Source organism: Pseudopodoces humilis, chromosome 3 (assembly GCF_049639895.1).
Source record: "Pseudopodoces humilis isolate 2021_Gansu_Grassland_sample_001 chromosome 3, ASM4963989v1, whole genome shotgun sequence".
In the NCBI taxonomy this organism is placed as follows: domain Eukaryota; kingdom Metazoa; phylum Chordata; class Aves; order Passeriformes; family Paridae; genus Pseudopodoces; species Pseudopodoces humilis.
This window is the reverse complement of record NC_142202.1, coordinates 85044005-85188183: the sequence shown is the minus strand read 5'-3', so window position 1 is coordinate 85188183 and position 144179 is coordinate 85044005. Positions and strand designations below refer to the sequence as shown.

The following is a 144179-nucleotide window of genomic DNA, read 5'->3' as shown; positions in this document are numbered from 1 at the left end:
GCATTTTGTGGCCAACATTTCTTAGTCTTGCAGGCAGTGTTTTGAAAATAAATAATTGATACTGAGTTTGCTGAACATCTCAGTGAGGCCTGGACAGACCTAACGAGCTGGTATGGTTGTTGTGTTCTGGGGACCTCAGTGGGGCTGCATGACAAAATTGAGATACAGATACATCACTTCTGAACTAAATAGGAACGTAAGTTTTTTTGTCACATGGGAGAAAGACAGAATCTCTTTCTTTTTAATTAGCCATCTTCACTTAACTAAAAGCCAGTCATGCTTTGTATAAATCACCATAGTGTGATGTTCTGCTACAGTTCATCAGTAGCAATAACCCATGTTTATCTATTTTGAGGTCTCGAGGATAAGCTCTTTAGTGTCTTGATAGATTGCTATAAATATCCTGACAACAAGATGACTGAAAAATCATAGAATCATAGAATGGTTTGGGTTGGACAGACCCTTCAGGATCATCAAGTTCCAACATTCCTGCCATGGACAGGGTTACCTTCCACTAGCACAGGCTGCTCAAAGACCAGTGCAGCCTAGCCTTGAACTTTTCCAGGGATGGGGCATCCACAGCCTCTCTGAACATCTTGTTCCAGTGTCTCACCATCCTCACAGTAAAGAATTTCTTCCTAACAGCTAATCTAAACCTACCCACTTTTATTTTAAAGCCATTCCCCCTTGTCCTGTCACTACATACCCTTGTTTAAAGTCCCTCTCCAGCTTTTTACAGGCCCTCTTCAGGTACTGGAAGGCTTCTAAAAAGTCTTGCAAACTTTTGTGCAGACTGAAGAACCCCAATTCTCTCAGTCTGTCTTAATAGGAGAGGTGCACCAGTCCTGTGATTGTCTTAGTGGCCTTCTCTAGACTTGTTCCAGCAGGTCCACCTCTTTTTTGTGCTGAGGATTCTACACAGTACTCTGGGTGGGGCTTAGGCTTGTTTTGTTTTGTTTTGTTTTGTTTTAAAACAAATATTTATTATACAAGAACTTTCAAAGAGGCAATGCAAAGAGTAACTTTCAACTGCTTGCAGCAAATTAAACACAAGTTTCTTCTGGCCAACATCTTCATAAATTAAGTATTAACAAGTTGATGCAATATTTTCTTCTCACTCTTCTATATACAGAATATATTCTGCCTTACTATGGAAACAGGAAGCCAGGTCTGAAAGCACTAACATCCTGGGGAAAAGAAATACAGACTGATCTATTGTCTACAGAAGAAAGGCAGCAGAGTGCCCATTGGAAGCAGAATTTCCTTAGTCTGTAGACAGTACTTCATTAAATCATTCAAACACATTATCCTGCCGTTCTGTACAGTGCTGATGACTATCCAATTCTTTGGATGTAGTCTTGGATAAACTTGGAAAAGTTATTTTCCAGAACTGGATGTGATACTGTCTCACAAGAGCATTGCCACTCACCTCCAGAAAATTAAAAAGTAGCATAGCTGTCACATCTGTCAGAGCCTCCATATTCAACATCCAGGCAAGCCAGTGCCATGCATAGTTCAGTCCATCAGGATGTGCTCATTATTTTATTCCATAAGGCCACCAGAGTTGAATGATAGTAGCATAAAGACAAATTATTCCTTACATTCATTTAAGAAACCATTCTTCTTCTTCCACCTTAGAATCCTTAATTTCATATCCAGAATCCTCAGATACTCTTCCACAGAAGTCCCCTCTTTTCATACAGGGCAAAATGGCATTTTTTTGTGCAGCAGTGCTAAAATAATGTTTCCATCTCCGGAGTGTATTGCCCTGAGGCCACCACAGCCATTGGGAAAGCTGCATCATGGCGAAAAACTACTTCTGCTTCTCCTTCTTTCATTAATTTATCCACAAGTTTGTCATTGTATTGTTGTTGTATTCTTGCATTATAGAATTATCTCCATGCAATTTCAGATTGTGGCTCACTTGAGAGGTAATTCACAGTTGGAGTTACTGTGTAAGCAGCTGCTTAATTCTTATCTTTTTATTCCTGGGAAAATCAGTGCCATCACTGCTTCATTTAAAACATGCATAAGCAATATCTTCTGTTATTTGCTTAGGTATTCCAAGTTTGGAGCAAGACTTAAGGTCTCTTTAGTTGCACCTGTGTTTTTTACATGTAATACCATCAAGAGTTTGCAAACTGCCTGTTGTATTATTAGGAAAAAACTATGAGTTGCAGCTGGATTTAGAATTCCCACTGCTCTGTAACTATTGGGGAGAAATCTTTTGAGCATCTGCATGCACTGTCAGCACGTCAGCAGTGCTTTGATATTGAGATGATGACATGTACAAAATAACATCAGGTGCATTTGCACCCTTTGTACTGCCAGAGGTGCTCAGATGTTGACGTTTCTTTTCCTGGTCTCTATCAGTTATGAAACAGGCATCCTGGTATGTCATCCTGTATAGCCTGTAGTTGCATGAGTTTCTTCCATGACTTTTCTTTTTGTTTGCTGTCCAGAATTTCTGTTGTTGTCTTTTCTCATTTTCAACCCTGCGCCTGTGTTGCTCACCAGGGCTGAGTTAGGGATATGACTGAGGGAGTCCCAAGTTAGGTATATATATATATGGGAAGCTCTGGAAAATCAGCATGGCAAGGGGCATGTGGGATACTCTGAGTTTTTGGGAGCCCCGCAGGATGAGACTTGGCCTAGGGTGGTGCTGTACCACAAGTACTTCATGGCTTGATGGCCTGAGTTAACTATTCTTTGGAGATGGCCCTGGGTAAAAGTTAACTGAGTAGTGTAAGAATGTTGGCTGAGGTACAGAAAGCTCTGTGGTGTTTGAGAAAGTAGCGTGAGCTGGCAGTGTGCTTCTCTTTTGTAGCAGAGTAGGGGGTTGGATGAAAAGCTGGACATGATCCAGCAGTCTGTGATTGCAGTCTAGAAAACCAAATCCTGGACTCCATCAAAAGCAGCGTGGCCAGCAGGTCAAGAGAGGTGATTCTCCCCCTCTGCTCTCATGTGACCCTACCTGGAGTGCTACATCCAGCTGTGGAGTCCTCAGTGCAAGAATGGCATGGACCTGTTTGAATGGGTGCAGAAAAGGGACACAAAGATGATCATAGGGCTAGAACATCTCTTCTACCAGGACAGGCTAAGAGAGCTGGGTTGTTCAGCCTGAAGAAGAGAAGGCTTTGGGAAGATCTAATTGTGGCCTTCTAATGTCTAAAGGGCATTTATAAAATGCAGAGAAGGAGTTTTCATACAAGCAGATAGTGATAGGACAGGGAGCAGTGGTTCTAAGCTAAAAGAAGGCAGGTTTGGATTATATGTTAGGAAGAAACTCTTTACTCCAAGGGTGGTGAAGCACTACAACAGGCTGCCCAATGAACCTGTGGATGCACCATTCCTGGAAATGTTCATGGTTAGGTTGGATGAGTCAACTATCCAACCTGGATGTTTTAAATACAAGACTAACAGAATCTTGATTAAAATTCTAGCTGAAATTGGAACATAGTGCTTAAAATTAGAGAGACTTAAACAGCAAGTTACCTGGGGTTATAAATTTAGTGAACATAAGTACAGAGTACCTGAATGATGCAAGTTCTGACTTGAGAACCTGTGGTCTTTTTATGCCCTGGACATTCAGTTGCTTCTTTATTTGCATAACTGAATATGATCATAAACAGAAAATAATTTTATAGGACTCTGAGAAATGTTTAACTCAAGGTTGCCATTCAAAACAAAAAATAATTTATTTGTCTTTGAAAATGAAACTAAAAGGAGAACATAATAAATTATAGCATCTTTATATTTGTCAACATTATAGAAATTTTAATGAACTTTCCCTCTTATTTTAGAATTCCCTGATGGAATCAATCCTACTACAAAAGAGAGGGGTGGACCTAGAGGCCCTGAACCTACACGTTTTGGAGACTGGGAGAGAAAAGGACGTTGTATAGATTTTTAATATTTAAATATCTGTATTGCTAATAAAATATTTCTAGTTGATGAAAAATATAATGTACAAAAAAAATCTCACCTGGATTTGTCGTGCTTATTGTTTCTGTTGTGCCACGACATTCTGTCATGTGATGAAGTTTCTGAATAATGCAATGTAATCAAACACAATGCTGCAGCTCAGATTATGGAGCTGTTAGTAGTTCAATGTCTGCCTGATCTTTACTACTACTTACAGTGTGCAAGTATAAATGCAAGTGTAGTGGTGTGAAATTGGTAGTCAGGGGCTTATTGAGATGTATAAGGGTCTGTATTTCTATATGAATGTAAAGATTTATGTGATGTTGTAAACGTGTTGAAAGAACTTTGCATTTCATGAACCTGGACATCAGTCATCAAAAGTAGAACCAACTCTGAGGAGATCAGTAGGTCACTGACTTCACACAGTGGTTCCATGGTAAAAGTCCCTTTACTCAAAAACCTTCCTTCGGTCCCCAATGCATTGGGTTGGGTGTTTTTTCCTGTTTGTAGGGACAGTCTTGTCTCTGATTGATGACTGTAAGTAGCACAATGAAAATGGAGACTAGATTTTGGAGAGGGTCAGCTCTTGATTGCAAGTAGCGTAGAGGTGCTCTATTTGCAATTCTAGAACATTGTTCTTTATCACTTGTCTTCTTCATGCTACTTGCATCATCTTTTCTAAGTGGAGGTGCCCTTTTGCATGTGGGCTAAATACTGCTTGGGAAAAATACAACATTACTGTCTGAAATCATATGATCAAAGGGGACAAATTCCGTCAGGTGATCTAATATTGTAAGTCTTTAAGTTACCTGACATCAAACTAAATATCTTTCAGTCAGACTGAGCTCAGAATTCATTCAAGAATTTTCCTAGTTGCAAGTACCATAGTAGAGTAGTAGTAGTGTGCAAATCTATCACTCGTGTAAGTACTTACTAATGAGAATAAGTTGTCATTATTGAAATGTGTGAACATGTGCTCTATTTCTGTGCAAGTTCTTTTTGATAGCCTGAACAAATGGATCTTCTCTAGTCACAGAGAAAGGTATGGGTTTTGCATTACTCTATGTTGGCTTTGCCCAGCTTTGTCTTTGTATGGTTTAACAAGAGCATTAAACAAGAGCAGCTTCCCCTAAAACTCACTTGACTGGCAGCCAGTGGGGGAGCTGCTTGTTGAAATCTGATAGTTTGTGTATCCAGTGTGTATGTTAAAGACATACACACTGTCTTGCTCTAGTTGTGAGTTTGGAAGTTTGTCTCAATGTGATGATTCCCTGCAAAAATACCAAACCTGTTCAGTTATAGGTTTATCAACCAAATACCTCACTGACAAGCAAAATGATATTAATGAAAGTGTATTTCTCATAAAAGGTGTTAATTAGTGGTAATTACATTTTGAACCTTTAAATTCTACATCATGGCTTGAATATTGGAAAATTTGTTCATATTTCTATCTAATTCGTTCTAGTTTCCCTTATGTAGAGTGAAAGATCTTTCCAACTTCTGTTGGCATTTTCAGTTACCTAAAGATAGGCTGGGTCAGCTGTCTTTAATATATCCTGTTTGTTAATTATTTCTAGTAATGTTCTGCCTTGCCTTTTCATTTGCTGGTGTGTTGGAAAATACTTTCTCACACAATACACCACCTTTTCAAATAGGAAGTGGAAATTTTAATTGGAAGCTTCTGCCTTTTCTGCATCATTATTAATAGGCTTAACATCTTAATTCATGAAGAGGTGGTAAAATACTGCAGTATTCTAGTATTTTTCAATTCTAAATCTTTTCCATGGATTGTTGCATTACTTCATTATTTTCTCATACCAGGTTCTACCCTTCCTAGCACACACTTCATGAATGAAGTTGTACTTCTTGGCATTTACTTCTTGGCATTCCTGATTTTCAAATCCAATTGCTTTCCTCAGCATCAACTGCAGGTGCCTTCCTCCCCGGATCCAGAATTATGCTGTTTTGATTTAGCATATGAAGAACTGCTCTCACTTTCCGATCATTTTCTTTACATTTAAGTCCCTTATCTTCGGTCTCCTTTAGCTTTGTGATTAAAGGCTGACCCAAGTACTGTCCAGGTCCCTGCTTGTCTTCTTTCATGTGGGTGGTGGCTGCTGCTGTCAGAGCCACAGGCAGGCAGTCCTTCCTGTCAGAGCTCAGGCAGGTCCTAGACACTCCATGCCAGTATCCATGAAGTACCTGGATTTGGAAGATAATTCTGAGAGCACTAGCATCTGTACCAGTAAGACAGAGTGTCTCATAAAGGCAGGGATTTTGCTTTCCTTCAAAAACAGAATCACAGAATAATTTAAATTGAAATAGACCTCTAAAATCATGAAGTCCAACCATTAACCAAACACTACCAAGTCTGTCACTAAATCTGCCACTGAGTGCCACATCTATATATCTTAAATACCTCCAGGGATGGTGACTCAACCACTTCCCTGGGCAGTCTGTTTTAAGCTTGACAGCTCTTTCGTTGAAGAAATTTTTCCTAAAATAAAAAACCTGTTGTTAACCCATGTTATAAATAGCTGAAAAGGAATTGGTGCATGGGAAATAGAGGATACCACTTCTGTCTTGAGCAGCTTCAAGCCTTTTTTGCCACCTCCCAGGTTGGTGCCAGTAACCAAGTATTTGCTGAACTTGTTTATTGGAATGTGTCAATAAGACATTGGAAACTGAACATATAAGCAAAATAATATGTAAGAGCCAGAGTGAATGCCAGGGGGCCGCCTTATATTGTCTGGCAATCTGGCAGTTACCAAAAAGAGGAGTAAGCTCCAGTAACAGATTAGCACAAAATCCTATGGTGCTGCAAAATCTCTTGTGGTACCTGTCAAAAGTGATCAGGGATAGAATGTAACAAATGATACAATGGTATTGTAGGGTACAAACGATCATTTCTCTTTGTTTCCTTGCAGAACCTGTAGTCAGCACTTTTTTGGAGCTGTTTTCCTGCTCTTCCCAGATAATTGCTATTAACAATTCACTGGAATTTAGCATTAGGGTAAGAAAACAGCTTGGGGCATTAGCTATTAGATCAGCCATAGATACGGTTTTATAATAAATACTGATTGAATATTTTTTTGAACTCCTTGTTAGCAATAAACAGTGTAGAGCAGCAGGGGTTGTATACTAACATTTTCTGTTAACTTTCATGGAGACAAAGAAAAATCGTTCTGTGTGTGTAAGCAAATTCTTGCAGTACTGAAGTTTCAATTTACAGTTAAAGAAAATATGTGCTTTATATTGCCTTGTTTGGAAAGTATGTATTTCAGAGTTAATTCTATTAAGTTGAAACACAGGATACATAATAGAAATTACGTACAGTGAAATTACCTGTGATGGTAGCATATGTTTGTAAAACACCATAGAATGTTGTTACAAATCTTTACTATTTTTTCACTTGGCTGCAATAAATGATGACAAATTCCAGTGGTCTGTAGTGACAGATTAATTACGTGCCTTTTTATTACCCTTATTTTGGTATTCATATTGAAAAAGCACCACACCATCTTGTTCTGAAATGTCAGGAAAAGGAGGAAAACTGTATTCATTTATAAAACAAGCAGTTTTGGAAGTTCTGTGTTTTTTGTAATTGTTCATGAGCCAATATGCAGTATCAAGTATATCCGAGCATAAGGAAATGGTTTGAAATGTGTTTCCATGTGCTGAGATCAAAATCATGCACATTTGTGGTCACTTTCTTGCTTTTATAAAATGCAGTATAAAATAACTTTACTTTTCTGGTGGTCAGTGTTTCGTATCAGACCAGCTGAGATGTGCAGGCTACATTCTAATGTGGGTATGGCCGTGTTCTCTCTTCCAGCTCCAAAACTGCTGCTTGTTTAGGGGTAGTCATACCTAATCTTCTCAAACACTTTTGGTGCAGAAAGGGTGTCCCAGCAGAAATTGAATCTTAGCTACAAAATGGCAAATCCTGAGGAAAGAGCTCTATTTAAAATGAGTGCTCTGAGGGGTGGAACTAACAAAGTCCTGTTTCCTGTGAATGTCTTACACCCCCTGCAGATTAAGCATATTTCTCCATGTTCCTGTGTTGATTGACATTATCTCCACTAGGCCAGAGATGAGGCATCTTTATGCCCATCTCTTCCCCCTGAGAGAAATTCTTTGGACCTCTTTCCCAGCCACTGATTTCCACAGAGCTTTCAAGAGCTTAATTCTCTTGATGTCTCTCCTTGACACCTTTTCAGAATATGTTGGATTTACTGACCTTTGAAGTGCAGAGGCAGTGTAGATATTGGCCTCCCAGCCTTTGGAAACCAAGCTGTTGTATGACTTTGACCATACATATTTTCTTCAGGAATATTCAGCATCTCACTGAATTTTCCTGCAGTGAGAATGGATTTTTTTTCCCCTCAAGTAACATTAGAAGTGCAAATTAAAGCTTGCAGCAAGAAAGTCTTTGACATGCATTCTCCAGGCATTAAATCTCTCAGTCATCTACAGCCTTGTGCCTTTAAAAAAAATCACATATTTTAATGTTGCCTTTTTTAGGGTGAGAGTGTTCAAAGAAGCTCTTTAAGGTCCTTACTTAATACATAAATTTATATTAAAGCTGACATACATGGCCCATCAAAACATAGCTATAATTCTCAAGTGTTAGCCCCTGACAAAAGACAGGTGAGTTCTGCAAAGGTGGTCAGGTTAGTTCTAGGGGCCAGATACTGAAATACAACTTACCCTCTCCTAACTGATGTTTTAAATTTCTGTGACTTACCTTGCCTTCTGTGCTTCCCTCCTAGTTGTAGTGCAGGGAGGTGCCTCTAAAAGGTAGTCTGGTCTCAGTATGGGGAGAGTTTTTCATTACAGATGGTAAATGGGGAGTGATGGCTTTAAGGGCATCCTCTCCACTGACTTTAAAGGCTGTCTAAACAGCTGTCCTAAGCGAGATGCATTAGGTGTCAGCACCATGGTCGTAACAAGGGAAGCCAGGGTGTACAGAACATGTGAACTACTCACTTCTTCAGAGGGGCAGGGCTGCAGTGAGGCAACAGGACCTGCAGTGCTTTTGTTGCCTGCACCCTTCCCAAACACTGGTGGCAGAGAAGGGGATGTCCAGGGCCAGCTCTTAGACACCTTGTAAAAGGGAGTTACATTGTCTTCAAATGAGAGGAAAAAGGCTAAAGCTAGCTCTTTAAATTCCTTCTGCCTATCCACCTCCCAAGGAAATGCCTACAGCATGATACAGCCAAGAGGATAACACTGGATAAACTTATACTCGGGTGACAGCAAGTATCTCAAACCTACAAATTAGTTGGGATTTTTTCCTTAATAAGGGTGAACTGCATCAGCCTAACAACTAAGCAGTCTTATCTGACATGCTGCTGAGAGGGAGCTAACATCAAAATAAAACTGGTAGACTAGGTAAAAGTCATATATTTGCTCAGCAAACCTTTAGTCTGTGTGACTTCCTTGTGAGAGGCTAAAGAACAAAGAATGATGTGTTTTCAGCTACCATTTGAAAGCTGGGGAAAATTCCAACATGTCTTAAAAGACAAGCAAGTGTTGCTTAGCTCAGGGAGTATCCTGCTTTTAGTTTACATTTTACCCTAGGGCTTTCACTTACAAGTTCTGCAGTATGTATGTGTGATCTTTAGACAGATTTTTTCCCAGATGATTTCCTTGAGACAGGACTGCAGTAGCTGTTTGGTCTGGCAGGCGTATTGTTTCATTCTCCCTGCTTTCAGCCTGATAATGACAGCTACAGCTCGCTTAATATTAAATTGCATATTACTTAATTTCACTTTTACTTTTTGCTGTCCTTGAAGTGTTTTTTTGATAGGTTGTACCCTTATTTTCTCTGTAGTAGTAACAGGGCACATCGTAACATTAATCAAAAATTGCAGGTATTTCTCCTTCTACTTCCTTTCTTTGAAGTAAGTATTTTGATAATACAGGGGATTTTTATATGTGAAGATCTTATCTACAGTCAAGAAAGATAACTGGAGCTTCTCCAGTTGCATTTGACTCTCAAATTTAAGGTCATTATTCTGTCAAAATCTAGCTTTTTTGGGAAGTCAGAGATGCAAAGAGGGAGAAAGGGATGCGTCTAAGAAGCTGCTTCAGTCTCCCTGTAAGTTTTAAACATAAACCCAAACTCATTTCAAGATCTTCTCAGTGAAAGTCACTTAGCTGTCTGGTTACATTATTTAGGTTTTTTCAGAGCATATAGCTGTGGTCCAGTCTGTCCAGTCAGGACATTTTGGTATGTCAGGACAATTCCAAAATGAGCTTTTATAGTTTCAAGTCTTAATTTGCACAGAGAAATACCATGCTAAAGTGGTACACATCTGAGCTAAAGTGGTACACATCTGACTGGTAGGTACATTGTAGGCTCACCTGTGAATGACTGTAGGCATCAAAACCTCTCTGAAGTGGCAGAGAGATTTGAGTAAAAGGGCTCAGAGAGCCAGGTGGTTACCTTCTGGTCCTATTGTCATCACCATTCTGAAGATAAACTGGGATTTATTCCTCCTTAACAGAAACCTCAAAAAGGTGTCTGTAGCTGCTACTGTTTCAGGAGATGTGCTGCATCCTCTCATCCCCTCGCTCAGGAAGACCTCTGATGGGAGAGCAACTGCCAGGGAGAAGCTGAACGACACTGAAGAGGTGCAGGAGGCAGCTAATGTGCGTTTGGGCAGCTGATCACCAGATGGTTGGTCCTTCCTATAAAATTCTTTGTAGAGAACTGTGAATAATACTGGGTGTATCACAGAGGCCTGCTGGGCTTCACAAACCCTGTGTGAGGGGAAAAACAGAATGCTCAGTGCAGGATCTGTGCCGCTACTGTGGTGCTTCAAAGGGAGCCAGAAAGCAAAACAGCACAGGTATGTAAGGAAAGAATAAACATTTTCATTTTGCCATATTATATAAATAAGTGTGGCTGGATAATGAGGTGGCCAGTAGTGTGCTGTGTTATGGAGGGGAGGAGAGACAGGAGTAGGCTTCTTCACATGCACCAAGCACAAGCTTAACCTGGACCCTGGTCTCTGTTTCTGGAGTCTTTCCTTCCATTCTTGTGTGTCAAGGTCACTGCAACATCTGATGTTTTATTATAGCCTTTTCCTTGTTGCAGCAAGTCCTGCAGTGCTGGTCTGGCTGGGATTCCTACATTTCATAAAACCCCAGCTGACCAAGGAAGCCCCTCAGCATGTCCATCAGCAGCTCCCTCATGTAACTCCTTAAACCCAAAATGTTTTGAACCCTTGAATTGGCATCTTGTGGAGGTAGGCAAGTATTTGTCCCTCACTAAGAAGAATGTCCCTGACCTGCAGTGTTGGTGCATACATTTCATGTCTGGTCATCAGCAGAAAATGGAAAACTTATTAGTTTATTTCATACCATAGTAGAAGTTTCAGTTCTTACCTCTTTCCATCTCTGCTTTGACATTATTCCAAGACTTTTTTCCTGTCACAGAAGTGAGAGTGTTTTTTCTTTCAGTTTACAATAGCAAAAAAATGGTTATGTCCTTTCAGGTTGTGTTGAAACAGGACTGATGGCAGGGCAGGATTTATGATGGTGCTGGCATTAGTTTAGACCATGGTGGCACTGGGAAACATGGTGTTCGTTTGTTATCTCTGAGCAAAGGAAAGAACAATTCCTTCTGGCCTTTAGGAGAAAACTAATGTATTAAGGAGCTTGTTTCAGCATCTTGTGATTGCTGGGAGAGAAATTTTAAGGTGGGGATCAGAAATTTGGCAAGAAATCCCTCCAACATTTTGAGCTGCCTCATCTGTAGGAAATTTTCATTCAGCCTAATTTGGGAATAGCAGCCCAAATTTCACTTTGTAGTCTGTAGAACGCTTTCTGTCTGCAGTACTTCAGCAGCCAGAAACATATTTCTGAAACTTCAGGAGTGGTCTGGATGTTGTACTGTTCTGGACACACAAGAAACATTTCCTTAAGCCTGTGTCTTGCACATTTTTAGTTTTGTTCTTTAAAAGTTAGGCTGTCTCTAAGGAAGTTTCCTCATCAGAAGCAGTTTTAGCATGAATATGCTGCTTTTCTAAACTCAAGGACAAGAGACCTGGATTTACTGTAGATTCTGGAAGGGTTCGGCATACTGGAGACTACTGATGCCTTGGTAATTTGTTGACACTGATTGGCATGCAGGGCCTTTCCCTTAGTCCATGAGCAGTAGAACACACTGCAGTGCTTCCCTGGTGGCACACAGGAAGAATAAATTGTGTGGGAAGACAGTCAGCTGAATTTCCTGTAAGGAAAATTATGTCCTGTAAGGACAGTAAGGCATGGACAGTGTGACCCAGCATGTAGCTGCCACAGACCTCTCTCACACACCCTCTAGGCTACATCCAGTCACAAATTCATCCTTTCCTATCGCCTCACTCCCAGTACTTTCAGCTCTTTTCCCTAATTTCCTTGGCTACAAGCTGGGCAAACCAAAGCAGCTGCAGAGTGTGCAGATGACCCTGCTTTCCTGCTGCCCCATGTAGATGCAGGGCAGCTCACAGGCTTGCTTAACAGCAAGAGGAAGCTTTGTCCTCTCAAGGCAGATGGGTTCTGCAGGCTGCTAAGCCCCCATTGTCCTGTCAGACACTGTACAGGCAGCAGTCTGGACTCCCAGCATTTCCTGCTGAGTACTAATCATGGGGTTCTTCTCTCTGGTCAATGTGTGATGTTCGTCTCCATGGAAGGAAGCTGCCTCCCACACAGAGCTGAAAATGAAAATTGTAACTGTTTCTAGAACATGAATATCTACATACATTTGCATACTCTTATTCACACAGATATATATATGTACACACACAGCCCTAATACAGAATCATTTGCCAGTTTCATCCCTGTGTGGGAGGTTGAAACTTTATGAAACCATTTCACAATGCATCAAAGCTTCATAGATCACAATTATAATAAAGAGTTTTATGTAGTAAAAGTACAGCTAATAGTGTTTCTTCTGGAGTTTATATTACATAGGATTTTGAAAACTGAAAAAGTTACAAGCAGATCAAGACTGGTTTAATACTAATTTCTCTTCTCCACTTCTGAAAAGTTGTTCAGAAAATGCCTGTTTTTGTGGCTAATAAAGAGGAATACACCAAACTGTAAAAGAACTGATTGTGTCTGGAGGAACTATGGCCAGAGTCAATCTAGGCCTGCATCTTTCATCTGACAAAGGTATCACCAAGTGCTTTGGTAGAAGTCCTCTTGTAAAAGACATTTTGAAACATCAGTGGGACAATTTTTTGTTTCAGTCTTCCGTTATCTCTTACCATGGTCTGACAGTTTAGTTTTTAAGTCTGTGTGGTTTTTCAATACAATTCTCTTATAGACCCTGTGTTCTCAAGCAGTTCTTTGTCTTGTACACAAAATAAATTGTCTAGAGACAAGACTAGACAATAGGTATAAACTAACTTTGGAAATCATTTAAGGATCAGCTGCTTCTTTGAAACTCTTTCTAATGGTTGATCTAATGCTATAATTAGTCAAGAGGACCTGAAGTGTTTCCTAAGTGGGAAAAGAGAGTCCATAAAATGATAAAAATCATTAAAGAAAGTAATTTAGACCATAAATTTAAGATAGTAGAGACCTCAATAGCTGTACATTTCTAGTGATTTTAATGTATTTGAGACTGAATCCAGTGTGAATAAAGATATATTTTTTCCTCATTGCAAATATTCAGTTGAAGCCACAAGAAGGCGTGTTGGGTATTTCTCATTTGTAATAACAACATCATTATGCTCTTAGAGTAGTGGGAGAAGAAAATTTGAAATGCTGCCAGATGCAATTACATTTCTCAGTGGAGAAATCTGAATATATCAGTCTTTTGCTTAGTTCTGTTTACAAAGTTTACACTCAGAAGTGAATCCTTGCCTTTGCCTATTCAATTTTATGACTTTTATTTTCACCTGAAATTCTAATACGATCAGTATCTAATTTCTGTGATCTGTATCCTGTCTTCTGATGGCATGTGCCGAACAAGTGGATGGAGGACTGTGCCATTCTTGGTTTCTCCTCAGGTATGCACAATTTGCTGTATTCTTGACATTAAAAAACGATTTCTGGCCAACTGTAGCCCGTATTTCTTACTCTTCTTATCCAGTTGAGGCTTGTTCAGCTTCTATATATCACAGCATTTGCTCTTCTACTTGTATTGCTTTCCTGCACTGGTCACAGATCTGGCACAGAATGCTTCCTTTGCATCATCAGTAAACAATGGGAAGAATTTTGAAAACACATGGAGCCTAATACTTCATAATCAGCGTTCTCTCAGTTAGTGGTCAACAGTGCTGAGAGGCTGTGTCATATGAACTGAACCACATCAGTAGTGGCTGAAGTGTCTTTAAGAACTAGAAAAACAAGATGTCAATGAACTTTTTGTATGTGAATGAAGTTAGTACAGTTGGCTGATGGTGGGGAATGCTACTGCACGGAGTAAGGAATTAGGGTCTGCAGAGGACAATAGTAATTAAAAAATTCTTTGGAAATATTCTTGTGCACATACCCCTTACTTCTTGAGTATGAATCAACTCAAATATGATATACTGAGTATGTTATAAATAGATATAAATATGTATATATTTGCAAACCTTATCGAAGTGTACAGGTATTAATACTCTTGGATGGTAATCTGAGGTATTTTTAAAGGCAGAGAACTGTGGACACTGTATGTAGCCTGAGAAAGCATCAGAACCAAGACAAAGAGCTGAAGTCCCATTCTGCTCTCCAGGCTGCTGATATTGTGTGTATTCTTTGTTACATCAACATGTCCCTCAAAGATGAAATAGGTATTGCAGAAATTCACCTAAACCCTCACAGTAAGAAGAAAGGATTATTTTCATGCAATAAGACAAAGCAAGCTGAAATACCTGAAGAGAATCAACAATGTGCGCAATCATCCTGGCACACCTAACATCAACAACAATTTGCTCAAGTAGAGGCATCTAAATGAAATTCGATAAAACAGTCTTCAGCCAGGTGAAGGTCAGTCTGTTTGTGAAAGGAGTCTGTTTCTCAGACTCCCTACCAGTCAACATCTGCAGGCTACTTCATACAGCATTAGGGACTTACATCAGAAAAAGGGACATAACTGGGCTCCACTAAAGGCTACAGAGGATGAGAGAAACATGGGAGGAGACAAGGAAGCTGCATTTCTTGTTTAGACTGAGGTGAAAACAAATACATGCTGTCCTTGGGCAAGTGACCTCTTGAAAAGATCAGCTAACCCCTGGATTTTAACACACTAAACCATGTGTGTCATGTTTGGACTGCCTACAGCATGTGCACACTGTGTCAATTCTTACATGACTTGCCCGATGTACACCAAGTGTACTTGTAAGAATAAAGCTCAGAAGAAGCAAAGTTGTCAGTGCCATCACCTTAGGCTCTTTTGGCCATTTTAAAGTGGTTCTTTTCTGTAATACTCAATAGTTTTTCTCAGCTTTTGCCCTCCCAGGAGATTTTTTTTTTGTCAAGGTTTCATTAACATTAAAATCAGGTTATTTGAAGGAGGAGAAATCCCATTTCTTCTTCATTTAAATTTACTATTGAATTATTTGCTTTTGTAATAACAGTATTTTTTTCATAGTGTCTATGCTACAAGTACAGTTTTAACAAATGTCATCTGTGGATGTTGTTTATCTTTGACAATTGAAAGGAAAAGAGTAGAACTCCTCACAGCAATCATTCAATAATAGCAAAGCTTCAAATTTTGCCAACCACATAGGTTTCATCTGACATATTTTTAAATGTTTTCCTTCACCCACATTTGTATTATCAAAATACTTTAAAAATATTTATGCTCTATTTTTAGTTTACTGGAAAGGCACTTTTCCATAGCAGAAAATATTACTCTTTTGTTTTGACCACAGATAAAAAATGGCAGCTTTAGGACTAAAACAGAAGGCTGTACCTCCACCTGTAAAAGCCCCACAGCTAAAGCAAAAAGCCAGTGCATGAATTCTCAAGCCCAACTGGTACCCATCCACTGGGTGCCTCTCAGCTGAAGACCAGCTCTGCAGGCTCTTCAGTCTTCACACTGTTTTTCTCAGGTGCAAGAACTTCTTAGAAGAGTCTTCAGCTTAAGAGATGTGGAATCTAAGACACATGGGGTATTCAACCTCAGCCAGAAATAGAGTCAGAAGTGGGAAAACCTGCTTACTTTCCAATTCTGCTCCCCTGATGTATATTCTTGGAAGCTTCAAATCCAGGATGAGTCATGCTAGAAACTCCACTGTAGCTAAGACATCTTAAGGCTGTAAAGGGTCAACAAAGTGAGGCAGCTGCTCTTAAGTGCAGGTAGCATTTCCTTGAACTTCAAAATCTATGCCATCTTCTAAAAATAAATGATTTATTTCAGGACAAACAAATGAACACCAAGCAAATACCTTCACCTTAATCCAAGCTCCAGGGATGCAGGACTTGATAAAACATTATTTAGCAACACTTCACCTCTATAAATCTGACATCACATTAAAAAGAGACCAGTATATTAAGTTCATCATATTCCTGGGGAAGCCAAGCTATTGGAGGTGGAATGACTTGGTCAAAACTAGATCTCGGTCTTCCTTTATTGGATGAAATCCATTTATCCAGAAAAAATGCTGTCTCTGACTACAGTCACCAGACACATCACAGGACAGTATAAGAAAACGCACTTACATGTGCTGACAAATCTACATGGTTACATTATTGTGAGGTGTAGAAGGGAGGCTGATGCAATTGGTGAGTTAAATCTTCAGAAAAAAAAAAAAGGGCGCAAGAAATTATTATTCTTTCATATGATACAAGTAGCTTATGGAAATATGTGCTAGAAAAAAATACGAAAAAGCTCAGAACTGTAGTTTTAATTTACGCTGTCAATGTCATGCAACTCACCCTGAAATTAGAGAGCCACCTAAAGAACTTAGTTAATCTGTCATGTCTCTGAAGGCTGCAGCTCAAAGGACATGAAGTCTTGTCTTTAACTGTTGAAATGCAAAGTGAGAAAGTCACCAAGAATATAATGAACTTGTATAATACTGACATGGATAAATTTCAGTACTGGAATTTTCAGTACCCAGGGAAATTTGCTGCTTGGTTATCTGAGGCTCAGGTAGTGAAATTCAGCTAAAACCAGAGGAAACTGAGTTGCTTTCAGGGTTTTGACTGTCGGGACTTGAGAATTGTAGTGGACACAGAAAAAACACACTGCTGATCTTGAGAGATTTCATGAAAAACAGCCCCAAACTAGAAATGAAATTAAATGTTTATTAACATCCAAGTATAATCAAACAAAAAAAAAAAAAACACCTCCCATGGAAATAGCAGAGGAAGACACCTGTCCAACAATACCTTGGTATCAGATGCAATTTAAACAAATATTTGGTTTGTATTTTTCCACTGAGTAAAAGTTATACTATCATCATAGTCTCCCCTGAGTGAGTTGAACGGGCTCGGCTGTCTATTTCAGCATTCTGACTAGGATTTCTATGGAACAGTGTGTCAAAAGGATGACATTTTATATTGCTGCATGATTACCAGAATTCAAGAACTTTTTTAGTTTGGAAAGATATAAGGTTTGTTAGAACTATAAGCTTAAATTAATTTACATTACTTAAAATATGCTACCATTTTATTTTAACCTTAACTGATGTTAGTTCACTTATTAAGAGCCTTCTGCTAAGGCTAACTACTTTTACTGCCTAGTAAAGAGAATACCAAAAGTCTTACTTGGCATTAAAGAGCTGTCATGGACATGAATGCTCTATATTTGGATATTAAAGACAATTCCTGTCAGACTATGATAGTAAGAATACATAGAGATAATGGCTGACCTTGGGTGTGGCATTCCAACTGAAGATTCAGAGATTATCTCAGTCATCAGAGTTGTAAGGACAACATTGCTTATTACAAATTGTGCTTTAGAGAGCAAGTAATTACGTTCTGCCTAGCATTAGACTGTTATTAAGTGTGCAGTGTTACAACATTTAAACAGAGCTCTGAGTCTAAATTACCTTGACACACAAAGTATTCATGTGTTATGTAGAATACCTTATTTCAATACTCTGCACGTTCCATGTCATTTCTGCAACTGATCTGATTAATAAAGACCCCTTGTGCATAACACCCAAGAAACGAGCACGGTGTAGCAATGTACTAAAGTTACTGGTATGAAGCAGCAGTTGCTTTTTCTTGCCTTTCCTGCAATAGGAAAGGTACACCCCACTCTGTACTACAGGCTCTGTTCTGCATTTGCTGAGGAAAAGAAATGGTCAGCTCTGCTTCTCCATGCACTTAAACATGCCTTCACAGAGGCAGGTACTGATATTTATATTAAAAATAAATAAATAAATCAATAAATGCTTTCTTGTTAAATTATATCCTCAACATCACATATAAGTAGTCTCAACATCACATATAAGATACATTTTTTACTTTTTTTAGTCTTGAATATCTCTGCTGTCTATTTTATTCATTATTTTATAGTACTCCATTACAAGCTCCATATTTTTAGGAGACAAATCCCACCCCTAAAGACTTGCAGTGCATGCTGGAACTATGCATGGGAGTAAAGCCTGAAAATAGACCATCTTTCTGCACTTCAAAGGCCCTAGAATAATCTGGCAGACAAGTGACATTAAAGAACACAAAATGAAGATTCAGAAGCAAGGAGTGAATTGTGGAAAGTAGATCTTGGTCTTGCTTTAATACAAGTATACATTTTGTAGATCATTTTCAGAAATAAAGCATAGGACTTGTCTTGGAGTCTCTAACAGTAATTTTTTTTATTTCTACAAACTGTCTTTAAATCTGCCCTGTGATTCTTACAAGATCAATCTTTTCTCTGTTACTTCTGTCCCCATTACCTTACTAGACTTGGTTCAATAACCTCCTTTGACTTCCTAAATAAAAAGATCATTTCATATTCACTAAATTAAACACATGGCTTTCAATGTATGTCTCAGAACAGTACACTTCAAGAAAAAGAAATATATTTTCCAGATAAAGCATCAGAATAAAATAAACACAGAAACAACGTGCCTTTGGGGAGTAAGAAAACACTCCAGGGCTGATTATATTTGCCAGAACACTGAGCATGGACTCATCAGATTGATTAAGTCTGTCATAACAACAAATCACAAAGCTATAAAAGACAAAATTCAATATTCTTTCTAAACATAGAAGCCTATTTTTGAACTATCAAAAAATACTGCATTTAGAAAATCCCTGTTGCTTTTCTGTACAAGTATTTTGAGAATCACTTTGGTATCAAAGATGCTGTGGTAATACAAGCACAGACACTGCAATGGTAATTTTTCTTTTTTACATGATGTGTATGTGTGGGCCTGTGTCAGTAAAGAGAAACATGGAGGAAAGGAAAAAGGGAAAAGGAAAAGGAAAGGAAAGGGTCAAAGGACCAGCATAGATTTTGTATAGAGAGAAAAATTCCTCCTGAAAAGCAATGCAGTTATGAGGGACTTTCCACAAAATATTTCCTATTCTGCGAAAACTTGATCTGATATGAAGAGAATTCCAGAGTCAGTCCAAAGCCAGGAGAAAAAAAGTTGAAGCAAACAAGTCAGCTGGGGGGAGCTCCAGTCAGATGCCTGTCCAGAGATTTCCTGTGCACATGCTGTGCAGGGCCAGCACTCTTTGAGAGCTGCAAATTCTTGCAGTCAGAGCTCATATTCTTCTGACATCACACTTCCTGTGCAGTATAACTGCAAGTTTTGTACAAAAACCAAGGAAAACATCACATCAACCATCACAGGCTTCATGCTTCTAGAGGCAGAAACACGAGATTTTTTTATCTGTCAGATGTAGTTGTAGTCATTCCCCTGGGAACATATCCAAATATGTTTCTCCTCAAGTGATAGATCACAGAGGGACTGAAGGAAGAGCTTATTTTTTTTTCTTTTGTATAGCAAATCACTTTCCTCATTTCTTGAGTATCCAGTAGCTGAGGAAAAACGTTTTCCTGCAGATATAAGCTTGTGAGTGCTATGGACATTCTTTTCTCGATAAAAGACTCAATGATCACTAAAAATATCCAGCTTTTGAAGTAGAAATGATTCTCTTTCAGCACCTCTGGACTGCAGAAACACTCAGAAACCAGTATGATTTGTTATAACCTTAGCCCCTCAGTCTCCCCCAGTGTGAAATTTTCTCAAAGGAGAAAAAATAAGAGTATTTAAAATATTTGACCTCAACTTTTCCACTTTCCTGAGGATGATTCTAAGACAAAAATAGGTAGAATTTGCAGGGTCACCACAGACTTCTAAACAGGTAAGATATAGCACACGATTAATTACTCCTCATCATAAAGGGCACTGAAAAGATAAACACAAATTTATTCACACCAGTATTTAAAGAGTACTGCAGAAAAGAGAAGGAAAAGCATAATGTTATAGAGTAAAAAAATCATCTCAAATGCTATGTATATCTAGATTCTGTTTTGTCTGCAGCAGTCTGAAGCTTGCAATTCATCAGCTAGTGCTTAACCCACACTCTCTACAAGTTCCTGACTTCATCTGAGGGAAAAAATGGACTACATGAATCATAGTTCCTATTGTTGAAGAGCTAAAATTAAGATTTGTGAAAATCAAAAACTCTCCTAGCTCTGGCGTCTATTTAGTCATTTACCCATCAACAAAACATTTTTAAGCTTCAAAGACTACCTTTTGCACAGTAGGACATGAAACAGTAATAACAATGGAGCTCAGTTCCCCCTTTTTGTACTTGCTTTTCATATTTTCCCCTAGTATTTCAAATTTATGATTTTGCAATTGATTTTACATCTGATTATTGCTGTTCATCTTGGCTAGATATCAATGGCTGCTGATACCTAAGGCTGGTATTCTTATCCTCAAAGCCAAACTGAGCCAAATGCATGACTCACAAAGTTCCATCTAACAGTCTCTCTCTTCAGAAAACCCAGTCTTAAAATGAGATGAATCAAAATGAGAAGACTCAGACCGAAACATACAAGTAGCCTTAAATAACTGAAAATACACCATGAGCTTGGAAAAGTGCAAAGCATTTAATTTTTAAGATCACTTTCATGGTTCCACTGGAACCATATGGAGCTTACATTTCCTTATATTCTACACCTACACTATCCTACATGGTAATTCACATGGGAATATAGTGGCTTAATACATGCACATTATGTTCAAAACATAATAGAACATATTAGCTCTACAGAATGGTATTTTTTTCCTGAGCTTACACAATTATGACTGACAGCAAAGGTCATTGAAATGTATTTAATCATCCTTCTATTTAATTTGCAGTTTCCCCCTCAGGCAGTAATTTGGTTTTTACAATTAAAATTCAGATTTACTAATAACTCTCAAGAAAACAAGACTGTTGGTGAAGCATAGAATTTTTGTCTCAATTTTCAGAATTGCAGTCACATCACAATCTTTCTATTTCAGTGTATTTCAAATGCTCAGCAGCTATAGAAATTAGACTGCCTTATCTGGGATGTTATAATGTCAATAATTCATCTAATACCAGATGCTTGGTCTCTGAATAGATGTAAAGGAAGGACCAAGAAACTGGAGAAAAGATTTACTGCCTCTAATATCTCATCTCTCCAGTCAAGTTGCTGTACAGAAACTAGAATTCATTGAAAATGCAGCCTCACCTATAAATCTTGATCCTTTAATACTTTTTAATCATCTTAGGAGTGACACTATCACTGTTTGGTTCATTGGCCAGGGTGCTCAAACTGTAAGAACACGACTCATGCCACTCCTAGGGCAAGCCCACAATGCTTATCAACCATAGTTCCCATTGCAGTGACCCTACAAGGCTGTCAAACGCATAATACTCATTTTTGGGGATGATGAGATATGATCTTGTTACTCCTGTGTACACAGTATATTCAACTATAGTTTCGAAAGTCATGTCCCCAACAACTTTTGCATTGTATAAGGATTCTTTTCATTGCATTGATATATTCTGTCCTATATAGCTTAGATTTTGCAAGGCATAAATTAATGTATTATGTTCAAATATACTTGTGGTTTGTATATTAACATTAAAAAGGTTTATCAAGGCAGATTTAAAACTGGGCTTTGAAAATGAAACTTTTTGGTTCTCCAGGGCTGGGGTTTGTTATGTTTTGTTGGATTTTTTTTGTAAAAGAAATACTGAATCTTTTAAAACTACTGAAATTGTTTTCACGGCTGTATTTTTCTTTTTAAACAAAGAATAAAAATATGTGGAAACTCTTGGTCTGGGTGCAGACTCTGATACAGATGTTATTTCATGTAATGTCATGTTACTATGGCTTCCTTTGTTTTTTTTCCTGATTAAAAATATCAGAGCTGGAGCTGGGCAGGAATTGTCCTACACAAAGTACATCACTGAAAAAATACCTTTAATTAAAAACAATGCTAAGAATTCATTTCTTAAATGTCTTTTACTAGTCAGGTAGGAGACAGTCACCGTCTCTACCCTTTATTCTCAATTAGGAGACACAAATGATCAAGGAAGTCATTCCTCTCCTAACACAGGCCCTTCCAGACGGTAATTCAGCTCACCCCAGTCAGACACACCTCTCTGAGAACCACCATGGCAAACCACCTCCATGAATGTCTGTTTCTCTCCACTGGTCATCAAGGGTAGACAGGATGCCAGGCTCATAGCTCAAGATTTTCTAAAGTTTGTCATAGAAATGGCGTCTGAAGTGTTTGCTGAAACACAATAGTTACGGTCAACTTTTCAGATGCTGCCATTCTCTGCCAGCCAAGGATGACAGATAGCACATTATCTGACCCATGGGCTGCCCAGACTCTGCAGCATGGAGAGCCAGCTTGGAAGAGCCAAGTTTCAGAAGCATTACTGAAATTTCCATTTCCCAGGAAGTGATATATAGATATATATACATATATATATGTGTGTGTGTGTGTGTGTGTGTGTGTATGTGTATGTATGTATATGTATATATAGAATTTTTTCTTAAGAGCTTGAGAATATCTGAAGCACCAAGCTTTCTTCTGAATCAGAAATTCTCAACAACTCTAGCTGGAACCCCATTTATTTCTGGACTTTGATATTTGAAGATGAGGCATTAGAGAAACACAGCTATTTTAACACCTGCTTTCAATACAGTTAATAACTTTGCACCTGATACATTCTTTCCCATTAAGTCAAATTTATGCTAATACTGTCCTGATTAGCAAATACTATTTAAAACTGGTTTATGGGATGATTTCTGAATAAGGTAGGTGTCTAGATTCGGTGAATTTCAGCTATCAGATTATGAAGTTCACAAACTATCTGTAGGTATCTCTGCAAAACAGTGGAATAGCCTGCAGGATGACAAGTGTTGACAATTAGGAAGAGATTTTTGTCATGCTGGGTAAATCTTTGCTTTTACTGAACACAGCACCATCACTAGTATTGAAAACCACAGAACTCCAATGTTAAAGTTGCTTTATGGAAAATTCAGTTAGCCTCATGAAACTCACTCAGTTCTGAAGATAAAGGTCTTGAAACACAAGTCATGTACTTTAAACAATTCCAAAACTGGATTGACTAGACTGTGCACTACAGGGCTTAATGAAAGGTAAAGCAAAGGGCACTGAGCTGACAGGCTCAGCATGACTACCATATCTCTTCTTTTGAAGGAGCAACATCTCTGGTCTCTCTGCACTACATGTCATGGCATGGTAGCATGGCACCTGAACTCATTATATAGATCATACTGCATCCTGAAAAACATATTTGCTTCATTTTTTTCCCACTCTGAAAAATGCTTTTAGCAATAACTTCACATTTACAACATTCTGCTACTCTTTAGGATCTAGGAAAAGCAGCAAAAGCACAGAAGAGATTAATTTTTGTCCTCGTTCTATTCATTTGTGCTCTGAGGGAAACACCTAATAATGTAGTTACACCATGCTGTTTTCAAAGCACTATCTATTAAAATATTAATAAACTATTCATCTCATCCCATGGTGAAGCAGGTGATTTCATATTTCTACTGTACTACAGAAGAAAAAGTACTTAGAAGGATAATTTTCAGAGCTGAACACAAGAAGCACATCTTGCATCAGATAGAAAAGCAACTACTATTTTCTTCTAAAATGGCAATGCTGCTGCTTACCTAACACATGAAAAGCAAGTTCATGTCCTTTTCTCTCTCTACCCACAGCTCTTGCCTTTCTGACAAGCATCCTGTTTCTCACAGTCCTGGGATAACAGCAAGGAGCAGTAGCTCCCTTTCTAGCTGAAGCTGGTTTTCTCTTTAAAAAAACCCAAAACAACAAGCAACAACAACAACAACAAAACCCCGTGGTAATTAAAACCACTTTGGGCTAGAAAACAGTTACATGCTTGTAGATTAAGTATTCAGCTAGAAGCGTGTTTAGAAGCATGTCATGTTTAAGAAGCCGGGAATATTGTGCTTCAATAGTCCAGTTTCCAGGCTGATGGCAAATATCAGGATACAGTAACATTTGTGTTACACACCTTCTGCTGCAGCGAGTCTTTCTATTTTGGCACTGTAAGGCACCTGGAGCTCAGCTTTGCTGTGCCATTCTGTACTTCTGGTTTTAACCCTCAATGCCTGTTCCGAGTAGGATGCTAAACCCTCTATTAGAATTATATATTTATACCATATCCTCATTCTGCAACCTCAAACCCAGTAACTCACTGGCCAGGAGATTCCCAGTGTACAGGCAGGTCTTAACTCTCTATTTTAAGGGAGATCTAAACATATTTTCCCATGCTAGATGCTAGTTTAACTACTAGTTAACTTGATTTGTAGTATTTTCATTTTTTTCTGTTGCAACTCTTCCACACTTAGGGGATATTTAATTCACCGTTGTCTCTGAGAAAAAGAAAGATACAGAGAATGATTCAGTAATTTAGTGTCTGAGAGGGAAAAGACCTGAATTTCCATCTGCCTCACATAAGCATTTTATAGGCTATATATAGGCTTCAGCTCTTTCCAGAAGGGTTGGATTAGAGGCAAAAAAATGCAGCAAGCTAGAATTGATCTGACAAAAAGGATGTTACTGGTGAGCAGACTCTATAACGGAGTCCTCAGCAGCACCAAAGGGAGCCGATACAAAATGGAGGAAGGGGACACATAAAGACGTGGTATTTTGAGGTACAAAATGTAGAGGTGCAGTCTTGGTCCCAGAAAATCAGCCCGCGCTGTGCTTTTCTGCAGGTACTTTGGATCCAACTCTGACTTCTCCAGAGCATCTCACCACCTACACAAGAGCGGAAAAGCACCAGTTTCCTCATTGTAAGGTCTCTGCTGTCTGTAAAGCTTTATTTCAGATAGGAACACGTACCCTTGGAGAAATTTCAGAGGGCAAGTTCCAGCTGTGGCAGTATCCAATCAAAAGGCTGCAAGAGCTTTTTTTCTTTCCCCAGCACTGGCCTGGAGAAGGAGACAACTGTCCTGAGGATACAAGGTGCCCCAACTTCATGGACACTGGCAGATACCTTGGCTGTGTGTTTTGGAGTATTTACTATTGGTGGGTTGGTAAATACAATGACAGGGGTGTTCAATCCCACGGACGCCGGCAGATCCCTGGCTGTGTTTTGGGGTATTTACCGTCAGCTGGAGAGCCGGGCTCCAGCGCACCGCGTACCCCCATCTCCTGCCGGGCCGGGCCGGGGAGGGGCGGGGCGGGGCGGGCGGGGAGGGGCGGCACGCGCACAGGTGCGGCGGCTCGCGCCGGGCCCCGCCCTTCCTCCGGGCACCCCCTGGAGGGCGGGGTCACGCGCCGGCGGATGGATACCTCACCTGCTGTCGCCAGGTGACCCCTTCTCCCCGGGCACCGCTCCGTGCCCTTCTAAAGCCAGGACGGCGATTGCTGCTCTTTGGGAAGCGCCGCGTAGGGGCGACATCGCGGCGCGGCCTGGCCTTAGGGACCCGGCGGACTATTTGTCACTCCGGAATAGGGGACTGTCGTGGCCAGGGTGGGCGTGTGCGCGCGCGCCATCCAGGCAGCGGGCGGGGAGGGAGGCAGGCGGAGGCGTCCGCAAGTAGTTCCGGTTGAGGAAGTCGGCGCTCGCGGCCGCCGGTTCCCGTGGCCGCGCCAGGGCAGGAGCGTTCCCGGCCCCGCTCCGGCCCCGCTCCAGCCGCGCCATGGCCACCCGCTCCTGCCGGGAGAAGGCGCAGAAGCAGAACGAACAGCACCAGGCCATCCTGGCCAAGCTGCTGCGGGAGGAGGACAACAAGTACTGCGCGGACTGCGAGGCCAAGGGTACGCGGGGCGGGGGCCCGGGGGCTCGGTCCGGGCGCGGCGCTGTCCCGGCGGGTCCCGGCCCGGGGCGGCTGCGGGTCTCGGCTCGGGGCCGCGCCACGTCCGCAGGGGCGGCGGGACCGGCGGGCGGCCCCTCCCGACAGCGGGCCCGGGGGCGGCAGCGGGTCGGGCTCGGGGGCAGCGGCGGGGCGGGCAGGCAGGCAGGCAGCCTGAGCTCTCCGTGTGAGCCGCGTTCCGCTCTGCCCTGGGTTGGGCTGCAGCCCCGCGACCTCCAGCGAGGAGCCCCCGGCCGAGCTTTATGCAATGACTGGCCCAGCCCTTTCCTGAAGTTTCACGGCCGCGTCCGCTTCCTGCGCTGCCAGGTATCGATCCGGAGCGGGCTGTGGCCTTCGGGAAGGGACTGGCCGATGCCAGGGGTAGGTGCCAGATGAGTTGAACGTCGAGTGTCCAAAACAATATGCCCTGCCATGCTGACTCAGTCAGAATGCTAGGCTCTGTGAATCTGGATGTCTGAGTCCGGTTAAATATGTCACAGATGTGGCTTTGGCGATGAATGGAATTTTAAAGATGATATCACTTACAAATCTTACAGTGCTTTAGTCTAATTTTTTTTTTTCCTGCACGAAAGTAGACATATATTTGCATTTCTGTTTACCTTGGATTCTGTGGCTTTCAAATGGAAAACTGTAGCACATCCCTCTTTCATCTAGACTCAATTTATTAAGATCTTACTCTAGTTAAGGTGACTGCACAGTAAGTTATTAAGTGTAATGCTTCCTGAATAATAATTGGGAGTTCACACTGTATGATTAATGCCAGAGCTGCCTTGTTCAGTCCTTCTCATAAAGTGGAGGTGAAGTGTGAGTGAGCTTCATTTGAGTAACCAGAAATGGCGCTGTTTGTAAATTCCCCCATCTGTATGTGCTATTTTTTTTCACTATGCACTCAAGTCATGCTGTGCACGATCAGAAGGGAGGCTATATTGTCCTAATATAAACTCTTAGAAGTAGATGATAGGAATTACACCAAAGATAATGGGTCTTTATGTTTGTAAATAACTCTGCCTAACCATTTCCTAACACAGCTCCTCTTGCCCCCTGACAGCTGGTTACCATGTAAATGACTCTTCGTAACCAGTGACTTTCTGGAAAAAGCACGTTTGTATGTTTTATGTATTATTGGCACTTTGTATGTCCATGCTGAATGCTGCTTGGTGTTGCTTGCTGGTGGAATTCCATATGTAAGTTGTTCTATAGCATAGGCCTGAGGGCTGTGCTGCTTAAGATTAGAGTCCAGAATTCTCCTATTACTTGTCCGAGTTTTCTCTTTCTATCTCTCACTTAGTCAAAATGTTTGTAAGTCCCTGTAGTCCTCAGTGCTCAGTATCTTTTGCCCTTTCAGTTCAGCAGTGCTGATACTTTCGGTTTCCTTTTCCTTATATTTGTGTTAATGAATGTTTTTATTCACTGTTCTTTTCTTTGGTGCTTTCTTTTGTAAGATCAAGCTTTGGTGTATCTTGAATTTGGGGGTTTTTTTCTGTTCAGTTTCTAGAGGACCTCCCAATATCTTGACCAGGCTGTCTTCTGCTAGTACATACTAATTCATTTTTCCAGTTTCTAATACTTAGGTACCTACTAAAATCTGATGGCATTTTTGAATGTTTCTTGCTTTTCTCTTTTGCTCAACTTCTGCTTTGCTGTCTCTCTGTATGCCAGAAGCACAGCTTGCTTTCACCCTGTCCCCAGGAAAGCTGGCATGAAAATACTGGGTGATGCAATGTGAGGGACTTGTGGTTTGGTGGTTTCTATTTATTCTGTTCTTCCCTTCAAGTTTAATTTGCATTTGCTTCATCCTGTTGTATCAATTTTTATTTTGAATTTTGTATCATATTAGCTTTGTAGTGCTATCTGACTTTGCCTGTACTGTGTATGTTTGGGTATTTTTTATAGTTGGAAGAAAGAGTGTGGAATGGTCAATTGGCTTTAGTTGCAGCTCTTCTAAAGGCACTTGACTGAGATGTGGCCATATATACACTGTTTGTGAGATTTCTTTCTTGAAGTTTAGGAACTTTCCTTCTGGGAAGGAGGGTTGTGTGAACAGTGTTGAGATGCCTCCGATATACCCTGAAGTCTGGATTTCTGTCTACTTCCAGAAGACAGCTCAGAAAAAAGGAAACATCAGTTGTTAAGTTGAAAATCAAGCTTGTTAGGGTCATGCAATGCCACTCTTGAACTCTTGCTTATTATATTAGTCTTTGTTGAAACTTATTTACCAAAAGAGATGAAAAAGCTGCAGCCAGCTGTTTTTTCCTAATGTGTTTCATGTTTAATCCATGGTGTTTGAGTGCTCATGACTTGCTGCTGTCTGGCAAAGCTGCAGTTTTGCTAGTCCTGGAATGCAGAGCTGTCTGAGGCAGCAGCTGTTAACCTCTGTTAGCTAACCAGAGCCTGCCAGCTGTCTGGCATTCCCCAGCCTGTGAGGTCTCTTTCACCTCCTGCAACACTAACAGCATCCCTTTCATCTCTGGTCTTGTTCCTTACTAGTCTGAAGCTCTCTATGGTCAGTTCACTGGAGAGCCTCTTCATCCTGAATTCTGCAGAAATTAACACTTGTCAAAAATGTCAAAAAAAGCCATTTGTCATTAACATGACAAAATGTTTAGGATTTCTCTTGTCAGTCCTAGTTCAGCATGTTTTTAGTTTTCTTAATGTAATGTATTCTTTTTTTCTTTGAAATGTTGTCCATTCTAGTTTCTGTTACTTTCCTCTCTTGTGTGAGCTTTGCTTCTTTGTCTGTCCTTCTCCATTCTATTGCTCAGTAGGACCCTCCAAGTTCTGTGTTTTATTTCTTTTTCTGTTCACTTAATTGTGGGGTAACATCTTCATGATTGACTGTAGTTGTTTTAACTCAGTTGTAGTTGTCTTTGATCTTATTCTGGCAGTACTTAAAAACATTGTTTTCAGTATGGTCGTTCAGATAGCTGTCAGTTCAGCATAGGCACTTAACTGAAAGTAGTTCCTTTTTCTCATCCTAGATATTATACTATCTCTTAAACCTGAAGTATTATTTTTACCCTAGGCTTCTTTTCAGATAGTCACATCCAAAGATTGTGGAAATCTTGCAGATTATACTTGCATATCTGTTTTAACTGCTATTCTTTGAGGCTCTGGGAATTCTCAAGAATCTAGATATAATTTAAAATCATACAAATATCCTTTTGACCCTAAAAAATGTAATGTGGTCCTATTAGCATATTTACCACTCATTACTTTCATTGCAGCTACTGTTGAGCTCTTCCTTCATATCAATAAGGCTTTTTTGCTGGCTTTTATTTCTTACTTCAAAAAGGTGATACAGGATCTTACTACCATCCCATCATTTCTAAGTTACTTAGTTAGTTTTCCTTGCCCAGGTATAGGGCTGCCATATGCATTGCCTGCAAAGAAGTTTGAAGCATGCACCTTTCCAGTATTTATTGCATGCTTGCTTTGTGTAAGAATTACAAAAGCTATTTCTTGGTCACTCTCAAAATAATCTTTCTGTCATTAGCAGTGGTCTTGTATCAAGAACAAATCCATCCTTTGATTTGTGGTCTGCTTCTTCAAGTGTGAATGGTATACAGATACATTGGATGGCTTTGTAAGGTGAAGAATACGGCTGAGGACAAATCTGCCAGAGCAGCATTAAGTAATAATTAGGATTGCTGACCCTGACAACAGTTTCTGGAAGTGATTTTTATTCTGTATTTGCCTTTTGCCTGTTTAAGTAGCTGCTATGAATCTGACTGTTGCTGCTAAAATGTGTTGGAAACTACCTGTTGTAGGGCCATACGGTAGTTGCCATGTGTCATCTTCAAATTGTAGATCTTGCAGCTGTCAGAAAGACTAGATGATACTTCTGTGGGGAAGAAGCCTAAAAATTACAGGTTCTGGAACTGTCTTTGCAATCACTGAGACTTTTGAAAGAGTGAGGAGGTTGGAGTGACATTTGACAAGGCAGTTCCTGTCTGTGTACTGTCTGTTCTTTACATCCCTATCTGAACAGCTCCCTGCATAAGGCAATAGATGTCTTCCCAGTGTTGCATTACTGGGAAGAAGTTACGCTACTGTTTCTGATACTTGTAGGAAATAGAAATGAGGTGTGCTGACAATAGCTTAAGCCACCCCAAGGTCTTGAAAGAGAGGCAACTGAAGTGCCTTTGTGATCCTTTTGTTTAGATAACTAAGTAAAGCTGGCAGGAATAGGAAGGATATAGGAGAAGCTGTATCAGGTATGTAGACTATGCTGAAAGCTATCGTGAAGCATTTGAATTTTTCTTTTCATTGTAGAGGGAGGTTAATACATTTTTTTAAATTGTTGTTTCAGTGCTGATATTTGAATCCCTTAGGCAATAACACAGATCTTGGAAATCTGTCAAATGAAGCCGAAATAAAAAAAAATACAAACTGTTAACATCAGTCAAGGACCCTTTGACTACAGGGGCTATAATTTGCTGTTTCTGTGTAGTTAGTACCTACTTATAACATGCTAGAAGTCTTCTAGACTTGTGTTCTTATTGCTTGGCAGCAAGGCTTGTCTTTTTAGGATGCTGGTATTAAATACTGAATCACTGAATACTGAAGTACTTAGAAGTTCAAGTGTGTGATGAAGCACAAAAGGAGATTAGTTTCAAATATCATTAGGAACAGTAATCATAGTCCTATGCTCCCCATTTACAGAGACAGTCACACTAGACCAAGTCTGATGGCCTTCAGTTTACAGGCTTGCTTTCTTAGATGGACCTTGCTTAGAAGTCCTTCGATTCTGCTGAGTGTCTTGTCCCCTTCTAAGAAAAAACAATGTGAATGTTCTGACATACCTTTTCTGTCTGTTGTGCTTGTATTTGGATACTGCCTTTCATACCAATACATTGACTACTGAAATCTGTAAATTCATCTCCCTATCAAGAAGGCAATTACCTGAGCTGTAAATCAACTGCTTTAGACTTTTTTCAACTGTAATCAAATTAAAATAGCATAATTGGAAATTGCAGACCTTAGTGTAAACAATTGCAGATGTTTTGGGCCTTCAGAAAAGCTGAATAAATTTTTGTATCAGAGAAAGTGTTCTGGGTTTGGTTTTGTTTTTGTTTTTTAATGTTTACTTACTTTGTGCCAGATAGTGCATAAAGCCTGTTTAAATGATCTCTTACCGAAATCCTAGTACAAAGATCCACATTGACACTGTTGCTTGTTCAACCAGATTAAAATTGGTTTAATTTGGTTATAATATTAATGAAAATACTTTTCAGTATTTATAGATGTACTATACAGTCATTGAATATTTTTGTGTGACTGAAGACTTAACCTTCTCTCTTGAGAGTGGCACTTGGTATAGGCACTTGGTATAGGCACTTGGGAGCGGAGAAAGACTGGACAGGGAAGATTGTGGTACCAACATTTGTGTAGCTAAAATTTAACTTTAACTTCCCTAACAACTAACCAGTCACAAACATGGTGTCTCTTAGCAGTGAGGGATGGAAAAAAAATGGTTTAAGTGGATAAACTAGCTATGGAAAGAAATCTGGAATATTCTAGATATGTTTACAGCTGTTCAGACTCTTTTGTGTGGACATTCAAGTCTTGCATATGATCTCTTCTATGGCTGGGAGACCAACTTAAATATTTGTGTGTGATCATCACTTCTTGTGAAGCTGCTTTGCTGTTTACTTGTTTGATGTCTGGTCTTTTAACTGTCTTAATCTTTCCTGTATGCTTTAATAGATAGTGTACTTCTTTCTCAAGCATATGGGTTACTCTTACAGCTCGCTGCCCTCAGCCTGTGCAAGGCATCAGCTTTTGCCTCAGTGTCAGTGTAAGAAAGAAAGCTTTGTGACAGCTCATTGACAGAGCTCACACTAGGGCAAGGCACTGGCTGCTGTACCTCCTCAGGTGATCTTTCCGGTCTTCCTCCTAAGGTGGAGAAACCCCTAAGAGGACACAAGTGGGAATAGAATGCAGTTGGATTATGCTGGAGGTCAGTTTCACATGTCATCTCTGTTGCAACTTCTAGCCCTTTATTGAAGTTCAAACAAAGTAAGAGTTTACTAGTAGCTGTTTGTGCTGTATGCATATTCTGTACCAGTTGTTGCAAATATCAGATGTTACTGCAGGTCGCTCAGGTCAAGAAATTCCTTGTATTTCTTTGTGTGTTTCTGTTGCAGGGTTCACGCTGCTTCTGCGAGATAAGCTTGGTAAAGATCATGTGAGTGTAACAGACTGGAATATGAATTGACAGATACAACTGGAGGTGTCTGGCTGTCCAGTGAGGCTTTGCAATATCCTTCCATAAGGAATAATGAAGGCAAAGCATTTTGATTCAGGGTTGTTCTTACTTAAGCTTAGCAAATGGAATGATATATCTTGAACTCTAATAATAGTAAGGAACTTTATCACTAGAAGTCCTAGTTATAATCTGATACCTAGCTAGTAGTTTTCTGGCCTTTTTGTCAAAGATAGTGCCTTCAGAAACCCTTAGGTACCAGAAACTCACTTCAGTCTCCCTTGGGGCTGTATAACCAGGATATTTTTTCCTGATTTCCTGCTACTAAATAAAACTACTTCAATGCTCTCATTCGGTGTGCTCTTACCTGTTAATGACACTGGTTGGATGAGACTGAAACTAAGTAATTGACTGACATGTGGCCATATATACATATATAATAGGAATTAGTTGCTGTTGCAGCCCTGAGAAGGATAATTGTCTCCCCCAAGAAAAGAGCCCTTAAGACACCTCAGTTGGTAAGAAAAAAGTATAGCAGCCTTATCTTAGGACTTCTGAATGGGTGTTGTGCTGTTGAGTGACACTAGTGCACTAGTGGGCCCTGTAAGGAAGGAGATTGTTTCTATCTCCTGACTCTTACAGTGCAGAAAAATATTTTCAAATAAGTCACAGGAAATATGTTTAGCTTGTAATAGAACAGGGTTATTTGCAAAATTGAAGGCTTTTTACCCAAGTGGATACAATCTCTACTCTTCAAGACTTAAATGAGCTCAACTGGATGAGATCCAAAGCAGCATGATATAACTGAACTTTGCTTTGACAAGAGGCTGGACTAGGTGACCTCCAAAGGTCCCTTTCAACCTCATTATTTCTGTGACTGCTAATAGAAATATTTGTGGGACTTGTTCTTTATATTTTTATTATGTTGCAAATCTGTTATTATGTTACATTCTCTGAGGTATATTATACAGATCCAGAAATCCTTACATGCTTAGCTGCCCAACGTTCAGAAGTTACTGGCAGTCTAAGCTGTTTCTGTTGTGTGGACCATAACAATGGGACAGTTCCTGAAGAGTGATTATTGCTGTTGATGAGACTGTGCTCTTGGCTTTTTAAAGTGCAAAACACCCCAGTTCTTTTGGTCAGGGAGCATACAGAGGTGTGTGGAAGCTGCAGTTCTGGCACTCTTCAGTGACATGAAAAAGCTGCTGCTGCTACAGGATGCTGTTTATACCACTTGGTCTTTGTTTTATTCCTGAATTTCCTTTTGCAGAATGGAAAGATTCTGTCTTCTGTCTGGTTTGAATGCAATAAAGAGGAAAGAGCAACTGTGCTGCAGCCTTAAGAGGTCCTTGTACATGATACAGAGAAAGCAATTAGATATGTCTATGTGATAAGACTTTTAGGGAGGTACCCTTTCCTGGAAAGGTGACTCCCTCTTTAATGCGTGCATCCTATAGGATTTAAGAGAGTCAATTATCAGACATTACTCAGGGAGTAGTCAGCAGTTGATTTAGCTCAGGTGTCACATTGTCTTAGACTGGCTCCATAAGGTTCATTTGAGCATGATTCAGCTTTACTTTAGGAACTCTGGTGCTTCGCTGTGTCTCTTGTGGCCACAGCTAAATTCTCCAAGACATAATGACTTTGCCTTGTGAGCAAGTAAAGTTGTTTGATGATATCTTATTTTCATGTTGAGGTGGTTCTAAAGAGTTAGGCTGTTGAACCCATAACATAGTTAAATCCATCTGTGCTGTACTGTTAGCAAGTTGTTTTCAGATATTATGGCAGAGTAAAATAAGTTAGGACTGAGCTATGTTTTTTATTGGCATTGGGATAGCTCAGCTGGAGGACTGCAGTGGGTAAGTGCAGGTGCTTAGGAAGGGCAGGCTGGTATGATGGTAAAGGGGAGTTGCCATTTGCTGTGAGAGCAGTGGGGCTGCTTTACCTGGAGATGGGTGAGCCAGCTGAGAGCTTATGGGTCAGGCATGGTAATGAGGATTTCCTCAGGCAACTCAAGCCTAATGTTCACAGGCTTTCTTGCTTTTAGGGTACTTGGACAACCCTTATTATTTCCTAGGGGGAAAGCACAGCGGGGAATAAGTAATCAAGGAAGCTTCTGGCATGCATGGATGCCCACATCTCAATACAAGTGGTTGAGGGCCTGTTTCTTGCAAACAAGAATTGATGGGTTGAGGACGTAAAGCTTAGGGGTAGTCTTGGCTATAGTGGTCATGAGGTAGAAGAGTTCAGGATCTGGAGACAGTGAAGCAAAAAGTAGGATTACAACCATAATCTTCACAAAGGAAAATTTTCTTCTGTTCAAGGATCTTGGAAGAGTTGTTTGGTAAATGGTTCTGAGCACAGAGAGCCAGGAAAGCTGGTTGACTACTTCTTTAAGCTCTAGTGTGACATATTGCAATTAATAGGAAATGGTATAGAGGCACCTGGCATCCTGCTTGAATGAATGAGGAGCTTCTGAAAAAGCTCAGACACAAAAAAGAAGCATATAGCAGGTGGAAACAGAAACTTGGGGCCCAGGGAGAGCCTGGAGACATCATCCAAGCATGCATGTGTCCAGGTCAGAAAGCCAATGTCCATATGGAATTTAATCTTAAAAGGTATGTATGAATGGCAACAAGGGAGGCATTTACAGCTAATTGGCAGAAAAAAGAATTGAGAAAATGTAGGCCTGCTGCTGAATGGGGAGGGGAGCTTCTCATAAGAGATGTGGAAACAACTGAGATATTCAATGTCTTCTTCATTTTGTTCTTTACTACTAAGATTTGCTTTCAGTATTTCTAGGCAAGGAAAGTATACTCTCAGTTAGTAGAGAAGAATCATATTTGAGAATGCTTGTAGACACTGGCTGTACACATGTCTGTGTAATAGAATCCAGCCAGGAGTGGGATGGGGTGGCCAAGGTAATTTTGTGGTGACTCTCATTAACTAAGGTCATGGTGACTAGGGGGGTGGGTTTTGGGGGCTGGACTCAAGCAGATGTCCTTACTGTCCCTGAAGAGGGCAAGAAGGAACATCCAGGGAACCACAAGCCAGTCAACTTGACCTCTGTTCCTGGAAAAGTGACAAACTGAATAGTTCTGAAAACACATGAAGAAAAATGATGGGCAATAGTTATCAATTAATCAAGGGGCTGTAATGTGTGACCAACCTGATTACAGCCTTCCACACCGAACCAAGCTAAATGACCAGCTTGGTGGATGAGAACAAAGGCTTTTGGAAAGTGTCTTGTAGCTTCTTCTTTGTTAACTTGATGAAATGCTTTGTGGATGAAGACACAGTGAGGTGGATTGAAAATAGCTTAGAGGCTAAAATGCTAGGCTCAAGGTGGTGATCAACATCCTAAAGTTGAGTGGGAGGCCAGTCCCTTTCGGTGTAGCTCAGGGGTTGTTATTGAGGCCAGCACTGTTTAACATCTTCATTAATAACCTGTGTGACAAGATAGACCCCCTCCCTTGGCAAAGTTGATGGGATGCAAAACTGGGAGGAGTGGTTGATAAACCAGATGGATGTGCTGCTTCTCAGGAGCAGGCAAGTGATTAAGTGGAAGAAATGAGCCAACAGGTTCAACAAAGGGAAATGCAAAGCTCTGTCCCTAGGGAGGGGGTGTTGGCAGTGCAGAATAGATGCTGTGGATCAAAAATTGGTCATGAATCAGTAATGTACCCTTGCCACAAAGAAGGCAAACAACATCTTGGACTGAATTTCCAGAAGTGAGTGGTCAGTGTCTGGGAGCAGGGGATCCTTTTCTCAGCATTGGTGAGACTGCATCTGTAGTGCTGTCTCGTTCTGGGCTCCACAAAGAAACAGAGACAGACAGGAGCAAGTCTAGCAAAGTGGCATGAAGGGGAAGGTCAGTGTGCCTTACAGTCAAGTAGAGACTGAGAGCACTGAAGTTGTTTAACCTGGAGGAGAGAAGGCTGCTGGGGGTTCTTGTGCATGTATATAATAAATACCTGGTGACAGAAAGTAAAGATGATGGAGGCAGACTTGTCTGTGATATCTAGTGACAGGACCAAAAGGCAGTGAATGCAATTGGAAACACAGGAAATTCCACTGACAGATAAGGTTTTATTATTATTTTTACTCCAGGAAAGGCTGAGTAGGATCACGTTACATGGAGAGGCTGTGGAGCATGCAGTGTGGAAGCACCAAAAATCTGACTGGGAACAGCCCTACTCAACCTGCTGTGTGTGCTCCGAGCACCAGGGCTTGGACTAGCTGATCTTTAAGGCCCCTTCTAGTCTCTGCTACTTTAGATCCATTTCAGTTGTTTTATCACTTACAAGCTGATATGGAGTCCCATTGCAGATACCATGTAATTTGTTTCCTCTTTACCCCAGTGTGCAAGTATCAGTCTGTGTCAATTCAAAGTAGATTCTTTGTTTAAAGTTGAAGTCTTTTATGAGAAAGTGATTAAACAGTAATCACAGAGCTTTGCATTTTCAATAAATACAGAAATCTAACTGTCATTTGTGCATCCAGAGACAGAAAGGACCAAATCTAGTGTTTGAAGCAGGTGGAAATTGAGATGCTATGGTAAAAGGGTTACTCATCTGCTTAAAAAAGGTTACTCCATATATATAGATATTTAGGGAACAAAAGGGGTTCTGTCAAGTGTTTGGTCTTAAGTGAGAGTTTAAAAAATGCAGCTGATCCGAGATCTCATGCTTAAGAGTCTCACAGAGTTTTGAGAGCACATTTGTAGAATTGATAACTTCTCAAGAAACCTTAATCCCACTTTGAACTCATACTCACAAGTTAATATTCCAGACTGAATGCAGATGACTGCTTTGGTTTTGTATTCCATTACTCTTCTGGTATCTGAAGAAAATGATATTTTGAGGAAAAATACTGTACAGCCACAGTTTATTTTCTACACAAAGTACAGAAGATCACTTTGGAAAAATAACTTGCACAAAAAACACTCCTAACTTTCTCTCCATTTTTTTGAAATGCAAATCTAGTTAAATCAGCTGTGAAGAACACTACTTAAAAGTAAATTTGTTTTTTCCTTTCTCAGTCACATTTAGCTGATATAATGATGTTTGAATATTGATGATTGTCTGTCATGCTGGAATGTTTAACTATGTTAGTTTGAATTACATTTAATTTAGTATCATCACACAGGAGGCCAACATAATTTTACGAAGCAAGTAGGTGACTTTAGAAAAATGCAAAGCACATTTAAGCCTTGAATGTGTGGCATGATGCATTTGAATTGGATATAAATAAGTTACTTTGTGATTTTAAAAAGACACAAAATTTTCAAATACTGGACTGAGTTTTTCGTCAAAGAGATGATGAAATATACCTCAGAGCTGTTCAGAACAACTGAACAAAGCCCTAAGCAGCATGATATAATTAGATCTGATTGAAACATCAAGTTAATCTAAGGGACCTCAGGAAGTCCATTTATGCCTAGATTATAGGTATAAACATATTTTTTGTTCACTGACTAAGGAAATAGGAAGTTGTTTAACACCTGCTCTTTAAAAGATACATCTCACAGAGTATAGATACCTTCTGTTGAGTGTATTGGCCCAAACCCAGCTTCAGGCAGGGGTGTTGAAGCACTCCAAGGTGTGATCCATTTTTTGAGACTTCGGCTGAGTGCTGTGCTGGGGTGTAGCTACCTTGGTGTGCAGCTTCTGGGCATTTGTGGGAAGGACTTGTGTCTATGACACTGGAGCTTCAAGTGGAGAAAAGGCATTATTCTGCCTGTTCTCTTCAGCCTGTTCTTTTCCTCTGCTCTTCTGTTAATTCAGTACCCTGAGCTCCACTGAAAGTTCTGCTCTGAAGATCGGTAATATCATTACAGTAAACTCAGGGGTCAAGACTAGAGTTGCGTTTGTGAGGTAGGCCATTCCTATGCCTGAGAATTGTGGTATATTAGTGTTTGAGGGTGGGCCAATAGGCTCTCTGTAGGTAAGAGAGATGAATGGTACAGCCTAAAACTCTACTTGATCTGATCTGCATAACCTGAAGAGGAAATGAGACAGTATGTACAGGAGGAATGTAGAAGAATGTCTGCAGTGAATGTGGATTTTGTGGATGTGGATGGCAGAGAGAGTGAGTGAGAAAACACATGGGTTGAGATAAAGACAGGTGAAACAAAAGCTGTGCCCACAAGCAAAGCAAAATACATAATTAATTCACTACTTAGCATCAGCAGGTGGGTGTTCAGTGTTCTCCAGGAAAGCAGGGTTCCATCACATGTAACAGTTGTGTAGTTACTCCAAATATCTCTCCTTTCTCCTTTTTACTCCAGCTTTTATTGCTGAGCATAGTGATGATGTGATGTCCCTATGGTCAGATGGGGTCAGATGTCTCAGCTATATCCCCTTCTGGCCTCTTGCCCACCCCCAGCCTCTTCACTGGCAGGACAGTCTGAAGAGCAGAAAAGGCTTCAGTGTTATGCAAGCACTGCTCAGCAGTAGCTAAAACATTGGTGTGTTATTGACACTGTTTTGGTCACAGATTCAGAACACACCACCACAGAGCTTTCTATGAACAAATTAACTCCATCCCCACACAAACAAATGTAGCAGAGAGGATTGGTAAAAGAAACAATCTGGCTGGTCATTATAGATGATTTCAGTGTATTTCTACTCTCTAGAACCTGAAATTTGGCACTTAACTTTGCCTGCTCACAGCTTGAACAGGAGCACTTTTCACTCAGTATAAGCTGACTGGGTGGCCAGGCCCAGAGAGTGGTGAATGGAGTCACTTGCATCTGGTCACTAGTGGGGTTCCTCAGGGCTCGGTATTTGGTCCAGTCATGTTTAATATATCTATCAATGATCTGGAAGGGTGGATTGAGTGCACCTGCAGTCAGTTTACAGATGATACTAAGTTGGGTGTGATTGTTGATTTGCTGGAAGGAGGCAGGGAAGGCTCCACAGAGGGATCTCAGCAGGCTGTATCGATGGGCTGAGATCAGTTTTACCAGGTTCAGCAAGGCTAAGAGCTGGGTCCTGCCCTTGGGTCACAGTGCCCTGCAGCGCTACAGGCTGGTGCAGAGCAGTTGGAAAGTTGCCTGATGGAAGGGGACCTGGGTCTGCTGGTTGACAACAGCTGGACATGAGCCAGTGTGTGCCCGGGTGGCCAAGAAGGCCAATGGCATCCTGTCCTGTCCTGTGTCAGCAGCAGTGTGGCCAGCAGGACCAGGGTGGTGATTGTCCTTGGCACGGCACTGGTGGGGCTGCACCTCAAACCCTGTGTCCAGTTCTGGAGCCCTCACTACAAGAAGGACACTGAGGTGCTGGAGTGAGTCTAGAGAAGGGCAGCAGAGCTGGTGAAGGGTCTGGAATGCAAGTCCTGTGAGGAACAGCTGAGAGAGCCGGGGGTTGTTTAGCCTGGTGAGGAGGAGGCTCAGGGGAGCCCTAATCACTCTCTACAGCTCCCTGAAAGGTGGCAGCCACAGGTGGAGGTTGGCCCTTTCTCCCAGACAGCCAATGACAGGACAGAAGGAAATAGCCTCAAATTGTGCCAGGGAAGGTATAGATTAGGTATTGGGGAAAATTTCTTCACTGAAAAGTTGGTCAGGCATTGGAACAGTGCTGAGTCATCATCCCTGGAGGTATTAAGGAACAGATAGACGTGGTACTTGGCCATGTTTGGTTAATGGTGGAACTTTAAGATCTAAGATATCTTTTCCAGCCTTAAAGACTGATTCTATGGCTCTTGAATAAAGAAGCTTGAATCTCTGGTTTCTCTGCATCTTTTTTAAAATTTTGGTTCTTGTTGGAGGGGTTATGGGGGTGCATTTACCTTCCTTGTTAAGTATGAGAGCACATCTCTGAAGTCACTGAGGACTGCATAGAGTTTGTACAGCTTGTGGCGTGTTTACTTAAGGATCTCTTCAGTTATATTTGAGGAAAAATGGTAAAGGGAAGCTGATTCATGCAATTGTTAGGTAATGTCTCTGGTAGATAAAGGTTCATTTTTGTTTATGGCAAACAGCCTACATTATAAGACTGTCTTGCAAACAAATCTTATCTCTGAGGTTTTTGTCATAGTTAAAGAACTTAATGAGTGAAGGGTCTTTTTGAAGCAGGTGTTTATATAATCTTTATCCTTTGCCTGGATATGCAAAGGGGTTGTTACATCCTAACAGAGTAGTGTAGATTTATTCATTTATTTTACTTTTCAGTCATGCTTTTACTTAATGCTTAGCTATCAGCTTATGATAACATTTTGTAAGAGTTCAGTTCCCCATTTTCCTTTTATTTCTGTATATAAAAGGAATATAAATTGTAAACTTAAAACAGTCAGTGTTTTAGCATTTCCTTGCTGACAAGGGAAAAATTGCATTTAAGACCTGCTCCAGAAGCTTCCTTCTAATACTGTAATATGCTAGATAACCTTGTCTTTTTTAGAAAGTACCAAATGCTGCTAACAGGAGATGACAGCTTGCACACCTTATAATTGCAGCCTGAACTCTGGCACAAGCAGTCTTCATGAGTGAACAGGCAGTATAAAATTGGAGCACTACCCCTTGGCCAAATTGAAATTTTATTTCTGAAGCTGTTAGGTTATTCAATATACCAGGGTTTGCACCCCTGTCATCTCTGATACTTGGGGCACGGACTTCACTTTCCAAAGGGTGCTGTAGCACCCACAGGGCTGGTAAGGAGGGCTGTGGCTGTGTCCTGTGTACTCTGCTTGTGTTCTCCCTGTACAGTCACAGACACGTGCTCAGGCTATCCAGGAGTGGCTGCCAGCCAAGGGTCGGGAGCTGAGCTCTTGACAGTTCAGAAGTTATTTATGATTCTGCTTACCTGGGTGGTGTGAGGATGGCTGAAATCTGAGGTGTGAAGTACTTCAAGTCAGGAATGCAAACTCTGGGAGATGGTTTTAAAGGAAGTTTCCTTGCAAAACACTGAGTTAAACTGATATTTTCATTAAAAATAAGTGTTTTATTTATTATATAAGAGGTAGGTGTTCTTTTTAAATGCTGTCATCTCATTTCTAAGATAAATAGGAGGTCTTGGTGATGTTTTGGTGAACAAATTCCAAAAAAAGTCATGGTCTCCTTTTTCTTGTAATTTACATGAGGAGGGATGAATGATGTATGTGTGTATATAACTTCATGGTGAACTCCAAATATTGTATTTTATTTCACAACTTAGCTTTTATGTCCTATAACCACCTGATATTTGATAAAATTACTTTATTTTGGAAAAGGAAGCTTATCGTCTCACAGTCAAAAAGATTTTTAATAGCTGACTGTTTGTTAATAAGGCAAAACTTTCTTTCACTTTGTCACCTTACAAGATGGCTTGCGCCAAATGGCTGTTAGACAAGAAAAAGACCTGTTCATTTCAAGAATAAACAGACATTACCTGTGTATCTCTGATAGCTAATGTAACCAAACAATCCTCTGACTTACAAACTGCACTTTCATATTCCACACTTAATTTTCTGTATGAAGCTTTTGCTGTTTGAAATTACCTGGATGCACTCCAGAATTAAAATTGTTATGAAGCCAGCCACTTGATTTTGTGGCTTAAACATAGAATTGAAGGTACATTCATTTCACTGTACTACTTTTCAAGTTGAGGCTTGACAACCCTTGAAATTTCTTTGAAATGCTTTTAGCAACTTTTGATGCTAAAGAAGCAAGTGGACAAGTGAGCTGAAGGAATAATTTTAACTGATACATATTTCTCTGTCTGACTTATAGAGGTGGGACAGGGTTGTGCAGGGGAAGAGTTTCATTCATGATACTTCTACAGAGCCTCTTTGGAGTTATTAATAGGTCTCCACTTAATGGATTTTTTGATGGCTTTCATGAAAAATGGATATCCAAACCAAAAGACAAACTTGGAGGAATTCTGCCCATGAAACACTTTACCACCTACCAGACACTGGCTAAAAATAGCTAAGCAATGCCTCTAAGACTTGTCTTCCCACTATTCCTGTAGTATTCCTTGAACTATATGAATTTAGCTGATATTAAACTGGGCTCTGGAATAGTGTACTTGAGTTGTCTGCCTTCAGTGCAACTTCCGGCTGTTGAGTTTGATTTTATTTAAAAATATGAAAACAGCCTGTTACAAACAGTTCTGTCACACTTTTCTAAATGTGGTAAATTTTAAGTTCTCAAATTCTGGTACTGACTCTGAACACAGGCTTACTAAGCCAGCTGTAAGAGACTGCTAACAACTACCATTTATGCTCTCTGTTGCCTTAGTTTATATAAAACAATATTTTGCTGCATACTTTGACGCCTTAAAAGCATGCAAAGACTGAGTTTGTGTGGATTTCCCAGTTGTGGATATGGAGATAAAGCAAGGAAGCCTCTTCTACTCTAAAGGAAATTATGCTTAATGTGGAGAGTAGATGTGATGTGAGAACATGCTTCAGGCTATTTGTTTTGTTTAATCAGAAACTAATTCAGTGGATCAAGTGATGAGTAAATAGTCCTTTATCAGTAGTCTCAAAAGATTTAAGGTTCAAGGGCCTTGAAGAAGATTTCATAGAATAAAGATTCCTGTACTGTGGTTCTTGCATGATTTCCTTTCCTTCAAGATATTTATGCAACATCTTTTATTTTTTCAAAGATTTTCTTAATTCACAAAGTCTGTTTCAGTGGACATTAACTTTGCAATTAAGCTTTTCGTGTTGGGGGTGGGTGGGTGCTGTTTTCTTCAAAGATTTGTTTCAATTCCCCTACCCCATCCAGCCTAGGAGTCTGTGAATCAGAAATGGAGATGGTGGATCTACCTTTTGTATGAAAAATTAAGCAACTGCCAATGAAATTAGTAAGAGATGGTCTTTGAATCAGCAGGATTAGACTGAAAATTCATGATAATAAATTGTTTGAAGCACTGCAGTATTTAGATTGCTAGTGTATTATTTTGAGGAGAGAAACTTGGAGGGATCTCTGTAAGTTCGCCTCGTTCTTCTGCTCTTCCCTGAGTAGCCACTGGAGAAGAGACTGTTTTGTGTTGACTCTGATCTTCTTGTATTGAATTGAATTACATAAAATACAGCTGCTGCTTACTTGTTTTCCTTCTTTGCTCTCTACCTGCTATGTAAGGATGCTTGTCTCCTGTTCACAATCTTTATTTGTATCTCAGCTTGGAGTAGTTACAGTTGTTTTTTAAAGATACTCTTTCCTAACTTGGTTGAAATCTTGAGTAGCAGAGCACCTGGCAGTATGAATTGGGAGTGGGAGTAATGCAAAGAGAGAGAGCACTGCATGGGTATGCTTGGATTGATGCAACGACTGAGGCTTTCTTTGGCCAAAGTGATAAAAGTGATAGCTTTTGGGAACTGGCTATCAACCACTCAGGGTAAGTCAGGTATGTAGCTTTTCTTGTAGTTAATTCTGTGTTCCACAAGATGGAGCCAGTTCTTTGGCAAATCGAGTCTATCAAACAGCAGCAGGATTTGGGGAAACAATAAGAATTAAAGTAACTTCACTGCGCTTTATGGGTAAAGGACAGGCAGGGTGCTGTTGAGAGAAAAAAAGGAATTGTAGCCTGTCAAAAGTCTTTCAAGATGTTAGCCCAAGATAAGTTTTCTACAGACATTTTCAGAGATGCAAAGTTAGTACTCTGTTATGTGTAGTACTTGGCTTCCTTCCTTGTAGAATTTCTAACTGGTAACTGAAAGAATGTAAAGTGAAAACTAACTTTGTGTTTATGTTCCTCTATCATACAAATATTATTTAAAGCTAGTTTTGACAAGCTTTTTTCATTTAAAACTTTGTCTCAAAACTTACTAGTTTCTGGCAAGCTGGTTTACATATTATAAAGGATTCAGATTTGTTTCCTGGGATGTAAAACAGTTGTCCTTCCCTTTGACATGTAAAATTGAAAGGCTTCATGCTTGCTTTTTTCACCTCAATTCAGACCTCTGTGTATAATTTAAGATGTTTCCTGAGAGGGGTCTCCACCTGTATTCAACAAAAGGAGTGTTTCAGTATTAATTGCAGTTACAGTAAGCTGAACAGGTGGTGGACTGATGGAGGGAAGGAAACTCTGAATTGGTGTAATTAGGGAAGCAACCATCATCATTCATCTTCATAGTCAAATCTGCAGTGATCTTATTCTTGCTTCTTTGTGGATGTCTCTCAGTTATTCCACATTCAAATACTTTCATTTTCTCTTGCCTCTTTTTAGTTTGTTCTGGTCTCCACTGCTTGCTTTGGGATTTTTGGGGGTTTGGTTTTTTTGGGGTTTTTTTTTTTTCTTTCTTTCTTTCTTTTCACTTGTTTTTTTCCTAGCATGTTTGTATGACAGGTTCTCCTACTCTGGCCCAGTCTTGCTTGATCACGTATAACATTTCTCGCTAATTTCTTACTGATGGTTGATGTTGCAACAGGTGGAAGCTGAGTGTTGACTGAGATGTTGAAAACAGCTAAAAGATTTTTAAACTAAGTAAATGGAGCACTGAAGTAATGTTTGACACTATTGACTCCTTGGATTCATATGCAGTTAGTTTGAGGATTTCACATTTTTTGTAGTTCTGATAAAAATACTTTTTCCTCAGCATTTTAAATGAACCGTGTTGTGTAAGCCTTGTTTTGTATTTGGTGCAGTACTATGCTTGTGCTCATGCAAAATAAAACTTGAGCAGTTGGAGTAAAACTTAAATCTTGGACATACAAACAGTAATGTACTTTGTATTTTGTTTCCTTTGAAAATGCACTATACCAGCTTCAGCATTACAATTCCCATCATTATTCTTGCCCAAATATGTATGTCAGCTGAACTCACAAATAGATGGCTGTATCGTGTAGAAGTGCATTAGGAGAGTTTGTCAGCAATGTGTGAGTTTTTATTGTGGCTTCTTCAATCGGCTTCTTTCTAAAATAGTGGAGCAGAACACTCTCCTTACTGAGTGACTTAATGGGGACAAAGAAAGTGGTGTTTGGGAGTACGTGCACATACATTAAGCACTTGTGAGGTATGAGTCCAGTTTAAATAATATGGAGAGATTTGTCATCAAAAATTGCATCCTGAAAAAAGAAATGTGTGAGGGAAAAGTGGGAAAGATTTTGAAATGTGTTGAGAGAAAAGCTTTTGCCTCACCAGAGAATTTGTAAAAATGATGCCTTTTTCACAAAATTCACACTTTGATGTGCACTTTAGAATGAAAGAATGGCATGTGAGATTGGATAACTTTGAGCAATTTAAAAATTGGCTTGAAATCAACTTATCTGAAGACTTTTATCTAAAATTATGTAAATTGCTTTAAAGCTCTTTATTGCTTAAGTTTTAAACAGCTGAAGTTGGTTTTTGAAATGTTCACAACTTTTTAGTAGCTGTAGATAATTCTGTGAGTAGGGAGACTGTTGGTTCTATACAATAACTGTACTGGCATGGAAGTCTACTGTAAATGGAAATAAACTCTCCAGATTTTTTCTTATATTCAAGAATTATCTAAAACCTCTAAAAACTTAGTTTTAACAGGCTACATTGTTTCTTGGTGGCTACGTATTTATTTTGTTCTTAGAGCCCAGATGGTCTCTAATAAAGGACTCCTTAAATACCATGAATATGTCCCACTGAGTTCTGTTTCTATGCACCTGATTGAATTCTAACATATATTTGGGATGTCTTTTTGGTCAGTTGGGGTCTGATGTCACTGCCTCTCCCCTCCTGGCCTCTTGCCCACTCCCTGCCTGCAGGGTGGGAATGGAAAGGCAGTCCTTGACTCTGTGCAAGCACTGTTGAGCTGTAGCCAAAGCATTACTGTTAGCAGCACTCTTTTCGTCACAAATCCAGCACATCTCCATAGGAGCTGCAATGCAGGTGATTAACTCCATCCCAGCCAAGTCCAGTATGGGGAAATGTTGCTTAATGTTTGCCATTTAACATGTAATAGCGAAGACTCCAAATTAATTTTTGTGAAGCTATGATGGCTCAAATACTTTCTGTTTAGCTCTTTCAAGAAACTTTCACTTGTGCTGTGTTTAAATTTCCAGTCAAAATTAATCACTCATTTTCATGAAGGCAACTAAATTACAGTTCTCAGTAAGACTAAACACACACGATAAACTTTGTGGGCTTAAAAAAAAACCCTCATTATTTTAAGGATTTCTTAACTTATATATGACCTAATGCATTCAAAATCTTGCCATGATTTCTCTGGAAGACAGCACACACCTTCACAGCCTCCTGCTAAGAACTGAAATGGGAATTTCGGTCTAACCAGTAGACAGTGTATAGAAATATGGAAAAGAAAGTTTAGAGTGAAGAAGAAAAGATTCGATTCTTATCTTGGAAGCAGCAATCTGTCTTAGGGTTGCTGAAGTTTTTTGCTTTATTCAGCTGGGCAGTGTTCCAGGGACTTCACAGTATTCTAGTATATAGTCTAGTATAAATGTTGGTCATTTTCAGTCCTGTGGCTTTTTTCCTAAAATTAACTTTAGTAAAGGATGAATGATACTGAAAATATTTTCAAGCAGATATCTATATCTTAGATGACTGAAGCAACTTCAACTGTATTTTTATATTGGAGTGGTGCAGCAAGCTGCTGAAGTGCACATTGGCCCTCGTAGTAAAAAATCAAATGGCTTTCAGAAGAACGAAATTACAATTCTATTAAAACTTATGTCAAATGTGACAAGTGTTTCATGTTATTATTGGCTGACTGAAGTTGCAGTGTATAGTGCAGTTCTTGTTAGGTAAGATAGCATTACTAACGATATATAAAAGTATTTTAAATAGTATAAAAGAGCAGTCATCAAGATTCTTGATGGACAATCTTCATTTCTGAAACCAAATATCTATCTTCTTAATTGGCTAGCAAATGTACCATACAGCAGTTAAACCAGGTTAATCCTGAAAATTTTTGTAAAGGAAATCAAACCTTTAAGGACCCAACAAAAACCTGTAAATATTTCTGTTAGTGCAAAATATTTCTTGTGTACAGAAATAAGGATCCTGACTTCATACAGAATTGACAAAACTGTAAATTTTTTATTTAATCACTCTGAATTACTGTTAAACATTTTTCACACAAAAAGGTTTGCAGCCTAGACTCTAGTTGACTATTTGGTTAAGTCAAGCATAGTTGGTTGGATGCACACACAGAAAATATTTTCTGACTTTTCTTGCCTAGTGCTTGAGTGTGGCTATGATTGATTTGGATTAGTGAAAACGTTTTTCATTTGAAGTGTTTAATATTGCATATTATCATTACTCGGAATTAAATTCAGAGGTTACACATGAATATTTTTGTCTATCCTCAGGTTTGCCTGTTATGCCACTGTTTAATTTATTCCTTCATTGCTTAAATATATTTGATTTTCCAAATTTATTTAATAAAGAAGCACAAATTAATGAAATTGGAGCTTTTGGGAAATTGCTCTTTTCCAGGGGAAAACCATCTACTTCAAAAGTTGTCTTACTTTTTGTTAACAAAGTTTCAATTGTAATATTTTAACTACAAGGTTAATAATCTCTCTGTTTCAGACTTCAGTCATGTCAAATCCTACTTCCAGTCTTGTCTCATTAATGTAGAATTTGCCTATCTGGGATCTCATAGCTGAGACAGTACCTGAAGAATAGGAAACTCATGTGATGTATAGTTGTACAAACTCATCTGCAGTAAAAAGTTCATAATGGTTGTATAAACACCCCATAGGGATAAAAACCTGGACAGCATACAGGTACTGTTGTTAAGTATAGACCTATATATAGACCTTCTGTCTCTGTAGTAACCTGATCAAAACTGGCTCCAGTTTTTAAAAGACACATGGGACACTTCAGGGGAAAAACTGAAGAAGCTGTTGGGTACACAAGACTTTATCTTATCTGCTTCTAAACTGTCATGACTGAATTAATCTTTTGCATAAACTGAGGTACTTGATCTGCCTTAGTGGAGTGGCTAAGAAGGCTTTTTTATTAAGTTTCTTCTGGTGCACTATTTCAGCTGAAACTTGATTAATAGGTTGAGGCAAATGACCTGCAAAACTCTATCCTGGAGCACTAAAACTAGAAGTGGTATAAATTTTTAGTGAGGTCTTCCTGTAATATAAATCTACCAAGTATAAGAGTGAGTTTTTTATAGAGGGAAATAAAAAGGTGAGTCAATAGGTTGCTAGTTGTTGAAGTATTTAAGACACAGTACAAACAGTCTGACCATTCTTATTTGACTAGTAGTAGCTGTAACATAAAATTGCCATGTGGGAAAAGATGTGTTCGTTTTGGTGAGTAATTCCTAGATCTTTTGACCCTTGAAATCTAATTTTATGATAGTAGTACTTGAAAACTGCCAGTCATTTTAATGATTATGGTCTTAAAGGCCAAACAGTGGGCATCAAGTGCTCTGACTTTTTGAAATATTGAAAAAGATAAATTAAAAGCAAGATAATTAACCAAAATATTGCCAGTATTTCCACTAGTAAGAGTAATGCTTCTTGCAGCAAATATGGGGGTCTGTGAATGTGTCTTGGGATTCTCAAATACCAGTTCTAAAGAATGGAGTCTAACTGAAAGGATTTCTCCCGCTTCCTTGTTTTGGCTAGTGCTTGAGCAGTGCTTGAACACTATCAGAGCTTTTCTTTTTTCCTTCTGTTCCCCAGGGTTTAAAGGCTGAGTGGTGGGTGGGCAGGAAGCACAGCTGCTGTGTCTGCTGACTCTAATTGACCATTCTATGCCATGTGATAAAGCAACAAATGCTCAAGGAAAGGAAGAAAGGACAATCTTGGTAATAGGGTGGTGTCCAAAAGAAGTGTTGTAAGTGCTGAAGTGCAGCTTTCTAGGAAGTGGTTGGACAGCTGCCTGGCCATGGGAAGTAATGAAGAGATCCTTTATTTTCTTTTTTTTTCCCGCTTTTGCTTCACTTAATAAAACTGTTCTCAGTCTGCAAGTCTTCTCATCTTCCTGCTCTTTTCTCCCTGTCCTGTAGGAGAGGAGAGTGGGTGAGGAGATCTGTGGGTGTTTGCTGGGTCAAACCAGCAGACTGCCAAACAATTCAAAGCGAAAGATCAGGAGAGGAAAGCATAAAGCCCTTTTATAGGTCCCAGGAAAGTGTTCATACAATATATTGATACTGAAATGCAAACAACTGCAGTTGCAGGAGTTGTCTAGGTGCACATGTATCGTACAGAAGCAGAAAATAATTGCCTGAAATGTTTTCCAACTCTTCAGTATGCTTTCTTGCTTTTTGATGGTAATTATTTAATCTTTGAACTCCTTAGAGCTCAGAACTAGATGGACTTCAAAGTAGTACTTTTAACAGTGGTGATGTACAGTGCTGGAGTAAAATTATATAAATGTGTTTCATTAGAAAATGAATAGTAGCTTCAAGTGAAAAATCCTAAGTGTCACTGTGATAATTCAGACCAGCATACTCTGTCTCAAACATACCAGCACAGCTGAGAAACAATCCTGATTCTGTTAGAAAATCAATTTGGATGTGAATGATAGTTTAGAAATTAAGGATACTGAACATACTCAGTTTTCCACCATTCTTAGATGGATATTTTTATCCATTGGTTTTGCAAATCTCTGTATAATCACTTCCTAAGAGCTTGCATGCTACTGTTATAGAGTCTGTGTTATATGAGGTATTTGTTACATTAATATAAGATTGCCCTGCATTTGATTTCAAATTAAGTACAGATGCATCTCTTAAAAAGATTTTAAATGGAGAAAAAGGAGCAACTTCTATTGATTTCTGTTGATGCTTCATCTGAGGCATAGCTATGAAGATTATTCAAGATGCAAGCAAAAATCTTGTTGCTAGTAAGCCGACTTTAGAAAGTTTGTTGTGTTGTTTTGGAGGTGGGGAAGTGGACACAACATACAACTTTCTAGACACATCTGACCAGTTCATGTTTTGTGACATTATTTAGAAGTAGAAATCTGAATAAAAATGTTAACAATGGAAATTGTTTAAAGTGATAGATATTTAGGAGAAGCAGAGGTGAGCCTTTATGCAAGCCTGTTCATTCACGCTGTTGGTATAGAATTATGCCAGAGAAAATCCTCACAGGATATGGAATTTTGAAAATATTTTATGTATTTAAAATGTTTTATTTCCCCATTCCTTTTAGGACCAAGATGGGCTTCTTGGAACACTGGTGTTTTTATCTGCATCAGATGTGCTGGAATACATCGAAATCTTGGGGTTCATATATCAAGGGTCAAGTCTGTCAACTTGGATCAATGGACACCAGAGCAAATACAGGTAAAATATCTTCAAACATGTTTCCAATTTGGAAAGGATGTCAGGAGTACTTCTGAAAGGATTTTCATGTATCATATGTCTACTGTAGTGAGCCTAAGTTCATAAAATTCACTTCAGAAGTTGGTTTACCTCTCATTTCTGTATCATTTTAGAGGTATTCTACCCTGCCTCAGGGACTCCGAAAACTACTTTTGGTAATTTTATAGAAAAAGTGTTGTAAGCCTTTTTAGTAAGGGGCAGGACAGTAGCACTCACATATGTGTGATGCCTGTTGTATTATTTTGTTGTCTCAAGCATTGACTCTTCCAGGTATGCTCCAGAAGCCTTTTCCTGCCATAAGGCAAATTTTATTGCTCTTTGTCTTCCTGGTCTGTAGAGCCATCCTGAGAGATCAAAGCTTGTCTTTCCATGGATGGGTTAATTTACACTGCAAACAGCATCAATGTTGCTAGCTTTGTCCATCACGTCTGGGCAGGCAGCTGTCCTGTGCCATGGTCATGTCACCCAAGACATATGGCAACGGGGAGGTCTCCAAGTTAAAAACTTGTAATGTCATTTAAGCACTCCAGTAGCGTTCTGACCGTTTCAGAGTTTAAAGTATCTATGGATATGAGTTAACCGTTTTCTACCATTTCCCTAGTGCATGCAGGAAATGGGAAATACTAAAGCAAGACTACTCTATGAAGCTAATCTGCCAGAGAACTTCCGAAGACCTCAAACAGATCAGTATCCTTTTTGTTTTGGCTTTCACATTGAAATTACTTTTAATGCTATTGAGATGTTATGACTGTTTCAAGGAACTGCTACATTTGTCAGCTTATGTTATTTATTTCATTGATATTGTTGTATAAGAAATGACAGTGGAAGTTGAGAACAGTTCAGCAAAGATTTAAATTGCTTCAGTCATAGCAAATCTACTTCATAATGAGACTCAGCAAGCACCATTTATTTTTGCTTTCAGAAGAGGTGACTTTATAAATTGCCTGTATGTAGGAAGTTATTGATACTGGAGAGCTCCTGAATATTTTCTTTATCTTGAGTAACTGCCATCTGAAGTTTAGAGGCATTTGATCAGGAAATAATGAGCTGAATGGTAAAGTAAAATAAGCCATTGCATCTTACTCCAGTGAAGCATGGAGTAAGCATCTTTCTCTAGGTGACTAACATGGGAATACATAAATAAACCCAAGCACTCTGAGGGCCACCAGTTGTGTTTGTGTGTGATTTTCACTGTGTACCTGGACGGGAAGGGCTGGAAGAAAAACCGTCTGCTGGCAATAAATAACTTTTCTCACTAAATACCTTGACTGAATCACTAGGATAATATATAACAGCATTAACTTAGATCTGAGTTTTTTTCTTGATTTAGTGAAGTTACTCCATAGGTAGGATTTGCTTCACCTGATCTTACTGTAATTCTTTAATTATAATGAGATCCTAAACACCTACTCTAAGTAAACTGAGTCTTTCCCCAGCTACAGGTGCTGATAAACAGACTTACTTGTAACTTGATCTAAATTTGCTATATACAAAGGTGATTCTGATTCTTCTGTTTATTAGATATGTTATGTTAACTTGATATGTTATGACAGAAGATTTTTTTTTTTGAAGGGTTAGACTCCTCATTATAAAATGTACTTGAGCAAAACAGATATTTTTTTTCAGATTCTAGTAGGTTTTGAATTAAACATATATCCTCATAAGAAAGAAATGGAACCAGATAGCACCATAGCATTGCAGGTGTAATATTCTAGAACTTTATTTTAGCCATATGATGAAAATATTTTGATTAAAACTTACTCAAAAATGGATCTTGAAGATGTATGTTTTGTTTTTGCAGCTAACTGAAATGCACTGGAGCTACTGCAGGAGAAGTAATAATGCTTTAAGCTTTTCTTGTCAGATCAGACCAAAAGTCTAATTTTTAGACTTTCAAAATAATTACTTTTTCACACTGCATGCTTTGAATTAATTACATGCCCTTTTGAATAGCTGTTAGTTTCTAACTGGTGGACTTAGTCAACTGAATATATTTCATTGCCTGTGTTTTTTTAACACTGTACTGCCAGAAGAGGTAATACCAACATTTTCTGATTTTCCTATAACTTTGGCAGCTACTTACGTACTTGGCATTCATGACAAGCTGTTGTGTTATGGATGTTTTTTTGCCTTTTTTCTTTGCCCGTTGTATTACTATAAAATCAGTTTAGTATGTTGTCAGTGTTTTGCTTGTGAGTATTATATTCTGAACATGCTTTTGGATAAATGTTGAAAATATTTTGCATGTGATGATCAATTTGTACATGTTTATCTGTAATAGTATTTAACTTCCTGTACCACTGTAATATACTTCTAGTTTTAAAGTAGTAAAGTGGAGACACAAGAGAAATGTGTGTTTAAGATCTACCCAAAGTCTCCTGCTAAAGATCCCTCCTCATTTCTGCTTCTTAATCACAAGAGTGACCTTTCTAAGCATTTTTTTCTTTCCCTTGTACTTGGCAGGGATGCTGTAACATAGAAGCTAACTTTTTGAATCATTGTGATTTTTTTTTTTTGTATGGCAGCTTTAGTTTCCTGTTGAAAAATGTTTTTTCCAGTGAATAATTTTTTTGCACTATTAGAACTAAGATAGTTGTACCTTCAAAGTGCTCAAGATGCGCTTTACAATTTATATATATTTGGAAGGAGGTAGAAAGCAGTGTTTTGATTTTTGTAACTTTTATGAAACTGTCTTCAGGTGGCACTTGCATACAGTTTGAAACTACGATTTTTGACAATATAATTTGATGCACAGAATGAAGAGACTGAGTGCTCTGAATTCAGTGTTAATCTTAGGACATTGGGTGTGAAGCTAAGAGTATCTTTCAATCGATTGAGGAAAAATTGCTTTGGAAATTTAAGGCAGTGAGTCTGAGCTTCCACCGTTGCAATATCAGTTTTTGAATGGATAATCACATTGCTGGGTGAAGTAGTTAAAATTTATTCTTCAGATCCTAGAGAATCAGCTTTACTAAAATTACAGTATTCACACCGCTTTGGATGAGCTGCTTTATGAAGCTGAGAGAATAATTGAGGAAAACAACTGGCTTTCCTTTTTGCATTTGAGCTACTGAGTGTCAGTTCTGGTTTTCTACAGCAATATGCTTGCTGCTATTTCCATCTTTGATTCAGTATCTTTTTACCACTAGTTGTTTTGGCCTTTTTTCCCCCCTTCCACAGGGATGCTTGTTTTAACAGCACTCTCAAGCAGGACTTAGTGGTCTCAGAGAAGTGTTAATGATCAGCATTTGATAAATTATACAATGTGCAAATCAGAGAACAGGTACATACATTTCACCTTTTTTATGAAGAGAAAGTATTTTTTCACATGTTAAGATGGTAAACTACAACTGTTTACTATTTAAAAGTACCATTATTTAAGTATTTTCAATACTACAGCCATGTAAATGTTAAATACCAGGTGAAAATGTTCTAACTGTGGAACACTGAGTTACTTATACTGTCTGTCTCATTGTTTTCTTCAGAGATTAAACTGATCAATTTTGTGTAGTACAAAGAAGCTCACTTTGGGCACTGTAGCAGTGGTTGTTCTGTGTGGAGTGATTTGTCCTGCTGTTTTAAAAATACAAAATTAGATTAATCAGGTGTAGTTTTTTAATTTGGATAACCAATGAGCTTTTAGGTTGATGTTACTATTTATATGAATGCATATTTTCCTTAAACTAGCTACTTCCAGAGCTGTGGAATTTTTCATCAGGGATAAGTATGAAAAGAAGAAATATTATGATAAAAATGCAGCTAATGCCTTCAATGTAAGTAAACATTTTAACCAATAATTGTCATTTTTCTTTTTGGAAAGCTATATAAGATAAATGTAGCAAACATTATGCATGTTAAAATGTTTTTTACCGTTGAAAACCATTTGACTCAGAGCTAAGTGCTTTCTTCTCTGTCTTTTGAAGACTCTTCCTAGGTTCCATAAATTTTACCTGCATTGTCTGTTATATTTACATCAGCAAAGCATTGTGATCCAACAGGTAGCTTATTTATGACCCTTTATATTTTGGTTTTCATTCATGGGCAGTTCTTTAACAGTTTCATTTGAGTCTTTTTTATTTACCTTTTTCCATGTTACAGGGGTAAGAAAGCATTACTAATTCTGGTGACATGGTCTTCCCTCATTCTCTGTAAACCTTGATGAGAAATCCTAGCATGTTTTCAGCCCTTTTCTGCTAAATTGCAGACTGTTGCTTGCGGTGAGGTGCACTAGTAGCAAACACAGGCAGTACAATGAGCCTGCTGTTACATTCTGTAGCTGTGTGTTCAGTACACTAAGTTGGTGAGTGCTTCTCTGGCAAAGGAGTTCTGAGAATTTGAATCTTTACTGAAGTTCAGAGTCTTGTTAGGTTTTGTTTGGTTGGTTTTTGGTGCATCTGTTTCTGGGCTATATCATCTAGTTCATACATTTTTCTTTATATAGTTGTATTTATGCTTAAATATGCACAGCTCTGTACCCGCTTTATTTAAGTATGGCCTAACACGTAGCATTACTACTTTACCTTAATAGGCAGTGAACTTTGACAAGTGTAAGTGTAGGTGTAAAGCATGAGAGTTTATGCTACATTTCCCATTTGAGAAAATGGATCTTTGAATGATGGTTTCATTTCAGTAGAGGTAAAAAAAAAAAGCAAACCTGGGAAATACAGAAGGGTATTTCATTAAGTACTGTTGAAATGGGGGAAGGTTTCTTCTCTTAATATATAAAATATAACTGTTTGAACTACAAACTGGTTACCCTTATTTACTGTTATTCCAAAATTGAAAGTAGGAAGAAGAGTTTAAAATTATACTTGTTAAAAGAGTTCTAAAGACACTCAAAATCTTTCTGAACAAAGAACCTTGGTGTCTAATGTAGCAGTTCACTCCTACCTTAATATGCTTGAAGGAATAATCAGATTTTGCTTTATCATATTGCAGAGTAAGATGAGTCACTTAGCTGTCACAGCAGTAAGAATAGGATCCAGACAAGCTGAAGAGATACATTGTACTGCTGAGCACTTTCTTCCTACTCAGCCCTTTCTTTTATTGACTAGTGTAAATGGACTAATCTTTCTGCGAACGAAATCTGATCATACAGTATTTTAGCAATAGATGAGTTGTGCACATTCAGGGTCACCAGTGTTTGTTCAAGAGCACAAGGCATCAGGTTTGAGGTGGACAATCTGTAGTCACAGTTATTGCAGATCCTGAAAGTACACAATAGTAAATGAGCTGGACTAGTGCAGCACCTACAGTCGTTGTCTGATGCTTGTGCTGGGTTTTCCTCCCTGGCTCTGACCCTTGCCCTGCTCACGTGGTCACCTCCATCCTGCTTGTCTGGGACTCTGCATTTCTGCTTCTGGCTACTGTTGACAGGGAAGAGGGGAGGTTACCCTATGTTTCTAGCATGTGGGGGTCTGTGGGAAGTTTGAGGAGTATGGAATAAGACAGGAGTGCATGTTTCCATGCCTCTGTGCAGGGGGTTGGTGACAGTTTTTAAAGCTTTTGTTTTGCAGTCCTGATGACATCTGAGCCACCTTCCCTCTCTACCCTGCTTAGAAGGTGGCTGAAATTCCCTGGGAACTGTGGAGAAAGGAGGAGTTTCCTGCTTATAGCCTTCAGCTCCCACCAAATGTTTTGGTAGCATCAAAGCACTTGCTAGTACAACACTTTGATGAATTACAGTGAATGAAAACAGTTCTTGTGAACTGTTCCCATGCGGTGTCAGTATGCTATATCATAACAAGCTCTTCTGGAAAATTTCTTTATGATACTTACTTTTGGAAAGAGCACTTTGTACCTTATTTTTAATCAAAACTAGTATTCCTGGTGGGACACATGAGCATTTTAGCACACTTTTAGCTATCACCTCTGAAATGGAAATGCCTTCAGCTTGGATTAGGACTAATTTAAGTTAGAGGTGCATGCACCTTTTGGTAAAATTAATCCCTTCTAGGTATAAGCAGGTGATACAGAAGAGCAGAAAAAGGGTTGCAGTGCCTAAGGGTCGCTTTATGTGGTAATTTCACTGAGGTGGCATGTGAAAATTTAAGGGACTTTCCCAGATTTCATCCACCTTTGCAAGTTGCTTGTGGTGAAAGCTTCCCATAGCATAAAAGGTGTTTTGATTAGCTTATTTTAAAACATGCTGTGCAATATTTCTCTTAATGTGATTTTGGTGGATTCATAAGCTTTTCAAGTTTGTCTACCTGTACATCTCTCTAAATGTATTCTGTGTGTTGAAGCCCAGGAGTAAATGTCAAGGTTCAGTTTTTGACTGTCAGGATTCATTTGTTACAATGAGTTACAAATGTCTTTTGTTGCAAATCTTTTACCTGATTGTTCTTAAGCATAGAAGATCTTTTGTTTTCTAAAAAGACTGTTGTATTACTAAGTTTGATTTTTAGAGTTGCACAGTATAATTACAAAATTAGCTTGTGCAGAGGCCAATAGTGCCATCAAACATGCAGACTAAAATATGCAAATATGAAAAATTTTTTTTGTCATGGTTCACTGAAAAGTGATGAAGGATAAAGCTGTGGGCAAAAAAAAGCATCTGTTATTTTATTGGCTAATTTTAAATAGAATAATGCATTTAAGTAGAAGTCAAATGTACATTAGAATCTAATGCTGGCTTAAAGCAACTTGACTTTAAAAATCTTTTAAATCTACTAGAATGCATTCTACCTCTAAGTTTTCCGATCCATCATTTTTGGAAAAATGTGAGATGCTTGTTCTGTATCACTGTTCAGGACTACATGTGTGGTACAATTTACTCATCAGTTTTAAGTTCGTTATCAGTAAATATTACTCTCATTTTCTTAGACTCAGTGCAGTCTTGTGGCTAATTTATGGAAAAACTTGAGGGGCTGAAACCCTGGAATAATGTATGTATGTTTGTCCTGTGAATAACACATGTGATGTGGTATTGTTTATTGGAAAGAACTGGTTTTGTTCTTTGAGTAATCAGATTAGGAGCAGCAATAGCTGTTAGCAAGTAAACATATTTTAAATATCTTCAGCATAATACTGTTGTCCTAGAATTAATTTTCTGCCAGACCTCATTCTGGATTTTTAGGCATACATAAGATGTGAATGATGTAAAGTATAGCTTAGAATCCAATAAATCAGTCTTCACATAGCAGTGAAGCAATTGGGGCATCTTGATAAATGGTGCATCTAAGATACAGTAACAGGAACAGTTTCCTGTGCAATATGCTGTCTGTTTGACTTCATTTATTCTTGAAACCTTCTAAAAAAGAGTGGGAGCTTGCATTGCTTCTGTAGTTAACAACAGACAGTTACCATAGGTCAAGTAGCAAAAGGTGATTTTGGATGGTAAAACTGTCCTTCAGGTAGTACAGGCATGAAACTGGGAATATTAATCCACTTGAAAATTGTATTTGATCATCACTTTCAAGCATATGCAAATCCTTTTATATTTGTCATAGGGTTTTTTTGTACACTGCAATCCTAGAGCTAAAAGTTAAAGTGTGCAGAACAGTTTAATCTACAGCCATCTTAGTCCTGAACACTGTTCAACCTTTTGTTTGCTCTGGACTCTCATTAAATTGCTGATGCTCCTTTAGTTTATTACATCTTGGAACATTCTTAAAAGAGTACAGTATACAATTATACAAACACCTTTCCCCAGGAATCTGAACTTGTATGCTTAAATAATGACTTGATGGACTTTTTCAGAACGGTTGCAGTAAATATAAATGAGGAAAATATGAGCAATGGAGAAATGCTCTGGAGTGGGGGGTTTTATGAAAATAATATCTGAACAGAGTAGTCATCTTGACTATCTCTCTATTGAGTCCTAAATAATTACCAGAGCTATGCAACTGGTTTTGTGGAGGAACAGTTGATAATGAGGCTCATGATCTAGTGGCCAAGAGAAGTAGCAAATCCTTCTTGTTAGGTTTTGTGGAGTTAGTAAGAATCTTCCAAAATTACTGGCCTAGAGGACTTCAGCTTTGAAGTAGATGATTACAGTTTATCAATAAATAAAGGAGAAATGTGTGATTTTTAGAACCAAGCTTCCAGAAAGAGTAAAATCTATCTCAAATATAGTGTTCTAGAATATGCAGTAAGAACTGATGGGGTTACTCCTTGAGACACAGGACTGAAGTAGTTTTTTCTGGTTCACAACCCTAATTGAATTTGACCCTATCTACATGCTGCAAAGTTAAAAGTTTACTAAAGTTGCACAGATATTCAGGAAATCAAGCTTGAAGCAGTCATACTTACCCAATTAAAAAACAAAAATTAGCACCTCCTCTTTCATGTAAAATAAAACCTATAAAAAGACAATCTTTCTTCAACTATTGTTTATGTTTTATCTAATACAATTACCCTTATGCCATTGAAGTAATGAGGAGAAGCAGTAAGGTCACTGTGTTGAGTGAGGATAAAGATTAGCTATGTCTCATCATAAAAAAATCTCTTCAGCTTTTAATAAAAATAAATATGTAGGAGAATGCATATAGGAATTGCCTTATTCAGGGTGGATGATGATTCTGCTTAAGTAGATTTCAAATACTTTCAAAAATTATGAACTGATACAATCTACTCCACTGCATGAAGTGAGAATATATTATCACATCTTGGCAATGTTTAGAGACTAGGAAGTGAAGTTTCTGTGTTTAAGAAAGGGTGTGAATTATGTATGGAGCAGAAGTTTCATGTAACTCTTAAGTTCACTGAAGAAAAAGAATTATGGGTCTACATTTTTCATGTTTTCCTAAGACATTGTGTATAATTTACGAAGAATGAACTTAGGCAACTGGCTAAAATGTCATGTACATTTAGAGATTGTGATGGCACACTTTCCAGAAAGTTATATTAAAGGAGATTAAATCTGTAATACACTTACTGCACTAAAATGTGTTGGGTAGGCATCTTAAGATGCACAAATTGGGGTATGAAAGGGCCTGTGAACATTTCAGTTTATAGTAGCCAGGATTCAGAGGCATACAATAGTTATTGTGGAGGGAGTGGTTACCAGTTACCTGTCCCAAAAGTGCAGTAAATCAACTGGGGTTTTTTTGTGGTCTATGAAAAACTTTGGAATTAAGTGATAGGAAGTTTTTTTAAAATATGCTAGTCAATATAGGCCTCAATGGGGAGCACTGAAATACCCTACAAGAATTGTGACTTGAAAGCAGGGATAGGGAAAGGGGGGTAAATGATTTTCAAGTCCTTTTGTTAGAATGGATTAAATCATAGATTTGCAGAATAGCTAGGGTTGGAAGTAACCCTTGGACATCATCCTGCTCCAAATAAGGGTCATCTAGAACAGGTTGTTAAATCTCATGTACAATTGAGTTTTGAATCTCTCCAGGGCTGGAGACCCCATGACCTTTCTGAGCAACCTGTTGCAGTATTCAACCATCTCCATGATAAAAGAAGGAAATAAATTTATTCTTATGTTTCAATGGAGTTTCCTGTGTTTCAATTTATGCTCAGTACCTCTTGGTCCTGTTTCAGGATGTCACAGGCAACAGTCTGTCTCCCTTAGTCTTTGTTCCCTGCTCATTCCCCACCCCTCAGTTTTCTTTCCTCCAGACGAAACAATTTGAACTGACTGAGCCTTTCCTTGTCTGAAAGGTGCTCCAGTCCTCTAATCATCTTAGTGTGTTTTTGCTGGACTTGCCTCAGTGTGCCCTTGGCTTTCTTGTACTTGTGAGCCCAGAATTGGCCATGGTGCAAGCTTGTGTCCAGCTTGTCTGCCATGACCTCCATGTCCTTCTCTGCAAATCTGCTTTCCATCCAATAGATACTGAACCCATACTGATGCATGGAGTTATTCCTCTCTGGATGCAAGCCTTGTTGCTTTCCTTTGAACGTCAAGTGATTCCTGATGGTCCATCCTGTGAGTGGTGCTCTGAATGGCAGTACACCTATATAGTACAGCGGCCACTCTTCCTGTCCGTACCCTTTCAAACCTGTACTCTGCCCCACTGCATGGCTCATTACTGAAGAGGTTAAATATTGTTTGCCCCAGTATCAGTGTCACAAGTGACAGCCCTTCAGCAGCAGCACTTTGCCAAGCAGTGGAATAAATGAAGGCATTGGAGAAGCCAGACTGGATTTTCAGTAAGCCAGCTGCATTCCCAGTAGCTCCCACATGCAGATTCTTGTTTTCCCCAATTCCATAAATACTTCAAGAAATACTTCACACAGCTGGACTACATAGCTACAAGTTGCAATGTCCAAGTAAACAAAACCTTGCCAAAGATTAAATCTCTAGTGACTACCTTGCCAATTTAACATGGATCATGGAAATGTAAATCATCTTGCATGCAGCAGAGCAAGCCACTTAAGGGAAAAGAAGGTATTGTTCTGAAGTACAGGGAAATTCTCACTGAAGAGAATTTTCCCTGGAACAAATGCAGAAAGCACTGTTTAGGCAGGACAGGAGAAATGGAGGGCAATTCAGGAAGAGATTGAACGCATCCAGTGCCAACATTTAACTAAGCCATGGTGACTGTCTGTAATAACTCACAGAGGTGATTATCAAAAGAAGATGAATAATCTAAAAAAAGGTGGGCAACAATAGGTGTGGATGTTCTGGGCTAGAGCTGGCGGAAAAGAAATTGTTCTCAAGTCTATAAAATATATCTGTATTTCCCAGAACAGTGTATAATTGTCTCTCTGGTGCAAATGTTACAAATGTCTGTAGCTCTGCACATATTCAGAACTACAACTGGCTTATGCATAAGCTTCATCTATTCCTGTAATTGGGATGGTAACTGAAGAGATGGAGGACTGCTGAGTGTGGTCACAATATTGACAGAAGAGCAGTACTGGCTTCTTTCATAGCCAGCCACTGCTCTGTTCTGTGAAACAGGACTGAATCTGTCTAATGGGTGTCCAATGTTACAGCATGGAATTGGGGAGTGTTGTGGTTTCACCCCAGTCAGCAGCCAAGTGCTTTGCAACTGCTCATTCTGTCACCAGCAGGATTGGGAAGAGAATTTAGAAGGGTAAAAGCCAGAAAACTTGTGTGTTGAAATAAAGACAGCTTAATAGGGAAAACAAAAGCTATGCACAGGAGCAAAGCAAAACAGGGAATTAATTCACTGCTTCCCATGGGCAGACAGGTGTTCAGCCATCTCGTGTAATGGTGACTCAGGAAGACAAATGCCATTACTCTGAATCTCCTCCTTCTTCCCCACATTTTATATACTGAGCATGATGTCATTTGATATGGAAAATCCCTTGGGTCAATTTGGGTCACCTGTCCAGGCTGTGTCTTTTCCCAACCTCCTATGCAGCCCCAACTTCCTCGCAAGGCTGGCAGTGCGAAAAGCAGAAAAGGCCATGGCTCTGTGTAAGTCCTGCCCAGCAATTACAAAAACATCTCTATAATTAATCAACCCTGCATTCAGCACAAATCCAAAACACAGCCCTGTACTAGCCACTGTAAAAAAAATCAGCTCTACACTAACCAAAACCAGCACAGGGAAACACTTTAGTAATTTTAAAAATGCCTTGCCAGTTAGCCTTAAGAACTTCCAAAAATTCATACGTGTTGTTAATAGTACATTAGTGTTCTTATCCTCCTTTCTGTATTTCAGGAACAGACCTCTAAAAAATGCCAAGTAATTGATTTGTGTGTTTAAATTCATCTACTAGCATTCTATAATTGCTACTGCTTTAGGATGAATTACTGATTTTAGAATTGTCAACATTTGTTGAAGATACATAGAAATAAAGTCAAAAGTCAGCTGAAATAAGAAAACTACGTATAGCAGCTAAACTTAAAACCTAATAAATGAAAGCAGAATAGCCTAAATGAAGACTATTTCCCCTGCATATTGTGTGTGGGCAAACTGGCCACTCGAGGGCACTTTTGTATTTGGTTCAGCTGCAGGCTTCCTGCGTGGTTTGATAATGCACTCATTCTTCAATGTTGTGAATCTTCTACATGATGGCACCCTGTATTTCATATTTCATATTTAAATGGAAGCTCATTGTAGGCTTATGAAGCTTCAACTTGAATCCTTTTTAATGAAAGGCTAAATAATGACATGCATTACATCAACACAGGATGTTGGAAAAAACTACAAATAAAAACAGGTGAAAACTTTATTAATAGTTCTTACACCTTAATGACCAATAGTGTTTGTATGACTGTTATGTAACATCAGAAACATGTCAGTACAAACTAAAGAAAGATTCTTAGTTTTTGTACGTTATGTTTTCTGATAACTTCATTAGGTTCTTGTTTAAAGCTTAGGTTTTTTCACTTGGAATAGTAGTCTGGTCAGCAGACTGCATCAAGACATTGGGCCAGCTACCGTTTGTTATGTTGCTTTTACACAAAGTGTTAACTTAGCATGTATTTGGGTAGTACCACCACTAAGTAATAACAGACAATACAGAAGTGTTTTAGGGAAGAAAATAGGGACAGGTAACATTTACATGTATAAGGGGACTGGAACTGGACTAGTACTGTAAATGTGCAGATTCTTTCTTTTCTGGCCTTACTTTTTTTTTGTGCAACAAAGGGTTTCTCACAGAGCACAGGCGAAACTGAAATTTTACAGTACTGTTGCCTGTGTATGGAATTTCTTGCTCAGCACTAAAGGTACCAGGTGCTTTAAACAGAGTATTGAATTTCATGACTCAAAATGGTTATTTTTGCTGTATTGTCTTTCTAAAAAGGAGTCACAAAACACTAACAATGGAAGGAGATTCAAGAATTGCTAAAAATTAAATGAGTGCAAGTCTTCTGGTCTGAAATGCAATCAAAATTTTGTGGAAAAATTAGAAATGTGAAAACTTAAGAAACAGCTCCTTGCCATCATTCTTTGTTTTAGGCAATTCTGAATTAATTTCTTTATCAAAAGATGTAACTGCTCCTAAGTTAAAAGTTAAAATGATGTATTAATATGGTAGTTGTCATTCTGCAGTATGTTGGTAATGCACACAATCACCCAACTTTATTCTTTTTCTCGCAGTATGTATGATTAGTTACAGAGGTCACCACTAATTTTGTTTGATACTTTAAGGTGCCAATAATCAAAGATGTGTTTAGTTGCTTACCAGAGCATAGTGCAAACATGTTGTAAGAGTAGATCAGTGTGTGTTTTTTCACTTGGATTCCGGGATAGGGTTGGAAATTGCTCTTTGGATTTAGGATTTTTTGAGAAATTTTGGTGGCTGGCAGCCAGCATCACCAGATCCTTTTCCCCCAGGGCAATTTTCCAGTCACTAATCCCCAAGGGTCCCAAGTGCAAGACCTGGAACCTCACCATGTTGAGCCTTGTACTTGTTGGCCTCAGGCCATTGAGCCTGTCCAGATCCCTCTGTGGAGCCTTCCTGTCCTTCAGCAAACCAACACTCCTGCCCAGCTTGGTAACATCTATAAACTGAATGATGGTGCACTCCATCCCTTCATCCAGATCCTGGATAAAGAAAGATATTAAACAGGACTGGCCCCAATACTAAACCCTGGGGAGCCCTACTATCAGGCTATTCTTTGGTTGTGACTCCATTTACCACTGTTCTCTGGGCCTGGCCACCCAGCCTGTACCCAGAGAATAGTGCACCTGTCTAAGCCATGACCAGCAAGTTCCTCCAGGAGAATGCTCTAGAAAATTATGTCAAAGTCTTAGCAAAATTATAGGTAGACAATATTTACGTGTTTAGCTTTGTCTAGCCACTCAGTTTGATCTGATTTTTTCATTCAGCTTTCCTTATCTAATGCAGTCTGGTAGATAACAAATTCAACACGATGCAGTGGTGATAATGCTGTTCAACAGCTCAACATTATACTGTTGCTTTCACTATATAAACTTAATCTGTTCTTTATACATTGTAATGTGTTTTCTCTTAAAGATTAGCTTCAGTCATATGTCTTTTGTTCTCTTGGGTAGTTGAATATTTGCCTGTGTGAAGTGTGCTTTCAAGGGTTCTTTTTTTTGCCTGAAGTGCTTGTACTGATGCTGGTTGTTTTTAAACATTATGCTTGGGCATTTCTCAACTTGTACACTATATCCCAGTATATATACAATATATATCCCAGTACTTGTACACTATATCCCAATATATATACAATATATATACAATATATATACAATACTATATCCCAGATATATTGTGCTCTATATCCCAGGCTAGACAATGACTGCTTTTCACTCTGTCTCATACTTACAGCTTGCATGACACTTCTTCATTGGTTGATTGGCTCCATTACTTGATTGGCAAAACTATAATAATTGCTTTCAGGCCTTCATAGGATTGCCTTCTTCTAGGTTAGACAGTCCTTTATATTTTTAAGAGGATTTGAAGATTGAAAACTATTATGGGTGGATGGAAATTGACAAACACCTATAGTGCTGATTTTCCCCGAACCCACAAATGAAATTCTGCTTTCCTTGTTCTGTGTGGCGAGTAGCTCTTCATCTATGAGAGCTATCAAGCTTACATTTTCCTAAAATCTGAAGAATACAAAAGAATGAAAAAAACTCCAAACCCAAACCAAAAATTCCACTTGTTAGCAGCTTGAAAGTATACCTAAGATGATTCATTATCAGAATTTTATGCATTTTTATCTCATAGAAAAACCGGAAGCATGATGTTAGAGTGCATAGTTCAGTATATTGTGTTACCTAATAATTTTTCCAACATTATTTGGTTACAATGTGATGCAGTCGGAATAAACAGGATTCCAATGTTCCTATAGCAACAGAATGCTACTGTTTGCAAAACTGCATCATTGCAGCAGGTGTATCCGTAACTCTGCTAATAACCCAAGGATTTTAAAACAGTAAATTTAGAAATGAGAATTCTGCTTCATATGTCTGCAGGTAAAATTTGGTTTTAAAATTAAACCTTATAAATATCTTTCCTGAAGCTCTGCACCACCTTCCAGCATAGACATACTTTTTTACTTTGTAAAAATACTAAATATGTAAATTCTATGAATATTCCAGCTGTATAAGTAAAGGAACTGGTAGGATTTTCTGTAAGAAATAGACACAAGATATGACAGGGTTTTTTATCAGCTTTCAGTTTCCATTTAGTGCAAGCTACTTTTTTTTAAACTAAGTGAAAACATGTCATTTAAATTGCTTATTTTGGTCCAACAAAATGACCTACTCTGTTATAGCTTCATTTATTTCTAAATTTTCCTTGTAGATAATAGAGGTGATACAAAGCAGTGTAGAAGTGTCAGCTTTATTGCTCTGAAGATCTTCTACATATTTGGAAAATGTAATTCAGTTGCATTTTTATAATAAGGGAAATAGATAATGTTTCCATTAAAGTCATCAGCTACGCATAAAAAAAATTGGATAGGAAGATGTATGAAAATGCCTTTAGAGAAATCGTATTTTTTTAGCAAATTGTATCTGTTGCATATTTAACTTAGGCCTGTTGGAGAATTCTGGAAGTCTAGTGGTGTTAATAGCATTTTACATGCCAATTGTTAGAAAAGAAGTGTCACTTTTTTAAGATCCTTCAACCTGCTACTGTGGCTTTTTATTAACCCTAAGCTCTTTATGTACTTGGAGTGCTCTCAGAGAAGAGTTAATTAGAACTTTAATTAATGTATAGCTTTCAGAGTTATTTTGCATTCCTCTTAATAAAAATATTCTGTTACATTGAACAAGAACAAAGGCTCTCTCTTTTCTCCCCCTCCTCTGGGACAGTCTGCCTTCATGCTTCAGGACATTAATATTTCAGTAGTTACGCTGGATAAAAATTGAACAATGGATGAAACCTAATTATTTTTCTTAGGCCTTTGATATGATCTTATCCAGGTTAATTTTCTTATATTCTGTCCTAGTGAATTTCATTATAAGTCACCTGAAACATTTCCTTTAAATACTGTACTCAGAAAAAAAAAAAAAAAAAGAAACTTTGTCTCCTCTTTGTTTCTTCTATGTTGTGTAACCACTACCACCAAGATTATTGGGAAAAAAAAAAAAAAAGGGAATGAAAATCATGTCTCTTAGCAGCCTTTTCTGCCTCCCTTCCCAGCTGTTCTTGCTTATTTTCTTTCTCATTTCTCTCCTCTGTTTTGTACAGATATCATCTGATGCTGCTCAGCCTTTGGCATCTTCTCCTTCTCTGCAAGCTGCTGCTGAGAAGAGCAAAGCAGAGGTATATTGGTTTTGGGTGTAACTCTTATTAGGTTACTGCTTTGCACAAATGTTTACATCTCTATAGAGTAATTTCACAGAGGTAACTTGAGAGTTTGATTTGCTGTTAATTCTTCACACATTTGAAATGTGTCTCTCCTTTTTTCTTGGACTAGCTAAATGAAAAGAGCCAATACAACTGCAAAGTATATGTGTGGTTGTTACCTCTTGGTGTTTGTGTGTCAAAATTCTGGTTCTTTTCAGATTTTATGTCACAAAACTGTGGAAAACCCAATTAATTCCCAACTAATGGGCATGAGTGATACTGTCCTGTCTCATCGGGGATAATTTCTGATATCTCTTTCTGTATTACTTGCTTATTCCAGATTCTAAATTATCAGTATTATTCCAACCATTTAGTTCATTCTCCTTGGAGATAAATATAGAATTAATTTGAGTCATACTGGTTTTAATATCTCTTCTGGCTGGGATATGTGTGTGTGCTAACACATTTGCTGTTTAGATGGGTCTTTGAAAAACGTAACACACAAGCAAGTAGTAGATGAGGCATCATTTATATCAAGTTACAGTAAATGGCACAATTTACAACAATAATAAGATACATTTTTAAAATGTGAATGTCGAGTGTTAGGTTCTTTTGGATACTTCACTCTAAATCAAGACTATACAGTATACGAAATAATTTATGTGAACATAAATCAAGCTTTTTCCTTTTAAATACAGAAAATTTGGACAGAAGTTATAAATTATTTTTGTTCAGCTATATTTAAACATTAATTAAAATTTAAATGACAATGTCATGGACTAAGGCCACAAACCTTGTTGAATTTGTCATGTATTGTAAGTTGTACCAGGAGTAGCGGTGGCTGCTAAAAATGAAACTTGCCTTTACTTTCTTATCCACCTCTGTTGGTGCATTCACGTTTATAAGTTCTTTTGTGTAACTAGTATGCCATGTTATAAGAAATGAAACTTGGAAAAAAATTTATAATATTTCCCTAGAATTTAAGACCAATATAAAGTCAATTTAATTTTATGATCTTCATAGTGCTTTTTGACTGCTATTGCAAGTAATGAAACACTTGACTGGAAGTTCTGGCATGAATGCAACATCTGAGAAATGTTTTTATTTAGTCTGAATTCATTTTTATCTAATGGAGCTGAGGCAGAAAACTTGAGTATTGAAATCAGGAAGTGTGAAGATGAAGGACTTGCAGATTTTCAAGTCCACAGTGAAAATTAAATGAATGAAAATAAAGTTACTGGGAATCAAGATTGTTTCTGTAGACTCTGTGAGGTGTAGAGGTAGAAACACGGGAAAACAGTTTATTTTAAATATTAATATATTCACTATTAAGCTTTCAGAGATTTTTTAAGGGCAACAAGAGGTAAATATTTATATTTGGTCACCTTTATGGAGTGTTTGCCATATGAAAACTTGCTGCAAGCCCTCCTTGTTCTTGAAGTCTTGAAAAATAAGTGTTTCCAGATACTTTTCACTCCAGAAGTGAGGTTTCTTTGAGGAAACATACTGTAAAAAAATGTTCAATTCAAACCGGAAATCAGGACGTGCTGAAAAAATGCAAAAACTGTAACTCAGCTTTCACTTAAACATATTCAAGGAAATTAAACATACTGTGATTGAAAAGAGTACTTACATGACATTTCAAAAAACCTTTCCCAGGAGCAGAGGAATCAAATCATAGAATTGTAGACTCATAGAATGGTTTGAGTTGGAAAGGCCCATAAAGATCATGTAGTTTCAACCCTCTTCTGTGGACATCCAGTAGACCAGATTGCTCAAAACCCTATCCAACCTGGCCTTGAACACTTCCAGGGATAGGGGATCCATAGCCTCCCTGGGCACTCTGTTCCAGTGCCTCACCATCCTCACAGTAAAGAATTTCATTCTAGTATCTAATCTAAACCTGCCCTCTTTCAGTTTGAAGCCATTCCCCCTTCTCTTGTCACTGTCCTGATGGAGTCCTTACCCTTTGTTCCTGAAGCCCCCTTTAGGTACTATTATAGGAAGACTATTATGAAAGTATCCCCGGAGTCCTCTTTCTTCTCCAGACTTAGACAACACAAATTTTCTCAGCCTGTCTCAAGAGAGAGGTGCTCCAGCCCTCAGTCATATTTGTGGCCCTTCTCTGGGCTGCAGTGGGTCCATGTCCTTCTGATGTTGGGGGCCCCAACTGCAGAGGAAGGGTCTGGTCTGTGAGAGCAGTGCAAAGGAGGAGGATCATGTCTCTTGCCCTGATGGTCACACTTCTTTTAATGCAGTTGTCTAAGTTTCCATGGCGGAAGAGATTATGTTTATTTAAATTATTCAACTTGAGAAGGTTGGAGTGGGATGTGAAAACAGAAAATGAAAGACTTTTCAAATAGTTGTTGCTCTGACAGTGTAATTTGTGTGTAGTTTAGAATGCGGGTTGGTACTAGGGTCAAGAAACAGTAATGGAAGAAAGACTGAGCTTCATTGAAAGGCATGGCTATGCATTTGTGTAATACTAGTTCAGTAAGACTGCAAGTCTCAGGTTATGTGACCTCAGAATAAAGTACTACTCTATACTTGTCCCAGTCATACAGACATTTCTTGAACACCTTGTACTACCACAGCTGAGATACAGTATTGGCAAGGCCTCTAGTTTGGACCAATGTGTTCACTTTTGTGTTCTTATATTCAGTGAAATCTAAGTTGATCTCTGTTTATTTCATCAAAACAGATACTCCAGATTTCCCTATTGGGGTTTCATGACTGTGGTCATTGCTTTCTGTTGCTTTTGAGCAGGTGCTCAGTGTGATAGTCTTATTTTCCAGGAACTGAGTGTTCAGGTTAATGTCTGATGAAATAATTCCCATGGTTTAATTGGGACTTAAGTATCCCCAATCCATCTAGTAAATATGGTAAAAGGTATGAAAATGGACTACTGGAAGTTTTGAAGAATGTGTTACTTGGATCCTCCCATGCCCGGGCACTTTCAAAAAAAACCCAAACAAACAAAAAAAATCCCTTCATCTGAGTGTTAGAACCATATTAAGTAAATGGCATGGTATAAAAATTTTTAAATTGTACATACTGGATGTTAAAAAAAAAAAAAAAAAGGAAAAAACGACAAACATTCCTCATTGACACAAACTATTAACTGTTTTATTTTAATACTTGAGCTGCATGGACAGTTCCAGCCTCTCAACCTTCCTCCTAATATCGGGAAAGTTGTAAACAGTAGTGTTTATTGAAATAAGGCTGTTTTGAAGCTTTGAGCAAATGGGTCTAATGGCCAAAGGAAGCTTTAGGAGATGCTGTTTCATTGTCTTTATTACAGATGGTAAACTCTTGTTTAATCCATTTAGTGTTTAAATATACACACTAGAACTATGCCTTAGTTGTACAAGGTAAATGCAGGCAGACTAACTTTGTCAAAGCAATTGCTAACCTAGAAAGTCTGTATCTTCTTCATGTTATTCCTTAAGGAGTATTTTATGATTTGCTTCAGTCAGACGAGTCAGTAATTTTGGCACATTGATTCATTAAAAACTAAAGTGAAGAAATGCCTGTAATGTCATAATCATGCATGCAAAGTAAAGGGATCTTTTTATTTTCACTTTCTGGAGCAACATAATATCTCATGACTCAGCTGGCCTGTCATATGGCCCAAGGCAACTTTTTTACATTCAGGAGTATTTTTTAAGACTACTAGATTAGCTTTTAAATATTAGTACCTTTCTGCAGAAAGCAGCATGCAATTTACCTTAGTCTGTTTCTTTGGTCAAAGCAGCTGACATCCACCCTTAATGACAGAGGCTGTGAGAATTAACAGAGATACCTATATAATTTTTTTCTCTTCAGCTTTGCTTAGCTTAGGGGAAGCAATACTGGGGATTTTTCCCCCCTTTTCCTTATCAAGCAGAAAAGCAGATGAGCAGGTGAAAAAGTGAATTTCTTGCATTTAGTCTAAAAGTCACAGTATTTTTAGTATTAGTATTTGAGCAAAATGAGTCACGTCTGGAAGGAGAGCAGATAGAAGCATAAACTCTGATTTAAAAGGGAGTAACTGAAGATCTCTGTTTATAGTCTGTATGGCTGTAGACATTCAATATGTTTGCAAATTGGGTACTAGCAAAATGCTTTTTCTTTTTGCAGAAGGAAAAAGAAAAAAAGAAAGAAGAGAAAAAGAGAGAGAGAGAATCAGAAAAACCATCAAAGCAGTTAACAGCTGAAAAGGTATTAAGTGTTTCTTTTTTTTTCCAGTTATTTTAAAATGGTACATAGTATTAGATATGTTCAGAGATCTGGGGAAAAAAATTAATGTGTGTGTATATATATACATATACACACACATGTGTATGTTTATATAGTTGTAATCTGGTTAATCCACATGAATTGTTTGCTTGTGCTGTTGCTTGCATACAAAATTTGGTTGACCATATGGTGAAGAATGTGTTTAGGAGAAGAAATGGGTTAAGATTTCCTAAAGTTCAGGCTCAGACCATAAATCTAATTAAGGTTTTTAAGATCGGTCTTGAGTTGGAAGGGACATCAAGACCTTTCACACAAGGATCATAAAGTCCAGCTGTTAAGTGCACAGCTTGTATGGGGATTGAACCCCCAAACTTGGTGGCACCATGCTCTGATCAGCTGAGCTAACCTCAAGGTCATGGACCGCTGCTATTCTTGCACAGAAAGTTGTCAGTTTTGTTGAGTTCTGTATTATCATCTATTAATGTCTTTCATAAATGAATCCATTTTAAACCTAAGTGTGTAATCTATGGAATTTAATTTTTAACTAAGTAAATTGAAAATTTGCAGCTAAGATCATGTTACAAAATATGACAAGCAAACCACTTAAGGTGCTTCTTTCCACAGCTATATGAAAGCCTAATAAGCAGCCTTAGCAATGTAGGTACAATTAAAATTTCATGTGCACTTCTGCAGAGAGTCAATATTAAACAAAAATGAAATGGACAGTTTTAGTATTAAATATAGTAATTTCTTTTAATACAGATGTTGTCTCTCCAATCTTGTGAATCCATTAATATGTTCAGGTCTGTAGTGCAGTCTGAAGAATACATTGGAGTCATGATCTGTCAGCTTATTCCCTGGTAGAGCTGTGTTACAATTATGAAAAATGTTGTGTCTTCACAGACTATGATTGCAGATGTATTTCTAATTCAATTTTCAAATAGAATATTTTTTCATTTTATGTAATGAAACATGATACAAAAATATGCATACTTGGAGGGGAAAAAAAAGCCCCTCCTCAATACAAATATCATTTTTCTTAAATTAGAAAGCGAGTTTGGAATGAGTTAGTGCAGAAGCAGATTTTGTTATGACAATTCGTGAAGCTTCACTGAGCTATTGTTATTGATATGGTAGGAGGTTAAAGTAAGTTTATGGATGACAATAAAAAGATTAGAATTGATGATTACTGAAGCTTTATGGGGGTGTCCAGCCAAGTTAAATGTTTTATTTTGGTCCTTATAATAATATGCTTTAGTTATAAAGGCTAAAATCATTGCTGTAGTTTGGAAACATTAACTTTCTAGAGCCCAAAGATCTACTTTTGGACTGGGAGAGAGGGTTTCCCTTTTTAAGGATGCATGAACCTTGTTATGTGGCTGGGAATATTTGGTTAAGTGAGGGGAAGTGACAACAGAGCATAGTCACAGCTGAGGGATTATACTACCTGAAATAAAAACCAATTCTAATCCCACTGATTAGATTTAAATTTGAAAAGTCATTACCAGTTAATGATTAGGCAAATAAAAAGAAGTCTTTTGATTTTAAATGCTTGTACTACAAAATGTGGAATTTAGTAAATATATTTGTATTAGATAACTGTGCTGTTGTAACAGCTGCAAAATGTTTGAAGCACTGCAGCATATTTTATTTCATTATTAATGTGTCAGCACTGACTGCTCAAATGGAGCTCATCTGTGTGTCATCTTTTTAATTTAAGATATTCCTCAAGGTTGGGCTTTTAAAGGATCATTCATTCAAAATAAACTGCTTTTTGACTGTAAACATTATATATTTTAAAAGTCTAGTTGCTTTCTATAATCCAAATGAAAGAGAGCTGTGTCATAGATTTGTTTCTGCTGGGCAGTGTTGGTGAGCTAGAAAGCCAAAAGGTTTTATTTTCATACTTGGAATAATACATTGCTGCTTTTGTGGTGTGTTTCTGCTTTAGGGAGCTGATAAATATTAGTATTTCAGTAATAATGATGCACTTCACATCTAGGTAGAGACTAGCTATAGGATCTTTTAAATATTGCCTCCTCAATCAGCAGGGGAGTGTAGGAATCTTGAGCATAATGTCTGTTGTGTTTTCAGCAACCACATCAAGCAGTCAGTGGTTATTTTTCCCAGTTCCTGGTGGAGGAAACAATATGAGAAATCTGAACACTTCATATGTAAAGTCACTGGTTGCCTACAGGCATGGTTTATCTCCAGTCTAGTTATTCCAGGCTTGGGAAGTTAATGAATTAAAAATATGTGAGCAAGCAGTTGACAGTTCTGTCACAATTTTGAGACTTCTTTTAGATTAAAGTAATTCAAGCAGTGTTTTAGCTATCCTATAGAGGACTCAATAAAGATGGAAAAAATTAGAAGTCTTAAAATGGTAAAAAGATGAATCTAGAGAAGACTTAAGATCTATTCTCGTGTCATGTACTCCTACAAGTCTTCAGTTCCTAGTGACTTCGATTTTATCTTTTGTTGAGATTAAATTACTCAGCTCTTAAAACAAGAATAAACATCCTAAAAATTTAAAACATTCAATTTCAGTTCTCATGTTCTTATCTCTGCTTCACAGAGCTGATTAATTTGCTCCTACATCCATTTGAGAGTCTTTCTCTTGTCACTAACTAGATCCAGTCACTAATTGATCCCTAGTGTTTAGCAAACTAAATGTCTAGCATGATTTCTTTTGGATTTTCAAATATTACTGAAAGCTTCTAGCATTGATTTAGTAAGCTTATGATCCAAATATTGCATTAATGTGTCAGGTAATTATGGCATGAAAGATACTTTGTTGATTACCATGCTTGGATAAACAAAGAGCATCATCTTTAAACTGATGTAATAGTGAATTTTCTTACTGAAATTGCTCTTCAGTACAGAGTCATCATGTGCTTGAAGTGGGTGTCGGGGAATATTTTTTTGTGAGCATTCACATTGGACAGTTTACCTGCAGTGTAGAATTTCCTCAAGATCAGAGAGATCTGTTGCAGATAAAGAGGAAGGATACTTGTTTGACTGTTTTTCTGAGCTGTTCACTTACTCATTTTGAGTATTATGCTATTTCCACAATTGCAGATCTCAAGTTTCCTTAGCACTTCTGCTGAAAGAAACCTTATCCTTACAGTTACTTTGGAGAAACAGGGAAAATACTGCAAGAAAACTGCTGAAACAATTATTATATAATTTTTCATGACTTGAAAATTGGGGCCAGGTTATTTGACATGTTCACTCAAAGCCCAGCTTGTTTGCAAGCAACAGAAGTGCAAATTTTTGCAGTATTAGAAATGTGTTGAATAATCAAACTGAGCTAATTGTGTGCTTCTTAATGTTTCCTGTGGGCCAACAGCAGGATAATAGCTTAAGGCAGATTGTCATGTAGTGGAAGCAAGTTTTACATACTCTGTACAGCCAATTAAGATTAAGAGATTTTAAATTGACTATAAAAGTAAGTCTCATGTTGTAAGAGTGTGTTTTCTTATGGGGAGGGGAAGGAAGTCTGTAGTTTGGCCACCAATCTTACATGTTTTGTTGGCAGTTACACAAGAAGGTCTTTAATTTGTAGGCAGGAAAAAACATCTATACTTTTGCTAGCCATTTTTGAGCTTCATCATTCTGCCTGCCCTTTCATCAGCTGCTGAGGAGCTTTCCCTTCTTACTAATTACTCTTCCACACAGCTGAAGGTAGTGAAATTTCCCAAATTAGCCTTTTTTTTTATGACTGAAAAAGTTCTCTGGTCAGGAATAGGGTAAATCACTGAATTCCTTTTTTTATTTCTAGCATAAGTAGAATTCTTGTTCATCCTTGAGTATTTGGATGTGTTCAATTTAGAATTATTTGGTGATTGTAAAAACAATATTTACCATAAGTATTCTACTTGTGCATGAGAGAGCTCTCAAAGCCTCATAGTAGTTTTCTGAAATAAAATTTAACTTGTGTAGATACTTCAGATGAAGTTTCTTCTTGGAGCACAGAGGAGCACTTTAGGTAAGCTCCATGCTATTCTTCATGCAGCAGGTTGGAGCAGGCTCTGTGTGCACTTCATCTGCCTTATACTTGTTTTCCACTGAAAGGAAGCACAGAAAAGTAGATGAGGTGCATTTAGGTCATTCAGGCTGAGTGATCAGGGGCATGGCTGGGACATCCCCAGTGTGAACTGGGGAGACGGTGTGCCCCAAGGATAAACAAAAGCTGCAGAGTGAACTGAGGAATATTGTTCACAAGCCATCAAAGAGTATAAGGAATAATATTTCATTTAGTAGAGACATTTGCTTTGCACTATTTAGAACAGTGAAGTTGGACTGAGCTGTATGAATGACTTCTTGAATTTCAGAGGAACCAGGACTGTTTAGTTTTTCAAGATGTATCTGTTTATGTACTTCTGCAGTACAAATTCAAATAAAAACAGCATCACTAGGTGTGGTGTGATGCTGTGAGGCTCTGGAGTGCTCCCAGAGTAAAGAAGAAGAAAATTGGTGTGCCTAAATGTTCAGATTTTTTGTAGGGTTCAACTCTTTATGTAGTCTAATTTTTAAATAAAGAAAACGTGGTATGCAACAGTGCTAACAACCCAGAATTAAGCTAGAAGTTATTTGGAAAACTGTCCTTGGAAAACTTGGTAAGTATTTCTAGTATCTAAAATTAGGAAGTGTGGTAGTGCATATTTCTGGGAGTTACTCAGTTTCTCTGTGAACCTCCTAGGCAGCTGTGACGTGTTTTCCCCTCCCCTCCCTGTCCCTGAAACGTTATCCCATTGGTTGGTGTTATATATCTCCCCGCCCCTCTCCCGAGGTTTGAAAAAGTCCGGGAAGGAGAAACCCGGGCTCTTCTCCCCCTGGAAGCCAGCCAGAATAAACATCCTCCCTTACCCGGAGGGAGAAGCAGCACTTTTTGGTCTTTTCTTGGTCGTGAAGAATCTCCCTGACCCCTCCATCGACAGAGCTAGCTTGGATTGCTTCGGGGGGCAAAGGGAAGATTGCTTCAAGAAAGTTCAGCTAAGTCCATGACACTGAATGCTTTGGAAATGTTTGGGTTCAGTGCTGTGTAGCTTTCTCTGTGGTTTAGAGGTTTTACATGAGTTGAATACTTTAATGAAAATATTGTGATGTTTTGGATGTAAAATACCGCATGTTGAGGACCATCTAAGTTATGGAAATAAACACCTTTAAGACAAGATTGTGTTGGATAGTAAAGTTAAATGGTTAGGATATAAAGAATGAAGTGCTTTTTTTTCACTGAGTACTGGTGCATTTGCAAACTAATATCAACACTCAAAGATTTTTTTCATTCTGCTGAACATATCAAGATGATGAATTGTTCTGAAGGACTGCAGCAGTTACACTTGATTAACTGAAGTTCAGTATGACACTCTGAGTTAGTTTGTTTTTTTATATTGCATTTTCAATTTGAAACTGACTGTTGTTTTTATATAAAGTTATTTCAAGTGACAGGAATGGGTCAGTTGGAGGTTACTTTTCAATGGTAGCATATCAAATGCTGGTTTTCTTTCCCAAAATGAGGACTAAATTGGCAGATTAAACTTGGCAGTAGCAGTTAGCTGCTGCCTCTCAGTCAGCTGGTACCAGGCAGCACCAGATGGCCTGTATTACAGAGGTACAGACATCAGTTTATTTGCATTTAAAATGTACTGGAGAGCCCCTCAAAAGTGGGGGCAACTCATACTAGCAGCTTTTCCCCTTCTTTCTTTCTGATAGGAAAAACAGTATGTCAGATACTTATTTAACCAAATAGAAAGAACTTAACGTAGCTTAAGTCTTCCCCCAAAGACAGCTAAAACTCACAGAAAAATCAGCCTGCCTGGACAATTGAGGCAAGGGGAACTATCAGTCCCTCTTATTTCTCTGGGATGTAATTTGCTTATCCAAAGTATTACAAGTTATCATCCCAATAATTTTGTACTGGGAGAAGTGAGTTGGAGCAAATAGTGCTTTAGTGTTCTTCACTTCCTTAAAACTGAGTAGCACTGTAAGAATGCATGGAAGAAATGAAAGCCTGCAAAATATTTAGTGCCCCCCTAAACACCAGTTTGGTGAAAGTGATCTGTGTGTTTACTTTTAACTTGTAGGAAAAAGTGGTTTCACAAATACTGACCTGAATGATAACTTAAATGCAGAATCCCATTATAAATATTCTAAATGTTTTCTTTGTTTTGATACTGTATTGTTGATAATTTGCTAAATCATTTGAATAGTTGATAATAACATTTCCCTAGACATCTTAGCATTGTTTGCCTGAGTGATTTCTTTTTAAAATATCTTTTCCTTTTGATTTTTATATGAAATGAAATATTACTTTAAATTGTAGTAAAAAACCAATCATGTATATCATGGTAACAGCAAAATAGAAAACTGCTTTGCTCTCTGGTTGAACACAAAGTTTTATTTAGTCTTTGTTTTCATAAATTCAGACTAAGCAGATAAGAATTAAAGCTCAGAATTTAGGAGTATGTGGTAAGACATAGGGCAGCCTGTTTCCCTGCCTGTACCCCCACAAAGGGTGAAGAGTTTTAAGGCTTCTTGTACTCCCAGTCTGCATTTTACAGTCTGTAGACCTCTCCCAGCCTGGTTTTACATTTCTAATCATACCTTCTCAGTCTTACGGAAGAGATCAGATTATTTTGGGTTCTTTGGTTGTTGTTAATGCTAATCTGGAAGAAAGTAAATCAAATTAGATTCTTCCCAAAACAGTACTATTCATTCCTTTTGCAGGTAACAAAGGACTACTTTTTTTTGAGGATTGCCATGAAAAATAGTCTTACTTAATGAAATTAATCTGTCATGGCTCTTATTACGTATTTGCAGTTGTAGACAAAGAAATTAAGAAATAGATATTGCAGGCAGAAGCAATGAAAGAAACCCCTTTTTTGTCAGAAAAAAAAGAAAAGTTTTTATCTTTTTCTATGTTGGAAAAGGAGTCGACGTTCAGGAAGGGTATCACCTTTTTTTTCTTCAGCCCAGTGTGTGTTTGCTGTATCAGCTTGATCCTCTCAACTCTGGTCTGCAGCAGAACAGTATTTTAACGCAATTTAAAAAAATTCTATACAAGTGGAATCTAAAAATCAATGACAAAAGGCTTGAGTAGGGGCTGCTTTGGTTAAATTTGCCTTTGTTTAACTCGCCAAACTGTTTTTAACAGAAAGCTGTTTTAAGTTTGCTTAGTTTTAATTGACCCTCTATTATGCTTTTGGTCCATGAAGGTTCAAAACATAATACTGCCTTGAGTTTCAGTTGATAATACTTATTAACAGATGGCATTTTCAGCTTGTGATAAGCTTAATCTTTTTTCCTGGTGACTTTGACACAATTAATATTATTAATATTAACATTAACATTATTAATTACACACAACTAACACTTTTAACATTATTAATAATAAACACAATTAACATTATTAATATTATCAATATTATCAACATTGCATATGTTTATTTGTATATTGAACAAAATTAAGTGGACACATTTAAACAAGCATGTACTAAATCAGCCTTACTCATGGGTGGATGCTGTCTTTAGGAAAAAGACATTCTGAGACATTTGAAACCACAGGACCATGCATGATTAAAACTGCAAATATCCAGTCTCTTCTAAAAAGTTTTATAGAAGATTTTTAAGAGATTGTGTACAAGCAGTCAAATGTGCAGGAACAAAATGCGCAATGCATTTACCTAAGTGGTATTGATACATGGAACGTAATGTAAAGAAGGATATGGATTGGATAAGATGAAACTGATAAGAGGAAAAAGACTTTAATTTAAATAGTGTTGCTCAAAATAATAATCTTATCTTGTTCTGAATAATAGGCTTCCTTTGTTTTCCTGAAATAATGCTAGTACTGGAGCATGGGCAAAGCAATAGAGTGCTTTTGTGTGTTCTGTGTAATTTTACCATGCTTAAACTAGAATGTGCTTAATCTCACTCTGGTGTGTGAACATGAAGGTAGGGCAATAACGTAGTGGGAAATCCTGTCAGATGTGTAAATGTCACTGAAGAGTAAAGACACTGACTTATTTTTCATTAAAAATTATTTTAGATGTCACTGGCAATATTAAATCTCCAAGATGAGCTTAAGCTTTAAATGGATGATGATAATAATGATAACTGTAATAATACACCATGTTACAGCAATCTTCTGGTGTCATGCAACAACTTTGTAAGTCTTCCAGTTTAAATTCGTAGCTTATTGTGTGTGTTTTGCTAAAAAGAATATTTTTTTGGACTGTTGAATTTATTGCATTTTGATAGCTGCTTTTGGCACTAGAACAGCTGTGTGGAACCTTTTATGACTTGGCATTCATACTGTTGCATAATTATGTCTTCACAAAGTTAACTCAAAGGTAAATTGCACTGTAGCTGTGGTAGAGGTAGAAGCAAGACAAGATAGAAGCAGGGTCTTTCAACACAATTGGAAGGAAATGGACACTCTAAATAATTTTGTCAGATGATAATTATGATGCAAAATTAAGTTACCAGTTGCCTAATTGTTCAAATAACTGTCAGCTCTTTAATGCTAAATTCCTTACGTATTTTACCTCAATCAGAAATGTTAACCCATCTGCAATTAATTGCCACTTGACTCTGTTGAAAAAAGAATTGCAACTGGATGAGCTTATGTTTCAGTTTTACTTGAGATTTTTATTTTATAAAATTGGTACCTGCAGTTAGAAGAAAATGGGGCAGTTCTGAGATTGGTCCCCAGGCATGCCACTGTATAGTGGCAAAATAAGTCTGTCCTGCCTCTCTGCTCAGCAATTATTGTCTCTCAACTTGAGAATATTGTACTTCATGTCAGAGTAAGGTACTGCAGGCTTATCTCTAGGCAGAAAGTGTATTTTACACTGTGTAGTAACAGGGGTGACCTCTGCTCAAGAGAACATACAGATTTTTTGTCTTACCTATTTACCCCTCAGTTTACATTGTAAGTAGATATCAGTGTATCTTTTTCCTTGGTTTAAAAGTGGATTATTATAATGTAAATGAAATGGGTTGGGCCGAATCTTAGCATTGATGTTGAAATGGATGACTGAACAAACAAATCAGAGGCCTTGTAATATCACTCTGAAGGGCCAGTTTTTAAACTTTGGCATCTTCGAAGCTGTGAAGATAAAAGCTGTAAAAGGCTTTTATATTTTGTAAGGATTATTTAGATATTCTATTTCAGAATACACAGAAATTTCTTACAGGTTCACAATTATTTAAACTGGAGGATTAGAAGCAGAAAGAGGCTTGACCTATTTCCAATTGAGGTGGAGGCTGCAGTGCTTATTGATAGTTCATGTTAAAGGTTACGATAGTATGGAGGATGAAGACAAAGAAAATGGAGCTTGCCCAAGTACAGACAAATCCATTTTGGTATTGCATATGATAGGTTAAAATTACTTAGCTTTTAAAGTAATTGTTTCAAAGTGATTAACTTTGAAATGAGAAGAAAACTGAGGAGAAAATACCTGGGGTGGCAGAAGGCATTAATGTAGCTAACGATACGTAAGCATTTATTAAACATTTCTCCCTCTCAGTAAGTTCTGCATTTGTGAAAAAGAATTATGTACATGTACGTGAGGATGATAAAGTACTTGTCAGCTCTCTCCTAACTTAGTTAAAGTTAGAAAGTTAAAGTTAAACATAGTAGTTAAAGAAAGCAACAAGCTGATACAGAAGTAAGAAAAATAAACCTGCGTTGTCATTCTAATTAGGAATGGCGAAAAGAACGACAGACTCTCAAGGAGTTAGAACAGGAGAATCTCTTAGTTTATTGCTTTAGCCCTGTCTTATAGACTAGTCTGTGGAAAAGTACAGAAAGGAAACTCTTATTGGTTAGTTAACTGCTACATCACTATCATTGGTCAGTGGCGCACGCCACCTCCTGACTTTCTGCTGCAAGGAAAACAAGAGGACAGACAAACAGCACCTGGCAGTTGTTTTCTGTCTTTGAGGATTGTTTTGAAATCCTCCTATGAATTTCTCAGGTTAGCTTTCAGGCAGGATCGAGCTCTGTGTAGCTTGTAATAGCTACAGGCACTCTAGTTCAGATTTAGCATCCATACTGCGTGGCTATTTCAGTGTCATTAGATGTCACTGAGAGGATTGAATTTCTGTGGAGCTAATTGAGAGACTTTCTCAAATGCATCTCTGGAGAAATAGTATGCTTAGACTTCATAAAGTGTTTGTAGTATACTGTTTGTGATAATGACAGAAACGATGCCAGCACAGAGTATGAGTCCAACACTCTGAGTAAATTGTCCTGACTCAGAGGTTGTTTATATGAAACACTATTCAGTGTGATGTTTTAAGTCTGGCTAAAACATAAAGACTGTGAGAATCAGATGAACAACAACAGGGGGCGAAGTGGAGTAGTCTAATCAGTATAAAGAGAGCCAGTGATCTGCTTCTAATATCAAAGGAAAGTAGTAAGGTGGGTCAAGGAAAAAGATTCACTCCCAGGAATACCAGGTGTGTAAGGGGTGATTGCATAATAGGGTATAGGACTTGTTGTTCCATCCCACTTGTTGTGGGATGCAGAGAGAAAAGAATTTGGGGATGGGACAGAGAATTTTGTCACAGTTTATTATGGGATGTTTATGTGACAGAGACCAAACCAGGGGAATATGGAAATCAAGGTAGATTGGGGTATAACAAGCATGAGGAATCAGGGGGGAAGTGGATAAAAAGGGGCAGTCACATAAGTGCTGATAGTTGGCCAGGTTGCTGGGCAGTAGAATTGTCTGAGCCTTCACTTGATCTCTGCAGGCTATTCTGTATTCTTGCCAAATGCTATTTGCAACTATAGAGCTCGAGTGCTTTATCTCTTCTGTGCCTGTGTGTGAACACTTGCAAACTTCAAGTTCAGCTACCAGACAAGTGAGGTAAGAGACTGCTGCTGGCCCCTGGAAAGAGGCTGCAGGCCTGAGGAATTTGAGGGTCAGCACCTGCAGAGACCAATATCTAGAAGCCAACTATTTGCAAAGACAGCATGTCTAACACCAGCTGCCAGAGACAAACATACTGTGATCACATTCATGTGTTACCAAGTAGCACATTTCATGCTGGACTAACCAGTAGGATAGAAGCACCTAGAAAGTTCTAAAGTACGAACTGATTGCTGGCTAAGGGTGTAGGGTCTGGATAGCAAATGAAGTTTCATGTAAAAAGCATTTATAAGCAAAAAACCCCACTTTTTTATAGTTAAGGAAAAGATTCAAAAGCATACCTTCATGAATAGAAATGGAAAGCATTTCTTGATTGTTTTTTTACTGTGAGCTCAGTCAGTTACCATGCCTGAAACAGCTCCTTCTTGTATGGAAATATATTAAAACTAATTACAAATAAATGTCCTTTAGTTCTGATTGGGTACAATGATGTTGTATTACTTGAAAGGTTTTTGAAAGGAAAGTTATAAAAGAAAATAGTTTAATGGGGAACTGGAACTAATATAGCTGCATTATTGTAATCTTGCTGAGGCTAATGAGCATAATAGAAATGGAGTAGAAATGTGCAAACTCAGTTCATATAACCATAATATGCGATTTGAAAACTGAAGGTATATTTAAAATAGCTTACAAAAATGCAAACCATGTTTATTGCATTTCACAGCTGGCAAACTGAAATGCATTAAAACATTTTGACCCTAACCTGATTTATAAATCTCATAAGGAGACACTGGATTAGCTGTAAGGTGGATCTGTCTGGGTTTTCTGATTCATAGTGATTTTTTCTATTAAGATGCAAACCCCAGGTTTTATTGGATTAACATTAGAATTCTTCCATTTTATCTAAATCAAGTTCCATGACAAGATAATACAAAGTAGGAAAAGGATTGATAAACAGCTCTTTCTCTGCCTTTTGTATCCTTGTAAACAGGTCCTTGCTTTTGGGCTCAAATCTAGTAATTTCAGAGATTTACAGCTGCAGGAAACTCTGCTCAAGTCTTTGCCTCCAGAATCTATGGAAAACTTGGATACCTCTGCACTCAGACTGCATTCCTCTCCTGTTCTGCAGTCTTGCCATCCCTAGCTCAGCAGCAAGATGCTGCATCTTGTTCTGACCATTACGTAGCGATCATCTTGCTGTCTTTTGATGGTTATTTTTCAAGTATCAAACTTAGGAAACAGAGCTTTTCCTCTTTTTTCAGACCCTATTCTGAACTTTTCCATTTTAAGAACCTAATATATTTGAATCTGAATGCATAGAACTATTATTTCAAACATGGTTTAATGTATGAATATAAGAATAAGGATTTATCTCTGATACTTTGCCATAGTCTCAGCAGTAAGTATAAAAAGAAAGCAAACCTAAATTTAGAAAATTGTACTTTTACATAGTTCATACGTTGTTTGGAACAAGGTAAAAGGGCCTCTGAAATTGTCTGATGCATTAGAAAGGAGCTAAACCAATTCAGCTGAGTACAGGACATAAAAGGTTTTAAGCCTTCTTGGAATACATTGACTAAAGTAAATAAGATCTGAGCTAACATTTTAAATTCAGTTAAAATACAATGCTAGTACTGCTTGGTCAATAAGTAAGAACAAAGGAATAGTCTTAATCCATTTTCACAGAAACGATTAGCGTATTAGCTTAGACCCAGATAAAATCATATTAATGAAATAAGATTATGGTGCAGGGTCTGTTATTTCTGCCATGAAGTTTTTAATTCAAATGACTAAAAATATAATGCATTTCACATAATCTTGCTCAAGTATCTTACTCCAACTGTGAAAATCTAATGAAATCCATGTACCCAGGTTTTTAAAGTGAAGATGTAGATCAAGGACCACTTTAAAAATTTTCCTTTGGGTATGTATTTTGACTGAAGGATCTTCATGTGTACAGAATCATATTTAGCAGCAACAAAAAGCAATTTGGTTTTGGTTTGCTTAGTGCAAATGCCTTAAATAGGCTTACCCAGGTGAGTGTGAGTGATTCACTGAAATAATCACAATAGATTCTTAAATAATAAATTTACATTTTCACCTTGGCTTGGCTCTTTGGTTCAAGGTAACTGTAGTTTGATAAATAAGAATGGTGGGGTTCTTGTTGTTGTTGACATGCAGGTTTTTCTTTTGATTAGAAATGCATCAGAATTTGATTGCATTGTTGCTGTAGTCTATACAACTTTGCCGTGATACCACCATGGTTTTACTTGTGTTTCAGTGTAGTACATCGGTTTTCTGTCTTTTTTGCTAGTTGGGCAAAATAGGAGTTTATCACTTGCTAAAAGTATCCTTAGTTTTGAAGAGTTAGTCTGATTTCTAATTTTTTTTATCTTTAGTAGCAAGTCTGACAAAACAAGTGCTGGTATTTTTTAGGATGGTAAACAAAATAACACATTTCATCTTTAATGCCATTTGAATTAAATGTTATGAAAAGATTAGTCTTTACTGATTTTCAGGTCAAGTATGAAAGCTATAAAAATTATCTTTAAAAATTCTAGCATGTGCCTATGTGAGTGATGCTATAAATGGATACAGACTAAACTTTTTAGAGCATAAATGTCAGGGAAAATCATATCTACAAACTTATTGCAAGATATAGTAAATTACTAACATTATTTTCTCATATGGCAATTCTCAAGTGTTTATGCTCTCCTGCAAGTTTTATTGCAAGCAGGTAATGAAGAGGGAAGGAATCCAATTGCTTTATGCACAAGGCATACAATTCCCATGTATTAAGAGCAAAGGAGAGCTTTTGTTCAGTAACCGTAGAGGCGTATATGAGTTCTAGCAAGTAAACTGGAAATTGCTTTTAAGTAAGTTAGAAGTGCTTTTCACAAAATTATTTGGTGTATCTTCAGCTTTCATAAGGCCTCTTAGTAGTTAAGGTAGGGAATATGAGTTAGAAATGCATTGGTAATCATATGTGTTTTAAACAGACTGAATTCTAGATTCATATGAATTTTTCATTTAAGTGGAAAATTGAGGAAATAATGTGAAAGAAAATAGGAGCTGATAAGTGGACTGGACAGCTGATGAATCAGATTTTTGACACTGACTGATACCTTGCTTGAGAATAGGAGAGATTTTTAGATTAGTAACTTAATGACTGCTCTGACTGTAATGTTTTTCTACTTTAGAGCTATTAATCATGTGACTTACATCCTGCACTGTGCATGCTACCCTTTTAAATGCTCTCACACAGTGTAAATGAGAATAAGGTCACTTATACTAAATGCTGGTGTTGAAATCTGCTAAATTATTTACATTATCATCTTGCAGTAGTGAATTTGGCAAAATTCTGCTTGTTTTTAAAGTATTTGATGTGGCTTACATTTTTACTGGGCGTCACATTTTTTAGAATTATTAAACCCTTAAAATCTGTGCATATGATGATAACTCGCTTCAGCATACAGAGGCAGAAAATGGAAACTTGAATCTCCCATTTATTAAAAAAAATCACAGTATTTTCACTGTATGCTAGCACTTTTGAACCAGGCATTACCAAAAAGGTTTGTTCACAGCTGTCAATTCCCATGTGAAATGCCCTGAGCTGCATGCCAGAGGAGAGTACTCTGGGGAACAGGGATGTGCAGAAGAGTAGCCCATAAATTTAGACCGTAGGCCCTGGAATGTATGATCATATTAAATAATGCTCTGGAAGGATACTAATGTCCTTACTCATTTAACAAACTTGTATTATTTTCTTATTTTACTACAACAGTAATTAAAAAAAGGCAGTGGATTTGACTGCAATGTACTCTTTGCTAGATCTGAATATTCTTACTGTTTTATCATTTGAAGTGTAACACTTATCAGAAGACCTCATATGCTGTCTGTTCTGTCAACTGAGCAAGCTTGTGTAAAGCTTTCTACTTCCCTCTTGTCTTTCCCTGCCCGTCTTGTGCACCTAATAGCCAGATGTGTTTGGGTGAAACTGGTGCTGAAAGCTGGGAAAGGACAAGCTTGTTTTGTAGTAAGGGAGCATCATTTCCAGCAGCTTATAGAGCTTTTAGCATCCTATTACATATGTGAATTTAATAGGTGTGTGACAGTCAGTTATGGTGGTACTGACCCTCCTTTTTGTTTTGCCCATATATAACCATATTCCTTGTAGACAATATCCTATGTGCTGTACTATAATCTTTGTACAGAGGAAGGAGGAGAATTGACTTGGCAATGGTTTCATGGTTTTTTCTTTTTTTCTGTGGCAGAATGAATCACTCATTTAATAGTTATCTCTAAAAATAACTGAAGAAAATTTGATGAAATACCCCACTGATACATTCACCTTCCTACAGTATGTGACTTATGCTTCAGATGTTACTCAGTTTTCTTCACAATCCCATCTCCAGCCTTCCAGTCCAAATCTGTGAGGAAGCATTGTTGGCCATTCCAGGAACTTGGAGTTTACTTTTGGATGAGTCAACTGCAAAACTATAATACTCAGATTCAGATCTTTGAGGCTTGTGTACGCTGAGCTTCAGTGGGGAAACTGAATTTGGGAATTGGCTGTTGGATGAGGCTTATATGTAGGTTCATTCACTTGACTCATGAGCTCCTTGCATCTTTTTGACAAAGTCTATAGAGTGCCAGAAAAAGGGAAGAGAAGGTGGTTGTGACAAAAATCTACCAACAGGGAAGTACTGCTGACTCCAAGTGTGTATGTATGTCTGTGTATGTAGTCCCTGAATGAATGTAACGAGGTACTTGGATGTTGGCTTCCTTAAATTAGCAAAACAAGAAATATAATTGTGCAAAGCTAGCAAAACTAAAATTATACAAAGTATCATCACTCAGCAATAGCCAAAACCCCGGTGTGTTATCAACAGTGTTGTAGGCACAAATCCAGAGTATATCCTTGTATCGACTGCTGTGAAGAATGTGTTCTCCATCCCAGCCAGTCTCATACAGGCAATTAGTTTGAAAAATATACAGTATAAAGTGTCTATCAGAATAAACATCTTTATTCACTAATAATTAGCTTTAGAGTAACGTATAAGAGAGAGAAACAAGTCTGTAAAATCAACTCTAGAACTTAAGGTGTGAATCATGTGGTTAACAGTTACTTGCTGATTTATTTGATTTCATTTAACTCAAGAAAAGTATTTCAAGTAAATTAGATTGGACTAGAATGGTGTAACTAGTAGAATATTGAGGGCAATACATTGTAAAAGCTCAATAAAGGCCAATATTGATTTCTTTAAAATGGAGCTTTCTTTTTTAATTTGAGACCTAACAGAGCTTTTTTTCTTTTTTTCTGGCCTAACCTGATGTTCTTACCCATTTTTTTAAAAATTAAACCACAGATAACTCCTGTTGTTGCACAAAATTCGGAAAGAAAAAATAAAGGAGGGTGGCACAGTAATGCAACATTAAATGCAAATTGCTGAGTTAAAAGATGCTCTTTCATGATGGAATGGAAAACTTTCTCATTCTGTGTAAATCTGGAAGTTTTTGACAATGGTGTTCTTTTAATCTTTAAGGACGTAGTCAGAATTGCAGCAGAATAAACCTCAAAACTTTGGTACCAATTTTCATAGCTTTTCCATCAAAACCTGATAGACTGGAAATTACCTTAAAATCTTAGAGCTGATATTGGATAAATGAACAAGATTGATAAGTGGCTAAGCCTACCATTTTCTAGCAGTAGCAAAATGTGCAAGATTAATTAAATCACAGACAGAATCTCTATGAATTACAAGACAACTGGCTGGTGCAGCTTCCACTAATGAAGGCATCATCTCAGTGTGAGATTAAAATAGGCTTGTGCACTTGGTTGCATTAAAATCAGATAATTAGAGGTGACCTGGTCTTCTCCACTGTTGCTTGCTTTTGGATTTTGTTTGTGATGGTTTCTTAGCATAGAACATTGCAGTTGTGCACTGTGGAGGTATATGGCGATTACTAGCATATAAATTTCAATCCAGTTATTTCAAGCCAGTTGATTTACAGTGACAGTTTGTGGGAAATTAAGTGAAGGACCAAATACTCATTTCTGCATTTCCATTTTAATTAAACAGGAAAGAGATGCTGCTTCTTATGTGTAGACATAATTTCTCAGTTGTTCATTTTGGTAAAGTCATGAGGAATTCATAAATATTTTTAAATATTTGCTCTATAGATACTGGAAGATGATCAGTCTTGTTGTTTAAGGACTACTTACAGATGTGATATTAGCACCATACTGCCACATTATTGTTTTGTAGATGTATAGCAGACAGGATTAAGAGATCACTTGATTTGGGCATAAAATTGGGAGTCATTCAACACTGGATACTAACAACTAAATGAGAACAGGAGCTTGAAGAGGGATTTTTTTCCATGATTGCAACTTTATCGGTTATCAACACCATCAAAAAACCTTATTGAAGTAAAGGAAGACACCCTGTGATGCTCTGCCTTTGTCTGCCAAGCCAGTCATGACCCTGTTAAAAGTTGTTGGTTTGGTCAAGCATGGCTTCCTCTTGATGAAGCCATTAACATTCTTGTCCTTCATGTGCCTGGAATTGGTTTCCAGGTTAGTTGTTCCATCACCTTCCTAGGTACTGAGGTGAGACTGAGCAATCAGTTGTTACCTGGTCTTGCTTCTTGCCCCTGAAGAAACGACTGGCACAGGAGCATAAGAGGAGTGGAAGGTTAAAAGGACAGCATTGGAAAATAAAACAATGAAAGATTATTGTATCCCAGTTGCCTGTCATCTACAGGATTGCAAAAATTTATAGTGCCCATACTGGATCTGAGTCATGAGTGTGTCCCTGCTCCTGTACTGAAAATATGTGCTTTATAGGTGAAAATATTTTTTAAGAGGTTGCAAGGTTAGTTCTTTATCTGCCTCCTTAATTTGGCCAAAGTATCTAATACCTGCTGAATGAGGGGTAATTGAAATTAGGTTTTGTGGCTCTTTTCATAACAAGGACTCAAGTTTTTTTTAGGTAAAAAAATTCCAAGTCATGCTAGAAAATAAGCTCCTCATGTGGAGTATGTTAAAGAATCAACTCCCTGGAAGCTTGTTCTCACTTCAATTTCTTTAAGCGATATTTGCAAACTGTTTTCAATAATCTCAGAATAATTGAAGGCAGCAGATATCGCTTGCTTTCAGTAGGTCTCCAACATGAGAAGAACCCTGAAGGGTAATGCAGTGGCCATTAGTGACAGCTGTGAAAAATGGTCATGTAAGGCCTGCATATCAAAGACGTCTTGATGTTCTGCTGTTTGCAAGGACAGTATTTCAGAAGAATGTACTAGCAGCATAAAAATGATTTTGAATGAGAAGCTGTTAATACATGACCTGAAGTAAATATATTTAGAAATTGCTATAACCATGTACTTCGTTCACTAAATGTGTGTGTATTACCAAGACAATCTTGAATGTCATAAAAAAAGTAGTAGCCCCAGTAACCTTGAAAGCCCCACTTGAAAATAAATGCACAAGATTGTGTACCTGTTCTTTCTACTTGCCCTTTTTCATATCAGATTCTTAATGCTATTTTTAGTTTATCTTAATGCTGCTTAGTCTCCTATTTTTAATGTGATCTTTTTCCAAAGGGCATAACAAGGAATAGGTTATCTAGTACTGGTGTCAATACTTAAAAATAATTGCTGTGGGAGTCAAGGAGACTAGTAATAGAAACTGAGATGAATCTTAGAGCAGCAAGACTCAAAGCATTTGTCATGCTACCTTGCATCTCTACAAAATGTGGTATTTTTTAGATAAAACACAACACTAAATTAAACAGTAAGTTTAAGAAATGTCACTGCCTTGTTATGCAGGTTTTTTTCCTGTTACACACTTCCGTGCTCACTGAGTACAGTACTTAATATGTTGAAAGGCCATTTTCTGCATAAAGTTTAGTCATAAATGAGTCCTTTTGGGGCAAAACTGCTAAAAAGAAATTAAACATTTCTCTTTATGATTTGTTATAAAATATTCTAGTGACTTCAGTGTGGCTTTCTTTTTGTTCTTGTCCAAAAGTTTCAATACCGTGTTTATGCCAGAATTACACGGACTGGAAGAGACCTTGGAGGTTCTCTCCTTGAGCCAGAAATGCAGCACGGTCTCTGCTACAGAACACTGAAGTAAGCCACTGCTTTTCGTTATACCTACTTCAGGTGGACCACAGTGCAGAGCCCATGGGACTGAACAGAAAACAAGACTCAAGAAGCAGTATGGTAGTGAGGGTCATTAAGTAATTACTCTTAAGAATTGTGCGTGTGCAAGTTTCTTCTTGTAACTTGTCCCACTGGTGCCATCCTTGCCTAATTCATTGCAGGTGACTTTAGCGAAGTTCCTGTCTACCTGTGAATCATGGCAGACCTTAAGCACCAAACAAATGTCTTCTGAATTTGCACAAAAGCCCTCCTATGTGTTATGAAGCATCTTAAACAGAAATAAAGGCATACCAAATTACAGACTTCGTTGAAATCTCAGACAGGAGGATAGGAAATTCCAGGAAATGGTGCTTGTTTTGGTGAGAATGGGGGAAACAAAATAATTTTGCAGGTAAAATTAAAGAGGAAGATAATTTGTTCCAGATAGCTGCTGAATATTGCTTTGGGTGTCTGCTGTTATACAGATGAATTTTTGGTGTTAGGTGTTTTTCATTTTTCAGATTGAAGGTTAGAATATTGGTGAAAACCATGTAGCTACAAAATGTTGAATAGTGCTTTAAGGAGAAAATCTTCACCAAGGAAACAAAGGCAGTATTAATGGCTAGAAATATTTTATGTACTAATGAGTTTGAAAATATTTTTTCAGCTTATTTTAAAGTAATTAACTATGAGGTAACCTTAAAATCTACTGGCAAGGGGAGAAAAATGGGACAAAAACTTTTGATCAAGAAATAATAGTTACGATATTTGAAAGGGGCATCTTAAGAGATCCTATTTTTATAGAAATTCCTAATTTTGTAACTTGTACCTTCATTGCCTTTCTTATTTAGAATGTGATGAAACAAAAATATGCATTTAATATTTATTGAAAATTTTTATTTGACAAAGCAGAGGACCTAAGTAGATTATTCCTCCCGTATTTTTAAATTTTTAGTTTAGATAATGAGATTAATTTGCCTCAGTAATAAGTGCCAAATAAAAGAAAGTGCTATTTTATGAACTCTTTCTCTTTAGTTCTTATTAATGTATGCAGAAGCATTTGACTTCTGTGAAAAGCTTGCATTCAAAACTAACCTGTCAAGCTTTAAATTATTTCAAACTTGTGGTTTTAGGTAGTTACCAGAAATCTAATACAGTGTAATGACAACTTGCACATTTAATATAATTCTAACAGTTTTTCTTTTCAGTTGAAAGAAATCATTCTATATTCAGAATTTTTAAGCTATTTAAGCAAAAGGGGGAAAAAACCAGTATCATGAAATAAAGGAGCATGTCAGAAATGCTTCTTTTTACAGCTTCTGTGACCCATAGGGTTTCTTATAGAGATGGAGAAAACTCAGATGTTCAAGGTTTTATGGCACATTCTGTTCTGAAGTACTCACTGTTAATTCTGATTAGTGTTTATAATGATTATAATTTTGTTGGTTTATAGTGTATTTCCTGAGATATGGTCAGTTGTAGAAAAGTTAATTTTGAATTGTCACTTTTAAAAAATGCTTGATATATTGTCATGGTTTACTTTCAAAAACTATACTTACTTAGAGTGTTTGGAATCACTGTGCTGTGCTCCAGATTGTAAACACAGTGCTGAAAGTTATAATACAGTATAGAATCAGGGAATTCATGGGGTGTTTATTCATCAGGCTATTTCCCAAACAGCTGGATCTTGAGATATGTAAAGTCAACCTAAGGATTTTTGGTAAGAGGGAGCAAGTATTTCTCTGAGAGATTAGCAAGGGTCAGATTGTGTGATGATACCTGTTCATGGTAGCTCCAGGAATGGAGTTTGGTTAATTGGAGCCCTTTGCTGAAGGTTTTCAGTGGTGATTTGCTCATGCAAGAGGAGTGTCTGTAACACTGTGTAAGAGGCTTCTGCTCACTTGGGCTGCCATTGAATACTCTTGAGTTTTCCTCACTGCTCTTTGCAAACACCTAGCTCCCTCTTTATCCCCCTTTTGCAGGAGAGGGAGAAAATAAAGGGTTATCTAAAATAGATCTTTATAAGATTGTGTTGAACTTTAAAGCTCTCCTAATGCTAAATACTAAGATTCAATGACTTCACCAATCTCAGGAGTCTCAGAGACCCTGTGAAAGCCACGTTATGTATGTGATAAAGGTGTGAGTGAAGCAGGTTAAATTGGTGTCAGCCCAGTGCCCAGTCTGACCATGTCCTGCCACTGTTCCTGTGTAATCTCTTCTAGTTAAAGGCTGTACTCATTGATGAAACAGTCCATTTCGGGTTTTTGTGATAAGTATGGAGCAAAGGCACATTAAATGCATGTGAAGAAATGCATTTGTCATGTCACTATTATTAACCAGTTGATCTTCATTTTAGAAACTGATGTTTTGATGGATTCAGGGGATCAGTCTGATACTGGTGCAAGAAGAACTATGAACAGTTTTATGAAGTAGTTTTCATAATCAAATTTCACATCAATACCATCATACATTTTGAAGTCTCTAGGCAAGAAGAGACTAGGAGTTCTCTTTTCAGAAGAAGAAAAATGCTGTTCTTAGCATTCAGGTTTAAAAAGGAAAAGGTCATGAACTCAGGTTGTGTGCATTGGTAGTCAGCATCTATAAATTCTGCATGTTGTGCAGATGTTCTTTGCAGAAAGGCAAATTGATGTCATTAGTATGCATCTAATTTTTAAATTTAAGCTTTTAAAAACTTTAATTTTTTTCTCTTTAATGCTGCAGAACTGTGTAGTTTGGTTGCTGAAATGAGTTGATAAATTATAAACAGCTTTTTGCCTACTGCATGATATTCAGTGGTTCAATTTAAGACTTCAGTTTATTTTAAGCTATCCTCAAACTTAGATTTATTTTAACATTTACTACATACCACTGAAAGTACAAAAAAAAATTTTTACAGTAATGTGCCATGTCCCTTTTGACTAGAACTGCCACATACTTCATTACAAATCAAATTCATTATGATAAACAAATACAGAAAATTACTTCTATTTCTGATACTGAAGCAGGATCTTTAATGAGAATTAAAGCACTGAATCTTTTCAAACATGCTACTTGTGTTTACATTTTTCCCTTACAAGCCACAGAAGAAAGAGGATCAGCAATCGGAAGCTAAAGCGAGTCCAAAAAAGTCATCAGAACCCACTATTGACCTTTTAGGACTTGGTAAGCAATACATAATTACTTGGTTTTAAATCAAACACATATATGTAATTTTATATTTTAATACGTGTACTTTTTTTTTTCTGTGATTACTGAAAGGTTAATGTGAAAACCATAGGATTTGCATGCATGAATTTAAAACTATAAAGGAAAATGCCAGTGGGATGTGGGTATATCAGTACTTACGTTTTGCTAGGGAGAGTAATGAGATCCTGTGGGAAGGGGAAGTTATCAAAGCGATTTTCAAAGGCCTTGTGGATTGTAGCATTTCACTGTTTATGGTACAAGTGTATTTTTTAATGAAAATGCGGAGGTCATCTGTATTATGTATCTGTAAAATACATTATATCATACAATTCCTTTATTAGTTAAAAGAACAGTGAACTGTCAGACTGCAGCTGACTAATACCTTGTAAAACTTAATACAGTGGGCATTTCAGTGTTCCGTACTGACTGAAACCATCATTCATTTTATCTAATCCACCTTTTTGTTTTCTGACTGGTTACTATGGGTTTGTCCTGTAAATTAAATAGTTTCTAGTAAAATAATTTAATTGACACTGCCTATACTGTTGTGTATAGGCCATTCTCATAAAATATGTCTTTCATTTATCTAATGTTGCTCTAAATGTGTTTTTTCCATTTGATGGAATCTTAAAATGGAAATGGAAGAATAAAATATTACAGTATTTTTATTTCCTTTTGAAATTCATTGTTAGGAAAATCTTCTGCAAGTTGTGAGTGGATATTAAGAGTATTCACTTTCTATCAATGTAATGGTTACTCTTAATTTTCTACATAATTTTTATGTTATATTAAAGGAGGCTAATAAGTCTTTTAAATGTAATTCTAACAGCTTCACTTTGTAGAAAAATGTTCTGGTTTATTTTTAGTTTTTTGTTTCAAGGTATGAATAAGGTGACAAAACAGTAAATGTTTTCTCTGTTATAAAATTCACACTCTCATCCAAAATGCATGGTTTTTTTCCTCTCTGATGTAGAGCTAACTGTAAAGTACCATTTTTGCCTGGGTTATATGTATGTTGTCCATATCTCATTCCAAGTAATTGCTTCTATGGGCATGCAGATCTTAATTAACACCCTAGAACGATTGTAGAATGAGCCTATTTAAAAAAAAAAAAAAAAATTTAGACTTGATGGAAAGCTGATTCTCCTTTATTTTCCTTTAGCAGAACAACAACCTAATTAAAAACTAAAATTCAATCAATATGTGGTTTTGAGATTGCTAGGCTTCTGTATTCTTTTGGTCATGATTTGAAAAGTATCTTGGTAACACTGTTTTATGATACCATAATGAACTCAGATTGCATTGGCTAACTTGAGATGTAATGTGCAATGAAAATAGTATTATAATTGGTGTTCAACAGCTCTGCTTCTTCAGTGAGATATAAAAAGGGCAAAGTTTATAGTATGTGTGTTAAAACACCATAATTTTAGAGGAGGGAATGCTTAAAGATCTTTTAAATAACAAATTGAAAAGCAGTGTAATAAGCCAGTAGCACTTGGAATCCACTGAGCTGCAAATGAGATGTGTTAATGAGAGCAGACCTGCATATTTCATTTGAAGAGTTTTCTTTTAATTAGCACCTGCAATAGAAGACTTCAGATAGTATTAAAGGAGAGGTCACGTCAACCCAATATATCATAGAACCATAGATTAGTCCAGGTTGGAAGGGACCTCAAATGACCTTCTGGTCCAAGGAGTCCATGGGAAGGGGAGCAGAGACATTACCTAGCATCCTATCTGGGCACAGCATGCAAACCTCCAGTGATGGGAACTCTGCCACATCTGTGGAGTTGTTCTGGTAATTGATCTCAAGGTAAAAAATTTCTTTCTTACGTTGACAAACTTGTATCTGTTGCCTTCTGTCTTCCTTGTGTGGCTCCCCGTGTCGAGAAGAGAGAGGCTGTGTCCTCTTCATAGGTGCCCTTTAAGTACTGGCATACTGAGATGAGGGCCTTCCTGAGCCTTCCCTTCTCCAGGGAGAAAAGATCAACCTCCTTCACTCTTTCCTCATAGAGCAGGTCCTGCAGCCCTTTGGCCATCTTCTTGCCTCTCCTTTGGACCATCTCCAGTCTGTGTCTGTCTTGAATGGCGGGGGTGAGAACTGGACACAGACTCCAGGTGAAGCCTGGGAAGTGCTGAGTCGAGTGGGATGATCACATCTTTGCCTCAGGAAGTAACACCCTTGTGGATACATCCCAGCATTTCACTCGCTTTTTTTGCTGCAGTGATGCACTGCTAATTAGAATGTATGATATGTCATATCAAATAATATTAAAATGGAAATGATTGCTTAGCTCGTTCTTCTTACTGAGCAGACATTTTTTAATGAGGATTCATTCTCTTAGGACTTCATTTCTGCAAGTGAAGACTAGTACTAGCTTTTAGTAGGGCAGCTCAAAATCACTTGTGATAGCAGGTTAAGTAATTTTAATGGATCAGAATTCATGCTAGAATAATTTTGGCTTTCAGAATGGCCCAGCTTCTTCACAAAGTATTTTCTTGAGTAACCCTCACTGCTAGCTTTGGATACGGTGTTAGTCTCTGGGTCATTGTTTTTTTTGTCTCAGTTGATTTTGCAGTAGTAATCTTGTCAGAAGGTAAACTTCCTTAGATAGGACTTATCCTATGAAAAGTAGCTGGGTGATTTTTTAAAAGGAAACTCTTTCACTTTTCTTTTCAAATTGCAAAATATTCATGGAAATATGCCTTGGCAAATTGTGCCTTTAAATCTTGTAATAGGAGAAGAGGCACAGTATCCTCAGTGACCGTACTTTAACATTTGTGTTTGTTCTGAGCCCTTTTGAATAGATTTGTGTGGTTCTCTTAATTTCCTGATTAGGGTGTTGTTATTGAGAGGCTGTTTAGATACTCACTTTTTGATGATGCAGTATCATTTTTTGGGTTTGGCCTTTTGATTCAGAATAGGTTTTAGTTCAGAACTCCACATACAGAAAGGTGGGGAAATGGACATGTACAAGCTAAATACTGTTAAAATCTCTACAAGCAGTAGTATTAGTGTTCTTGCTGTGCAACCCCAAATTCCTTCCCTCTCTTCCCAAGCAGTGGGAAATAACAGCCTGTTTCTGTAGGCCAAACCTGAGGCTGCTTCTTTTGTCATCTCTGCAATTATTTGGATCTTACCCGTGCTGGAAGAATGCCCTGTTGAAAATGTGAAGACCTAAAATTGACACTAAAATCAATAATACAGGATTTTATAAAATGAATTTTTAATAGGATAATTGTAGGAAACAGTCTTCAGTTTGAAAGTCACAGTGTATAAACCACAGTTCTTCATCACTTAAGTGATTGGTGGTGCTGTATTTTCATCTCACTGGTGTTAACCTTGTGCTCTGTGCTCTTTTCTGGTTTTTTTTTGTTTTTTTTTTTCTTACAAGGTAGATGTCTCCACTTAAGCCAGGTTGATGTCAATGATTTCTTAATATTTTGTAAAAAATGGTGTGGTAGCTATGTACTAATGTCTGTGGAATATTGGAATGTTACACAGGCAGTTTGTGACTGTTGTGTTTGCCAAGGTATGCCACTTAGAAATTACTTCAACATACAGAGGAAAAAAGGAGGAAAAATAGTGTTTTTAAACTATATTACCTTACAGAATTCCCAGAAAGAAGAAAAGTGCATTTTACATATTCTGTATCATTTGCCATGTTTAGATGCACCCTCCATAAAATAAACAATTGCATATTCTGGATTAATCTCTGTAGTTACAGTGAATAGCTAGAAGAAAAGAGATTTATTATGTTGGTATTTACTGAATTTGATGTGTGGGGCATTCATCTGGCATGGTTGGAGGTAAAATATTAAATGGTAAAAGCTGCTTATCTGCTTTTGCATGGGAAATATTCTCTGAAAGAGTTCTCTGAGATTTTGAGAGGTTAATCGTGATATGAAATGTAGCTGAATGTTGCATTACTGAGAAATGTACTTTTGTCAGGACTGTTGGGTAAGTACCAAAGCATCATGTGGTTGGTCCTAAGTCAGAAAGTTGCATTTCTGAAATAGTAAAGATACATTTATATGTATATAAATATCATATATGCAAATATAGATCACAAACTCCTAGAATCATAGAATAGTTTGGGTTGGAAGGGACCTTTAAAGGTCATCTAGTCCAACGCTCCTGCCATCAGTAGGGACACCTTCAACTAGATAAGTAACTCAGAGCCCCATCCAACCTGGCCTTGAATGTTTGCAGGGAAGGGGCAGCTACCCACCTCTCAGGACAACCTTTCACAACCCTCATTGTGAAAAATTTCTTTCTCATATCTAGTCTGAATCTATCCTGTTTTAGTTTAGAACCATTACCCCTTGTTGTATCACTACAGACCCTAATAAAAAGTCTGACTTGATCTTTCCCGTAGGTCTTTAGGTACTGGAAGGCCACAATAAGGTCTCCCTGGAGCCTTCCCTTCTCCAGCCTGAACAGCCCCAACTATCTCAGACTTTCCTTAAAGGAGAAATCCCTCTGATCACCTTCATGGCCTTTCCCTGGACCTGCTGCAACAGGTCCATGTCTTTCCTGTGCTGGGGACCCCTGAGCTGGGTGCAGCACTCCAGGTGGGGGTCTCACCAGACTGGAGAATCCTTTCCCTCAGCCTGCTGGCCACGCTGCTTTGGATGCAGCCCAGGATACAGTTGAGTTTCTGGGCTGGAAGCACACATTGCCTGCTCATGTCCAGACTTTCATCTTCCAGGATGCATAGCTCCTGCTCTGTGGGGCTGTTCTCAATCCATCTGTCCTCAAGCCTGTATTTATAGCATGGATTACCCTGACCCAGTGCAGGACCTTGCACTTGGCCTGGTTGAACCTCATGAGGTTTACATGGCCCCACTTCTTGAGCTTGTAAATATGTTAACACTTATAGTATTGCTGCAGTTTTCAGATTATGCTTAGGTAAGCAATATATCTTTCCAAAATGAAAACATTTACAACCACTTGAGGCATTACTAGCTTTCTGGCTTTCCACGCTTTATTTTCAGAAGTATTATATAGAAATTGCCTCCCTGTGAATGCGTTTTCCCTTTTGCAAAGGTTTTAGCAGTAAATAAAATTTTACTAATGCATTAAATCTGCAATAATTTTGACCAGACAGACCTTGTTTGAATCTTTGCCCAAGATTTTTGTTAGAACTATTGACCTGTTTCTCTCAGTTCTGCCGCTCTAGTAATTTGGTGTAAAAAATAATCATGTGCATATTCTCTGTATTGAAAGTCTTGGTATGGCTGTCATAAATGATTGTATGTTTAAAAATGGCTGCTTAGTGATAAAGTTGTTGTAAATAGTTTGGTCCATAAAAAGTGAGTTTCAGAAATGCAGAGCTTAAGATCAGGTCTGATTTTTCGCTGTTTCCTCTTCTTCTGTCCCTTTGAAGCCCTTCTGCTGGTCATTCTCACTATTGGTGCAAATAAGTAGACAAAGGATTGATGATGTATATGAAAGCTATATGCATGCATGTATATGCATGACAGAAGAAGCACTTACTTGGAAATTGTCATGTCAGGGATTAATAAAATCTATACAGAAAAAGAACTGTAAACTTCACTGGAACCTTTCGCTATATTATTAACTACATCTTGATAAACAGGTTTTTTTTCTGCTATCAAACTGAAACAAGACTTCCTAATCTGAAATCAGAAGCATCATCTGCTGTTACATTGTGGCTGACAGCAATCAGATATTACCTGTAATGGTGTCACAAACTGTAAGAAGAGATTTGGAACTGCACCTGGGAGCAAGGGTGAAGAACAGCATCTCTTGACTCCAGACCTTCCCTTCTCTGAGCATGGAAGCTCTGCCTTGCATCTGCTCACATTGCAGTGGTTTTTGCTACATCTAACATTTAATTCCTGCCTATGGATGCATTCTCCAGAAAAGTGATGGAAGTTTCTCAAAACCTAGTTGCTTCAAAGTAATCCTGTGATGGTTGAAGATATAAATTTGTCAAAATACTCAGGCTCATGTAGCTTAATCTGATGTTTACCTGTTCCCTGGAAAGGCTACGGCTGTGTTTCCTTCTGTCATATACACACCACCTATTCTAATCGGGTTTTAATGATGGGTGGCTCAAGTTGAATTGAAATTATATTCTTAGAATAAATTAAAACTGAGAAGTATCTATCTTATATTACAGAAATATTTTAAAATGAGAAAGGAAAGGAGGAAATACATCCTAATCCATGATCTGGTGTGTTGGAGCTGAGACTGTCCATAATCTCTGTATAAGAACTGTGAATCATGTTGAAAAACAAGACTGTACATGCCTTCATGCAGATATATTTAAATGGAAACACTAATACTGCTACAAGTAATAAACTGGAGTGAAAATACTGTTAGGCTTTTTCTATATTCTGAAACTTAGTTTTTTCAGTAGGGAAGGGGGAAGCTTTTTGGAGTCTCTTTTAGATAGATATAGATATAAATATTCCAAATATTACATTTTGAGAAATCATTAAAACAGGATCATCTATTAATACTATTCATAGAGGCTTAAAACAGTGTTGTAAACAGTAATTCAAAATGTCTGGTTTCTGCACCAGTGGAGACAGGGAGGTATTTATTCAGTAAGAGATGAAAGGCATGTGCCTTACCAGATAACATTCTTACAGAACAAATCTAGCAAAACCCTGGGTTTTCATAATATTAGTTTATAAGCAACATATTAAATACTTGAAAAATACTATATTTTTGCAAATGAGTTCTGTCATGAATGTTCTGAATATGTGAAATGCTTGTTTCAGTAAATGATTGCATTTAAATTTTCAGTCTTCTATGTTAAACACCTTTATGTTCAGGGAATCTAAGCAACTTTGGAATTTTCAAAAAAATTTGACAATTTTTTTTTTAATACATGTGCCTGACTGAGAAAATTAGAACATTAAATTATTAATTCTTGACGGTCCTTTTGCTTGAAAATTATGCACAGTTAATTCCTAAATTTATCTGAAACAGTAAACCTTTGGGGAGATGTTTTTGGAACTGCCAGTCTGCAGAATGACCTCAAAAGAAGCTTATGCTTAAATGGTCAATACATTTATTTAAACACATCTCAAAGCACTAATGTGCATTGAATGGTCCAGCCAATTATACATATGGCCATTTTGCTGTCCCCTGGCTTCTATTCATCAGAAATTAGGGAAAGAGGAGACCTTTGCATTAAGATGCAAGTAGGTGTGTCATAATCATAGCTGAATTTGTAACTGCTTTTCAGAACCATTGCAGCAGCAGTCCCCCAGCAAAGTCAGATCACAGAAGAGTAATAAAACTGATTGAGGTGGCTACTTCACATTTCTCAAGCCCCTCACTTTTCATTCAGCACAGAAGGTCTAGTAGTGTCAACTCATTCCCATGGCCACTTTGCTTTCTTAGAAGGCTGACAGAAAAGAAGGCATCTGTCATGACCCCAGCAGGCAACTAAGCCCCACGTGGCCACTTGCCCCCTCCCCCCACTGAATGGGGGAGAGAATCAGGACAGTAAAAGTGAGAAAACTTGTTGGTTGAAATAAAAATAGTTTAACAGGTAAAGCAAAAGCTGTGCATGTAAGCAAACCAAAACTAGGAATTCATCCACCACTTCCCATGGGCAGGCAGGTGTTCAGAAATCCCCAGGAAACTGGGGCTCCATCATGTGTAACAGTGACTTGGGAGGACAAATGCAATCACTCCAAAGGTCTTACTCCTTCTTCTCACCGCTTTGTATACTGAGCACAGCACCATGTGGAACATCCCTTTGGTAGTTGGGGTCACCTGCCCTGGCTATGTCCCCTCACAACTGCTTGTGCACCCCCCAGCCCCTCCCTGGTGGGGAGCAGAAGAGGCTTTGACACTGTGCAAGTGCTGCTTGGCAATAATGAAACATCCCTGTGTTATCAACCCTGTTTCCAGCAAAATCCAAAACAGAGCCTCATACTGGCTACTGAGAGGAGCCTTTAACTCTATCCCAGCCCAAACCAATGCGGCATCTGTGGGTAATCTGCTTCTGAGTGGGTTGTTTCAGGGTACAGTCTTACGATGTTAGTAGCAGTGTACTGTAATCTAGGGTTTTTGGAGTACTGACCCTTCTGTGATGTGTCAGCTGTGCCAGTCATGACCATATTTCTTTTGAAGAGAGTTTTGACTTAATTCAGCTAGTTTCTTGTACCAAAGTCTGACTTCAGCACTGAGATTGGTTAATTTTACACTTAACTTCTTCTATTGCCTATAAAAGCTTTCTTAAACTTGCTTTCTTAAACTGTTAGGACTATTCAGTCATTGTAAAGTCCAGCAGAATCTAGAGTCATCTTTCTATTTGTCAAGTTCTGTGTAATGGCAACCTACTTGTGATATGCTTAGGCATAAATTTATTAGCAAATTCTTACCACTTTTTCTTGAGCAGCTTAAAAAAAGAAATGGTTGCTCTGTTCCTTAAAAACACTATTTTAATATTTTTGTCCCTGTATCTTTCAAAGTACTTTATTGCAAATTCTCTTTAAAGCATAGTTCTTTATTTGTCGTGCATGCATCCAGTTTCACCTAGATCAGTAAATGTTCATGTGTTAAAGTGACTTACAGACACCAAGGCTCAGAGCAAGAGTGATAGGTTCTTATGGATAATTAGTTCAGTGTGCCTGGCAGGTGCATTCATATGGAGCTATAGAATAAATTCTGTGCAAAATACTTTTGAACAAGGGAAAAAATTGACTTTTTCCCTAATGCAAAGTTTATTTATGTTAAAAAATAAATAAATATGTATTTATTTATTTATAGCCTATCAATAATAACTTCATGGATTCTAAAACTTCAAATTTTAATTCGGGAGCACAGATGAGTGTATTTTTTCTGGTACATGGCTACCAAATTCGGACCTTCTTAGTAAGATGTCTATTTAAATTCTTACTAAAAGTGTTGGTGTGCAGAGACTCCTGAAAAATGAGTAGTGTGTACTGCTAAGTTGGTGTGGTTGTCCTTAGGGAACTTTTAAGTGAATTTTTTTGTCACTGGTTGTTTTTTGGTTGTTTTTTTTCTGGAGGACATTAATGTGCCATCTTCTTCGGGAAAGAAGTCTTTATCTGAACAATATCACAGCCTGAAAAATATCTCAGAAATTGAGTACATGTTTGATGGGGGCAGGCTAGGAGGGAATATACAGCTTTAATTATTCTCATGGTATTAAGATATTAATAATTTTCACTTTTAAAGTGATTCTGTTACTTTTTTAGATGGTCCAGCTGAAGCATCTGTTACAAATGGAGGCACTGCTACTGTCACAGCACTGAATGATGACCTGGATATCTTTGGCCCAATGATCTCTAATCCTTTACCAGCAGCTGCAGTACCTCCTGCTCAGGTAAAATTTAATAAGTGTATTTAGTTATGTGTATGTATGTTATATGTGTAAATATGTGCATGCACATGTGTATTTTCCTTCACGGAATTGTTGATTCACACAGAAGGAATGCACGCTTCTCAACACATCATAAACACCTCATGATAGGAGATGCTTAAAATGTAACATTGGTATTTTTCTCACCTTTTCAAGCTACTGCACTGCTTGGGTATAGAAGTAGATGGTGTGGTTTTTCCTTCTGGTTATCCAGCTAAATTGGATTCTGTCTTACCCTGGTGATAGTAGTAATGTTTTCATTTATATTCTCTTGTCTTGTTCTTTTTTTAATAGGTATTGCTGAATATAACATTATGTTCTTGCGTTATTGGGCATCCAGTCATCCTTTTAAAGACAGCTTACTGCTTTGTGGTGCTGATATTTAAGAAAGACTGCAGCAGATGCTCCTCTCTTAGACCTGCTAAAAATTCAGGGTCTGAGGTTTCATACTCAAAATCAAGAACGGATATTAAAAAAAACTGATACTGCTACCTGGACTGATCAGTCTTTTGTATCATCTTGGAACTTGTATGTCTTGCTTTCCTCAAGGGAGAGTAGCATTAACTCCTGCACCTGGCCTGCTCCTTCTTATAGCCATGACAGTTTGGAAACAAACCCATCACCACGCCTGTTGTAGCCTGGAAAGGCAGCTTTGGGACACACAAAGAATCTGCTTGAAGCTGCAGCTCTCCTTGAGTAGCTGACCGACTCAAAGAGCAAGGTGCTGGTGATGGACATGTGCAAGCTTCCTTAACCCAGACTGGCTTTTGAAAGGGAGGTTTTGGAGTAGTGGTGAGCTAGCTTCCCCATCTGGAGCATCTTGTTAAGGTCATTTAGAAGCTTATTTTTGTGTAGGGCTTTCTGTCCCGCTCTGCTGAACAGAAAAGAATTGTGTGTATTCTTGAATTTATGATTTTGGGACATGTGATCTGTACTTGTTTCTCTTCATCTTTTAGTTTACATAGTTTACAATGGAAGGGATAATGATGAAAGGGAGTTCTGAGTGCCTCAAAGCATATATGTGTTAGTGAACAGATTTTGTTATCCTTTACTCTCCCTTTCCCTGCTTGCTGCTGAGGGCTGACTTTGTGCAACATGCTAGACAGGGTTTCAGAGACTGAAACCATGCTTCTTTTTAAACATAGTGCTACGGATAAACCAATCTTCCCACCATGCATTAAGCTACCTGTAAAAAGTGATGAAAGTAACATGTGTATTTGCATTTAGATTCGGATGTGTTAGCTAAAATGGCAAAGGAAATTGTTGGTGTAGATTTTCTTATCTCTTGTGGAAGTCTCTGGTCAAAGTACCAGGATCAGCAGTATCTGAGTGCTTGTTGTCTGCTGTTCTAATGCCTTAGGTCAAAATTGATCCCTGGAGAGCTAGATGTGAAAAGCAGTAACTCTTTACTAGCTTCCCTGAGTTTTTAATTTATTACATTTGGGTGTAAATTGAGTAAATTCAAATCTAGAATCATGAAGTTTTCACTTGACCTCAAAGTAAACAGGCCAGTGGTAGTATTGTACATAATGGGCAGCATTGAATTCTGGTTTTCCTCCTTTCCAGCCGTTCTGAAGCTGGAAATTATGACTTCTGTATGTAGCTACTGTGTGCCCAGGAGAAAAGAGCAGCCTGAGAAAGAAGAGAAAAGCCTTCTTTTGTTTCTATTCCATGGATGTGTGATGTGGCCTGCTGGTTAAAGAATGTAGGAAATCCAAAAGAAGGCTAAATACTTAAGAGTGGAAAAAAAGCAAAGTGAAGGGTGATACCCTAGGTGATGATGACTAGTGATGGGTTAAATAATGGAGTAGCTGCTAAAGCATACTGAATTATGTGTGTATATAACATTTTAAATGCATTTCTTTTATAAAGATTTGGTCACTGGACCTTTTGTGAGAGGAATATTTTGACATGTTGTTCATCTTTGTGCTAGTTTCTAGACTAAGTATGGTACTTACTAAATTGATTAAAAAGTGATAGAAAGGACAATACTATACTCAATATCTGGTGAATCACCATGTTTATGTACTAGAAAGCATAAATATATTCACTTGCTGTAAACAAACCTGTCCAGATTCGTAGTGACATTTTTCTTTCTTCTGAGTGCTGTAATCAGGAGAAACAAACAGAATTCTCAGCAAGCACTTTTTAACAAGCACACGATCCTTATGTGTATTGCAAGATTTAATTCTTGGTTATCTCCCATTTTTAGTCAGTAATCTCAAACAAAATGTAATTTAATCAGATAATCTCTACAGATAAGAGACAGGAACATGCGTAGATAGCAGAAGACAGGTTTCTGATGGTGATTACGTGGGTTGCTTCCTAAAGTGGGGCAAAGAGAATATTATTCTATTTTTCTTTAGGATTATCAAGACCTTGCACATGTTCTGCTTCAGGATGGTGGTATCTAGTCTGGAAACCGAGGCTGGGCAGGAGTTGCCTCTCATTTGGCGGTGCTATGAGTATTTTGTAAGATCTTTCACCTCGCAATATTGATAAAAGTTGTATGGGATTCAGAGAAGAGTTAGGAGAACACAGGGTGCCTTATTAGAGGGTTTAAGGATTTGGTCTGTTTAAATTTCTTTAAGTAAGTAAGAGATGTGATTATAATGTGAAATTATTTTGTGCGAGGCTGTAATTGGTGAAGTGGGTATGAACTCAGATCAGCAGTTGAGTAACCCTAACATGCAGTTCCTGTGCTTGAAATTGGAAAATTTAAGGTAGAAGTCCATGGCCAAACCTTAACTTGAACTTCTTTGAATATCTATTAACAGAATGTATTGAAATTTTTAAAAATTAAGTAGAAGGGGAACAAATGTGGAATAGCATGGCTTGCTTTCTTACTGAGATATTCATTATTATGTTCTATATTGTAGGTGTGTCTGAGGTGCCGCAGTGGAATTTGAGAGCTTTTCTTCTGAAAAAGAAGGAAATTTATTGGTGCTCCTCAAACTGATCTGTATGACCCTCGAGTTTTCACAAGATTGCTTTGCTTCTCCATTTTAACCTGAAAGGCAGCATTTAATGCTAAATGCAGTCTGTTTTATGGCACTGTGGAGCAAAGAAATGTCTGTTTGAATGTTTTATTATGAGACTGAAACGTCATGATGTCTGCAAAAGTTAGGATTTATATCCATTGTCATAGCCAAGACATATTTTTCAAGTGAAAACAAAAGCATTTGTTTCTCCTTTTTCAAATGTAACTTGAGCATTGATGATCTGCAAGTACTTTGATGCTGTTTGCAGACATGTGTCTTTATCACAGTTTTCAAAAACATTTAAAATGTTTCTTCCCACTGTTCTGTATAACTGGATGCTATTGCAGACTGTTGAATTTGTAAGGGACTGGTAAAGAACAATATGTGACAGAGCAATTTTTTAATAGAATTTTGCCTATTAGCAAGCTCAGGGGGGTTTAAGCAGAGTTATCTTAGGCAGCTCCTACAGTAGAAGTAGATAAAAGGCATGTGCTATAAATTTTGCATTATTCATGGGCACAGACAGGAAAGAAGAACATTTCATATGTTTAATGATGTTTTCTCATGTGAAGTGGGCATAGCTAAATTATAGGGATTAGAATAGGGTTTGTTGCCAAACATTGTGTAGGAACTGAACTAAGGTCTATCATTTCTACCTTCACTTAAAACAATTTCCTGAATTGTTTTAACCAGATGTTAATTTCAAATTTTGTATATGTCTTCCAGAAAAAAAAAAAAATTATATGTCTTCATTCTTCTGTAAAATTTGTAGGAAGGAAGAGAAGGGGAGAACTGTGAGGTATTTAGTTTAGAAGTATTAATTCAGTGAAATATTTAATGTAAGTCTTTCTTCAAGGAGGATACTAAAATCCAGTCCACTTAAACTATTTTTGATTTTGTGTGTGTGTGTCTGTATGGGCCTGATTTGAATTGTACTGTGCTGGGAGCTGAGAATCAGCTTGGTGGCTACAAAAGTGTATTTTTACAAAAGTGTATTTTGTAGTGTGTAGTGTGATGTATGTTTTTCATGATTCATATCTGAAAAGCTTTGGTGGCATATTTTAAGTAAAGAGATGTTCATAAATTCTCATTTTTCCTGAGGTGTCAGGTCTGTGTACCTAGTATGGCTGCCATAGATTGGCAGACAAGCTTCAACTTATTAATTGGTTTTAGTGGTGTTAATTTTTCAAAGTCCTCAGATTTTATGTAAAAATACATTGTTCCAGAAGTTTGCTTTATCATGAGTATTATTTAAGCAAGGTCTTACTGGAGAGCTATATAGTCCTATTCCAGTATCATCAGTTGAAATGTTTGTAGCTTCTCCTTAGGTTTATTTTGCTTCTGTCTTCAGGTATGTGAAAGCAAGAGTTTCATTCCTTCAAATGGAGTTAGAGTGACTCCAAAAGTGACTACAGGCTGGGCAATAAGTGGGTTGAGAGCAGCCCTGCACTGAAGGACTTGGGGGTGCTGGTGGATGCAGATCTGAATATAAGCAGGCAATGTGCACTGTAAGCCTGGAAACCCAGCAGTATCCTGGGCTGCATCAGGAGAATTGTGACCAGCACGTCAAGGGAGGTGATTTCCTGACTCTGCTCCACTCTCATGAGACCTCCACCTGCAGGGCTGCATCCAGCTCTGGGGCTCCCAACGTAGGAAAGACATGGACCTGTAGGAGCAGTCCAGAGGGGACAAAGATGCTCAGAGGGATGGAGCATTGATCCTGTGAAGTGAGGCTGAGACAGTTGGGGTTGATCAACCTGGAGAAGAGAGAAGGCTCTGGAGAGACCTTTCAATATTTGAAGGTGGACTGCAGGAAAGATGGGGAGGGACTCTTTTTCAGGGAGTCTAGTGACAGGACAAGGGAAAATGGCTTCCAATTAAACAAAGGTAGGTTTAGATTAAATATTAGGAGAAAGTTCTTTACTGTTTGGGTGGTGAGACTCTGGAACAGGTTGTCCAGAGAAGCTGTGGATGCCCTCATCCTTGGCAATGTTCAAGCTGAGATTGGATAGGACTCTGAGCAACCTGATATGGTGAAAGGCGACCTGCCCGTGTCAGGGGTTGGAACTTGATGATTTTTAAGGTCCCTTCCAACCCAAACCATTTATGAATCCATGATTTTACTCTTTGGTACTTTAAATGCCTTAGGTGGAGCACAGAGGAAGACCCGGCATCATACTCCAGAATCAGAAGGAGTTAGCTGAACAGAGCCTAGAGGAACAGAAATATATTTTGAGTTCTAGAGAAGGGTAATCTGAAGAAGGAATTAGAAATGGGACTGCAGGGAAGATAAATATTTTCAAGCCTAGACAAGGATAATTGCAAAGGAAATGCTGTATTGCCTGTTGTGAGTACTGGACATGCATCAAAAAATAAAGTTGAATTTTTAATCTTATTATAAGGTTAATTATGTTCTTGGATATAATCTGAGAAAGTGATAAAAATCTTAATCTGACTTTTTCAGATGTTGCTGATAATTCCTAAAAGCAAGAGAACAGATGAAATTTTTTAGTGTCTTTCTTTGTGAACTGAATATAGTTGAGTGCTCATTTCCTCATGAGTTATTACCAGGAAATAATAGTTGATTATTTTTAATGGAACTGGGTAGATGTCTAAAAACAAAATATGCAAAATCAAAACCAGGAGTTGAAATAAACATCAAGTCCATTTACAGTGCAAAGATAAAAAGAGTAAGCATTGCATACAGAATTTAAGACCTTAATAATGTACTTAGTACCTTGCTTACATAAAAATAATTATGTGCTAGGCTGTATTTTCTCTATGCAGGTAGCTCTTTCAGTCAGGAGGGAGAAATTGAAACTGTTGTGTGGGGCCATTATTTATCACAATACAAATGGAAAACAGTAGAGGCCTGCCTTTTATACAGGCCATCCCTGCTTTCCTAGATACCAGCCGGAGATGTGCGGGTAACAGGAAAAAGTACATGTGCTTTTTTCTCTACTGTAGTCCTTCTCTCCATGTGTCCCACTGTCCACTTCCCTCTTCCATTTCCTCTGTTGCCACCTCTTCTTAAATTTGTAGGAAAAATTCTGTTGCACTAATATCATTATATCAGTAATGTCATGATACTTATCAGTATGATCTTTAAGCACCTGATGAACATTTAGGTTGAGCATAATGACATAGAATACCATGTGAAGGAAAATTATTATATGAATGCCAGGTGTGTTTTTACAGAGGTCCTGGGTAGCGTGACAATGTTAAAGATACAAAAGTCATGTCAGTGTTGGTTGTTTTTTTACTTGGATGCCACCTGCTGTTTTCTTGCCATGTATTTTGCATTACCTTCCATTTATTTAGGTGATGAACACTTCAGGGAGTGCTTGTCTGGTGCTTTGGCTCCTTTGAGGATCTTCCAAGACCAAACTGAATGAAGAGATATTAAATGAACATTTAATCTTAGGTTGTAAACATAACATGATGAGACCTGCAGGTTTCCACCTCTGCCTTCTAGAGGAAAACAAACCCCTTCCTTGCTGCCTGCAGGCAGCAGAGGGGAAGCCCCTCTCTCCACCCGTGTGTACTGCTCCTGTGTCCTCCTCCCTGCAGCCTGCTGAGCACAGCAGTCGCACAGGCGCTGGCCTAGGCAGGTGCCATGGGAGATCTGTGTCAGCAGGGAACAATTGAGTAGTGGGCCTTCCTGGGTGTATGCACAGGAAACAAGTACTGCTGTTTAGGACAGGCTTTTACCTGAATGTATTGTTAAATCTGATTCTGGTGTTTTTAAAGACTGGTTATGTCACACTGATAAAGAGTTGTCTCAAATAGGGAGAGCTTCCTACTCCCCACTTAAGTAACAATTTTGCTTTGCAATCAGAAATTATTGTGAGAAGGAAGAAGCCTTTTTATTATGTACAGAAAGAAATTGATAATTTAATTGTACACTGGCCAGAGAGGTTTCATAGGTCTTTTTCTGTTTGTTTTCCGTCTGTAGGTCTGTCAGCCCACTCCTGGTTGCCCACTAAGTCCTATTGACTTTGGCCCAAATTGGGTGTAGTATAGATGCAGGTTTTTTCACTTTCTAGAAAGTTTCCATTTTTTGTTTTTTTTCTCTTCCCTTTCTCCAGCAGTTTTGGAAATTTTTCACCATCAACTATATAAATCTGCACTCCTTTCTCTTGCTGGTTTCTGGCAAAATTAGCTGGTTACAGAATTGTTCTGTGTTTTGGGTTTTTTCCCCCCTAATCTATGGCACTATGGATTATATACTCTCTCTATATAATCTAGATATATATCATATATATGCAATACATTATATATATTATGTATTATATATGGATTATAGATTATATACTCTCTCTCTCTCTCTCTCTCTCTCTCTCTCTCTCTCTCTATATATATATATATATATATCACTCTATTTATGCTAGAGGTTTCAGAAGTCACACATTTCATGTGTTTTTTAAAGGTGCATAAACACCTTTAAAACACATTCATACTGTGGTGTTGTAACAAACGCAGTGTGACCATAGTGGACGTCTCAGGGCTTAGTCAGCAGCATGCCAGCAAAAGCAGCAGATTGGTAATAGTTGCTTTAAGGAAGATTATAGGGGTGTCCCATATCTGTGTATTTTGTGGTATCCTCTTGTCTGTCTGATAAATTTGGGTATTGGATCTCAACAAACAGACCTGGTTACCTGTTCATTGACAGTGGTATTCCAAGGAAGATTTTCCTTTAGTGTGGAAAAGAGTTGAAGCTCACACAAGCTGTGGGTGCAGTAGGTATTCGCTAAGCAGTTGGGGATCATTTAGCTGGACTGAAATAAGGCCATAGTTTAAGTATGATTTGCAGTCCTGGCTCTTTTTCACTGTGCATGCAGTTGATTTGCATTAAAAGTTCCCACTGGTAACAGGATGTGTTGTGTATTTTAAGGACTATAACAAGAACCTATGTATTGCCTAATTCCCCGAGAAAGCCCCCATATAGAACTGTATGGGTATGAGTGACAATGTAAAAGCTCTGAGAGACATCTGGATGTAATTTGCTTACAAAATATTCTATTACAAGGGCAGCACAAAGCCTGCCAGCCTGCCAGTATTTTTTTATTTTTCAGTTGTAGATTGCAGTAAGTTTTAGATAATTATGCTTTCTCAATAAGTGAAATGTGCTTAAAGAACTCTAAGCCAGTTATAAACCGTGTATTTTAGAAATTTTATTACTTGAAGTAGATAACCAAAATTTTGCCTTTTCTCCAAAGCTACTTTTCAAAGCACTTAATCTTTTGTTTTAGCTCTTCTCTAATCTATTCTGCCTATGAAAGGATTAACGAGATGTGAATTTTAATCTCCTTATTGATTTCCTAATTATTTTTCATAATCTAATTCCAGCTCTTGATTTATGCTTCTCACTGATGAAAAATGTAGAAACAACAGGAATGAATAGTCTGTATGTGTACACCCTGAAGCTGGTTGAGGATTTAGTTTTGTTTTGTAACCTTCATCTGGTCTGATGGTCCCATATTACCTATACTGCTTTTTTCTGTCTTTAGTCATACCACATATTTTTAAATTCTCATTCACTTAAATTTAGTTTCTGTAAATTAATGAGGTTTTATTAAGTTGAGGGTCAAGGCTGTACAGTAAATATTTATCATCTTTTGCTGGTTTCTTTCAGTAGTCTGTCTTGTCTTTTATTCTCCAGAGCACTTCCACTAAACCAGCAGCTGCCACCTTGTCTGGAGCAGCCGGGGATCTTGATCTATTTACTGAGCAAACAGCAAAATCCGAAGAGTCAGCGAAGAAACAGCTCTCCAAAGACTCCATTTTATCACTGTATGGCACAGGAACAATGCAGCAGCAAAATGCTCCGGGTAAATAATGTTGTGAAGGTTTCTGTGCAGTCCTATTTTATTCTTTATCTAGAAAAGTTATCTTCTACAAATATAAAACTAAGGTTGGATACCTGTTAACAATATTCAAATGAAGGTTTTTATGTTCAGCTTTTATAAAACTGAGAAAAAATACTGAAATGTAATATGGGTGCTAAAGAAAAACATATATGTGATTTTAATTTATTTATAGCTGTTCAAATTATCAAGTGTACAATTTACTGAAAGGTCTGTGTGGTCTGCTTCTGCCATGTAATTCATCAAGTGAGGGTCCAAGTCTCCAGTGTGCAGCCAGCAGGCTGTCGGGATCCCTACAGAACTGTCAGAGCTTTGGTTTAGCTGTGTTTGTGTGAACACAAAGACCTCCAATACAGCAACTGAAAGATTCTGGTTCACCACAGGGATGCCAAGCATTTCTTGGTAGTTAATCTCATGGTGAGTTCCTTTCCTGTGAGAATTTTAAAGCAATTTTTTGCTTTTACCAGAATCTAAATTGGCAGCACTGACACACAGATGGACAAAGTTATCCTTAGAATTATTTGGTGCACTTCTGACTTACAGGATGGGGGAGGAAAATCACAAGACACTTCTTCTGAAATCTTCTCTTCTTTGGTACAGGTATGTTCATGGGGTCGTCTTCTATGCCATTTACCACACAACCTTCAACTCAATTTCAAGGCTTCCCACCCATGGGAGTTCCTGTGCCAGCAGCAACTGGGATGATGGGAAACATGATGGGACAATCAGTGCCAGTCATGGGACAAAGCACGGGCATGATGGTAGGAGTGGGAATGCCCAATGGATTTACTGGTACTGCACCAACTGGTGTGATGGGACTTCCTCAAACTGTCGTTGGACCTCAAGGTGGAATGGTGGGACAGATGGTCACACCACCACAAAATAAGTATGGATTGCAACAAAACCAACAAGCTCAATGGAACCTTTCTCAGGTAAAGACTGGCCATTCCCAGACAAGAGTGCTTTAGAAAGGATGATGCTTTTCAGATACAAAATGTGTGGCTGTAGGAGGAAGGTCAAGTGTAGCCAAGCTAAAGATACTGGACTGTGAACTGTTTAGAGGCACATGTTTACAAATCAGTGAATAGTTCAATGAAAGATTACTATGAAAGCAGAGAACAATTTTGCCAAGGTTGACCAAACTCAGTTCTCTGCTTCCACAGCTCTTCTCATCCTGTCATCAGAGCCAGCCAGGTAAAAAGCTTAGCTGAGCTAGAGTCACAAAGTTCTGGAACATAAACACAGCCTTCTAACTAAAAGCGGAATTTAACTGCTTGAGCCACTAACAATGAATACTTTCATTCACAGATTTCAAGATAATTTTTGGTGGAATGTGAAGTGCTTTGTGCTCTTAATATTTGCCTGTAGATAATTTGCTTATGTGCATCTATTATTTATCTGTAGCGTTTCCATATTATTTTTTAAACATGTTTAAAAGGCTCTCTAGAAGGCTTAATGTACATGTAGTACTGTATTTGTACATTTTCCAGGGAAATACCTTGAAATTGGGTATTTGAGCGTTTATTGGGGCAGGGTAAGGCAGAGGGATCAGAGCTACATTAGTCCCTTGGAGTTCAGCGTGCATGATAGCAACTATTTTTTTCATACTATTGTTTGCTTTATGATAACAACATAATAATTCCATGCTGCTTACTTAGTAATGCAGGAAGAAAACCTTAGTGATTTACTTAAATTAGATGATACAAATTTTTACTGTTCTGCTGTGTCTTACATTGTGAACATTTATGAAGGTAAACAGCATTTCCTACATGGATAAAACAGCCCCTGTTTGAAAATACAGGCTATCATTCTGCTTTGAAAAGTAATTCTTAAAGGTGAGAATTTCAAAATGTCAGATCAAAAAAAGCTGTGGATATACTGGTGGCAGTCTTTTCCTAGGTAGCTAGCTTTAGAAAGACCCATGTCAGCTTTGAAATTAAAATCTTGCCTCTTATCAATTACATGTTAAAAGTTGGCTCCTAGAACAAACTCTTCACATGTTCCTGTACCCTTTGCACATCAGATGTCAGTATGATGACATTCCACAGTCTGCAGAACTCTGATCTAAACTCTGACTCTAGTTGAAAGGGGAGAGCTTGCTTTACCAGACTAATGTGTTTTATATAGTCTGCTGCTTAAGAATTGTACTCCAGAAGAGAAGTACCACTGGGTAAAGCATGTTTTCATCAGCTTTTTTTATATTTTCAGGTTCAGTGGTGGGTTGTTTTCTGCAGATACACAGTTCTGTGTGAAAGCACACAGAACTTAATTTTACCCTGAAATACTAGTTTGCAATTTACTTAAATTTTTCACCAGTGTTTCCGTTTCATTTTGCAACCTGGTATTGTTCATTCATGTTTAAATGAACTCTGACTTTACCTAGTACTGCCTTTAGGTTGAATCAAATGTTACTTATCCAACATCTCTATTCATTGCCTCTGATTATTAATTGCTTCAAATGCTTGTTTCTCTCAAAGTCATTTTGACATTGAGCACTTAAAATTATAGTGACTTGATATTTTTAAAGACTACAAATAGTTTTGCAACAACCCTGGACTGAATGTGCTGAATCTTGAATTCTTTCTCACCTTTAACTAGATGTTAAATTCATGTGAATTTAATTTCATGTGGATTATTTTACTAATTTTTTAAGGAATTACAGTATCTTGAGTAGATTCTTTAGCAAGGATAGTTAGATAATACTCAAGTTTATAAATCCACCTCATTCTTTGTTGATTGTCACCTAAGTGGACAATTTCTGTAGAAACTGGTGTAGTCAAGATTATGAAGTCTCCAAAGAAATATTGCTGGGAGAAAACATAAATCTGGAGCTACAAGTGCAGACAAGAGATATTACTGGCTTTGGTGTTTCTTTATTGCAGTTCCTACAATTTTGTTTGTTAGCCTTGAAAATGTGAAAGCAAACTTATACCAACCAGCTGCACTGGCTACCTCCTTCACACACTGTCAATTTTCATGTGACATCTACACCAAGTGATGCAGCCAAGCAGTTGATGTATGTTGGTGGTTGAAGGCTCTAGAAAAGATGTTGGTGTGAGAAAAAGCTTAGAAACTTAGATGGAGTCAATATTTTTATTTAATGAGAAATAATTTTAGGGAAATGTACTTGTAACTGTGTGGCTAGTTGGAGGCAGGACTGCTTTTGGCTTGTGTTGCAGTGCCAGTGCTAACCAGGCTCGTGTGTGTGTGTGTGTGTGCTTTGCAGATGAATCAGCAAATGGCTGGAATGAACCTCAGCAGTTCCAGCAATGTGATGGGCTTCGGCCAGCCCCCCAGCACAGCTGCAGGATGGACTGGAAGCTCCTCTGGCCAGACTCTCAGCACACAACTGTGGAAATGAAAGTTGCAATAGAAATCTTTCCCAGAACAGCCACCTAACATTCCTTGTTCAAATACATTTACTTTTGCTGTTCCTTCCATGTACATATATATTCTTTTTCTTTTTCCCCAGCTGTTCAGATTAAGAATATAACTGACTGACCGTGGTGTGGTCTATATTGATTTAAATTTGATGTAGTGAAAAGCAGATCAAGAATATATTTATACATCATTGGAAGCATTTTCATACAATACATATGATTTCATAGATCATATTAAGAAGCTGCTTAACCACATACTGATTTTTTCCCTCAAAATTCTAGATCAAATGTTTGCATATAAGGGATGTAGCTATCATGTTAGTAATATCCAAAAATATGAACCCCAACCCCCCAAAATTACCCAGTAATCCTGTAGAAGGTACTGTATGAACAAATGTTTAATCATATATAAATAGAATGTAAATGTATCACTGAGCAATGTTTTCTAGTGTATCAAACAAATTTTGTTTCATCATACATTTCACTGTGATGTTGTTATGGTGTGCATAACAGGGAATGTGGTTATTGAAAGAAAGATAAACCTGGATGTTACTGTAGTTCTACAAATCAATAGCTTATTCTTTTAAAGATGAGCATTTAATGCATTTGAATTTCCTGTGGTCAAGTCTCTGGCCTGGCTCAGGAGGCAGGCACACCGTGTTAAAGCTGAGAACTGACAGCACAATATGCATTCAAGGTAACTCAGTGTGAACAGATATATTTTGTCTTGCAGAGAGATCCAGGTTTATGACAGTGATTGTGTTTACATTTTATGGTGCCTCGTAATGATAAAATGTTATTTCCCTATATTAAAAGGATAAATCCGTAAATGATTGTGGGTTTTTTATTTCATTATTGTATGACCTATTTGACCGCTACTTTTAATGAAGTAAAACATGTTCAGTTTGGAGGATCCATTTATACAGATATTTAGACCAACAGTTTGTGAGTTAAAATCAGTTTATAATTACACCGTTAAGCTGGATAAATACAAAAAGTATATACATAAATTATGATTTTGAAAATACTCCATTGCAGCCATGTTTCTCTATGTGGAAACAGCGTTAAAACAAAGGTAAGTGTCAGTTTATTAAGCTGAGAGTTCAGAAATGCATGCAGACAAGTTAGAACAAAGCACACCCACTTGATTTGCTTATTAGAGTCTCTGAAAGCTTCCTTTTGTTTCCACAAAAGTCTGTCAGGTCTCAGGCAGAAGCAGATGATTTTAGCTGTCCGAACTGGAACGTGCGCTGGTGCGTCCTTTGTCCTGCTCTTGCCGTGGGACTATCACCCCACGTCATACCTCAATATTGACTGTGTCCAGGTGGTACTTTGGCTCATTAGCTAGATTCACTTTCTCTGTTCGGGTGTGCCATACAAGAACCTAAAAAATACCATGTGTTTTTAGTAAAGTCATCTACAGAGATGACACAAAAACTTTTCACAAAGTGCAGCCATAGGTACCTTTGTGCAGTTGTTTGCTTTTGGCTCCAGTTCCTCCACTGTTGTTATCTGTTTCAGAAAATCAGATTCTTGCATTCCTGGTTGAGAACCACGACGCTTGAATACGGCTTTGGGATGCGACAGGATCACTTGAAGACTTACAGCAAATCCTTGGAGAGAGTGAGACAGGGAAAAAGGTTGAGAAAAACCTTTAGGCCTTACATTTTTGTGCGGCTATACTTATGCCTTGAAGTCTCCTATGTTCTTTTTGAAAATATATAAATTTAATTATGTGGCTAGACAGTATTTGGTAGGTTTGTGCATCCTACATTGTATTGTTTTGTTTTGCCCTTAAGATACGATCAGATTTTTTTTAGTTGCAATGTATTTTCAACATGTTTAATCTATTTCTCATCATGTAGGTAATATATGCTTTCTTGCCTGAAAAGTCAGGTATTGCTAAAATCTTCGGTTATTCTTCCTTTCTACTTTCAATTAAGAAATGAAATTCAATTGTAAGTAAAATAGAATGTATGAAATTTATACTGTACAAACAGTTCCACACCTCAAATTTAGAGTTGGGAAAAATGGTTAAAATATGTTACAACTGTGATACTTAGATTAGCCTGTAGGTTTTTAACATCCCTGTTGAGGAAAGACAAGTCATACTAATGCTCTGCCTGGGGAATAACTTTTAGCACCAGTGGTCTGCCAGGCAGTCTCAGCTGGTCTGAGCCTGGCACAGCACAGCTCAAAGGATTTATTCAGTGTACACACCTCTCTGCAATTCTTCTCTCTACTAACATGTATCAGATTCCTTGAAGGGAGACTGCAAACTGAGAATTCACTGGTTTGAGCAAACTCACCCTCTCTGAAGGAGCTCCCATGAATCTGTAATTTGCCATTATTTATAGAACTCTCCCATTTCCTTCAGCAATGCTCAGTCATATGTATGCTTCTTTAACTATGACTCAAAAACTCTGATAGACTTGTAAAAAAAAAATTACAGTTGTAACTAACTCCTTTTGTCTGATTGCCAGGCCTACTAAGGAAGTCTTCATCAGTTCAGAGTGGTTCCAGCTGTCCCTTTATGACACAAGTAGTAACAGTTTTGACATCAGTTCTGGAAAACTCCAAGAATTCTAAAGCCAGTATTAAAATTCTATCAGTTTAAAACTGAGCATAACTTTCTATAACTTAATGTAATTCTGACCCTTTTATTTTAGTAGAAGTGTCTTGCTACTATGTTTTCCTTGAAAGTGTCTTTGACTTTTACAGGAGCCTTTTGGAGAGGAAAATATAAGGAAGTAATTACTGCATCACATGTAAAGAAGGGCACACTGAAACCACTTTATCATGCTCTTGCGTGTAGGAAAGCGAAGGAACACACCAGAAGGTTTGTTTTGTTTTCAGTAAGAAGTTGGACCCTGATGAAGACTGGATGGATGCAATCTGAGGTCCCAGTTCACTGATGGACACAAAAAACATTTATACATTGTATCTTTTATGTAGCTTCATACATCCTGTCCTGCCTGGGGTAGAGAATAGGTGTCTGCTACACCCTGCACTGCAGTCTTGCTTCTGCTCCACAATTAGCTGCTTGTAGCCTGGCCATGCTGGAGCACAAGGTGGACACTATCCCGGTGATCTTGGTAGCCAAGTGTAATCATTTGGGAAGAGCAGAGGGTGAGAGTTTAAACTCCCTCAGCTACAGAGATTGTGTACAGCCAGCTTGTTACACCTTGACAGGGAACCAGAGATTTAGTACTGATGAACAGAATGGTCTGCTTCAGTTTAGTGGTTTTGGTTAGGTTTTGTCGGCCTTTTTTCCTCAAATAAAATAAACTATAAATTTTGGATGCAACTGGACTTTAATAATTTTGGGCACAAAAAAAAAATTCTTTTGCATGGGAAGGCATTTTTGGAACCCTGATCAGCTGTGTAAGCTGCTCTTTCTTTTCAAATACATTTAAGATTCAAGCTGCCCATGCATAAAGAAGAAAATGAAGTAAACACCAAAATTAGTGTCCTAGATTTTAGTGCACAGTAAGAATCCCATTCTAAGCAGAAGAGACGCAGATTTTCCACTGTTTATCTCTGCCATGTCAGTGTGGCTCCCTGGACTCATAGCCTATACTTACCCATACATTGATTTCTCATAATTTCTCTTATTGCAAGGCTTGCCCTTCTGCTGAGAAAATTGCATTGAGTTCAGAAGGTGGATTTCTCCTACACACAGATGTTCAAGTGGGCCCTGGCCCCTGCATGTGACACATGCCCTTGCTACCATGCTATTGCAAATTGTCATTTGAAGGTACTGTCAAAACTCAGGCATCAAGTAAAACTATAAATTGAGTGTTGCAGGTGACAAGGACATGGACAGTGCACTGACAGGCCTGAGGTTTGTTTCCTTGGTCAGGGTCCACACAGTCCTTGTTTGTTAAAAGAATCCAATAAAGCAGCAACTTAGAGATAAAATAATTCAAGGAGACTTATCTCCTGGCTCTCTAGTTTTTCAGCTCTGCTTTATTTTCACATGTACAGCATTTTGTAAGCTGGACTTGAGAGAAAACCACTTTCTAGTGACAACTTTAAGTCAATTTTATCAGATGTATCATTTTGGTGTCAATAATAGAAGAGACAGCTTGGGTTTTGACCAGACTGGCACTAATTATTTGTCTCAGCAGATAATGGTCCTGTGCTAATAGATGGAAAGACACTGTTGTTTTGAATTCTATCACTAAACAGGGATTTATCTGGGATTACTGTCTCCAGTGTAGCATAACTGAACAGTGCTTACATGCATACAGTTATTTTACTTAGTCATTATTCCTACAAGGTCGTATTTGGCTTAACTTCACATGAAATGCCACAAGACAATTTCATAGCTGGAGTGTAAAGAGGTGTTTCGGAGGGTTTTTGGTGTTTAATGCAAGGTTGTAAATTAAATCTAATTGGCTGAAGAGCCACCTAGATAGGAATTAATTTGTGGGAGGACAAGATACCTGAGAGACATAGCAAATCTAACATCAGTTCTTCTCTCAAAGTAAGCTGTTTCTGTTACTTCACACCTTGACTTGTGTTAGATCAATGGCTTCTGTTAAAAAGCAGAACTATCTTTCTTCATCCAGTTAAACTTGATCCAGGGTTTAAAGATTTTGTTCCCATGGTTAATACCATTGCTTCCTGGATGTTCTAGATTAAAAGCTGAAGCATAACTTCAGAAATACCTGAACTAATTTGTATGGTGTGTTGGTTGCCAGGCGAGAAGCAACACAGGAAATGGCTACTTTGCTTTCTGAATCCAGTTTAGCATTGGAGAACAGCAGTGTCAGCCCCAAATTTCTCAAAATAAGTAACCAATGTTTAATGAACTGACCTAATGTGATTGCCGTGTGCAAATGTGTTTCAAAAATCTGGGGAGGTTGGCCAGCTAGGGTCTTTGAGCTGAGCCAGATGAAATCAGCAGGATCTGTCTCCACTTGCAGTAATTTGAATTTGGCCTTGTGCTTTCTAGTCTAGAATAAGAAGTTTATATGCTTAAAGTCAAGGATGTACTTCTCTGAACAACCACAAGTTAACAATGATCCAAATGAACCTTTTAAGCCGTCACTCTGTTCCTACTCAGCCTCATGATCAAATTCTTGTGAAAATCACTGTGGACGATCATTCACTAAACCAAAGGGAGCCTCCTTACCAGTGCATTGAGACATGAGCACAGAACATTAACTGCAGACAGCTGATAGGTCTCCATATCAGTATTACTGTATGCATCTATACTGTTTGCATGGCAATATTTTTAAAAAAGATCCTTGATCTTCCTTAAGTGCAGTATTTGGTATAACCTAAGTTTGCTTGTATATGGAAACATGGAAAGAAAAATGCCAGTGATGGACTACAGCATGGACTTAGGTTTGGTAGCAAGTCCCTGGAGGTGTGTTGGGAAGTCAGGAGAGAAGGGCAAGGGTAGGAAACTGCACGTTGACATGCATCCTGTAGCCTGCACCTGCTCAGACACCTATGGAGTTTTATTCTGTTTGTGCCCTGCCACTGTATTCCTGAAGGGAATGAACATGCAAATTTCACATTATTTTTTATCAGTCTACACTGCATCCATTTCTCTCTTTGCTGAAATTGAAAATCAAGTTCAATTTCTTCAGTACTTTTTTGAAGACTAATAAAAGTTCTCTCACAAAGTAGTAACTCTTTGTTTGTGGTTGTGTAATAACTTCCTGTATTCTAAAAGTTTTGGGGTATTTTTGTCTCTATAACTCTCCCTTACATGACTTTGGTCAAAACACAAGCAGGTAATGCTCCTAATGGAGCTGCCTTTCCCTCATGCCAGTGATTCAGCCAGCATCTGCAAGGTAAACAACTTAAGAACTTTCCATGTATATCTTCATGTCTGAGTTAGAGTCCCTTGGCTGATGTTGTGTAATGGCCTGCTGCTAATGAATTATGAACCATGCTCTCGCCTTTATAATGCCATCAGTAATCCCTTCTAGAGTACAGTATCAATATGTATCTGTAAATCCACAGGGACTGTACAACTGCACAGCTGCAGTCCTCGATACGCTGCATGGTGCTGGGCATTAAATACCTGCTTCACCCCTGAGGAATGCATTTATGTGAACACCCAAATACTTATTTTTATGCCAGGTTTTACTATTGAGTTGAGATGCCTCTACAGTGCAGAAAAATTCACCTGGTAACCTTTTTGTCTTTGAGGTGATAACAACCATAAGTCCTCCTTTATTTACTCTTTTTGAACAGATGGTCTGTAAATACTGTACATATTTTTATCAATAACTAAAATTAATATAACAGTGCTCTGTTAGGATGAGAAAGAACTGTACACTGTCCTTTTCCCTCTCTCAAAACATAGGGGTATCAGAATAAAAAAAGTGTCTATTTCTACCTTGCCCTTGTATTCCTACTTTTCTCTCCTGAGTACAGAAGATAGTCAAAGTGCAAATACCATATCATTTGCTGGGAAACCAGCTTCTGCTATATCAGAAATTGGACCTGTGCACAGTGGTGATTCATGTGGCAGTTGTGAGTATATACAAAAGATTGTCTAAGCGAGGACTGTCAGCAAGACAGAGCTGCGTGGTGTGCAAACTTCACTGCAGAAGATTGATTAGATCCGTTTTGAAGCTTTTCTGCCTTCATCCACCAGGCGACAGCTGTCAGTGATGTTTCCCCTAAGCCCAGTGTTTCAAACTATATCCATCTACAGTTATCACTGTCATTCTGAATAACCAATGCAACATGAATAATTTCATGATAAAGTAGCATTTTACAACATGAGGTCTAAGAAGGTCTGCATTTATACTGTGTGGTTTAGATTGATGACAAAATGACAGGCAGGGACTCCTTGTAAGAATTGCTAGGGTGAATTAATTTACAATTAACTTGTTTCAGACAGACAATTCATACAACATAAAAGCCAAGCTGCCACATAAAAATACAAACAAATTAAAGCAAGTTCAGATACCACCAAGTGGCAAATTAATTAGACAAGATGTACAAGCTTAGACTTCCAGGATAGTTAGTGCCAAAGGGCTGCACACTGCCAGCACTTCGGAAGTTTAAGGAGCTGCTTAAATTGAGAAATGGAAACAATTCAAGTATCATAAATGATCCTCACCTGCCATGTCAATAGCAAAGGGCCTGTCAGCTCTCCAGCCCGTGTACCAGCCGACGACCTTGCCATTCTCCACTACCGGGCGCTCGTACCGCCGGCCTCCCACCAGGCCCACGGGCCACACCGACACCTTGCGCGTTGTCCGCATCTGCAAGAGGCAGGCACAGCATCACTGCTTTTCTGGGACTGCTCCTGGAAACCCACGTCAAACAGCAAGACCAGGAACTCAAAAGCAATTCTAGCTTACAGATTGCGGCCCAAGAGCTGTGTGTGCGCACTCATTTTCTGTGAAATCTCCAGCTCTTTAGTCCATAGGCATCTCAATTCTACTTTAAATACCCTATTCATAATATCTTTTATGCCAAGAGTTCTTAAAGCTGTGAAAAAACGTGGGGTTTATTTTCTTGTTTGTTTGGGTTTTCAAAGGCATAGATCTTTTCTATCTGCAAGACTACAGCATTCTGGCAGTGGGCTTATGTCTATAGATTGCCGAGATACTGTAAAATCCCAGAGAGAGAAAATATTATAATAATGATTAATGCACATTTCACAAGAACAAGTACAATTAGTTTGGGACTTGTTAAAAATGCATTGAATAGAGGAAATTGTGACACACAACCCTTTCCTACCTGAAGCAGACCTGAGATGCAGCTCAGCTCTATTAAGGATTTGTGAAAAAGGATTGCTAGGGCTAAGTCTTTTTAAATTCTGTATTTTCCCTTTAAAAGTTCTCTAAGTTTCTGAGAAGGACAGAAAGTGGGCCAGGCAGGATGCTTATTATTACCAGCAGCAGCTTTCCCCAGTGGTGTAAATTAACTAAATGCAAATCTGGAAATGTGATCCTTATCTAGCATAGAAGAAGCCATAGGTATGCAAAATCGACTGTAGCAAAGAGGTATCCATGACTGGGAGTCACTTCAAGAAGGGCATTGAAGTGCTGGGGCGTGTCCAGAGAAGGGCAGCGAAACTGGGGAAGGGGCTAGAAAGTGAGTCCTATAAGGAGCAGCTGAGGGAGCTGGGGGTGTTTAGCATGGGGGAGAGGAGGCTCAGGAGGGACCTCATCACTCTACAATCGTCTGAAAGCAGGGTGGAGCCAGGCAGGGCTCAGCCTCTTCTCCCAGGTAACATTAGGAAACAGCCTCGGGCTGTGCCAGAGAAGGTTCAGGTTGTTCTTCACTGAAAGGCTTGTCAGACATTGGAATGGGCTGCCCAGAGAAGTGATGAAGTGACCATCCCTGGAAGTGTTCAATAAACTGAATATGGCACCTAGTTTAATTAAAACCTATGGTTTAATTGATGTGTAATTCAAACAAAGGCTGGACTCGATCTTGGAGGTCTTTTGTAACTGTAAAGATTTTGACTCTGATTCAGTGACTTCAGATAACTGGTTCAGTGGTCCATTTTCTTCAGTAAGCAGGAGATAATATGACACAAACCTTGACACACTGCTCCCCATGGGAAAATCAGTCTGGTGTGAGAACTTGAGCAAGCAAGTGCACCAACACAGCAACTTGCACAACTTAACCACACTGGTTCAAAAGCCACTGTGCTTTAAATATGGTTCTTTTTAAACAAAGTATGAAACTATTTTAGTGCAATGTGGGCTTAATTTGATCTATTCTAAAAACAGTCTTGTCTTTTGTTGTAATTGAAACTTACTCCTTGGGGAAAAGTTATCCCTTTTTCCTTCCAAGCACTCCTCTCAGCAAAAACAAACACAGTTTTACATATTTGTAACTGCAGTCCCCTATCGATGGATGCTGAAGTAAAAGACAACCTTGGTTAAATATTAAACACTTCCCTCTCTCTCTGCCAAGGTGAAAGATTTATCATGCATATCATCAAGACTCGCAGGAGTTGTACCAGAAAAAACAAAGACATCACGTCAGCATGGCTCACATTTCTAAGCTAGAAACATTAGCAGATTCATAGAACTTTAACATAGAGAAAGTATAAAATACGTATTTAAAAATCCACAAAAAATGTAGGCACACACAGAAGAGAGACATGCACCTTCCCTCCCAATTAGTTGTCTATCTTCAGATTTATTTATCAAAGAATCCTCTCTCCCACTCTAATAACTGTTGCAGCTGGAACATCTCACTCAGGGTCAGCAGCCCATAGTGTATAAGAGCAGGGTATGCATTCAGCTGGCAATATAGGGAATTCTTGTGATAAGGATTCTGTCCAAGCCATTGCCTGGTTAATTGCCAATGAGAGACTGCCATGAATCTTTCTGAGGTTGTTGATAAACACCTTTACCTGCAACTGTTCTCTCTGCTTAAGTTTAACTTTCAAGTATCTCCCACTTCTCCGTATAGGAAATGCAGAGTTAGCAATTAGCCATTTGGATATGGACATGGGCCAAACCTCCTCATGAAGATCTTTTAGCTCTGGTTTTAATGACACATCTCTTTTGCTTATTTTGCTAACAGCATATTTTTATTAACATCCAAACATACCAGACATGGACACAGGGAATCATCCTGTTGTGCATATCTACACAACACCATCAAACTACATTCACCCAACAGTACTACACCAGTAAATACCACAGGATAAAGAGACATGGTGCCATTAATACCTCCTGGAGGGTGTGGATGCCTGAATGAATTACTAAAGTTCAGAATTGCAGTACTGTAGCCATCCTGCGCCAACTGCCTGTGCCCAAACTCAAAATGCCACAAGACAAGGGCAGGCACACTCTGGCTGCAAGAGCGTGGTCAGAGCACAGTGCACCCATGCCCTGCCTGTGTGCACAGTAAAGGTTTGGGTAGCTGTACTGCAAAATGAGCCAGGTTACACAGGACTTTTAAACTGGGTCAATAGTGGTCTCAGCAGCTGTAGTGGCAGAACCAGATGGATTTGCACTAATACTCTACAACACACAGTGTGTTGGAAAACCTTGTCAATGAAAAGTATCTCACTGACCTCATAAAACCAGCATGAAATGACCCAAGAAATTTTAAATTTCTAATAATCTTGGGTCAACCTCAGTGTCTGTGACTTATGTCAGTAAAGCCACCACACATTAGAAGCAAGTAAGCCCTTACAGAGCTCCTACTTTTTGTCCTTGGGTGACTTTATTCTCACAGGTTACATTTTTGAAGCAGGTGTCAAGAATACAGCAATTCCTTTAAGTAAAAGCTGAAAGAGCACATCTAGACCAGTATTTATGCTAATTCTGAAATACCTCACAGCCTTGGGATATGCTAGGCAGATGAAAGTAGGAATATTTCTTTTAATCTTCTGAGAATAGCATTACTGCAGTTAACATACCGATATGTGAAGGCTGTATTTATGTATGATGGAGAAAAAGCTATTATTTGGATTAAAAGGCCAGCTTGCACCTGGAATTTTATGCTACTAATCATAGGGACACAAAAAAGTTATTCAAAAATGTGTTAATTCTGAATAGCTTTAGTGCCATGGGTTAAACAACTGCCAAAAATCCTAGGGCTTACAAAAACAGCTTCCTAAATAACTCTTCTCTCTGTCATTGTAGTGACAGCAGTATCACAGGCTGTGTTAGTACTCAGCATTTTAAATCCTGGTAGCTTACATGAATGGTATTCTTCTTACTTACACTTCAGTCTCTGCAAGTTAAGCATCTGTTCTGTCCTAGTTAGACTTGTGTAGTTAAGGAGCAGAGACAGGTACCGTCCTGCCTGGCTTGGACAGCTCTCTCAAGGTAGAAATGCTTTTGTCCTCTATTTACTTTTTGAAAAAGGGTCTTGGGCATAGGAGGAGAGTGATGTGCTGGATGGGGAAGATGGTAGAACAAACCTGAATGAAATAGGAGGGGGAGGAGAATTAGGAAGGAGTGGGCAAGGAAATTACAGGAGAGATGAATAACAGTTGACTGAAGAAATGGCAGTGAGGCGATGGGCATACAACAGTAAATACAGTAACAACAGAGTAATCACTGAAGAATAGCAAGTGAAATGCAGGAAATGGAGCTGAGCAATAAAAGACAGCGATAAAAGCATTGCTAAATTTAGTATCTCATTAGTCAATCAAGAAAAGCTGCTTAATGGGATGTGCTGGACTGATGGATAGGGAAGATACCAAGCCAGTAACAAACTATAAAAGCCCAAGGGGAATGAAGGCACATGACAGAAAAAAAAAGAGACATGGCTGTACTTCCTACAGTGAAAAGGCTTCCAGACTGGAACAACTGTCCTGGTGTTTTTGCAGTTTCATGTCAATGTGTTTCTGTTTGGAATTCAAAGCCCTCTGCTAGGGCAAACCTGCTGCCACACCTTGTAAGCCTGTCTCTTTGTGATCTGTCCTTTTCAGACTACAGGTTCACATCCAAGCTCACCATCCTACCCCACACCCCTGCCCATCCCAGTGATACTCCAGCAGATTTCTATGCAAAATTCCAATTTATTATTACCAAAGGCAGAATCTAGAGCTCCTTCACTACAACGTTTCCTCAGGACAAAATTTTATGGGTTAAAGCATCAGCACAGCCAGGTTCCCTGTCACTTCTCACACAGTTCTCTGCATTACTCACAGGCCATTTAAAGCCAAATTCTGCTTCAACAAAACTTATGTGAGAGCACTACGACTCAGCCAGACAGCTGAGCAGTGATGCTGTGCCTGTTTACTGAGCCTTTGGACAGAGCTCCTGCCCCCACTTACCATCATTTCAAAGGAGGCACCGAGGCATAAAGAACCTGTGCCAGTGGCTTTCGTGGTTCAGGGACTTTGGGATACTTAGGGGTTAGGAACTTCAAAAGGCAAGTTTGTTGTCAGCAAATTTGACTGTGAAGGGTATTCTCCATGGGAATTCTCCTACTTGCAGAAGGGATCTACAAATCAAAAAAATTGTCATTCATTGATGTAGCCTCCTCTGTAGGTCTCACAGGTGGTTTGCTTCACCATCCTCCCTGACAGAAAGCTTTCTTTCCAAGCATCTGCCTTAAACCTCCTCTGCTGATTTGTATATAATCTACATTGCAGAGGGAGGATAGATCAATTCCCCCTTTTCTCCACAACATTTTATATATAAGGTACAATGATTAATGTTTCTAAATAATACCACCATCCTTGGGCACAAATGTCAATATTGCTTCCCTGCAGAAGAAAACTGTACCAAATTTAACTAAGGCAATTAGCAGCCAATTTCTGTGCACTGGGTCAACTTCCAAAACATTTGCTACTCATTTTACTTCTGGGCCCTTCTATTTACTGGTTGTCTCATTCTACTCCCTATCATTCTACTGGGTTGTGTTCACTGTACCGCTGAAGGGCTGCTGACCCCGTGTAATTAATTTCACAGTAACAGTATCAGTTTCACAGGTAAGGCTGCTGCTGCCAGTGAAGAGACAGAGAGTACTTGGTACTTTGTAACAAAGCATAAACCTGTTTCAAATAGCCTTTTTTTTTTTTTTGGTCACTGTTTTCTCTCGTTTTTAAGCTATTTCATTCTCTGACAGTCTTTTCTAATCCAGCCTCTTTAGCATAGGTATTACGTGTCTATGTGGAAGAAAAATGTCAGTGTGCGTTTAAAATCTGTCATGTACTCCTAAATCATTTATATACTAGAAAGGTATTTAATGCACTGCTAAGTCATATTTGGATCACTTTTTATTCTGAAGAAAATAACCAATGACTGCCAGATAATATTTAATTCTGTCTAGACTACTGAATGTTATTTTTAAGACTATTATAAAAATCTAATTTTACCAACCAGCTCGAAGAGATTCAACAAAAGATTTTCACATTTTCAAAGATAAAGAGATTCACTTATACTACTTTTAAATAATTTGCATAAATATATCCATTAAAAATAACACAGAAATTATCTTAATACATTGTATAAAGATTAGGACAGTTACGTGTTATTGAGCAAACACTAACCCTTCCCTAGTCAAAGCTGGAATAAATAGTAAATATTCACCTCTCCTATAACACATTTTTTGAGTTCCCCTCAAAATATTCTACAAAGATGATCACAGGAAAACTGAAGCCTGTGTGACATGCAATGCCTGCAAGTATTTCTGTTCTATTTTTAATAACAAGGAATTCTTTTTTTAGGCTATTGAAATGGCTGTTAAAAGCCATTAGAATATCTGCCACCTTCATACATACCTTTTGATAGGGGAGGGCAGGGACACAAGAAAATCCTTGCAGTCTGTATCTGTGGCTTTTTGAATCTTGAGCTGCCTGTAAAGACTACTCCAAATCAGGGAGAGCAGGATGAGCTCTGTCCTCTCATACCTCCCTTCCAGCTTCAACTCTGCCATCATATTCAGGGCACTCTTGTGCACACAACAGCTACAGCAATTTGGATTCTGGTCCACAACTCAGTGGGCAATGGACTAACTGCTGAGCTACTGGAGTTTGGGTTGGGTTTCTTTACCCCTTAGAAATGACAATTAGGGCTGTGAACTACTCTGAATTCCATGCTACAAGGCTGTACCGACATCACACCTTAGAGCATGGATTTCTCTGAGACCCAGCCTGTAAATCCTCTCCTTGCACTCAGACAAGGCAGTGCAATGTGCCACACTTGCGTGCTCTAGGCACCCAGCAAACATTACTATGAAATTCTGGACACGATGACCTGGGGTGGCAGGGAGGGAGAACATGGTTCTAGATACGAGCACTTTAATTTCAATGTATCAAATGTATCTCAAATATATCTAGTTTAGGTGTCTGAACAAAACACAAGCAAAAGTGGCAGAAATAACCTAGACAGGAATCTCTAAAACTCAGTGTGTTTCTGAATGCAGCAAGCTCACTTTCAGACAGGTACTGAAGACCTTCCCTACTCTTGTATTCCTCATGATGCTCACCCCTCACCTACAGAGGGTTCAGGACAGTCTGCACAATCAACAGCAGAGTGGATCTCCAAAACTAATTCCTCTAATTTGCATACATATCCAAAACATGGACCATGGAAGTGATGGCCTTTGGCCAACTACCCAAAATCTGAAAAGGGCAGAGAAAACACCTGAGACATAGAAAAACAGGAATTCTGTGAAGAGTTAAGGGAAATGGAACTTAGCTGTCCATCTTCAGTTTCCAGTGCTTAGGTTAATCCTGTTTTTAAAATCTCTCTGTGAAGGTGGAGTGCCAGTATTATCTAAGTTTATTTTTCCTCTGGAAGTTTAAAAATGTGAAATCAGCAGTTGCTAGGCATCAGTCACAATATTACAATAACTTGCACTCAGGAATAAGATGAAGCACAAATGCACCAGAAACTATAAGAGTCACTCCAAAATGAACAGCCTGTGGTAAAAAATAGAAGCTATGGTGAGTCATGTAGAAACATTTGTAAAACATCTTAAATATAATAGTTGGAACTTCAGTCCTCTCAGTGGCTTTTTTATGAATGCAAGCTGACTTTTAACATAACAGGTATTTTCGGAAAGCAGACTTGTTTTTGATGGAGAGATGCACAAGGACACCTCCAGATGAACAGATCATGCCTGAGCAGAAAGCACATAAATTATTTCTGAGCTCTGGATCCCAAAATTATAAATTACAAAATACAATATGCCAGAATCACAGGCATTAAAGAAAAACATGTTTTTTCACCTGACCACCACTACACTCTCAAGCAGAAAGAGTTGGGAATAACTTAAAAGCCACACCTCTACTCCTGGAAATATTTCTTCATCATTGCTGCAGCCCCCTTTAGTACTCTAAAGAATTTCACAATCATTGAATAGGTTGGTTCCTTCCCTGCAGCCTTTCCATGGAAGGTGAGCCTTTCTTTGCAAAATGCTAACCTGAGCCAATGCTGTAGCAGCAGGAAGACAAACCAGGGTCTTCACCTTATTCTAGAAAGGACAAGTAAAACTGTTTAGACCCTGCCCAGTTCGACTTTGAGAGCATAGCTTTCACCAGTCAGAAGTGACCTATCTATCCACATGCCATCCTAGGTCTTAAGAAAAAAAAAAAAAAGATAATTATAAACAGCACCCAAGGATTCCAGATTTACTACAGAAGGTGACATTTTCCAGACTACTGTAAGCTGGGTTTTTTTTCCCTGATTTCCATGAAACACACTTAGCCTAGGTCTTCTGGGCCCAGCTCACTCCACATCAAATATAAAGTACTCATTCTTATAAGCACCAGGCAGAAGTACTTTGGACAGAGATTAGAATCTCTTCATCAAAAGCTCTCAGAAGCATCCCATGGCATTCCATGTCAAAGCATGCTCCTTTTTGATCATGGCCTCCTGGTTTATACACTACAATTCACAATAAAGCCTTTGCTGCTCTTGCTTTGTCAAAAGGCTCCATCTCCTGTCAGGACACCAGGGAAAGCCGCAGCAAAAGAGCTGCCTTAAACACAATCCTTCATATGTGCAGTTCCCTTGCTCACCTTCTGCTCCGCAGTCCTGCTTGTTTGACCTCTGAGTAAAGCACATCCCTAACACAAATGTTCCTCTCATGCTGGCTTTACAGTCCTAACTAGCCTTGGTTCCCATCTCCCTGAAGCCTCGCTGCTGCTACTGAAACCAGCTTTGGCTCAGCAGCAATCCACTACAAACAGGACAGACCTGCTGCTTCATAAACCAGCAAATGTACACAGCTGCCTGCACACAGTGCTGCTGGCACAGTGGGGCCTACACACGTCTGTCCCCATGTCAGTGGCACACTGAAAGAAACACAGCCAGCACAGGATGGTGCTAGGATGAGAATTCAGAGCTCCTGTCTCAGTCTCCTACTTTTAAACTACCCCCTCCTAGTGAGCAGACTACAGTTTGTCAGCCCTCTTTTGGGAAAGCAGCTGCTGGTCTGGAGAATTGTTCCTGGCAGGGCAACAAACTGAAAAAGCTCCCTCTCAGGTATAGTTACCACCATTTTCATAGCAGGAATTACTACCAGGTTTCATCTGCAAACAATGCATTCTGAAGCTGTGCTCTTCATGCTTGGAGAAGACAAGTATAATTTACGCTCATAAATCAATCAATTCCTCAAGGAGGGATCAGGATTAACCACAGAGCTGTCAAGCCAGAATCTATGAATACATAGATTTTTCTTTTATCAAGTCAAAAAGCAACCAGCCCTCTAGCAGTGCCTCGACTGAAAAATCAGGCTCCTGGCTCGCTCCAAATGTAACCTCCCACACGTAAAGGCGCATCCCCTTGGTAAAGCCTGCCAATGGATTTCCGCTAACTTTGCCAGGTCAGCAAAGCATTCCTTGTGTTACTACCAGTGGCATCCCAGAGCCCCTGCCAACAGCTCCTTAGTGACCCCAAAAAACAGCCACAGGAACTTGCAGAGGCAACTGAAGCAAAAGCTCCTTCTCTGCTCCTGTAACTGAGTTTTCCAAGCTCCCCATTTCTCAGGGAAAACTCACTCATGCATGCCTGTCTGCCTGCAAACACAAGGCTCAGAGCAAACAGCTCCTTCCCAGCAGATGAACGCAGGGTAAAGGGAAGCCTTAGGGTTGCAGAAGCTCCTGCTGGAGGTTACAACTCTTGTTAGCAAGAGGAAACACAGGTTGCCTGTTCTGTTTGCAATTTTCAAGGTTAACCCTTCAGACAGCTTTATCCCATCACTTTCCTGAATTTCCTAGCTAATTAGAGAGGTAATTTGTACCTTTCTATTTCATAATTTACAGCAATTAGTACAATAATGATAGAAATTTTAAAAGAATAAATGTGACCAGACTCCTTTTCAAATAGCTGTGGAGCATTCAGGAAAAATGCCAGCCAATACTGTTCCTTCAGCTTGTCCCTAATACTGGTACTCAACACCAAAAACCAAGAAAATTCCCCCACAAACACACAGTAGGTATTTCTCCAAATATCTCCTGTCCCACATTACTCATTGCCAAAGTATTTTGGCATTATGTGTGTATTTTCTGTTTCCATTATCAGGCTCCTCAAGATTCAGTCAAATTAGCCTTATTTCTACAAATACACGTGAGCATGCCCGTAACATCAGACAGGTATGTGAAATTACTCTGCATTATAATGCACTGAGCACAGCTACGAGAATGTTAAAAAATCAATTGCAACAAAGGTTTAGCCTCTAGGCAAAGGTCTTTAAATTAGCAGCTTCAATGCTGAAGGGGGCAAAAGAAGTAGGACATCCCTGCTGAATGGGGACCCTGCACCTGCCCACACACTGGAAATGGAGAGGGATGCATTACGAACCTAAACACAACGAACCTGAGCGTTTCTAAACCAGCTTTCTCTAGGGAATTGCATGTGATTCACATTTCTGCATATCACGTTCCCCTTAAGTCACTGACTGTAAAGCACGCGAGGAAGAGCAGAGCTCGGCAGCCAGCGGCAGGGGATGGGTGTTCACCTCCAACTACAGCTCTGTCCACCGGCACAACACACAGACCGCAGCGCGTCTGAAGCCCTGTGCTGCCTGCCAGGCAGGGAAACTTTACTGTTTCCCTCCCTCATTTCCCTGCCAAGGTCACTCTCCTGGCTGTCACAGAAGATGCATATGATCTTTCTTCTCCTGTTTTATGTCCACTCATTAAACACCCTCCTTCCTGCCAGGGGGAACCCAGAAAGAAAGCTGGATACCCTCTGCCCCGAGCTCTTGCCAGTTCCCACCAAAATGAAACAAAGCCCTTCACCAAGGGAAGGCAATGAAGACAAAAACAGGTCCCTTCACAAAAGAGACTCCTGAAAGGGCGTTCAGTCGTTACACAAGCGATTTGCTGCTTTTAAGAGCAAAGGCTTCAAAAAGGCAACTCCACGTGAAGAAGCCGGCTCTGGCTTAATTCATTAGCGCCAAGTAAAAAGATGTGAAGGACGGCGACTCCTGATGCGAGTTTGCCCTACAGGGAGAGGAATGCAGCCTGAAAAAAACAAACCAAAGAGCACTTTTCAACCCAGTTTTAAACAAAAACGTAGAATCCCTTATATAAACCTTAAACTTGCCTCGCTCGGCAACAAAGTGAGAAAAGAGCAGTGAAAAGTTGGGGGAGTATGGAAAGGAGGGAGAAGAAACTTAAAATCAAGAGAGCGGTGCTCACACAGAGGCAGCTCCGGGGAGCCCGGTGAGGGACGAGTGCTGCAAGGTCTCCGGGCGGGGATCGGGCTTGACTCCCCCGTGCCCGGAGCTTTTGGGTAAGGGGCACCGAGCGCGCCGCAGAACGGGGATGGGGCACAACCCCAAGCGGGAGCCTGAGGAGGGGGAGCGGCAGGAGCCAGAGGGGAGAGGCGGGGATCGGGGATGGGGACGCGGCGGGCTGCTGCGGGGAGCGGTGAAGCGTGGCGGCCGAGCGCGCCCCCCTGTCCCGCACGCACCTCCTGGAACAGCTCCAGGCTGTAGGTGTTGTCGTCGTCGGCGAAGAAGAGCACCCCGGGCTGCGGGGGCGGCAGGTGCTGGTGCCGCTGCCGCAGCCAGGCCAGGCCGGCGTTGCGCTGCTCGGTGGCGCGGGGCAGCCCCGGGCGCTTGTAGCGGCGCGGCGGGGGGACGTGCAGGTGCGTGCAGGGCAGCCCGGCGCCCGCCACGAAGCGGGTCACCAGCTCGCTGCGCGCCGCCGCGTCCTCCACCAGGATCCAGTGGAGCCGCGACACCTGCCGGAAGGTGTTGGCCAGGCGGGTGAGCTCGGCCTTCTGCACCGGGCGGCTGTAGGTGGGCGTGATGGCATAGATGGTGGGCAGCGCGGCCTCGGGCCGGCGCCGCGGGGCGGGCGGCCGCGCCCCGCCGCTACCGCCCTCGGCCCCGCCGCGGGGGGACAGCGCGGGCAGCGGCGCCCGGCTGCTGTCGATGTCCAGCACGATGATGACGATGAGCACCCAGGGCAGTAGCAGGAGAAAGCGGCTGAAGAGCAGGGACTTCATGCTGCCCCCGGCGCCCTCCCGCCGCGCCGCCGCTCAGCACCGCCCCATAGACGGGCGGGGCGGGGCTGGCCCACCGCGCTGCTCTGCGGGGGGCCCGGGGGGCGGGGGGGGGCGGGGCGGGCGGCGGGCGCCCCCCCCCCCCCGCCGGCGCGGGGGCCACCGGCCGGGCGGGTCGGGGAGCCCCGCGGTGCCTGCGGCAGCCCGGCGGGGTGGCTGCCGGCCCCGCTCCCGCCCCGCCCCTCTTCCCCGCGCGGGCGCCCGCCCTCCTCCTCTTCCTCCTCCCGCTTCACCCTCGGCATCGCAGGACCGGGGCTCGGCGGGGGGCTCTGGGGAGACGCTCCTTCTCCTCCGCTTCCCCGGGCGGCTCTGGCGGTGCGCGGGGGCGGGGAGGGGAGGGCGGGCGGGAGGGAGGGTCCCCGCGGGCGGGGGCCGAGGGGGCTCCCGCCCCGCCCCGCTCCGGCTGCCGGCCCCGGGAGCCGCGGGGAGGGGGCGGCGGCTCGGGGAGCTCCGCGCTCCGTGCCCTCGGGGACGGCGCCGGGCTCGGCCGGCGGGGACGGGGACTCGGACTCGGGTGGCGACGGGGTGCTGCTTCTCTCCCCTGCGGGCGACAACTTCGGCCGGTGGCCGGGACATCTTCTCCGGGACAGCGCCAGCCGACAGGCAGGGCTGGGGTAGGCGGACGGGTCCGTCCCCGAGCACTTACCCCTCGCAGCGTCGGAGAGCCGCTCCCTTCATTTCTGCTTCGCTTTGGGTTTTGGGTTTTTTCCTACCTCGGCCGAAGTAAGAAGTTGTAAATAAGGCGGCGATTTTCCGCAGCTCCCCTCGGTGCCCGTCAGTCGGTGTCTCCTCCCGCCCCCCGCACCGCACCGCCTGCGCTCCATGGACCGCATCTCCCCGTTGTCCGGGCGTGCAGCTTCCCTGGAGATCACAGGGACTTGAGAGCACCTTCTTAGAAAGCAGACGTATATCAGAATTTCGTAATAATCCACCTGTCTTTATTTTGAGAAAAAGGCATTCATCAGGTGCTGCAACACAGGTGAAATGTGCAATCTAAAACCTCTTACAAATCCGTTTCTCACAGGGAAGTTTCCGATGCATTTTTCAATACTCCCTGCTGTCATAACTAAACACTTCCTTACAGCTTCAATTACGCTTTTAAAACTTCATGCTGCATAAGAACACAGAAGCAGAGCAGTAGAGTTTGCAAATTACTGAATTCTCCACGATTCTCTGATTAAAACGTGGAGATCGAATTATGTTCTCGCTGGCTTCCAAGCTGTTTGAGATAAGACATAGAATGATTCGTCACTGATACTTCGATTTTTGGTAGGAATAGCATGGCTTGCAGAAATCGGGGATGCCTGCACACCAGCCTCCTGGGCTTTCACCACTGGTTTCTTCCCTGCTTATATTCATTCTTCACATTGGCATGTGTGTAAAAAATGTAGATAATGTGGACACTATGTCCATCTATCATTCATATCTATTCCAAATCGATTTGTTATTCAAAAGGACACACACACAGAGGACATTGAACCGATGTAATGTAAGCTGAAATTCATGGGAAAGTGAGGGTGACACCTGGCCAGGCACTGAACATCTGAATGAATAAATATCTGTGTAGCAGAGAGCTAATTAGAGTTAGCATGTTTAGTGGAGGAGTGGAAGGGCTGTTATGTCATACTGAAATAATATGGAGGAATGGAGCAAGCATAAACAGTTCAATATATTCAAATCAAGAGCATCTCAGACACAAAATTACAGTTGCCAGTTCTATGCTGATACAGTTTATCTAGAGGACGATCACCTAAACTGTGTCTCTCCAGTGACTGAGCACACCACTGTTTACTCATTTCCAGTACAATTCTATTTACAAAGATAATTTGTTCAAATAATGCAAACATGTGTATCAAAGCAATATACCAAGAAGAGATTGCTTGTTCTCATTTGCAAGTCAGCAGTCATTTGGAGAAGCTAATTCTAAGCTTGCCACTTCTAGATACTCTACGATGCCATGTCAGGATTCTTAAAAACTTACTCTGGCAGAACCTAGAAACTAAGGGTTTCAAATGGATGTGTTTAATTGGCATTCTTTATAGCCAAACATATTAAAATATTTTTAAAATACTGTTTTTCCCTTTCTCTTACCTTTCATCCAAAAATACTATCTTTAGTTAACTTGTGTGCTGTATTCAGAGCCTACAGAGGATACTTAATAGTTCATGGCTATAAGACCTTAGTAAAGACAGCAATAAGAATAGCTGAGTGTAATTGCAGCAGTTTAGAAAGGAACACAAACAGCAAGCACCAGGGAGGCATCCTGATGAACTGTGTGGTGATCTTCCACCTCTTTAATTCTATTCCTGAAAGCTGAAAAGCTTTTTCCTGAAAGCTCTATTTCTCTATGCTTGCCAACAAATACTTACTGCCTTTACTCCTATCACGGCTGCTCTAAAAGCAATGTGACACACGTGGTTATTTGATAACAAAATGCAACAACTACATTTTCCCCTCAGAACTACTGTAGCGTTTTCAGGCGCCACAGAACAGGCTCAGAGGTCATGAGCCAGATACATCAGGTGTCACATCAAATAATGCAGCAGCATTTTCTGCTAGCTTCACATGCAGATATTTTAGATGGACTAGTAAAAGATAATGAAGGTACTACATACAAGCCAGCTGCTATTTATTAAATTGTTGCTTCTTGATAAGCAAAGCAGAATGTTCTTCCTCTGGAAATTGGAAGAACCCAGTCAAATTACTACTCCATTTGTGGGGGCAAACTGTCTACAAAGATAGTGTTTTCAGCTGAACACCTTAGCACTGGTTATTATAAAAATTGTCACATTTGATTTGAGGCCTCAGGTGCAACTCTGAAACAAAGGACGAGTTTCTAACTTATGATGGATGGTACCAATCACTGTGTGACTCAGGCTGTTCCTATGGTTTCACACACAGTATGCAGCACAGTGCATATTCTGGGTAGTATCAGAGTGTGTGGGTAGGCATTTCTCTTTAGGATCTGGTCCAGAATTGTTTGTTTGCAGTAGTTTATGGCTTGGCTCATCTATTATGATGTTGTGATTGCTGCCCCCGCTCTCCAAAGATTTTTTTCAGAGACGTGTCAGGACTTGGCATCCAATTTTTCACTTGACTTCAAAAAAAGCTTCCTCTGCCTCAGTTTCTTGTGCTTCTCACCAGCAGAGGATGCCTGACTCTGGCAGGAGAATGCTTAACACAGTCCTAGAAAGCAGCCCATGTGTGCAAGTGTGCATATGCACAGCCATACAAAAGAAATCCCATCCCTAGGAACACTCTCCACAGGCCCACAGAGGCTTCCTGTTTCTAGCAGAGCGCTCAGCAGATGCTGGCTGGATACAGTCACAAGGGGTTGTGTAATGCTAGCCAGCAATTGTGTGCCCTGGCTCCTTTCTTCTTCATCGCTTTCAGTCTTTCCAATGTCTGTAGAAAAGGATAGGTGTGGCAGGAGAGCTGCCTTAGCTGTGCAATAGATGTACTGTTCCACCTTTCTTAAATCAATTCAGCTTTTTTGGCCTTTCTCCCCCTCCTTACTCAGGGTCACCCACCCCTCAGGCTGCTCTGTGTAGAGATTTCTGCTGCAACCCAGCACTCCCATCCAGCCTGTCAGCTGGGTATGCCTGGCAAGGGACAAGCTGGCCAAGCCTTTTGCTTGCTCCATTTGAATTTCCCCAGCTTCTGAACATCAGGATTTGCTAAAGCTAGGTACATTAAAAACTGTGTTGTTTGGGTTTTGGTTTTTGTTTTTTGTTTTCCCCAGTTATTGAAAGTTGGTCTGAGTTATAAAACAGCATTTGAAGTAAAGCTATTAAAATGTATTGTTTCATAGGGTCTGCAGCTGATAGAACTATTACTGTGCTGTAAGAAGAAGCAAAATCTGTTGGATAAACATATAAAAATGTGCAATTATTTTTAACTAGTGGATGAAAAACTGCAGAGAAATAGTTTCTATCTCACATGGCTGTAATTGAATAGATTAAACCCAAGGAGGGTTCATTTCTTTGGGCTGTTTCATATTTTTCTCTCAAAAGAAGTGACTGGTGGTGACTGGAGGTGGGTAATTAGCTCTGGCATTCAAAGGAGGCTCATCAACCTGGTTTCTGTGATGAGTAAATCCAGATGCCAGGTGACTCAAATCACAGCAGGCAAAAGAGTTCCTGCCTGACTGAATGAAACATAGGCAGTGTAGTTCTAGTGTTTGCAGTTACACCTTTTGGCGTTGCTCAATCAATATGTGTAATTAGCCAAAAAAAAAGGCATTGAGGCTGCATCCCACAGGAGTGTCAAAGAACATCCACTGTGTACGACACACTCAAGGGCACAAGCCTGATCTCAGTGGAGTCACAATGTATCCAGGGATTCAAATGAGAACAGATTTATTACACGTTAGTTAAGGCCCAAAGGACCAATGTGCAAGCCAGGCATCCCACAGAGAAGGTGATGTTCTGCCATCTGACAGGCACAGATCACCACTCTCAGTGTCTGCACAGAGGTATCTTGGCATCAGCAAGGGGCAAAGAAGGTATAAAAAAATGAAGCCGCAGTACAGGATACAGATAAAGCATAATTTCTTCTGTCCTTTTCTGCTCCTTTACACTTATTTCAGCCTCATTAGACCACCTAACAGTTTTTCTAAGAAAGCACATTTTCCTATGCTATCCAGTTATGGGAGCCCCCGAGAAGTTTAATCATCCAGCTCAGAAGAGAAAGCCCCACACCCTCACACAGGACCCTGTGTGTCAGAAAACACAGGCAGTGGACACTGGACTGGAATTGCTAAAATAACATATATCAGGTCTATGCTTCTCCAGAAACAGGAAACCAGCTGTCCAAGCTGACAATGAGAAGTCAGATTGCATGTTTATCTATGCATGCAGGCCATTTTGAAATAATTTTCTCTAGATCTTTGTTCCTTTTCCTAATAAGCCAACTTGTTTATCACTATAGCAACCAGTGACAGATTCCTGGAAAGAAGAGCTGCAAATGCCCATTTGGACCTCTGTGGTCACAGGTGGTTGGTATGAGCAAGGTGTCACACCTGCCCCCCAGAGCTCCCCATGCAGGGAAAGAGCAGGGCAAGGCAGGCATGACAGGGTGTGACAGTGTGAGGGGGATGTGCAGAGTGAACAGGGCTAAGCACAACTTGATGGAAGCCATCACAAAAATGAACGTTTTGGTTTTAAATGAAAATAAACTCGTTATACACAAGGCAAAGTAAGTTTGAAGTGCAGAGCTGAATCCTGAACTGAAAAGATTCAATTATCCTTCTGTGACATGGGCTCTGGTGAGGAGGACTGGAAGAGGTAGGAAACAGATGTACAAATAACCTGCTCAGAGGAGGTCCTGCAGGCACGGGTATGGATGGAAATCAACACTCTCTCCAAACATCTGCTGACAGCAAACACATCTGAAACCTGTACCAGTGACCTTCTTTCTGGCACTGAGCCACATTCCAGGTGACATCTCACAACTACAGCATTTGTTCGAGTGGCAAAGGTTCATGGGGATGAGCAAAATGTGATGCCCAGAGATAATCCTCAGGGGCAACATAGTTACACAAAAATTTAAGTATTTGCTTTTCAACCCAGAAAATTCATGCACAACCCACTCCCCCAGTGTTCCTCCCTCTCCTCCCCTCCAGGTTACAAGAGAATTAGTAGAAATGCAAACTTTTCATCTTCTTTTAAATCTGCCTTTTTGGATAATATTGAAGAGGACCATTCTTATGCTCTTTGCCTGCCCCTCCCCTGTGTTCCTGCAACTTGTGTCAGAAGTCCCTGAGCTCTCCTTGTGTCCTGGTACCTACTCAGTTTGCTTATATTTTGAGTAGGCCCTGGGTATGAAGAGATGAAAGTTAAAAGCTGTCTGGTTGAAAAGGGCTACTTGACCCTTGGTCTTCATATGAAGAGGGTTGAATGTTTTATTCCATGCTTTGTTTGTAATGTAATGTTATATTAATGAGGTAATGTTGTTGTAGCACCAGTGTCCTAGCGGATGTCAAGTGAGCTTTTAAGGAGACATATCTTCTAGTAGACTACATGATACACTAGAAAAGAACCCCAGCAGATGAGTGTTCAGGCATACAAATTTTTCTTCAGGTCTCAAAGAACCCTCAAAAAAATGCCCTCAAAAGAGTAACAGTTTCAGGATACTCTACAGATTTATTCCTCATGAAGAAAATGTTTTCTTTCACAGAGTTGTGCTTTTTTCTAAGGACCTCAAGCTGGTGATTTGTGTTTTGCCTTGATTTGGCTTGGTTTAGTTTGTTTATTGTCCTTGAAAAGTCAAAGATTCTGCTCCAGTTTCTCTTGAAAGCATAAAGGAACCTCCCAAAATCTATATGTTCAGACCTACTTGAGGCTTTATTGACAGAATGGTTTTGGCATAACCAGGCATGTACTGCCAGATGCAAGCAAACTTCTCAGCAAGCATGATTCTCCCTGCCTGAAGACTAAATCAGTGCTGCATGAATCTGCTATCTTCTATCTCACTGCTCAGAACTGGATCTGAGCTGGCAGCAGTAACACTGTAACTTGCAATCACCATGGTAAGTGGGTATTGTATGACAAGGCTTGCAAACTCTCTTGCAAGGCAGCCGGGTGACACCTCGTATTGTGAACCAGCAGATAGGAAAGTGTCTTGTCTTGGCTAGATTTCATAACATAATATTTAATTCTGGGTTGGCCCTTATCATATGGAAAAAACTGACTGACACTGCTCTGTTTTTTATGATGTATTTTGAAAATGGGCACTGAGGGTGTATCTCCGAGGTGGTAAGTGGTTTATGGTATCTCCAAGTCATTTAGTGTACAAACAGTAAAACTGCTCAAGCACTGTAGTGTTTGAGCAGTTGGACACTGTCATATCATTTCAAAGACCTAGGCATACACCTGCCTCCCCAAACCTGAAGGCAAAACTGGGGCTATCTCTTTATCTTATACTCTTACATGTGTTGTATAAGTTATTGTATCAGATCCTGGAAAGCATTAGGCAGGCAATGTGAAAAGGCACATACAAAGGTTTGATGTCTGTCCAATAACACTAACAGTCCCAAAACAGCCAAGGATTTATTATGGCTAGGGAAGAGAAGGCACATTTTCAAATCATCTCCTCCCTAAGCTCACATTTTTTCTCCCCTAGACAGGCTTGCCTACACAGATCCAGTACAAAAAAGAAAGAGGAGTTTGCTGCCTCCTGGTGCAGACTGTGAATGGTGGTGCTTCTAAGGCAGTGAAGATGACATCCTTGTCTTGGATAAGGCAGGCCATGAAAAAAGGCCCACACAATATCAACACCAAGCAGAAGCTCATGGGCTGGGACTGTTACTTGAAACTCTGCTTATTTTTTCCTCTCAAATACTCTAGATGAAAAAGAAGGGACAGCTGGTCTTGGTCAGCACCCAGTTGGCCTGCACGCCTTGTCAATATGTCTGTGGATTACTGCTGCCTTTCCATCTGTTCATGGCATCTTCTCCCACGCCGAAATTCTCATTGAACCCTAGCTGTGGCCATGACACTGTAAATATAAAAGTTACACAGTACCCTTGCACTGAGCTCACTCACTCAGCTCAAGATTACTGAGTTTAGTGGCACTGAGGAATGGGCTCTGTGTTGGTGGTATTTGTAGCACTGCCACGGAGCCAGAGCCACAGAGATAATATATTGCTCCTTCCCCCTTCACTCACCTTCCCAGTATTTCCTTGTCCCAGCAGGATGTCCCTGGAGCCTTCCAGCTTGTCAAGCACAGCACACTGCTCTGTGCTTGAAAGCATATGGCCAACAAAACAAAGAGTTTACAGCTGGAATTTGAATGTGCCACAAACTGAATTGCTTTAAAAATCAAGGTATGTTGCTAGGAAGAAACAAATTGTAAAGATACCAGACACAAAAGGAAATGTAGACCAACCACTGGTCTCAAGCCAGGAGCAATTATCTAAACTTCCCATGGTGATAATCCAGCCATCTCCTGATGCAGTGTCTAACCATACCAATGGTAAGAAAGTTCTTCTGATATTTTACACAAGCCTTACTGCTACTGTATGTTTATTTGTTACTGTTTCATTGCAAATTGAAAATAGCTGACCGCTTACCCATTTATAGCAACATTTTAGACAACTAGTACCAGTATCTCCCCTTCATATTTGCTTTTCTACAAAACCATTTCTTTTTCCTAGAAATTATTTTTATTTCATAATAAATAAAAGTGTTTTCGCTACATCTGTGTATTTCTTACAGTGTGGACTGCAATACAAGAAACAGTGCTCTGATCAAGATCTTATCAGTGCCATGTCAAGGACAATATTTAGTATCCATGCCTTTCACATGATAATTGTAAGAGTTAGATTCTTTTTGTTATCTATTATAGGTCCATTTCTATGGTACTCTTCCATAGCCAGGTGTTCTGTACATAATCCTACTCCAAACTCCCTTTCCAAGTTGATCATATGGCTGTGTTTCTCAGGACGGTTCTTGTTCTTGTCCTTTTTCCTTAAACTTTTCCCCTTTCCTCACAAAGTCACAAAATGTTCAGTGATTTCTGTGATTTTTTTCACAGGAAAAGCAATTTGAGTAATTTCAGCTCATCCAAGTATTCCTTAAAAGATTATTTTCCTATTCCTAGCCTGTGCTTTTGTTATAAATTTTAAAGATTGTTAGCCAATAGATCATAGTTAATATCTTTAGGAAAGATTATTCAGTTCTATTTAGGCTACAACTTTTGAAAATCTATCTCTAATATTTGTGTTAATTTAATGGAATTTTAAAGGTTTTCTAAACTCCCCTTTTCAGTACCTGCAAACTGTGGAAAAAAAAGTCATCACCTTTCTCCTCCTCAAAAAGTTCTGATTTTGAAAACTTGTGGTAAGCTGTCACTCTGAAATATGGTCAACAAATTCCCCACAGGATCATCACAGAAGGTGTGGTGGAACATTTTTCATGAAAAGCTGGGATGAAATACAAGAGCAGAGACATTCTCTGTAGGCTGCTGATAGACTCATAAACTCACTTCCCTGGTGATTTTATTTGCCTTTGCGCTTGCAGTTGATGCATGAGTGCAGGAAAAGTGGGAGTAATACTTTAGTCAGGATGCAGGAATGTTCATTGGATGAAACAGCAGACCAGGGATGGGAGAGCTCTCACAATCTCCCAAACCTGTGGTACCTGGGATGTAATGGAGGAGGGGATTCCTGCACAGATCCCCTCCAAAGAGCTGCCAAAGACCTGTGACAGATTAGTGATGCAGATTCTGGCTTTCCAAGGGTGAGAGGATGTCTTGGAAGCTGTGGGTAAACATGGGTCAGATAGATATGAAAAGGCTTGAGAATAGCTTCAGGGGGTGGGGAATGGGAGAAAAAGGCTCTTCTTCATCACTAGGCACAGGATGAGGACATGCTATTATTCCCAGGAGTTATTTTTCCAAGGACAATTTGCCCTCAGGGACTTTTGTTTTGTTAATAAGGATGCGGCCAAGCTAAGCAATTTTCTCTAAGTCATTGTGTGCATTTCTTTCTCAAACCATGTCCATGGCAAATTATGTATAATTGGTCTGTAAGGCTCTCTGTGTCCTGCTTAATCTGCTGTTTACTGATATGGTCTTTATCAACACTGACAGTTTTTTTCATGATGATTTTGTCACCTCTAGCAGAATGTAAACAGTGATTATGTAAACAGCTTACACTCCTATTCACCATGTTCGAACACTTTGATTTCTTATCTTTTTAAGGGTGAGGACTGGAAATGTGGTAGCACTCCCTGCAATTTATTGGAGCTGGAAAGCACAACCCTGTGTTAGGGATGGGCCACCCCTGCTGTGCTCTGCAGGACTTGCACGTAGGGCTGTAACTTTAGATGGCACTTGGGGCATATTGTGAGGCAAATCAGTTCCTCTTTCAGAGCACAGGTCTGTGCCAGATCTTGGTATGCTAGGGGACTTCTCTGATAGGCACAAGAAAGAGGTCCCAAATAAAAATATACCCTCATCCAACCTCACGTGCCAGTGTAATGATACCAAAGCTTTCAGAGACGTGAAGTCCCAAAGCATGAAAATTAGGTATTTCCAAACAGATTTCTTGCCCTGCAGTGTGCAGTTCAGCACATATCACTAAGATACTGTTTGCAGAAACTTTTGGGGATTTTATTTTCCTGGCAGGTGGAACTTAATGCTTTAAGGAATATTATTCTTTCAGAAATCCTTAACCAGTTTTGGCATTTGAGAAGAAAAAAGAATTTCATCCTTTTAGTGAAAACAAGGCAAAGTTGTATCTGTCACAATCTTCCTCTCAAATTACTGTTTGTAATTCTCAAGTAATCCAGTTTAACACAGTTCAGCTATTTGCCTGAAATTTTCACTGAAGATGAGATACAATATAATTCTCAAATAGCACAGTTTAACATGCCAGCTCTTCCAAATCTGCATTGATATTCTATTATGTGTAATATAAAAAGAAAAGTCTCATGAACTTGCTCTATCAATACTGGA

At 39.0% G+C, this 144179-nt stretch overlaps 3 protein-coding genes across 5 annotated transcripts in view; 2 read left to right on the top strand and 1 right to left on the bottom strand.

The window, feature by feature from the left end:
• The window catches only part of SDHAF4 (succinate dehydrogenase complex assembly factor 4), a 10498-nt gene extending 3133 nt beyond the window's left edge, over positions 1 to 7365 (top strand). The window contains exon 3 of the mRNA XM_005518131.3: positions 3804 to 7365. Within this exon, the coding sequence (XP_005518188.2) occupies positions 3804 to 3913 (110 nt within the window). The 3' untranslated portion in view covers positions 3914 to 7365. The remainder of the gene's footprint in view (positions 1 to 3803) is intronic.
• An 18394-nt stretch (positions 7366 to 25759) lies between these two features.
• SMAP1 (small ArfGAP 1) lies at positions 25760 to 115622 on the top strand. 3 transcript variants are annotated; one of them, XM_014263655.2, is made up of 11 exons: positions 25760 to 26129; positions 50434 to 50567; positions 51208 to 51293; positions 54304 to 54379; positions 66651 to 66725; positions 70869 to 70949; positions 93085 to 93163; positions 102401 to 102528; positions 111208 to 111376; positions 112013 to 112344; positions 114639 to 115622. In XM_014263655.2, the coding sequence occupies exons 1-11, from the start codon at positions 26012 to 26014 to the stop codon at positions 114771 to 114773; spliced, it is 1413 nt and encodes a 470-aa protein (XP_014119130.1). In that variant the 5' UTR covers positions 25760 to 26011; the 3' UTR covers positions 114774 to 115622. The 3 variants fall into 3 exon arrangements, with proteins under 3 accessions (XP_014119130.1, XP_005518190.1, XP_005518191.1); XM_005518133.3 differs by having other exon boundaries at positions 25763 to 26129; positions 93079 to 93163; XM_005518134.3 differs by lacking the exon at positions 66651 to 66725 and having other exon boundaries at positions 25764 to 26129; positions 93079 to 93163.
• Positions 115623 to 133664, bottom strand: B3GAT2 (beta-1,3-glucuronyltransferase 2). The gene is made up of 4 exons (XM_088052611.1): positions 133125 to 133664; positions 121886 to 122030; positions 116257 to 116405; positions 115623 to 116176 (listed from the first exon to the last, which is right to left on the bottom strand). The coding sequence occupies exons 1-4, from the start codon at positions 133662 to 133664 to the stop codon at positions 116090 to 116092; spliced, it is 921 nt and encodes a 306-aa protein (XP_087908737.1). The 3' UTR covers positions 115623 to 116089.
• Positions 133665 to 144179: the final 10515 nt, after the last annotated feature.

What these genes read in the sequence shown, in the direction of transcription:
- SMAP1 (XM_005518133.3), top strand. Translation starts at nt 26,012, where the DNA reads ATGGCCACCCGCTCCTGCCGGGAGAAGGCGCAGAAGCAGAACGAACAG. An exon ending in GGACACCAGAGCAAATACAG is followed by an intron (nt 50,568 to 51,207) that starts GTAAAATATCTT and finishes CCATTTCCCTAG; the next exon opens with TGCATGCAGGAAATGGGAAA. An exon ending in CGAAGACCTCAAACAGATCA is followed by an intron (nt 51,294 to 54,303) that starts GTATCCTTTTTG and finishes AGCTACTTCCAG; the next exon opens with AGCTGTGGAATTTTTCATCA.
- B3GAT2 (XM_088052611.1), bottom strand. Translation starts at nt 133,664, where the DNA reads ATGAAGTCCCTGCTCTTCAGCCGCTTTCTCCTGCTACTGCCCTGGGTG. An exon ending in GCCTGGAGCTGTTCCAGGAG is followed by an intron (nt 122,031 to 133,124) that starts GTGCGTGCGGGA and finishes TGCCTCTTGCAG; the next exon opens with ATGCGGACAACGCGCAAGGT. An exon ending in AAGCAAACAACTGCACAAAG is followed by an intron (nt 116,177 to 116,256) that starts GTACCTATGGCT and finishes GGTATTTTTTAG; the next exon opens with GTTCTTGTATGGCACACCCG.